Raw genomic sequence first — 144,179 nt, forward strand, 5'->3', positions numbered from 1 at the left:
TTGAAACCACTCATCGAAGAATTCTCTCTCTCTCTCTCTATATATATATATATATATATATATATATATATATATATATATATATATATATATATATATATATATATATATATGGACACTCTTTAATCACTTTGTCCTGCTCAGTATAGGGTTTCAGTTGTGTTCTGCTGACAGGTCAGTACTTTCATGCTTCCATACCCATCAGGGATCGTCATTAGTGTGAATTATGAGTGTGATTAATTGACAGGCCATAACAGGCACCAGTAATGAATTTTTCCCTGCAATATAATATAGTGTAAGAAAGAAACGATTACACAATAATTACACAGGATATGAATATTATACTGGAAAATATTATCAGTAGTGGAAAGAGTACTGAAAATATATACTCAAGTAAAAGTACCATTACCTTCCAAAAAATGTAGTTTGAGTAGAGTAAAAGTACTTGTCCAAAAAACTACTTGAGTAAGAGTAAAAGAGTAGCCTATTTAAAAGTACTCCTGAGTATTGAGTAGTGAGTACTGAGCTGTGGATTCTACCCCCTCATAATAACTGCTCTACACTGCAATTTATACATGTGTGACCCTGGAGCACAAAACCAGTCTTAAGTCGCTGAGGTATATTTGTAGCAATAGCCAAAAATACATTGTATGGGTCAAAATTTTTGATTCTTCTTTTATGCCAAAAATCATTAAGTAAAGATCATGTTCCATGAAGATATTTTGTAAATTTCCTACTGTAAATATATCAAAACTTAATTTTTGATTAGTGATATGCATTGCTAAGAACTTCATTTGGACAACTTTAAAGGAGATTTTCTCAATATTTAGATTTTTTTGCTCCCTCAGATTCCAGATTTTCAAATAGTTGTATCTCAGCCAAATATTGTCCTGTCCTAACAAACCATACATCAATGGAAAGATTATTTATTCAGCTTTGTATAGATGATGTATAGATCTCAGTTTTGAAAAATTGACACTTATGGTTTTGTGGTCCAGGGTCACCTTTAAAAAACGTTGTACATTCTAGAATTCACATTATCTTGTTTGTCATAAAGAATGAAGAATATCTATAATCCAGCAGTTTTGATTGATTTTGACTGCCAACTCTTTAAAACACATCAAAACAGCACGGAAACAGTATTCAGTTGAAGAAAAGATGAAAGTTATTCTCAGTACAATTATCCCCATTTAAATCATAAAGTTTGAAAAATAGATTTAAAATCACGTGTAAAGCCACTGAGACAGCATGCTGTTGTTGCACATAAAATATTAATATTTAGAATAGTGCAAATACAAACACCATTAGAAACTCATATCACACACCATGATATGGGTTAAAATGAGAGCCCATTTCTCTCCAAAACGGTGCCAGTTTTAGCGTTTTGCAATAAAGAAACAAGAAAAAGTAAACTTGATAATTTGTTACAATTATAACAAATGCACATTGTTCTAGAAGGATGGCATCATGTACATTACATGTACATATACATTACTCGAATTGTTATGTCGATAAAACAATTTAAGGAAAAATACATTAATAACAAAGTATTTCTGGGGAAACTTTTTCAAAAGAAAACACAAACGCACGTCTCTTGCTGAGCCGCGGCGGTCTCGGTGAATCAGCAGCATCCACAACTGAATGCAACAAAAAGTGTTGAACTTGAAATTTGTTTATGCGCGAGTGTACATGAAGGCGGATTGAATAAAATGGATAAAAAAAAGAAATTAAAAAAGTTTATTAATGAGCTGCAGTTTTATTACATCACGCGCTGACACAGATGCAGTATTAACGCCACAGGTCATCAATAAGGTGCAGATTGGTCCTCAATTTGAGTACAATGTTGCAAATCGTTTTACAGTGTTTCCAACACACTTTTTCACAGCGCGCATCACACGCTCAAACTCAAAAGACAACAAGTTCAACAAGCAAAAACTTATCCAAGTGACTGCAGCTGAACGCGCGTGAGAGAGACGAAGCAGCGCAAATCGCGCGGCTCTTAAGTGAGTGGGAATTTACTGAACATGGCACTTGCGGGAGTTAACACTGTACGCAATACCCGCAACCTCACACCAAATTTCAGGTCGTGTAGATAGGCAAGCATATATACAAATCATTTAGTAAGCAGAAATCCAAAATGTACCTTAACATTTCAGAGGAAGATGTGACTGCATTGATGTTTGAGGAATGCACTTCCAGCAGCCATGATAGACAGCAGTTGGTGGTTAAAGTTTTCTATGCACAATTTGATTTGACGAAAGTCACGACACACTATCTCCCTATCCAATCATATTAATGGATAAAAATAAAATTAAAATAAGCATGTAATGACCACAAACGGATGAAAATAGCGGAGTAAAAGTACCGATACATCACTTAAAATGTACTCAAGTAAAAGTAAAAGTCCACAATTTTTAAACTACTCAAAAAAGTACAATTACTGATAAAAACTACTTAATTACTGTAACGTGAGTATTTGTAATTCGTTACTTCACACCACTGAATATTATTATTGCTTTTTTCTTGTTTTTAGCTTCTTTTTATATATATTTTATGCTACTATCTACCCAAACAAAAAGTCAGTGTCTAAGCCTTCTGCATTACATAACAGTACTTACAATCCCATGCTGTATCTAACTATACTCACACTCGCTTCACTGATTTAACAGATACAGATATAATCTATGTGACGTCATAATGTGTGTAATCAAGTGTCTTGCTAACTCTGCACTCCAAGGAATCCAACTCTATTCTAACAAATAGGACAAATAGCCAGTGTTTTAAAATAACAGACTTTTTAGTATTAAATAATTTTAAGATTATTAAAGAATTTTAACATTACTTGCACTTGATAAACATGATTTTGTACATGCTGTAAAAATTCCACTGAACATATGGTTTGTTATATTTGCACCATCCCCCCCTTTGAGAAACAGATGTTGCTTGATTGACATTTCTCTAATTCCTTGTAGTTAGCACATGATTAGAAGTGTCTGCATGGTCCATATGCATCCTGGTAATCATGCAAAATACAATTGTTATCTGTAGCTCATTAAACTGTGGCTGTGTCGGGTGTTAGAAAAGCCATGGTGTCCAGGGGAAGATTTACATGAATAGAGAATAAAGGGATTAGCATCCACTGGGAGGCAGCTGAATTAAACATGTAATTTAATGCAGCTCTCTGGGCATTGCATCATTAATTTGCCCTCATTTTGGTGCAGCATCTCCACTGCTAGAACAACTTCACGGTTTCAGCAAGCATCACCAATATGAGTCAGTGCCTTGCCTGGACATATGTTTTTCAGGAATTTTGTGATCATCGTAAACCTCAATGGAGCTCGGGCAGCGGAATGAAGCGTAAAGACTTTCTCAACTGGAAGGAAATGTTCTGTGTGCCGTTAGGCCCCAGAATACACACAGGGAAGCACAAAATCACAAAACTTCTCAAGAAAGTGAAAATATCAGTTGTGAAAGTGAACATTTTGGAATTTTCTCCCAGTTTTAACATCAGTTTATTGCAGTAGATTTAATAAGGTCACATTTCAAAGCTTTGAAGCTTGTAACGTGTAGTTCAGTGTGCTTACCTTTCTACCCACATTCCTCTTGACCAAACAAATGTAAGATTAACAGCTTTTGGTATGAACTTGTCACAATTTACCAGCAAAAGAAGGTATTAATGCTTTAAGATTGAGTCAGAACGCAGCTGTCTTCAACCCTGATTACTAAGGCTTTGTTAACGTCTAAATGTGCCACAGCAGAGTGCATTTCTATAATCATCTGCTCAGAGCTATTACTGCAGTCATGGTTAAAGTCCCTTTCCGATGGATCCACTAGACAGATTGGAACTTTTCAATGCTGGTGTGACCCATTTAGTAAGTGCTGTGCAGCCCATTGGCTGGAAATAACTAAACCATTAGCTCTGAGAAGATACTTAATTTAGCATTCAGGCAAAGTGTTTAATATGATGTGGTCTGCCTTGGTCATGACAAAGATTGTGTATTTCACATGAGCAAAGCTCATATGTTGTGTGGATACAGGAGGAAGATGTGAGACATGCAGGTGTACAGAAATGGTGTCCTACAGGAAATGGTGTCCACAATGGGAAGTCGTGGCCTAATGGTTAGAGAGTTGGACTCGTGATCCAAAGGTTGCGGGTTCGAGTCTCGGGCCGGCAGGGATTGTAGGTGGGGGGAGTGAATGTCCAGCGCTCTCTCCACCCTCAATACCACGACTGAGGTGCCCTTGAGCAAGGCACCGAACCCCCAACTGCTCCCCGGGCGCTGCAGCATAAAATGGCTGCCCACTGCTCCGGGTGTATGTTCACGGTGTGTGTGTGTGTGTTCACTGCTGTGTGTGTGCACGTTGGATGGGTTAAATGCAGAGCACGAATTCCGAGTATGGGTCACCATACTTGGCTGAATGTCACTTCACTTCACTTCACAATTGTGCAAAAGTATGAAGCCGTCTAGCTGAGGCATGGAGCAAAAGTGACTTATAGTACAAAATAAGCATCTTGCTCAAAAGTACAAGAGTTCATGAATCGCAACTTACAGGTTTGAGCTTCCAGTAGTTTAAGGTAATTAAAGTAACCCAGCCACTCCATTAAAACATTTTTTTTTTATGATATAATTTCACAAACCTATTTTGATTTGGTCCTACGTCATTTTTTTTTTTTTTGTCATAGATACTCCGCATAGATAATGAGAAGTCATTTGAGAATTTTTCAAGCAATGGCAGTCCCTTGAGACTAAACTGCCCACCAAAGTGTCTGTGGCTTCCAAATAAGGGCCTTTAATATACAGTGTGCCAGGTCGAGATTTATAATGACTCACCACACACCTGTAATTGAGCAATTCTTCTTTTTCCCAGCCAATCCAGTGCAATAATCTTTCCATATAGAACTGATTCAGTAAATGCCACGCGTCTGTTTGGTTGCCGAATAAATGCATTTGCATTATAATGTGATGAGCACCTACAGAGCGGGTGCTGCAATATGCCACACTGCTCGTCGAGTAGCAAAGTGAGCCTGTTCGTTGTGAATATATCTTTATCCAAGGATTTGCTTCATGTTTTCTAAGACAAACTAATCAAGTGGAGCATAGAGACGTTTAAGCCTTATAGTATTGATTAAGCAAACTCTTTTATGCATGAAACGGACGGTTTCAGTGAAGGAAAGGCTAAAGGCAAAGCTGGCAATCTACTCTATGAATGTAGCATGCCATCAGAATTGAAGTCATTGCTGGTTACATTCTAGGCACACAAAGCATAAAAATTTCCTCCAGTCTCAGGTTTAGATTACTGGTTTTCTATTTCTAACAGCTGACCTATAACTGCTCAGAATTAAGTTGTCAGGATAAGCTGAGTTAAAGTTGTCATGCTTGTCTAAGAAAATGTGCTTCTTTAACATGCAACCAGTGTAGCACATCCTGACAGGCAGAAAATACCAGAGCCACAATATACTATGTAATAAATGGGATAAGCAAACGTGTATTTTCATTCAACTGAGCCACGATTGAGCTCTAACTCTAACAGTTCTTTACATGACAGAAGTGTTCATTCAAGGAGGGCAGGGGAAATTATCTGAGGGCTAAACATGGTGGCCTTTGTAATTGACAGTGTACACATTAGCCTATTATCAGTGCTCTTCCCATCCATTTGCCCTTCACCCACCCACACAGTGCCTGCCTGCTCAGTCTTCAGCTGCAATCAATCACTGGGCTGATCTACCACTAATAAAATTATGTGTTTAAAACCTATAACTATAAATGTATACAAACAGTTCCCTCCAAAAGTATTGGAACAGTAAAGACAAAATTGCTCTGTTGGCTGTGGAGTCAAGACATTTACAAATATAATAAAAAGATGAATATGAGACAAAACTACAGAATGTCACACTTTATTATTGGGTGATTCAATACATAGATGTTTTACCAGCTAGAAAGATTACCACTTTTGTTGTTTCATCCCCCTATCTGATGTGAGCATAAGTATTGGAACAGTTGCCTCACAGGTCTTTATAAGTGATCAGCTGTGTCCTGTTGCATTAATTCTTCTGATATTAAAAGCAGGGAATGTGTCGTATCAGTTATATCCATTACTTCTGCATTCTGAATCCTGCAATCGATGATGACACACAAACCAGGATGAATATGAGGGAGCTGACTTTGAGAGAAAAGCAAGTGATTTGGATGCTAAAAGAAAAGAGGAAGTCAATTAGAGCTATAGCAAAAACAAAGGGCATGGAGAAATCAAGAGTTATGAAACCACCAGCGACACCAACAACCAACAACGACCTGATCAGCTGAGAAAACAACAGTAGTTGATGACAGACAAATCATAAATGCTGTGAAAATGAACCCTAAAAGGTGTGTCTGTAAAATCATCAACAGCTTCCAGAAAGCTGGGGTGATGCTCTGACAATCCACTGTCCTCAGGAGACTTTGACACAGAATTACAGATGCTAAACAGCAAGATTCAAACCTCTGACCAGCAACAAAAATAGAAAGGCAAGATTGGAGTTTGCAAAAAAGCACAAAGGTGAGCCAGAAGAGTTTTGGAACTGTGTTTATGGACCGATGAGACAAAGATTAACCTTTATCTAAGTGACGGGAAAGCAAAAATGTGGAGAAAAAAAGGGAACTGCAAATGATCCCAAGCATACAGCCTCATCTGTAAAGCATGGAGGAGGTGGTGTCATGGCGTGGGCATGCATGGCTGCCTCTGGAACAGGCCCTCTTAACTTTTCTGATGACTTTTATTTATTTATTTAGTCATTTAGCAGACGCTTTTATCCAAAGCGACTTACAAATGAGGACATAAGAAGCAATCAAAACCAACAAAAGAGCAACAACGTGCAAGTGCTATTACAAGTCTTGGTTAGCCTAACGCAGTACAGATAATTATTATTATTATTGTTATTTTTTAATAAAAGGACATAGATAAAATACAATTAGAATAGATAGTGCTAGAGTTAGAGGGTCAAGTAAAGATGGAACAGATGAGTTTTTAGCCGTTTCTTGAAGATGGGTAAGGATTCGGCTGATCGGATCGAGTTGGGCAGGTCATTCCACCAGATGGGAACAGTTAATGAAAAAGTCCTTGAAAGTGTTTTTCTGTGTTTTTGGGATGGTACAATAATTTGTTGTTCACTTGAAGAACGCAAGCTTCTAGAGGGCACATAAGTCTGAAGTAAAGAATTTAGGTAAAGGGGAGCAGAGCCAGTGGTGGTTCTGTAGGCAAACATTAATGCCTTGAATTTAATGCGAGCAGCTATTGGTAGCCAGTGCAAATTGATGAACAGAGGCGTGACGTGCGTTCTTTTCGGCTCATTAAAGATTAATCTTGCAGCGGCATTTTGGATTAATTGTTGAGGTTTAATAGAATTGGCTGGAAGACCTGCCAAGAGAGCATTGCAATAATCAAGTCTGGACAGAACAAGAGCCTGAACAAGGAGTTGTGTTGCATGTTCCGAGAGAAAGGGCCTGATCTTCTTAATATTATATAATGCAAATCTGCAGGACTGGGCAGTTTTAATAATGTGGTCTGAGAAATTCAGCTTATCATCAATCACAACTCCAAGGTTTCTGGCTGTTTTTGAAGGAGTTATGGTAGATGAGCCTAACTGGAAGCTGAGATTGTGATGAAGCGATGGGTTAGCTGAAATTACAAGCAGTTCTGTCTTAGCTAGGTTAAGTTGAAGGTGATGGTCCATCATCCAGCAAGAAATGTCTGTTAGACATGCAGAGATGCGAGTAGCTATCGTCGGATCATCAGGATGGAATGAGAGGTAGAGTTGATTGTCATCTGCATAGCAGTGATATGAAAAGCCATGTTTCTGAATGACAGAACCTAGTGATGCCATGTAGACAGAAAAGAGAAGTGGTCCAAGAACTGAGCCCTGAGGCACCCCAGTAGCTAGATGTTGCGACTTGGATACCTCACCTCTCCAAGATACTTTGAAGGACCTATCAGAGAGGTAAGACTCAAACCACTGGAGTGCGGTTCCTGAGAAGCCCTTTCTCAATAGGGTTGACAAGAGGATCTGATGGTTGACTGTATCAAAAGCAGCAGACAAATCTAGCAAGATGAGTAATGAAGATTTGTCAGCCGCTCTTGCAAGTCTTAGGGCTTCAACAACAGAAAGCAAGGCAGTTTCGGTCGAATTTCCACTTGTGAAGCCAGATTGGTTACTGTCCAGGAGGTTGTTCTGTGTGAGAAAGACAGAGACTTGGTTGAACACAACTCGTTCAAGTGTTTTTGCAATGAAAGGAAGAAGGGAAACCGGTCTATAGTTCCCAAAAAGAGTTGGGTTAAGAGTGGGTTTTTTAAGAAGTGGAGTTATACGAGCCTGTTTAAATGCTGAGGGAAAAATTCCAGTGTGAAGGGATGTGTTAACGATGTGAGTGAGTGCAGGTACAACTGCAGGAGAAATGGCTTGAAGGAGATGAGATGGAATAGGATCAAGCGGACAGGTAGTAGGATGACTGGAAAGGATGAGTTTAGAGACTTCTGCCTCAGAGAGTGGAGAGAAGGATGTGAACAAGTGTATGTTTGCTGGTAAGATATGCTTGATAGATTGTGGTGTGGAAAATTGTGCAGTGAGGTTTGATGACTTAATGTATGACAGTAGCAGAATTGATTTGGAAAGGTACAAAACCATCTTGCCTACCAATATTCAAGAAAATGCCAGCAGATTCATTGGGACGTGCTTCATATTGCATCAGGACAATGACCCAAAACACCCTGCCAGTTCAGTAAAGGAATTTATAAGGGCAAATAAATGGAAAGTCTTAGATTGCCCAAGTCAATCTCCAGATTTAAATCTGATTGAAAATGAATTTCACCAGCTGAAGAGGAGAGTAAAGGCAGAAACTCCCAAACCAGAAAGTCTGGTGATGTCTATGGGTCACAGACTCACTGCTGTGATTGTGTGCAAGGAATCTGCAACTAAATAATAGCATTTAATATTTTATATCTGCCTTATGTTCAACTGTTCCAATACTTACGCTCACATCAATGAGTGGGATGAACTCTAAAAGTGCTGTTCTTTTTATTTGGTAAAACAAGTATGTGTTGAAATGGCTAATAATAAAATGTGACATTCTGTACTTTTGTCTCATATTCGTCTTTTAATCATATTTGTAAATGTCTTGACTCCACAGCCAACAGAAGTTTGTCTTTACTTTTCCAATACTTATGGAGGGCACTGTATATACACAAACATATATATATATATATATATTATATACATTCTTTGATGTTCATTTCTCTTCATCGGAACAGATCACTTGCTCACCAATGGATCACACACATATATATATATATATATATGTGTGTGTGTGTGTGTGTGTGTGTGTGTGTGATCCACTGGTGAGCAAGTGATCTGTTCCGATGAAGAGAAATGAGCATCAAAGAATGTAAACACTTTATTATAAATATTTTCCAATGAGTTGGTAGATAAGTTATTTATAGTGAATCAAGAGACATGACTACATGCAAGACTGGACATAATTACTTAGCCCTAGTCTTTGTTGTCTGCAAGCACATAAAAGTAACTTTTAAAGAAGAGGATGAATGAAAAGTAAAAAAGCAGACCCAAGCTCCCTAATACCACACTTTGGCAGCAGAGAGCGTTTGAGCTTATCGCTCGATTCCAGAGCAATGGCAAAAAAAGCTGGGAACAGGGTCAACGTGGCACAATAAATAGGAGTGGGCGCACACATGCACACACACGCTGCACAGATGCACCCGGTCTCAGCTGTGCCATAGACTCTGCCTACGGCAGCCCATGCCAGACACTGTCACTCACTGTAACACAACAATGATTTCATGGGAAAATCAAAAACAGGCACTAGCTCACTGCGTTAGGCCTATATACCTAAATACAACATAGAGCCCCTCTGCCAGATTGGACCGGGCACGTTTCGGCACCAAGGGAATCAGCATGTATTCTAGCATGTGCCATCATGTATGACTCACGAGTTACATTGTGCTTTGTTTCGTCATTGCTTACTGATACAGTTAGACTGCAATGAGTGTTTTGTTACCCACAAAGATTAAATATAACTCCATGTCATGATATACTGAATATCAGCCATAATCAAACATGAAATGGGTTATTATTTATGAAACACAGATTATTACTCCATTTCTTGTTATTTATTTAATTTTGAATATATATATATATATATATATATATATATATATATATATATATATATATATATATCCCGCATATATAATAATCCCATATCATAGTATTAATCACGTGAGCAGGCAGCTCTCATAGTGAAAGAGCTCGCACGAGTAAGGGGAAATATTCTAATTCAGTTCTCTGTAATTGTAAGTAAGCGTTGCACATGCATGTGTACAGTGAGAGTGGAGAAGCGCACTGTCAGTCAAGCGCGCTGTGTGGGGCGGTCTCTGCACAGAGATGTCTGAATATGTCAAGAATTACTTCAGCTGTCGCACGCTTTCAAACAGCACTCCATCTCGTCCAGTGCCCCTGCGAGGGAAGAGTTTCATATTTGCCGTTTAGCTTCAAAAGATTATGAGGAATTCCTTTGCGACAGCCGTGCGTAACGAGCCTACAGTGCACAGGGGTGAAGGAAGAACAGCTGGAGCGCTGTCCAGGGTTCTGAAGTCAAAAAGCCAGAGGCGCTGAAGAGAGCACAGGCATTCACAGAGGACTGTATGTCTATGCCAATCAAGTCTTGAGATGACTCGGAAAAGGCTGTGTTCTGTGGCTGTCTGGGGATTCATTGCGTGGCAAATAGGAATTATGTTGAGGTAAGAGCAAATTTGTTCCCTGGCGGAGGAAAGAGTAATGAAAGGAGAGGTTTTTTTTTTAATACAGTTTTGTGTCGGGATTTTTTAGCTGATCGTCACGAGCCGTGGAGGTTGAAAGTATTAAAAGCCAGTGCCACACAGAGTCATTTGAGAGTCAGATTATATTATTTTGCTTTATGTGAATCTTTTACTTCATGTTAATTTATCACTACAGAAGGCTATGCTGTAATGAATAGTTCTCGTGTCACCACTGTTTATTATGGCTATTGATGGCAGGTGTTTTTAAGTTTTTAAGCAGCTTTTTCTCAGTGTAACAGGTAATATCTTGCCATTTTCATTTAAAGCATAGGAATAGTTATGAAAAGTATTGCTTTCTGAAATAAAATAAACTTTTCATCATTTCTGCGATTCTGAATTATGCTGTTTTAGATAAATATAGATGATGCTTTTGTGCCCAAATGTCAGAAATGTGAAAATACTAATGGAAATGGAAATGGAAAAAAAAAATGCTGCCAAGTTAAGAAAAGGTAACAGGTACTTGATCAATAATTCTCTCCTCCTTCATATAGAAATAAATGGTTTTCAAGGGGTAAATGGATCTTTCAGTACGATTTAACAAGAAGTATATTATTTATTTTTGGACACCTGATAGTACATCCCAGTGAAACTTTACCTACATATAAATCCTGAATGATATTCATTCAAGCACAGACACAATTCTCTTAATTTGGGTGATTATTTTGATTCTGTCATACTCTTTTTTTTTTCCACCACTCTTCAGCCCAGACTTACAAGTCGCTCTGAAATATAAAATTGGTGCAGGCGAGAGTTCTGGGTCCCTTTGAACTGTACTGAATCCTCACAATTCTTTTAGCTGATGATGTTATGAATTTTAATGTTTCATTTGTCAAAGATCCTTGGGCCCATGCAAGCATAACGCCTGCATTATTGATCACTATGTCGCCTTTGTATTGGTTGCAATTCAGTGCTCCTTGAGGGAGAGTTTTTACCTTATGCCATTACTTAGGACAGTTTAAAAGAAAAGCAGGATATGTGTCATTCCACAATTCAGAATTAATTACAGTGTACAGGAAACTTTTTACAAGAGCTTCTCACCGATAAGATTGATTGATTGATCTTCAGAGATGGCAAAAACTTTATGGACAATGAATAGCATAGCAGAGAAGGTGAAAAAGGAGCATCTCTGTTTGACATTATGCAACAATGGCTCAGCTTCACTTCACAACAGGTGCAGTGTCAGCAAACAAGGTGTTGAGTGGTAGTCGTCTGAGTTTCCTCTCGATGCGCTTATATCTTGGTGCAAAGATTTTATCTGCAGGCTCTGTAGACTGTGGAAAGTGTCTCCTCGACTCTCTCTGATTTTTACAGCTGAAAGAATCTTGTTTAGTTTCATTAATGAAAAAGCACATTTGTCATTTTCTTTGATGATTTACATCCTTTGAGCAGCTTGAATTGAATTGCTTGAATAAAAATACCCACCATTATATACAATGTATTTTATACAGATTTTGGTGCACCATAAATCCCCTTAGCACATAACAAGTAATTAAGATACTCTTCAAAATGCCAGTAATTTAATTGGGGATGTTTTGGTTCTTTATCAGTCGACAGCAGCTGTAGAACTTCAATAGATTAAAAAGCTTGTTTCCTATGAAACAATACAGTTGAAAAGTATTAAAATTAGCTTGATTAAGTAAACTATGGGCCATAATTAATATTATGGCCCATACAAATTCCTTGTATGTGTAAACATACCTGGCCAATAAAGATCGTTCTAATTCTAATTTTAATTCTAATTCTAATTCTAATTCTAATTCTAATTCTAATTCTAATTATTCTTTACATTGCTCTACTACATTTACATAATATTATTTTCTGTGTCCTGAATTTTAATCGGACCATTTTAATTTTAAAACTAATGCATAGTACAATTAAAACTATATTCTACTTGTTCCTTTAAATATTTATTCATGCCCAAAAATATGTGAGGCTAATCTAAGACTACAAGTTTACACATGGAGTACATCATTTTACATATTGAGAATTTTCATGGCCACTTCCCACAAAAAAAAGAAAGAAAAGAAAAGATGACACATTCATATTTATACTCCCAAAGCCACATAACGTACACTCAACCACATCAAAATATGAAGTCCTCACCATATCGCTACAGATGACAACACAAATACATCATCAACCACAATCAAAAAAACGGTCACAGCACTCATGCGTTTAGGCATTCAGACTCTGAGAATGAGTACAGACAGATATTTCAGATGTCAGTTTATTCTCAGAGAGGATAATGGAATACGGAACTGTAAGGAGTTGTGTTCATACCCTACACCACTCAGCACAGGTTTACATGCATCTGCTCCATACTAGCTAGTCATTATGTGCCTCTGGGCTGACATGGATTTGAATGTGTTGTTTTCTTCAAGAACATAAAGGATCAAAATGGCCTGTTTAGTGCCCCAGAGTCTTTCTGTCGTACCCTATTTTGTCGGACGTTAAATATTGTCACAGTTTCTAACTTGTTGGTGGCTTCACGGATGGCTAATCTGATTCCTCAATAGCTTTAGGAACCCAAATAAGGGCAATGGGGGGTTAGCTGTCATGTGGGGAAGTTGTCACAAGATTATTATTATTATATTTCAGTAACTATAAGGTTATGAGTAAAAGTCCAATTATTCAAATGCTTTTTATGGAAATGTTGGTTTCAAACATGTCTATTTATTTTCAAATAATAATCTAAAAAATATCATTGCTATGGTTGTTGGGTAAACAAGTGAACACAATAAAACCACACTGGAATACATTTAGGCAAGGGTCAACTGTATAATGAAAGTACATTACATTAAGTTATTTACTGTATATAATGTCAGATTGGGCTAAAAACAGAATTTTAATTGGGGCATGTTGTCACATGTTAATTTAAATAAATTCAAGTTCAAGTTCAAATTCAAGTTTATTTGTATAGCGTTTTTTTATGATACAAATCGTTGCAAAGCAGCTCTACAGGAAATTAAGTTTCCACAATATATTTATATATTGCAGAACCTTAATATATTTAACTTATGGCAAAATTAGGTAGTTCTGTATGAGTGTTGGCATCCTCTGAGGGGTTGGCATTATCTTTTCTCAGGTGTTCGGTCATCTCAGATCATTTAAGGGTTGGATCCAGACTGAAGCTTCTGTAATTCCTAGTTACCACGGGATGTTAATCAGAAACAGAAAACAAATAGAGACATAATTAGCGTAGCTGCTGTTCCATCTAAGCATAAATGATTTGTTCAACCCAAGCTAAAGAATAATACTAAATGTACATTTGATCAGATATAACTGCAGTACAAGATTATAAGATGCATTATGTGAATGCTTGGCTAAAGAGATGTGTCTTTAATCTAGATTTAAACAGATAGAGTGTGTCTGAACCCTGAACGTTATCAGGAAGGCTATTGCAGAGTTTGGGAGCCAAATGTGAAAAAGCTCTACCTCCTTTAGTGGACTTTGCTATCCTAGCTACTACCAAAAGTCCAGAGTTTTGCGACCTTAGGGAGCGGGTTGGATTGTAGCGTGGTAGAAGACGAGTTGGGTATGCAGGAGTTAAACCATTTAGGGCCTTAAAGGCAAGTAATAATATTTTGTAAATGATACAGAACTTAATAGGTAGCCAGTGCAGAGACTGTAAAATTGGAGTAATATGATCATATTTTCTTGACCTGGTAAGAACTCTAGCCGCTGCATTTTGGACTATCTGTAGCAGGACAACCAGCTAGCAGTGCATTACAATAGTCCAGTCTAGAGGTCATGAATGCATGAACTAGCTTTTCTGCATCAGAAACAGGTAGCATGTTTCGAAGCTTGGCAATGTTTCTAAGATGGAAGAATGCTGTTTTTGTAACATGGGAAATATGATTTTACCAAAAATGTGATACAAAAAATGATGAGCAGTTTCTGTTCTTTACACCATGACAATAACCATTCGTTTAAAGCAAACAGTCTACTGAACCTTTCGTTTCCTTGTCAATACGTGGGAAGTGGTCCTGACACTATGATCGTCGTCGCGGGCGATGTGCTGCGTACCGTCTCGATCAGGCTCCTGAAAAGTCCCTCTTCAGTGTCTCCATCTTGGTGTCGTTAATCCCTGCGTGCAGCACGACAGCACCAATGCTCTCATCGCCCTTCAGGATCGCGAAAACCAAAATCGCGGGTATCTGCGCAGAAACATCGAGAACACGAGCACCGGGGAAACAGTGAGTGTGCACTTTACCTTCAGCTAACGTAGCACGGACGTGCTGGATGATGGAGTCTCCGACGATCACAACGTTGCGTTCTGTCTTGCGGAGGGGAGCGAAGCGGTTCCGGGTGGAGATCTTGAAGACCGGAGGCAGCGGAGGGGGAGAGGTCGTCGCCCGGGGCCTGGCTCGCGTCTTCCGCTGCTGGTGCACCCAGGGTCCGTGGCGTCCTGGCGCCGGAGTGAAGGACAAATGGAAAGATTGGGTCCTGGGTGCACAGGGTCTGTGCAGAGAAACACACGGAGTAGAGGTGGTGGGAGTGTTAGCAGCGTGCTGTATACTTACCCTGGACTTGTGAGCATCAGCCTGGGATGTTTCCAGCGTGGCTCTCCGCTCTCTCAGCTGGGCCTCCTTCTCCACCAGGTCACGGATTTGCTTCTCCACTGCCTCCAGCTCCAGCTGCACCGAATGCAGCTCGAATGTGTCATCACCTGCACTCAAAGGTAGACACAAATCCGCCATTTAAGCAAGTAACAGTGAAACAATGGTAATGTGTGTGAATAGAGTATTAGCAATCTAAGCGAGATTAGCGGCAGCCACGCTGCCGATGCTAACGGACTATAAGCTAATAGCAGACTCGAGAAATCAAAATAAAACTAGTGATAACAAGGCGCTTTGATTGGTTTTGTTTTAGAATGCTATAGGGGATATATTCACACGTTATAGAAACGAAAATGATAGTGTATAAAATTGTTTTTAAGATAGAAAATAGACGATAAAGAATCAACTTGATGGAGCTCAACTCAAAACACGCAGTCACAAATCAGCGCATGCGTTTTCATTGTGAGATCTTACCCCATATAGTGTGACAACTGCCATGGGGTCACAAAACGTAACATTGTTGAGTAACATTGGTGAAAATGTTCAATTCCTTTTTTTTTTTTTTTTTTGCGCAGACAGGTATGAATTTTAACAGTAACTGACTTTCAAACATAGAGAAAGTCAATATTCACTAGAATGAAAAATGTGACAACTAGCCCCAATCTCCCGCATTTGATTGCAAATATTAACTTTGCATTTGGATTAGTAAAGAGCACCTAATCAATCATAAACACCTAATCAATCATAACTTGATATAGAGACTCAGGGCAGAAGTAATTAGCATCTGGACTGGGATTTTGCAGTAATGTGCACTGACAGTTCACAAAGACTGACTGCTGGTAGGATTGAAGTATATTATTATTAAAACTGACATTTCCATTACAGGTTCATGGTTTGACGACAGTGGATTCAATTATGTACAGCTATGAATAAGAAAAAAAAATACTGCTGTGGTATGTCTTTGCTTTTATGATCAATATTCATAATTACTATTCAGAATGGGGAAATACTGCATACGTAATACATTTTGAAAGACAGAGATCCTCTTTGTCAACTGTTTTTATTAGGCACATTTTGTGGCAGCAGTTCTGCCAACTCAAATAATTTGACTAGACAAGGACAGACTAATATCAGCACTGGAACAAAGACAGTGTAGGTCACTGTGCATCACTCTGTCATCTGCTCCAAGAGAAAGACATGCTGTTGCTTAGTCTCACACTTCACCCACTAAAAATATCCAGATGTATATCATAATTTTAAAGCGTGACAAATCTAAATACGTATTTGAAATACCTATAATGTTCTGTTACTAAAAATGAATGGAAATCAGTACGTTTTGTTGCAACCCAGGTTGAGGAAAAGTACATGGATGTGGCGACGTTTTTGCAAAAATTGCATGTTGCATGTTTCAAAATGAAATGTCCAGTGAGTGGCACTGAAAAGCTTTTTTCTTTGGAAAAATATTGATCAAGGCATGATTTTACAATGAGCCTGAATTGCTTTATTGGCTCTAATGACAATGAATAGGTTATTTTCATTGCCATTAAAGTGAAACAACTGAACATAAACATGGGAGCCTGAGAAAATGCTAATTTCGCAAGAAAATTTCAGATGCACTTAGAGGTTTTTGCATCTGAACTTTTATATATATAAATAAATAAAACAACCAATATCAGAAATTGTTATTGTGTGTGCATATATAAATACACACACACACACACACACACAATAAAGATTTCTGATATAAGACATGTTAACAGGAGCATCTCTTGATAATTGAAGATAATACAAAATGCACACACACATACATAATGTAAAGCCAGATGTTTGTTCACATTTGCGCTCCTCTCGCTTTCATTTTCATCTGCATTGGAGCGGAATGAAAAGCGGCTCACCCCCGAGCGGGAAGAGCACCTCATAATTTCTGTTTCCTGCCAATGTACCTTTCACCGTGTGCATTAGGACCAACTGGCCAGGCTTACCCTCTGGCTCTCGTTCCTTAACAAACCACTTGGCTTCCAAAAGCACTAATGCTCTCTTTTTCTCTGCCTTCAAGGGGTATTTTAGTCTTTTTCTTTGAGCCTGTTTCACTCCTCTGCCTCTCGTGCCAGTTTGCGTATTGTAAAAGGCAGATTAGGTAGCTCCTGTTGCATTATTGATAAGATTTTGTCAGAAAGCATTGATTGCGCTTTGAGTTATTCTGCCTGCCCCGTTTCTCTTGAATACTTTCGTCAGAGTTTTTGAAGTCCAGAGAAAGACACAGAACAGAGGGAGGCCTCTTTAAGCAGCTTAAAAATGTTCAAGTTTTCATAAAGATTTTCTGTATGAGGAAAATGTCACGGAGTAAGATCTAAGTAAATGCTAGGTTGAAACAAAAAGAGCAAATGTCCATAAAATAATTAAAAACTTATATTGAATGCTTAAATAAAACATAAAACATCTCTGAAAGATAAAAGGAAACAATATTAAGACAGAGTATTCAACAAATAGTTAAGGTATCAGCAATGCTTTCATTATATAAGAAATTTAAATTTGCATTATATTTCATCATAGTCTGATGCTCTGAGAATTTGTTTTTTATAGTATAATTTTTATAGCCTATTAAAGTGAACTATTGTTCAAAAGTTTTAATGTTTTGAAAAGTGTCTTACTATCTCACCAAGGCTGTCTTTATTTGATCAAAAAAATAAACAAAAAAGTGAGATTGTGAAATATTATTGGAACATAACTGTTATCTATTTTAACATACTTAAAAATATAATTTATTCTTGTGATGCACAGCTGAAATCACCCTAACATGCTAATTTCTTTTATCAATGTTTTTTTTTTTTTTTTTTGAATTATTTGATGTATAGAAAGTTAAAGAGAACAACATTTATTTGAACTTTTGATTCATTTAATGCATCATTGCTGTATAAATGTATTAATTTCTATAAAAAGATCGGTAACACTTTAGAATAAGGTTCCATTTATTAACATTAGTTAACAACATTAGTAAACATGAACTAAGAATGAACAACACTTCTACAGCATTTATTAATCTTAGTTAATGTTCATTTCAGCATTTACTGATGCATTATTAAATTCACAAGTTGTGTTTGTTAACATTTGTTAATGTAGTGTGAACTAACATGAGTAAACAATGGACAACTGTATTTTCATTAACTAACATTAATAAAGTTTAATACATAGTGTAATAAATGCATTGTTCCTTGTTTGTTCATGTTAGTTAATACATTAACTAATGTTAATAAATTGAACCTTATTCTAAAGTGTTGCCAAAAGAGCTTACTTACTACAAACATTTGAGTGGTAGTGTAAATCTTTGGTACAAAAAGATATATAAAATTCTTAAAATCTCCATATAATTCCTTATAAAGCCACATGAAATACCATTAATATTATCAGCAGTTATGTCAGTAATGAAGCAGCGGTGTGGTAGTGAGGGCCGTGCAGGTAGCAGGGCCGTGCAGAGACCTTTGGAGGGGCAGGTGCTCAAAGTATAAAAGGGGCACATGGAACACGGCTTTTAATAGGGCTGTGCTCCTTGCTGATATGTGTATCGAAATGGATGCTTCTGTATTGATACAGCAGCAAATGCCATGACGCAGGTTTGAAAAAGAAACAGAACAGAAAAGACCATTTTAAGTTTAAATGTTAAAGACATTTTTTTGCACCTCTTAATTACTCTGGAATGATATTATTATTCTTGTTGTTGTTATTGAGTTCACATGGTTTTGCTGTTGTAAACACTACTGTTGTTGCTGTAGAAAAAAAGTCATGTCTTATTTAAAATAGAATTCTATTCTAATCCTGTTCTGAATTTATTCATTTTTTGAATGATAATGATTATAAAAACAGGATTGATAAGTATAATTCGGAGGATGAGAAAATCAGTATAAGCCTGTTTTACCAATGTTGTGATAATTCTTTTTAAGGCACTCTACGTTTTTTAAATAAATACTGTAATAATAATAGTTCAAAGTATGAATAGTTTTTAGTCAGATAACATAAAAAAAGACAAGACACCTCAACGCGCTTTAAACTTTTCCAAATTAAACAGCAAGAACGAAAGAGAACAAGCACATTTGTTTTTATTGCTGTGTGTAGAACTATGTTAGCTGCATTTTTAATATTTAATATTCATTTAAAAAAAATAAAAAATTTGTCCCTCACGCTTTATTCAAGCTCAAGCAGGTGTTTTCACATAGAGGTTTCTAGATTTAAATCTAGATTTAAATTAAAAGGGACATGACCTGACGTTTTATTCGTATCCAAAATGAGGAGATATGAATATCAGGAGAGCTGAACACTCTCGTGTAGTGCATGTTTCATTCATACTCGAAGTCAGAGGGCGCTCTCGCCAGAAACTTTTGACGTGCAGAAAATCCCTAATATGGACAAACTCACACGGCTATCCTGTAGCTGAGCTGAATAAAAAGCAGAAGTGTTTTTACTGATGAGACGTGAAGAAAATAAACACGATTGCGAAAATATATGCTTTATGTGTGTTTTTCAAGTTATCTTCAGGTAATAAATAAATAAACTATATGAAAAATGCAGTACTGATTCACATATCATTTAATACAGAAACTATAAAATATATTTCCTGAATTATTCTGTGCGTAATAAAAATGGGAAAAGGGTGTTCATAGTAGCCTTTATAAACCAACCATAAAATTGTCATTAGGAAAACATTGAACAAAAATATTGTAGCCCCTTGCTGCAGCTAACAGTGCTTCCACATGCTACACACAGCAATATAAACAACAGCTGTGCATGATCTCTTCACGCCGTTCTCGTGAAATTATACGGTAATAATTTAGTAATATAAGTTTAAAAGCACACCACTCCGCTGCGAACCACTTACTGGCAGCCGCGGACGTTATTGAAGGCATCCTAAAGGTATCTGGGATCGTCCTGGATTAGATCGTCAGGTGAAAGGTCATCATGTGGATAATTGAATTTACGGCTAAACTATTATTAATTAATTTTACTAATAGTTAGATTGTGCATGCCTTCACAAAAGGGCGTTTAATTCCAAAAAAATACAAATAAAATTGCCTTGACAAAAGGGCACTTTGGGCATCAAGGGGAAAAGGGGCAGGTGCTCAAGCACCCACCGCACCCCCCTGGGCACGTGCCTGTGGTGAAATACAGTAAAAACAGCTTCCAGGATGGGATATATTACCTGAGTTACGTGTTCTGGTCACGGTTTGCATATAGTGTCGGAAATAAGCTATAACTGTGACATTTAAGCTGCCTGTGTGACAGTTGATGCATGAAGCACAAACCTCTGTCAGACATCAGTGTCATTGCTGTCACATACTGTGGAGTGTGAGTTCCTTCCTGTTTTTCTCAGCTCATGCTTAGTAAAGCTGCATCTACTCCAACAATAAAAATACCTCTGGGCTTGCAGGAGAGCTCTTTCCTGTCCACTTAACTTGTTTCCTGTTTCCACTTGGCTTGACAGTACACAGACTAACCTGGGTGAAGTGTATCTTGTAAGAACGTTTGAAAAACTAAAAGTACAGAGTGTGTTAATTTTATAAAATCTATTCTTGGTTTGGGAATAAGCTGTAGGTTTGAAGACCACTTTGAAATTTCAGGGACAAATTTTGAAATCTTGCGCTGCAGTGATGCAATGCTATGAGCAGCTGAAGCCAAATCCACATACAGTGAATGGTGAATTGTGCATGTATCTACACCAGCCGGAGCAGATTAGAGCTTGAGCCACTGTGGCTGTCCTGATATACAGTCAAACCCAACATATTTGTTTGCTGCTATGGTTATGTTTAAATAGCAATTTGACATCAGAGCTCATTTTTATTACAATTTGTTAATACAGGCCCATGAGGCCCTTTATTAGAAAGACCCGACCAACACAAATCATTATAACTATGTCATTTCAAGTTGTTTCAGCTGGTAAGAGGAACAAATCAACTTTTATAAACAAACAGCAGGTAACTAGAACCACATTTCAGTATATTAGATATAGTTCTGTCAGGACCACTATCGTCAAAGATGATTGACAATTAGCATGTAGTTTGGATTGGTGGTATGGTTCTGTTCTGGGCAAGAACTCTCTGTGCATCCATGCAGCCTAGCATGGATGAGAGCAGGGAGAGCAGAGATAACCCCCCCCAGGGTAAATAGAACAGAACCAACAAACGTATTGCCGATTTGTTAAAGTTCAGTAATTTTATGTACACATTTTTAGAATTTGTCTGATTCAAAATAGAATCCGAATGCTGGATCCTGACTGACAGAAGAGGGGTTGGGGATAGAGGAGGGTAATTTGCTATTGAGCAATGCGAACTAATGCTACGCTCGATTTATACATTGGTCCCTGATCCAATTTTTTATTATATTATTATCAAGTAGCTAAAGGGGATGGATTTTGCAAACCATTCTTAACAATGAATTCTTCTTAAAGGAATAGTTCACCCAAAAATGAAAATTTGCTCAAAATGTAGATGAATTAGTTTCTTTTTGGCAACAGATTTGGAGAAATTTAGCATTATATGCTCACCAATGGATCCTCTGCAGTGAATGGGTTTTTATTGTGATGTTTTTATCAGCTGTTTGGACTCTCATTTTGACAGCTCCCATGGATGACCTGAGGATGAGTAAATCTGATAATAAAACTATTCCTTTAACTACGATTTTCTTCAGGTTTTGTAAATTAAAATATAAAAATCCCAATAATCATTCTACCATTACACATTAGATGCATTTTTTTTTATTAAATTAAATTAAATGCATTTTGTCCAAGTGCACTTCTTTTTCCCCTAGTAAATATAGACTGGATTTAGCAGCCTGAAACTTAGGGGGATATGTTTTGCTGAAATTATATCTGTCCATTATGTGTGTGCGTGTGTGCACACACATAAGGATATTACATTACCACACATATGAAGAGGAGATGAAAGGAGCAGATCTTAGCAGAGCCCTACGTCTTTGGTTGCATTGATCCGAGTATTGATGCAATGTATCCTCTGTCCATCTTTTGTGCAACAGATAATCAGTCCACTGTTAGTGGCAACAGAATATTAAGAATGTGTGTGTTCAATATAATGTAAATTTGTGTTGGCTATGAGACCATGGAGACCATGGTTCCAGAACTGAGTAAGATTCCTCCTTCACTGGAGGGGAACTGTGCTGCAAAGCACAAATGAGCACAATATATGGTAAAGTTCAGTAAAATAGTTTTCAATCATTATTTTGGTAACACTTTATTTTAGGATCTCTTAACTAGTTGCTAATTAGCATGCATATTAATAGAATATTAGCCATTTATTAGTACTAATTAAGCACATATTAATGCCTTATTCTACATGACCTTATTCTACATCCCTAATCCTACCAATACCTAAACTTAACAACTAGCTATTAAAAACAACCTGGTCTCATAAAAACGCGTACCTCTGTGCGACACCGTTTTACGTACCTTACTGCACGTTTCGCCGCAGTTTCAAAGAGAAATGTCCACTGAGTGGCGCTAAAACACAGGTTAAATACGTGAACCCTGGCATGTTTTTATTATGTTGATATAGGTACGTATTGCTGTGTTTTTTATTATGTTGCTACAGGTAGGTACTGCGGCGGCTCAGAATTCAAATATCCGGGGTCTGTCCCTAAAAATTAATTGGAAATATGCCCTACACCAAACCCAACCCTAAACCTACCCGATAGTATTAACAAATGCAAAACTGGTATGAAAACGTATTTGTCAATGCAACCGTGCCACTTCAACTTCCTTTTATGCAGATTTGAGCTGTTTTGTCGAAGTGTAGTTACACAGGATTCGAACCAGAGCTCCTCACCTTCTAAGTACGGTTCCGTACTCCGTGAGCTACCGAACAAACTTACTGTCTATGAAAACCCATAGATACGAGGCTGGATATGTGCGACGCTAACATTCACAAGCATCAGTTTTCAAATCTCCCAGCATATTAATATTGTTTTGAAGTCGTAACATGATATTCTTCAAGTAATTGTGCGAAAAATTAGCTTTATTAATCAAAACTCTGTAAATTTGTGTGAAAAGGAGTAAAAGGTGTCTGCATTTTACTGCCTCTAGTGCTTGTTTCTTTAGGAAACTGAAACTGCAGTAATTTTTATTGGTACGTATTTCGTGTCTCGCTAAAAAGTGCACCCAGGTACGTAAATGCCATGAGACTAGGTTGATTAATAAGCAGCAAATTAGGAGTTTATTGAGAGAAAAGTCGTAGTTAATAGTTAATAAGTGTTCTCTATTCTAAAGTGTTACCATTATTTTTAGTATTGATCTAGTTATATTTAAAATTCAAATTCTCAGTAAATAACACATGCAATACTGTCTGAATTTGACCAAAAAAGGTATCTTAGGAGGCAGCATTCGAATACTTGCCTATCTTTTGTAAATTTTTCATAGATGCCTTCATGTCAGGAGCATGCTCTCAAGATTTTGATAGAAGAGCTCTATATTTATTCAGTAGGTATACCTGAACTCATCTTTCTCTTTGTTCTCAATGTATCTCATAAATCTCATCAGCAGTCTTTTCAGATCTCCAATCCGTGGCCAGCATTCTGTGATACTAGTGGAACGCTTTTGGAAGTGCAGCTAAGGGCAAAGATCTGGAGGTTGGGTCACAGAGAAACAGAAATCACATAGACCTTGTCAATATAGTGACTGTTGGAGACAATATTTATCAGCCATACCTCAAACATCTGGGAAAGGAAAATTTAGTGTTCTGGAAAGCACGTGATTTATGCAGTCAGTTTATTAGGTATCTGACTGAAAAGGAAAAATGACCTAGCTACATGAAATATGGAGAATGAGATAGATGATACCAGGAGACTCTGGTCATTTCAGTTAATGGTGTAAAAATAAAGTACATCGTGAAGAGTGTATGCAATTATCCAGAAAGAGTGTTTAAATTTTAAGAACAGCTGTGTATGAACTTATCTTTACTAAACAACAAAATCAAAGTTCTATCAACATTAAAAAAAGACATAAGGGCTCAAGATTGAAAGCATGTCGAGAATCACCTTATGTATTAGTACGTGTCCCATAATGATAAGCTAGACAACTGGTTTGGACCGAGAAAGTCATCTGGAAGAAAAACACAGATGCACACAGAAGCACAGAAAACCTTCGCTGTCAACTTAAACTCTTCTCATTGGCACAGCTTAAGTGTTGCATCTTACAATTGCCATGTCTGTGCTAGGTAAAAAGGAGAAAGAGCATTTCTGTCACGTAATCAGATATGTAACATTTGGATTCTGACTAGCATCCAGTAGATCTCTCCTGCTGAGGAGCTCCCACAGGACAAATGCAGAAGGGAGCTTTCACACCTGTTTAGCACTAAAAGCAGGATTTTTCGTATTTCAATAAACCCAGACTCCACAGGGTGGCTCTGGGAAAAATAGGACAGTCTTCTAAATTTGGCAGCTGCTTTGAAACTGTAGCGTGCCAAGCTACAAGCTTCTCATCACAATTTAAAGCAGCTAGCTAAATTCAAGTTATTTAAAGAGACAGTTTTCTTTAATGTGTATAACCATATGCAACTAATTTAAAATTTAATTACAGACTCATTTTTGACAAAATGATGTTTTTTGAATGAGCAAACAATAGTAATGAGGTTAACAGACAGATTAGGTAGACAGACACACTGACAGACAGACAGACAAACACTGATAGTCACTAGCTAACTGTCCACTCGCCCAATTGCTAGGTCTAGATACCATGTTCTGCCTGACTGGAATTTTATTAAATTGATAATCTCTTCTCTGCCCTCGCATGCCTCTCTGCGCTGGCTCCAGGGGAGTGTCTTAGAAGCACCTTCATGTTACATTCATTATAGTTAGCGAGCAAAAGTGGGGGCGGGTGAAATAATACTTTGTGTGTGTTACTAGAAGAAAGGCCCAATTTTGACAGATACCTATAAAGACTGTGAATAAAAGGAATGCAGTATCAGAATGAGCTTTGCACAACACACAATGAATTTGTTGCAGTTTCCAAGAGTCTATGTTCATATACATAGACAGATATGGACTACCATTCAAATGTTCGGAGTCAGTAAGATTTATTTGTTTATTTATTTGTTTAAAAGCAATTAATACTTTAGCGACAAGGACACATTAAATTGATCAAATGTATAATGTTTCAAATGTATGTGTGTGTGTATATATATATATACACTCCCATCCTCATGAAGTGCTTTGAACGGCTAGTCTTGCACCACATCAAGTCTGTCCTCCCCCCCCCCTGGACCCCTTCCAGTTTGCATATAGGTCCAACCGCTCGACCGATGATGCCATCACCACTGCCCTCCACCCAGCCCTCACACATCTGGAGAAAAAAGACTCATATGTCAGGATGCTGTTCATAGACTTCAGTTCAGCATTCAACACAATCATCCCTCAACAGCTCACTCACAAACTGGCCCAGCTGGGGCTCAATACCTCTCTGTGCAACTGGCTGTTGGACTTCCTGACCGGGAGACCTCAAGCAGTACGGGTCGGCAGTAACACATCCAGCACCATCACACTGAACACTGGGGCCCCCCAAGGATGTGTGCTGAGCCCCCTCCTCTTCACTCTGCTGACCCACGACTGCACACCGTCACACAACTCCAACATTTTCATTAAGTTTGCGGATGACACGACTGTGGTGGGTCTCATCAGCAACAGAGATGAGACAAACTACAGGAGCGAGGTGAGCCGCCTGGCCGGGTGGTGCAGTGACAACAATCTCTCTCTGAATGTGAAGAAGACGAAGGAGATTGTTGTTGACTTCAGGAAAGTACACACTCAGCATGCCCCTCTGACCATCAACGGTGCGACTGTGGAGAGAGTGAGCAGCACCAAGTTCCTGGGTGTGCACATCACTGAGGACCTCTCCTGGACTAACAACACTGTAGCACTGGCCAAGAAAGCACAGCAGCGTCTCTACTTCCTCCGCAAACTCAGAAGAGCCAGAGCCCCGGCCCCCATCATGTGCACCTTCTACAGAGGCACCATCGAGAGCATCCTAACTAGCTGCATCACTGTGTGGTATGGCGCTTGCAACGCATCCTGCCGCAAGTCACTTCAACGCATAGTGAGAGCAGCTGAGAAGATTGTTGGTGTCTCTCTCCCCTCCCTCCAGGACATTTACAACACCCGTCTCACCCGCAGAGCCCTCCGCATTGCAGGTGATCCCACCCACCCGACACACAGCTTCTTCAGTCTGCTGCCATCAGGGAGGAGACTGCGGAGTCTCCAGGCGAGGACCAGCAGACTTAAGGACAGCTTCATACATCAGGCTGTCAGGAAGCTGAACTCCCTCCCGTCCTTGCCCCCCCTCCCCTCTTTCACCCCCATTTAACACAGCAACACACTAGGAACTCTGACTCTGTGACACCCCCCCCCCCCCACCGACCAACAAACTGTGACCGGCACCTGTCACTTGTGCAGCATTGGCTGATCACTACCCATCCAACATTGACTGCAAATTACCTCTTCGGATAGTCTGACAAAAATCTATCTGAACAGTCACTTCGACTTGTCACTTTAACAGACTGATAAGCTCTTCTTGCACTACACTCATAACAAAACAAAACAAAACAAAACAAATCTGCACAGTTTTGTTTATGTACAGTCAACTGGTTTGCACTCCATCTATTCTGCCATGTGCCTTATGCACTTTATCTATCTCTTGTTTTTTATTTTCTACAATGTCCTCCTCAGACTGATAAGCTCTTTTGCACTACAAATATATCTACACAGTGTTGTTTTTATTTAACTGGTTTTGCACTCTATCTGCCAGGCGCCTTATGCTACTTTATCGATCTAATTCTTATTTTTTTCTACAATATCCTCATTTGTATATTTGTATAGTTGTATGTACATATGTTTAAACTGTATTTATCTGTATCTGAACGTGTTTAATGTTAACTGTATGCACCAAGGGTCTGAGAGTAATGCAATTTCAATTCTCTGTATGTATGTGCTGTACATGTGGAAGAATTGACAATAAAGCTGACTTGACTTGACTTGATATATAGGTCCTTATCAAAAAATTAGCATATTGTGATAAAGTTCATTATTTTCTGTAATGTACTGATAAACATTAGACTTTCATATATTTTAGATTCATTACAACACAACTGAAGTAGTTCAAGCCTTTTATTGTTTTAATATTGATGATTTTGGCATACAGCTCATGAAAACCCAAAATTCCTATCTCAAAAAATTAGCATATTTCATCCGACCAATAAAAAAAGTGTTTTTAATACAAAAAAAAGTCCACCTTCAAATAATTATGTTCAGTTATGCACTCAATACTTGGTCGGGAATCCTTTTGCAGAAATGACTGCTTCAATGCGGCGTGGCATGGAGGCAATCAGCCTGTGGCACTGCTGAGGTGTTATGGAGGCCCAGGATGCTTCGATAGCGGCCTTAAGCTCATCCAGAGTGTTGGGTCTTGCATCTCTCAACTTTCTCTTCACAATATCCCACAGATTCACTATGGGGTTCAGGTCAGGAGAGTTGGCAGGCCAATTGAGCACAGTAATACCATGGTCAGTAAACCATTTACCAGTGGTTTTGGCACTGTGAGCAGGTGCCAGGTCGTGCTGAAAAATGAAATCTTCATCTCCATAAAGCTTTTCAGCAGATGGAAGCATGAAGTGCTCCAAAATCTCCTGATAGCTAGCTGCATTGACCCTGCCCTTGATAAAACACAGTGGACCAACACCAGCAGCTGACATGGCACCCCAGACCATCACTGACTGTGGGTACTTGACACTGGACTTCAGGCATTTTGGCATTTCCCTCTCCCCAGTCTTCCTCCAGACTCTGGCACCTTGATTTCCGAATGACATGCAAAATTTGCTTTCATCCGAAAAAAGTACTTTGGACCACTGAGCAACAGTCCAGTGCTGCTTCTCTGTAGCCCAGGTCAGGCGCTTCTGCCGCTGTTTCTGGTTCAAAAGTGGCTTGACCTGGGGAATGCGGCACCTGTAGCCCATTTCCTGCACACGCCTGTACACGGTGGCTCTGGATGTTTCTACTCCAGACTCAGTCCACTGCTTCCGCAGGTCCCCCAAGGTCTGGAATCGGTTCTTCTCCACAATCTTCCTCAGGGTCCGGTCACCTCTTCTCGTTGTGCTGCATTTTCTGCCACACTTTTTCCTTCCCACAGACTTCCCACTGAGGTGCCTTGATACAGCACTCTGGGAACAGCCTATTCGTTCAGAAATTTCTTTCTGTGTCTTACCCTCTTGCTTGAGGGTGTCAATGATGGCCTTCTGGACAGCAGTCAGGTCGGCAGTCTTACCCATGATTGCGGTTTTGAGTAATGAACCAGGCTGGGAGTTTTTAAAAGCCTCAGGAATCTTTTGCAGGTGTTTAGAGTTAATTAGTTGATTCAGATGATTAGGTTAATAGCTCGTTTAGAGAACCTTTTCATGATATGCTAATTTTTTGAGATAGGAATTTTGGGTTTTCATGAGCTGTATGCCAAAATCATCAATATTAAAACAATAAAAGGCTTGAACTACTTCAGTTGTGTGTAATGAATCTAAAATATATGAAAGTCTAATGTTTATCAGTACATTACAGAAAATAATGAACTTTATCACAATACGCAATTTTTTTGAGAAGGACCTGTATATATATATATATATATGTATAAATAAATATATATATATATATATATATATATATATATATATATATATATATATATATATATATATATATATATATATAAATAACAGAACAAAAAGAAAACTAAAAAGAAAATCAGAAATATCAAGCAGCACAACTGTTTACAGCACTGACAGGAATAAATTACATATTAAAATAAATTAAAATAGAGAAAATAATTAAATTGAAGTACTATTTCATAATATTACTGTATTTTTGATCAAATAAATATTCCTGGTGAGCATAGGAGACTTCTTTCAAAGCCATTCAAAAATCTTGCCAACCCCAAGCTTTTAAACAGTAGTGTATAACGCAAGGCAACAGAAATAGACTTGGGTCTGAATTGAGTACAGAAATTAGAACAATGTTAGCTGAACGAACCAGAAGTGTTTTAAAATTTAGAAATAGAGGCTTTGGATTCATTTGAACTTCCATCTGCTCCAGTTACTGTTGGAAACCCTCAGGCAATCATGTCTTTAGATCATTGTCTGAATCCATGTGCTCTGAATTTCTGCTTCATTTTTATTTACCCATGAATTTATTCTGTTTATTTTGTAGTAAACTTTAGAACCATTGTTCTAATTTTAGCTTTTAGGGAATCACTCTTAAGATTCGATATTTATATGATTAATTGAGATTAATCAGAATGTCCAACTTATACCTTGTTAACGATACCTTATTAACGACTTGTCCAGCAAGCATTAAAATCAGCCCGCTATTTCTTAACAATTTTGTTTATCTTATTCGCGGCCAACGATAAAACAAACCAAATAGTTAGTTATCAAATTCATGAGCGTAGGTAAATGCGATCTTTGGCAAGAAATTAAGATTTGCAAATCACATAGCAACAGACAAGAGGTTTCTTAATAGAATCAAAGTTTATTTCACTACTCTAACACAATACTAAGCTAAATGACACAAACAGAAGACATAACAACACACACACATTCGTTGCAATGAATTGTTTTGAGCTGAAGAGAGTTTTAGGTTCTAATGCTCGTTTTCAACCTGAGGGAAATCACACACACATGGAACTCTTCTGTCTTTACTCTTAAAAGATAAATACAACCAGTTCCAACAGATTTAGGAGATATTGTCTTACTTTCCTGGCTTTCAGCTGAGTTCAATTCTTTCCCGGTCCAGGAAAGAATGTGCGCGGATTGGTGGCTTGGTAGGTCGTTGTCACGAGAATACTCTTCAGTGGTTGGTTGGCTTTATTCTGACTTGATGACGCTCCCAGGAAGTTGGTTTCAGTTTCTGAGGCTTCAGATGTTAAAGTTCTTTGGAAGTTTGAGTCTTGATCTCAGTTCACTGCTCAATCATGATGTTAAATGACTGAGAGTGCCGCGCGAGCTGAGCTTAAGCTTGAGCTTAAACTTTTCTTTTCAACAACCAACTCTGAGACACAGTTGGGCATCTGTTTTTAACGGGCCGATTTGGGATGCACCTACGGGCGACTGACGCAATCGGATTCTTCCTGCCGTGCACAGCTTCTTTCCGTGCATACATTATCTGCTGCCTTATTTCATAAAATAACACACATATCCTAGCAGATTCCTATAAGTGTCCTAATTTGTACATTATGATGGGAAAAGACCATTTTCATCCATACTAGATTATTGCTGATGAAATCAGCTTTCATCTGAAATCAAACGCCACGTAATTTTGCATAACCAAAGTACATATATCAATTGTATCCATTACGCGGTTAAGCCCTAGATGAAACAATCCTTACTTCTAAATAATCACATTGAGCATGTGAACTGAACACTAGTGATCAGATAAAGTTATACATCCAAAGATTACAACAATACCATGAATTCCAATAGCACAGCAAGCTTATACGTCATGAAACCTTAATATATGTTTACAATATATTGTATATATTGTTTTCGAGTATATTGCTTCAATAGCAGAAACTAGTATAATTTGTCCCTTTTAAAATACTTGAGCAAATCATTGCGTCTATTTTTCTGTCAGAAAGCAAAAAGGCGCATTCCTCTTTTGGAGAGAAACGCGAGGTCACGATTGTCACTTTCGTGGAGATCTGGGAATTGTCTTAGTTCGGACATCGGCTGTAAAACCGTCTTCACCTGCAGATAACATCACTGAATTACTGCGTTAATGGAAAGAAAAATCAGGGAGAGTTTGTTTCAAGAGTTTTCCCAAATGACAAGGTCTTTGCCCTGTTCGACTTTATTTATGATAAATCCGGTCGAGCACTGAAGGTTCTCTTCTTTAAAGACATCCAGATGTTCTTCTCAAATATATTCTGGGTTTTAGAGGTCTCCTGAGACCAGAAGATTTAGGACAGGAGATCAGCAGGAGGGAAGCTTTGATTTTGTTTTGAATGTTTTGTCCGATATTATGTGTGTGTGTGTGTTCTGGTTTCGACCAGGCCCTACAATTTGTATCTTGAAGACATTTTGGAATGCTTTTAGCAAGGCTGCATGTCTGTTTCAAGTTCATCAGTTAGATAAATGCAATTTATGGTAGGAAGAAAACACATTTCTCACTTTATGTGCAGAAACAGCCATTGTAAAATAATCTGGTTTCCCTTTCGAGGGAACTTCGAACTCGTCCTCTAGGGGTCGCTATGGGGAACGCCGTCAGCGTGACCCGTGTCTGAAGCATACATACAAAAACACCACCTGTTGGCCGGCGACAGCCTATGACGTCACAACCGGTGCGACCACAGTATAAAGGGGCGCCGGGAAAATACGTCATTCTCTTCTTCGTCTTCAGTGACTGTTTTGTTTGAAGCGTGCATTCTACTGGTAAGAATGAGTTTTTACTCTTACCATGGCGAGCACTAGCAAGGCGTTTCAGAGATGTGTGCATCCATGTCCTCGTTATTTGACACTTGATGACACACACAATCTTTGCTTTTTTTGTTTGGGCGAGGAACACGCACGCGATGTCCTCGAAGGGGCAATCTGAGTGCACAGTGAGCTTTTTTCTATGAAAAAGCTCCGCTTTCGTCTGTCTCTCTATTCGAGGAGGATTCAAGACCCACTGTTGCCGAGGCACGGAGGAGAATGAGCTCGTGGGGCTCGCAGGCGGATCTGCCAGATGAGTTAGAGAGGGGGCTTTCCTTCTCGCGCTCGTCGGCCGCGAACGAGAGTGAGTTGCTGGTTGATGATGATGCGATCTCTCTGACATCATCTGATCCAGCGACTAGTGCACTGCTGGGTTATGCCCAGGAAGATGCAGGAGATGTCTGAGGGCAAAGAAGTTGAGACTGGGCCCTCTCAATCCTCCTGCCCTGCGTATGACGAACTGTTGGAAGTTATGGAACGCGCCACGGCGAGGCTTGACTTGCCGTGGAAGCGGGCCAAGATGGTGGCGCCGCGGGGTCGTCTCGATGAGCGTTATCTTTCTGGCCATAACCCCCCAGCTCGAGTGAGCCTCCCATTTCTTCCTGATCTCCATGCGGAGGTTGAGAGGGAATGGAAAAAGACATTTTTCTCTCGCATTCATAGGTTCCAGCATACTAGTTATGCTAACATTGAGGGGATGCGTGAACACGGCTATGAGGGGATGCCCCCTGTGGAAGAGATGCTAGCCAGCTATCTCTCTGTGGGCGAGACATCCTCTCTCAAGGTTCCCTCCTTGCCATCTAAGCCCCTTCAGGAAATATCTCGCTTAAATGGCAGGGCATACGCAGTAGCAGGTCAGGCTGGCGCTTCGTTGCACACGATGGCAGTGCTTCAGGCATACCAGGCTGATCTGCTGAAAGACCTGGATAAGGGTCATGGCTTGTCACCTGATGAAGTAGCTGAGCTGCGCCGCACCACGGATTTAGCTCTCCGTGCCACTAAAGAGGCCGCCACTGCTATGGGCAGGTCTATGGCAGCCATGGTGGTAACGGAGAGACATCTGTGGGGGAATCTAGCAGACATTGTGAAGAAAGAGAAGGGCCTTCTTCTCGATGCTCCAGTCTCGGCTTCCGAGCTTTTCGGTACCTCCATCGAGACGGTGGTCAAGAAGTTTAGGGAGGCGAAGGCGCACTCAGCGGCCTTCAAAACCTTCATTCCAAGAAGGTCCAGGTCTTAGCCCGATCAACACAGGGGTCCTGGCCCATCTCCGTCTGGGGATCAGAGATGGGCACAGAAGGCTAGTGTCACGACTCGTGCCCCTCCCCCGCCTGCGGGTAGGGCTAGAGGGAGGCGCCGGTCAAAGAGAGGTAGAAAAGACCTGAGGGAGGTGATCCAGACGAGGCATTCTCAACGCTCTCGTCCGGACAAGAGTAAGACTTGAACATCTACTCCCTTCCCTCGGAGACTGATCTCATGTGCAGGAACCATGGATGGGTGAGTACGATCCAGTTATACGGTTCACTGGTATTGTGTAGCCATTCTTTGCAGTATTCTGGGACCTGTCTTTTTGTGTTTTCACCTCTTGCCTTCGACTCAGTGCAGTGATGACCTCACTCATCGATACTAGAGCCAGGCTAGGATGAGAGCCCTGTTCCCGGCCTCATACCCCTGGATCGTGTGGCCCAGTCGTAGGTTTCTGTGGGAGCCTCCTTGGTCATCAGGTCTCCAGCACTGCAATTCTAGGACCTGCGGGTCTTTTTACTATCCGTTTCTTGGCAGGGGACGCCTGCCACTGGTGTTAGGAAAGGTGCATGGCTATCTGAGGATATCTAAGTGCTAGCTCAGGGACTGCTCCCCTTCCTGGGGTTTTTAAGTAGCGATCTCCCTGAGCCCTTGCCTAAAGTGTGCTTCCCCCCTGCTAGGGTGTAAGTATAGCCCACCCTTGTGGCATTCTCTTTGGAGGGCTTACCGGGGTTTTTCAGGCTAGCTAGTGTGCTATCACCTGCTGATAGAGGATGTAAGCAGAAGGAACCTGCCCCTGGGCCAATACCATTCTCTTTACTGTTTGAGTTCCATGACAGCATCATTAGACAGCCGTCTGCTTGCTGTCTCTCTGATGTGTCATCTGAGTGGGCTGAGCCTGGCAGTACCCTCCTCACCCTTTGGGATGGCTTGAGCATTACCTTCGCCAGGCGCCAGAGCATCTGAGTTCCCTCTCATTCTGAGAGTTGAGTTCTCCGCTCCCCAGAGCCCTGTCATTCAGCAGCCTCAGCTTGCATTCCCCTCAGCATGGTGGTGTGGGTACTCCGTTTCCCATAGCGACCCCTAGAGAGCGCAGTTCAAAGTTACCTTGAAAGGGAACATCTCAGGTTACGTATGTAACCATGGTTCAGACGAAGCAGTGAATGACGTATCTTCCCGGTGCCCCTTTATAATGTGGTCGCACCGGTAGTGACGTCATAGGCTGTCGCCGGCCAACAGGTGGTGTTTTTGTATGTATGCTTCAGACACGAGTCACGCTAATGGCATTCCCCATAGCGACCCCTAGAGGACGCAGTGTCTCGTTCCCTACTCAGGGAACCATGGTTACATACGTAACCTGAGACGTTCTTATGAATATGGCTGAGAAAGACCATTGTGACTGTTCTCAACATGACTGATACAATTGACAGCTATGCTGACCTCAAGCATAGTGGTTACTAGCAGGTTTCTTGTTTGCGTTTGCTAGAATTTTAATTTTGTTAAGCTATAATGACAAAAACTATTGTTGAGATGTACATTGCCTCAAAGCAAGGGAAGCAATTTCACCCAAATAGCAGTATCTTTGTGTACTGAGTACTTAACTAGGTAATTACTCTCTATTATGGACACTTTAAAATAAAGTGTAACCAAAATGATTCATTGAATTTACAAATTTTTTTTTAAGGTAAATGGTTGCAATCAATTTATTTTAGCTACATTTAAATAATCAAATTTAGTTGACTAACTTTCAAAAAAAAAAAAAAAAGGTTTATTTAAATGTAGCTAAAAATACATTGATTGCAACCACTTACTTTAAAAAAATGTAGTATATATATTTTTTTTCAGTGTAGGTAATGGTTAAGGTAATGGAAGTTAATGGGTACTTGGGAAATATTCCACCATCAACACCATCGGTGACACTGACAGTGAGTATCCTGGTTTGAGAAAGTACTTTTTAGGCCACGAAATGGAATGTAATGACATGTATTTAAAGCAGTAGCATAGATTGCAAACAGAATTGAAAAGCCTTTTTGTTTTGTATTCTGTTCATTTACATGCATCTGGCTGCATACTCTCTTGCTTGTAGCAACCAAAATAAAAGCTTTTTTGTGATCAGCAAAGGACAAAAAGAAAGGAAAACCTGTTAATAAATAACAAAAACTATTTAAATTATAAAAAATTTAACAGATCAATAAAGGAATATATTCATAATTGTTCTAAGCAATATAAAATGAGTATATTACTAATACAAAAATAATTTACAGAACAGCAGTACAATTACACTACAAATATGTATGGCTGTTTGAATTTCTTTGCCCAGAACATTTATTTTGGAGGAAAACCAGAGGAGACCTTAAAGCTTCTCTTTTGTTGACAACAGCTATATAAACCATTCTTATTACAAATTTGGGAACATGGTTGTGTTGCCATTTAGCATTTTCAATTATCAGTGACATATTTCTCAGGCTGGAAAATGCTGAAATCAGTTTAAAACAGAAAAATCACATCCCTGTCAGTTCAGTATTTATTTATAAATATTGTTATTATTCATTTGATTAGTTTTGACTCTATGGTTTGGAATTAGTCAGTGGTATCACCCTCTGAGTGAGGTATTATTGCAGCTGGCTGATGCCACTGTATTTTTATATAGATGAATAGCAGCTGTCACAGTAATACTTATCGATTAATGCTAAATGACAAACCAAAGCTTACCGTTACAGCGTGAAATGGTGTGGGACAGGGTCGCAGCACATTCCTGTACACATAAACTCCATTGCTTATTGACATTAAAAACTTACTAGCACCTAATAAGGAAAGACACAATAACAAGTCCAGCACACCTCAGGCTGAAACATGCCCATGAGCTAAACAACACGAGTTCTATCAGCATCTCACACAGTATGTAACACTAAAATGACAGTGGGCAACATTCAGAGAAGGTGAACCACTAGAAAACAAAGGAGCCAAATTGTGTCCAGCCTCCTCGCATTAGCAAAGCAAGACAACACAGCAAACACCATGCTGACAGGACAGGTCACACCGATCCAGCACTTTTGCTGTGGATTCACGTTAAGGGAAGCAGACAAGGGGTGGGGGAGTGGGTTATTTGTCCCACAGCAATGACAACCCAATGAGACTAAAGCCTACAGGGGGTGACAACAAAACTGCAGCTATACTCAGACTTGCTAGGCATAATGAGATGGAAGATATGTTGCAAATAGTTGTATGTTATTGTGATGCATGGTGCTCTAAAGCTAAAATCAGCTGGTGGAAATGAAAATCAGCAAATGTGTAAAGCAATCGTGCAAAAAAAAAAAAAAAAACACTATTCATTTCATACATTTATGATAAAAAGAAATGTGTTTTGAGCAACAAATTAGCATGTTAGAATTACGTTAATATAGGTGTATATTGCTGTGTTTTTATTACGTTACATTTTGTTAAGCTATAATGACAAAAACTATTGTTGAGATGTACATTGCCTCAAAGCAAGGGAAGCAATTTCAAATTTTAAAGCAATCGTGCAAAAAAAAAAAAAAAAAAAATATTCATTTCATACATTTATGATAAAAAGAAATGTGTTTTGAGCAACAAATTAGCATGTTAGAATTACGTTGATATAGGTGTGTATTGCTGTGTTTTTATTACGTTACATGTTGGAAATATGTCCTAGACTAAACCCAACCCTAAACCTACCCGATAGTGTTGACAAATGCAAAACTGATATAAAAACACATTTGTTGATGCAACCGTGCTATTTGGACTTCCATATATTGAACTGTTTTGTCGAACCGTAGTAACACGGGATTCAAACCGGAGCTTCTCACCTCTCAAAGCACGTCTCCGTACTCCGTGATGCTAACGTTCAAACGCATCAGTTTTCAAATTTCCCAGCATGTTAATATTGTTTTGAAGTCATAACATGATATTCTTCAAGTAATTGTGCGAAAATTACACTTTATTAATCGAAACTCTGTAAATTTGTGTGAAAAGGAATAAAATGTGTCTTTCTTTTGGAAACTGCAGTGATATGTACTTATTGGTACGTATTTCGCATCTTGCTAAAAAGTGCACGCAGGTATGTTTATGCCATGAGACCAGTTTTTTGATCAAATAAACACAATAATAAAAAAAAAACTTGTACATATGTACATATAAATAATTAAATACATATACTATATAAATGTGTTTGTCTATAATTAATATTCAAGTATAGATGCTGATGCATGTGTGTTGTGTCAGTGAATAAGCAGTGCAAACGATGATAAATGTGTGTGGCAAATGAAAGCAATTTCATCATTCTGCAGTAATTTGTGTAATTGAACAATATTAAAGTATTAACGAGATTATCAATAAGCAACAGACATATTTCAGATACAGTCTATGTGGATAAATGTTGCGTGTGAATTTGAGCATAGGGTGTCTGCTGGCGTTTATTCTTGACTGGCACTGAATGTGAAGTGAACCATGTGTGAATTGTAAGTGCTTTTGATTAAGTCAGAGCTGTCACACTGTAAAGGTGAAGCTATAACTCTTCTTTTATAATGACTGAACTGTGGGCTGATGATTTCAGTTAGTTGTCTTAGCCATCCTGTTTCTATCTATCGTTGATTCGCTCCTTTAATCTGGCTCTTTCATTCTTTTCCTTTCTTCAAATATCCAGTCCTTCCCCTTCCTCTCACAATCCGTCTGAAGTACTGCCCTGTCCTTCTATCAACTTATCTGTCATTCTGAACTTTCTTTGATCCTTTTTGTCTTTTTTTAACCATTATTTCAAAAGTCTGTCATTCTGATGCTATGATACTAGCCATCAGGCTCATCCTTAGTGAAAGTTTGAAAGCAAAGATCATCAATGAATACAATATCCTCACACATAGAATATTTGTATAGTGTAAATTTGACTATTAAATTTACGAAAATCTGGGGCCGCCAGCAGTCTTTGAAGGTTAAGAGGTAGACTGGTATATCAACATTATATAATGTAATTAAATACATGGTAAGTTATAAAATATACAGGCACAAATATGCCAAGCAATAATGCAAGAATTATTGTCACTATTTTGTTCTGGTGAAGTTTTCACAATTGCAGCTATTGTGTTTTTTTTTTTTTTTTTTTTTTTTTGTAAATGTAAAAGTGCCAGTCACCTTTATTCTTAAAATGTACTGATAAACATTGTAATAATGCAAGTGGTACAGTAGAAAATCACATAATTGAGAGCCTTTTCCAGAGGTGTGATATTCTAGTGATAACAGAACTTTCTATTTCACTGTTTGAAATTTTAAGTATATACAACAGAAGACACCACAGAGGCAGGTTATGTGTGTGTGTATGTGAGAGAGAGAGAGAGACGCCTGTGTGTGAACTCTTAGTTAACTTTAACCATATGCTATTTCTGTCACTGATTTGTCAGTGTACTGAGGTAGAATGCAATCTGCGGATGCCAGTATTCTAGATTCTGCCTCCACACATGTACATTCACCCCATCCCCTCAATCCCCTTCGATCGGCTCCAACATGAGCATCCTCTGTGACTGCCTCGCTCTGTTGACCACCATTGATGCGTCATTGGCCTGTGGTTTCCATGGTAACTGTCTCAAGGCCTCTGTTGGTATTGGTGGGAGGGAATGTGAAGTGTCAAGGACAATATATCTAGGACTGCTGGAAACCAGTTAGACACTTGGACCCAGAGGTGACTCCTTCCCGGGGTTGCAAGAGCAAATCCATGGCTGATGGCTTTCTCTGGTAGGGATGTTTCTGCCTAGACCAGGGTTTCAGGCTGAGAGAGTGAGGGAGAGAGAGAGAGAGACAGAGAGAGAGACAGAGAGAGAGCTGTTGCTGGAAGCTTGCTTCTTTCTGCTGAGAAGGAGCTTGGTAATTGGAGGTTTGCAGTTTACCTACTGCTCCTGTGAGCAAAGGTGGGATGTGCACTCTTGACTTCACAGTTCTGCATAGTCAGGAAGACCCACCGCCAGGATACAGTGCTCATAGCCAGAGGCTTTTACACAGATGCAGAGTTTGCTGACAGTTTCAGAAGCAACATCATTGTTGGTTAAGGCCATTCCAGACCAAGCTGACATAAAAGAACTAGTGGTGACGAAAGCCGACTGTGTTGTTGCCTGTGTCTGGGCCAAAAAGTTTGCACTTGAACACACCACAACCACATAGCCAGCGGCTAACTAGCATGGAGTTTCTGCAGCTGCATGAGAGGAAATAATATCCATACCAGCAGGTGGCAGAAATCTGTATTTGTCATTCAAAAAGGGAAAACCAGACTGCAGATATACAAACCACACAAAGTGGGGCTTGCTTACAATTCTGAATATGAATCATGTTGGCCAGTTAGTCTTCAATTTCTTGCTTATTGAAATTCCCAGATACATTTAAAAGATCATTATGAATGTGCCCTCTTTGACTTTGTCATTTGCTCACTTTAGTTTTTCTTTTCATGCACTGGTTTGCCAAGCTAAAAAGCCAAAATGATCTCTCTCAGTGATCGTTCCAATCTCAGTTGAACATGGTCAGTTAGCCGAAAATCTGTCTTTTTTATTTTTTAGAGGATTTAAATAATTCCAGATTTGAAAGGGATAGTTCACCCAAAATTCTGTCATTAATTACTCATGTCGTTCTAAACCCATAAAACCTTTGTTCATCTTCAGAACAGAAATTAAGATATTTTTTATAAAATCTGAGAATTTTCTGACCCTGCAAAAACAAAAAAGCAAAAAATTTAAATAGTCCATGTGACATCAGACTGACACAGAAGAGAAATTGTTGAATAAAGTTCAACAATGTTGTTTTTTTTTGTTGTTTTTTTTTGCAGACAAGAAGCATTCTCATAGCTTCATACAATTATGTTTCAACCAGTGATGTCACATGACCTATTTTAATTGTGTCAATTGCATTGCTGTCTATGCAGGGTCAGAAAGTTTTCGGATTCCATCAAAAATATCTTAATTTGTGTTCTGAAGATGATTGAAGGTCTTATGGGTTATATATAAGATATTATATAAAAATATCTGTTGGGGGGTCTTATCTTTGGCCAGATTATGGGGGTGCTTGTCCCATTGTGTGTTATGGCCTTTAGTTTCAAATATAATCCACAACCTTGTTGAAATGTATCACAGGCTTTCTACTCATTCCTTTTGTTATAATTGACTTCTCTAGTGAGGATTAAACAAGTAAACAAAGTACATTATTAAGGTTTCAGATGGAGTGAAAAAAAATATTTTTTTTATGGAGTGCAAATAGAAAATTGTTTAACAAAATCCAGGTGATTGACCCCAGATGTGGAAAGATGTCAAGGGTGGTCTTCCTTGTTGACTGCAGACTATGATTATTCTCTGCAGTTGGCTTTGAAATAAAGATAGTGAGCAAACCATCTTCATCCTCTATGCTGCTCCAGCCAAATAAACACTAGAGCCCCCTAAAGTTTGATTCACTTCTTCTTTGTTCTAAACTGGTCTAGTTTTACTTAAGTCTCAAAGCTTTGAAACAACAGAACTCAAAGCCATAGAAAAATGAGAAAGAGGAAACCAGTGGAGAATAATTTGCAACAAAGTGCTCAGAGGAATGTCAGTGTCAACAGCGTTGAGAAAAGCTGATCTGTGCTGAGCACAGCAGCCTCTGAGTTGTGAATGTGTGTGGATGGATATGTGTGTGTTTGTGTGCTCATCTCACAAGATGATTTTATGGGATAGAGCACAGAGTGTTAGTAATTTTGCATCACATTCTTTTAATCCTAATCTTACGGCCTGACCTCTGACCCATGCTCATCAGAAACTTAATGAGTGCTTCAGTAGCCAGAAACAAGCATTTCTGTAGATGCAATCTTGTCACATTACTTGATACGAAATGTCACAGATTACACTATATGAAGCCAGATCATGGTTCACTCTCAGTTCAGCACATTGACATTACGTTAACACCCACACACTGAACAGAAGTACACTAGATGAATAAATTCATGTCTGTGTGTTCTATTCATTTTTAAAAGTACATTTAAAATATTTATTTATACATTTTTATTATTAATAATAGTATTTTACTTTTTTTTTAATAATTTTTTTTAAAAAATCAGATTTATTTTACCACATTTACCACATTTAATTTTATGATTAATATCCCCACTAGAAACGGGGTAGGCATACACTGGGCAGGAAAGAGAGTAGAAAGAAATATGGCTCAATGTTTCGCAAAACAACCAAGAAACATGATACATTTACCATTTAGGTAAATTTTAAACAATAGATTCTTGTCATTGTAATGTTCTTTCAGCACTGTGCATAAATTCTATATGGCTAAGTTAATGATTAAAAGGGGCATATTCTTTGCTTACCTTGCAACTTTAGATGTATTGTGTCTACTACAGTGGGCAGACGTGCACTTTAACTCAAAATGTATAAAAATATGAAAACAAAACATTGCAAGTATTTATTTGTGATTGTATGCATTATCCTTATGCAACAATCTATGATCAAAAACAAGGAGGTTTTAATGTTTAAAATCGTACTCGGTTACTATCGTAACCTCGGTTCCCTGAGATACGGAACGAGTACTGCGTCTTGCTAAAGACGCTATGGGAAAAAGCCTTTTTTCTCCTTTACTGAAGCCTTATTCAATCACGCAGTGAAACTGCACGATCATTGGTTCGTGCAGTGTGTTAAAAACGAACCAATGTGTCGGCAGCGGAGCTGCATGAGCCTATGGCGACGGAGCCCGCCAGATCCCGCCAGAATGGGCGGGGTTATCTGGCTATATAATCGGCCGTCTGGCCATAGGATCCTCAGGTTTACTTCGACTGAAGCGACGACTGAGTCGTGCAGCTACCTGGCACGGCAAAGTACGCAGTACTCGTTCCGTATCTCAGGGAACCGAGGTTACGATAGTAACCGAGTACGTTCCCTATCGATACTCCACTCGTACTGCGTCTTGCTAAAGACGCTATGGGAACACAATTCAATCACGCCGTGCTATGGTAGAGGAACGACTGTGTAAAATACCTCCATAAGCATTCCATGCTCAGAGGGAAGTATAATAGTATACTCGGGCTAAAGCGAGCTGAGCTCGTAGGGGTCACGCTCGGCCCGGGTCATTCCATGCATTCCTCGCATACTCAGCACTTTCAGGGCTGAGATATGCAAGGAACCCATCAGAGAGCTTGAGTGCCCGTGCAGTCAAGAGTTCTCCGTTAGGGTTATTCCCACAACGTAAGTCATACTCATCTAAGCAGATAGGACCCTGGCCTGCAAGGCCGGTACGTCCAGCTTATAAAACCTTGCAAATGTGGACGGCGAGGCCCAGCCGGCCGCCACACAAATGTCTGTAATAGACACACTGCTAGACCAGGCCCGTGACGAGGCAATGCCTCTAGTCAAATGGGCTCGTACTCCAATGGGGCATTGAAGGCCCAAGGAAGAGTAAGCCAGCGTAACGGCATCCACTATCCACTTAGAGAGTCTCTGCTTCGTGACCGGAAGCCCTTTGGCGCGGTTACCGAAGCTAACAAAGAGCTGTTCCGTGCGCCTGAAGGAGGTGGAACGCTCAAAGTAGATCCGTAGGGCTCTAACATGGCATCACAAAATTAACTCCCGGTCCTCCTCGGAGGGAGGAAGCGCGGAGAGTTTGATGACCTGAGCTCTGAACGGAGTGGAAAGTACCTTAGGTACGTATCCATGCCTTGGTTTTAGGACGACCTTGGAGTCGTTTGGCCCAAATTCCAGGCAGGCGGGGCTCACAGAGAGCGCCTGCAGGTCTCCTACTCGCTTGACTGACGCTAGTGCTAGTAGCAGAGCAGTCTTCAGCGACAGTGACCAAAGGTTCGTGGACTGGAGCGGCTCAAAAAGGAGGGCCCCTCAGGGCCCTCAGCACAGTGGGTAAGTCCCATGTAGGGACAGTAAGGGGCCGAGGCGGATTCAGCCTCTTGGCACCCCTTAGAAAACGGACGATAGCATTGTCCCTGCCCACTGATTGGCCCGCAATAGGGGCGTGGAAGGCCACTATTGCCGATACGAACACCCCGAGTGTGGAGGGAGAGCGTCCTTTATCCGGCAGTTCCTGCAGGAAGGACAGAATCACCGCCAACTCAGATGTAGGGGGGTCCTCACCGCGGTTTAGACACCATTTGGAGAAAACCGCCCATTTAAGGGCATAGAGGCGTCTCGTAGACGGGGCTCTAGCCTCAGAAATGGTATTTAGCACTCGCTCTGGGAGGCTGGTAGGCTCCCGTTGAGCGGCCAGAGGTGAAGCGCCCACAGTTTGGGAAGAGGGTGCCACAAACCATTCACCTGAGAGAGGAGATCTCGTCTCAGGGGCACGGACCAGGGGGCTGCGGTTAGCAGCTGGGTCAGCTCTGACATCCAAGGCTGGTTCTCCCACAGGGGGGCCACCAACAAGACCTTGTGTCGTTGTTCCCTGATTCGCCTGATGACCTGAGGAATCAGAGCGATCGGAGGGTATGCATAAAGGAGGAGGTTGGGCCAGTCGTGGGCCAACGCGTCCTTGGCCTTCGAATAATAGGCTGGGCAGTGAGAGTTGTCTTTGGAGGCGAAAAGGTCTACTTCGGCCTTGCCAAAGATTCTCCAGATCATTCGAACCGTCTGCGGATGGAGCATCCACTCTTCTGAGGGGACGTTGCTCCGTGATAGCATATCCGCTCCTCGGTTCAATCTGCCCGGCAAATTTGCTGCTCTCAGCGAGCGCAAGTTGAGCTGAGCCCACTCCAGAAGTCGCTCTACCATAAGGAAGAGGCGCTTCGAGGAGAGACCTCCCTGGTGATTTACATAGGACACCACTGACATGTTGTCTGAGCGGATCAGCAAATGTCGTCCCTTTAGCTCTGGCAGGAAAAACTGGCAGGCTCGACACACTGCTAGCATTTCTAAGCAGTTGATGTGGAGGTTCTGCTCCGCCTTCGACCAAAGGTCGGTTTGCCTTCGCACAGCGCCCCCAACCCATGTTGGAGGCGTCTGTTGTGACAACTTTCCTGCTTCAGACCATCCCTATGGTCACACCCTTTCTGAACCATCGTGGGTTCTTCCAGGGGACCAGGGCTGTTACACAGGCCTGGCTCACCCTGATATGTAGGCGATCATGTCGCCATGCGTGGGGTGGAACCCGTGGTTTCAACCAGCGCTGAAGGGGCCGCATGCGAAGCAGGCCCAACTGTAGCACCGGCGATGCTGTGGCCATGAGGCCCAGCATCCTCTGAAACGCTTTGACGGGGCGAGCGGTGCCGCTCTGGAAGGAGGCTGCGAGCTTTTAAATGGCCAGAGCGCGTTCCAGCGCTAGCACAGCTCTCATCTGAGCTGAGTCCAAAACTGTTCCCAGAAACGACATCCGTCGGCTGGGAAACAGCGCGCTCTTGGCAAAATTGACCCTGAGCCCCAGGCATTCTAGGTGGCTGAGGAGGAGGGCTCTGTGTGAGAGTAGTTGTACCTCTGACTGGGCCAGAATGAGCCAGTCGTCGAGGTAATTGAGAATGCGGATTCCCATCTGCCTGAGAGGGGAAAGAGCCGCGCCCATGCACTTCGTAAAAGTGCGTGGGGCCAGGGACAGTCCAAAGGAAAGGACCGTGTACTGATAAGCCACTCCCTCAAAGGCGAATCTCAAGAATCGTCTGTGATGGGGGGGCTATCTGGACGTGAAAGTATGCGTCTTTCAGGTCCAGGGAACAGAACCAGTCCTCTGAGCGAATTTGCGAGAGGATCTGCTTCAGTGTGATCATCCTGAACGACCTCCTCACGAGGGCGCGATTCAGGCGTCTGAGATCGAGGATGGGCCGGAGGCCGCCATCCTTCTTGGGAACGAGGAAGTAATGGCTGTAAAGCCTGATTCGCTCTGAGCTGGAGGAACCATTTCTATGGCTCCTTTTTTCAACAGCATCATCATTTCTGAACGTAGAACGTGAGCGTTCTAGCCGTCTACAGAAGAGGAGACCACGCCGCTGAAGCGCGGGGGTCTGCGAGCGAATTGGAGTGAGTAACCTCGTTCTATTATCCGTATAACCCATTCTGACACTCCGGGGATGGCCCTCCAGGCCTTGGCCCGCGTGGCAAGGGGCAGGATAAACTCGAGTGGCAGGCCGCCAAGCGGGGACCTGAAGCTCGTGATAAGAGGGAGAGGAATGTACTCCCTTTTGAAAATGTTTGTGTTTTATTTCCTTGCTATAACAGCGATCAGTTGTGTGGGCGCTTTTTGAAAGGGCCCAGTGTTCACAACAGTATTTACCACAAACTCATTGCCATCGGCACCCGGAGCTAAACGGGGTGTTTGGAGGCATGACAGAGGCCATTTGGGCCGTGGGCACAGCCCAGAAGCGTCAGGAGTCTGAAGCTGTCAGTTATAATCATAGTGACAACTTGCTTTCGATCTGCCTAAAAGGATCAACCACTCTTAGAAGAGGGGTATTAATTACCATTGTGTAAACACACCAGCAGATCAAAAGTGCCGCGCGCATCCTCTCAGATCCGCTCGTAGCGGACGAGGGGAGGGGCCATCTTCACTGAAGCAGGCGAGCCAAGATCAAAGAGTGAAACGCGGGGCTGCCCTGGCGTAAATTCACTCAAGCTTGATCGCGCGAACCCTGGAGCTTGCAGTTTCTTCCCCGAGATAACTGGGAGAGTAGAAACACTAGAGCAGGGGAGGCGTGGCCACCTTCATTGAAGAAAGGGACCGTGAGCGCGGCAGGGACAGACTGAAGCTTTCATAATGAAAGTAGCGCTGGCAGATCAAAGAGCTGCAAGAGGCGCTAATACTTAGTGTAAACACACTGGCAGATCAAAGACTGTATGCAGAGTGAAAAACGCGGGGCTATGCCGGCGCGAAAAATCACTCAAGCCTTTTTTTTTTTTTTTTTTTTTTATCCGTCTCCTTCTCCGAGCTGACTGGGAGAAGAGAAACGCGAGAGTCGGGGCCGCCCAGTGCAGCATGTTACAATGTGCACAGAAGGATTGAGCCACTCAATGTAATGAGGCGCGCTAATCCACACGCGCTGGCAGATCAAAGCGCTGTATGCAGAGTGAAACACACGGGGCTATGCCGGCGCGAAAAATCACTCAAGCCTGAACGCCCAGCCATGCGATTTTACCGTCTTTTTCTCCGAGGTGACTGGGAGAAAATAAACGTGAGTGGGTGGCCGCCCAGCGCAGCATTTTACAATGCGCGCAGAAGGATTGAGCCACTCAATGTAATGAGGCGCGCTAATCCACACGCGCTGGCAGATCAAAGCGCTGTATGCAGAGTGAAACACACGGGGCTAAGCCGGCGCGAAAAATCACTCAACCTGATTGCTCAGCCTCACTCGCTGTTCCTGTCTCCGAGTTGACTGGGAGAAGAGAAGGGGGGAGGCGGGGCCTGCTACATAGAGGACCGCGAGCAAATCAGAGTAAAGCCCGGCTTTCGGTGAAAGCAGGCTGCCTGTGTGAGCGCAGTCTCAGTGACGCACACACATAACTTTCCACTCCGGTCCGCCAAAGAGAATAGAGCCGCCCAATGAAGGAGGAGCTCTGATTCTCACGTGTGAACACCGGCGGATCCGAGCGCTGCAGGAAGCTCCGTGGCTCTGATGTTTCATTCTCCGAGCTTTGCTGAGAGAGAGGAAACGGGAGAGCGGAGCTGCCTCCACAGAGACGGACAGCGAGCGGGAAGAGCGAGACTCATACTCGAACGAGCTGTCTCAGTAAGCGCGCAGTCAGTGCGTGGGCGAGACCCAGACAGGCGGCACGCGCTCACTGCTCTTTGCATCGTGCCGGATCCCCTGCACGAGCCACACTCGCTGTTGCGGCATTTGCAACAACGCCGATAAATATGCATTTTTATAGCACTCACCGGATGGCGGCAGCGAACAGACCGGGGCTTCTGCGGGGCTGGAGCGCGGTGAAAGCGGCGTCTCAGCTGGCAGGAGGTCTCTGGCTCAGCTGCGAGGCGTGTCAACGGCGAGGCGGCTTCTTGGGATCAGCGAAGGCGAGATGTCGTCGCTGAAGGAGAAGAAATCTGAGGATCCTATGGCCAGACGGCCGATTATATAGCCAGATAACCCCGCCCATTCTGGCGGGATCTGGCGGGCTCCGTCGCCATAGGCTCATGCAGCTCCGCTGCCGACACATTGGTTCGTTTTTAACACACTGCACGAACCAATGATCGTGCAGTTTCACTGCGTGATTGAATAAGGCTTCAGTAAAGGAGAAAAAAGGCTTTTTCCCATAGCGTCTTTAGCAAGACGCAGTACGAGTGGAGTATCGATAGGGAACTTGGATGTTCCTCATGCATATTTGTCCACAGCTTTCTCCCCCTCCTATGTGAGTATCTCACACTTGATTAATTAAGGCAAAAAAAAAAAAAATCAATGAAATGTCATGTCCACAAATTCCTGAAAATATGCCTGTTTTCATTAAACCAAACAGATCAATGAAGTGTCCTTCCCACATCCTCCTTAAAATGAGATTCACTTGCAAACATTTGTATGTAGTTTCCTTAGACCTAACCATGCACTATCACAGCAAGCCTTATGTGAACTTCTCTCTGAGTAACACAGGGGTGCAACTGCAAAAATCCAACATATACACGTGATCGCCAAGCACAAAGAATAGCACCTCTCAACGCTGGGCTAATAATCAAGACATAAATTACCCCTTATCTGTTGCTACCAACAGAACTTCCTTTTTACTCCTTATCAAGAGAAATAATGCCTGACAAAATTGTTGTCTTTCAGTCATTACTAAAGGGAAATATGGCAGCACAGATTTCCTTTGTGTATCACAAAATTAATTTTTCTCTGGGGAGTTCAACAGCATTACTTGCACACCAAATGTTTATGTTGCATATTAGTCATGTATGACCATTAAATGCAGTAGGTCAGCACAGAGAAGTATATAACGTCCAACATTTCAAAATGAAATGATATTGTGATGAAATACTACTCTTATAATATCCATGTCTCTTCTCCTGAGTATTATACTGGTTGCATTAAGGCAATTCAGTAAATCTCATGCATGGGCATCTGTTTCAAATCTAAATGTACAGACCTAAATATATCTGTATTCTCTTCCTTAATATGTTGGAGTGAACAAAAGCTGCTTATTATACAGCCTTGTCTAATGCCCCAAATGGAAAACCTGAATATTTGATGTCAGATGGCATTAGTATTGGTGCTTACATTTGTAGCGTTGGTGACTGTCTTGGCTGATTTGCTAAAATCTGCCCCCATTTTTGTCTCTCTTTTTATTCCTCAGTTTGGTAGCATCAAAAAAAACAGAAAACTCTCAAGGAGAAAAAGCATCGTCACCCTCTGACTTCCTTGACAAGCTCATGGGAAGAACCTCAGGTTACGATGCCAGAATTAGGCCCAACTTTAAAGGTAGTACAAACAAGCCCTTTCTCCTTACCTTTTTCTCTGTTTCTCCTTGAAGGAATACATTGTGCTGTCTGTAATGGTTATTTACCACCACTTCTTGTTTTTGATTTGATGTCTTTAAAACCTTTAGTTACAGTGACCATTGGTGTCTACAAGATTCATATTTTATACGGTACAAAGCTAATGCAGATGTGACACTATATTCTGTTTCATCCTCTGAAATGATTATGTAATAATGCTGCACATCTCATGGTTCCAGCTGCCTCTAGATGTTTCTGCAATGACCCTGAAAACATTCATTCATTATGCTGTTACAGAATGGCCATGAACCCAAACCATCTCAAACTATAAATCAGCCTGAGCTTTCTTAAATTATTAAGCTGGCAAAGGACTTCCCCTCAGAAGCTCATATACAGAAGCCACTAATTCATAAATGTCAAGTAAAGGGAGTTCAAAAATCTCCAAAAAAAAAAAATATATATATATATATATATATATATGGAAAAGGGGTGTTACAAACCGATGTATAATAAAGCAATACATGTATGTACTAAGTTCATTGTACACATCAATATTGTAAGTAAAAAGAGAAAAAAAGAAGCAGAGTGAAGCAGATCAAATCACCCAATTTTCGTAACTTTTCCTCTTCCATTAATGAACCATTAGGAGGCCATGTATGGAAGCATATGTGTAGCAAAATTCAATTTCAAATGTAATATGCAAAATGGCAATGTATTTCTGTATTTAAATTGACATTATTTTGCACTAATTGTTGCACATATGTATGGGAAAATGTCAATTTAAATTCAGAAATACATTGCCATTTTGCATATTACATTTCAAATTGAATTTAGCTACACTATGTCTCATTTAGTCTTTAATTAATTTTGTTATAATCTCAACAAAACAAACATTTCATTGATATCTTAATTTTAAAAAAGTTAGGTTATTTTAAAGCAAACAAGTATTAATAGCTCATGTGTACTCACATAATGATAGTAGAAAGTATCTTTGTAGAGACTGTACTGTATTCTGACTGATTTCACTCTTCTCTCCACAGGTCCACCTGTGAATGTAACATGCAACATATTCATTAACAGTTTTGGCTCCATTGCAGAGACAACTATGGTATGTATTCTTAATCCAGCAATGATGCATGCGTTTTCGTGCACAAATGCCCCGTGGCAGTGTTTACCCAATGTAAATATTTGCTGTTATATTAGCACTGTGATGATGACCACAGGGTGTAATTAATGCACTATTAGTCTGTCATTAAAATGAACAGTTCAGACTTAATTACAACTCAAATTTGTGTGTTTTGTATGGAGGGAGCGTTTCTTCTTGCGTGCGTGTCATATTACATCTAAATCCAGATTGTGAGAAAGACTGTAGGACACTGTTAGGAAGTCCACCAGCTGAAGTCATAAGGGGTGCAAACTTGCTTCTGTCACCAGGCTTCTACAGTAGGAAGTCATCTTTTGAGACAAAGTTGGGAGGGCTTTAGACCCTTTGGACCCCTTTAATTTCAGCCTTAAAGTCTGCAATTAACTTGAGCTTTCAGTATCAGCAGTTGCAGTAAGCTATCTTAATTAATTTCACTCTGAATCTTCCTGTTACATCATTAAAAAATAAACAGTAGCATCCTTCTCTGAAGTCAGACCTAGATCCAGTTATACAGTTACGCTGTGGATTCTTTGCTAAACTAGTCACCATTAAAAGCAGATTTTGCAAACAGACCTTTACAGAAAGATATGGACCCAGCAAAAATGCAACAACATGTAAGGGTGTTAATTCTAAAGCCTAATCTGTGATCAGTGAATGTAAGGAGTCATGTACAGTCAGACATTTATTTATTGCCGTTTATGCATCAGTAAATTAAAAAAACGACTTACATTACATTCAAGTTACAGTTTTTACATTTTATCAGCTCTTGCTTTCTCTGGGAATCGAACCCATGACCTTGGCGTTGCTAGCACCATGCTCTACTATTTGAGCTACAGGAAAGACATTGCTGTGATTTGCTACAAAGCTGCAACCTTTTATGCAATGGCAGAAGATCTGAATATAACACTATGATCAACATCATCATCTTAAAGAACTCTTTTGAAAGAATTCCACATGTAATACGTATCTTATCTTAAAATGGACCAACCCATTTAAACAGTGTTCAAATCAGAGGGCTAAAGTCACAGTAGATTTTTATTTCTAAAGTTTCTGATATATATTTTATATATATATATATATAAACGCATGACATGAAAAATCACAGTAAGTGAATAAATAAATCCTTAAAAATGTTTGTTTAAAACCCACAAGCTAAATTTAATTACGTGAGTTTACACATTTTATTTGCAAAAAACATTTTCTAATATATTTTTCAAGGTAAATATCATTATTACAACAATTATGGCAATTTACAACCTGAACTAACCTGGCTTTTGGCAGACAAAGGTTTAAATATTATTAAGCAGTTTGTATATATAGCAGTTTTTATGATATATTAAATTTATATTTATTTATTAGATTTTTATTTTCAAGAATTTCAAGACAAATAGAAATCGAGACGAGCAAAAAAATCTAACAGTGTGGTTTAACAACAACCCTTGGGATGAATTACATCAGGAAAAGTAAAGGGAGAATGGTTCAGATAAGAGTTCATGAAGAAGAAAGAATCCCAGCCTCGGATATACTGGGGTCTGTGTTGCTTGTATTCAGGTAGCCATATCTTGAAACCTCCAGGCAATCAGCAAGTGAGAGGCAGAAAGCAGTTATTGTTCTTACTTGTGCAGTTCATCCCTACAGGGATCTTGTTTGTCCATTATATGCCACCACAGCTGAACTGAAACAGTCTCCAGGTGTGCTTAGCAATGGAACACTGTGCATGTTGTGTATTATTTATTTATTTATTTTTGATATTTGATCACATCTTACTCTGCAGACAGCCAAACAAACACACATTTGGGATTACACCACATTACAACCCAGACCTACACACAGGAAGTAGGAGATGTGCTCTAAGCTTATCTACACAAGTGTCCCAACATCGCTGTCTGTGAACGCAAATGCTCATCACACAGACACACACACGCACACACACACGCACACACACACACACACACACACACACACTGAGAGTGCCTTGTCGCCTTCATCCCTCAGCTTGCTCTGAATAAGTTATGCGCTGTGAGATGGCACACTCATTCTGAAGCAATTATGTCTGAAGAGACTGTATTTTTGCCAAAGATTTTTCCTCACTCTGAGTGGGCTTCTCTTCATAAACATTCCTTCCTTCAAGCAGTGTACAAGTCTCTTGTCATTTACTCAAATCAACAAATGTTCTTGGTGATCCAGGGTACGGCTGGGCTTTGTGAAATTATTTCTCCATGTAATAAGCCTCATTGGCGTGACACTATCTTTTTGGTTCTGGAATCATTGGGCTACTCAAATACATTTAAAAAGCAACTCTGACTTGAATGCACCTCTTTTGTGAATGATATGTTTCTGGGATGAAAACTTTTGTATGTCAGTGGAATGTTTTTTCACCAACATGCAGGAAGCCACTTTGTTGTCAAGTGACAAGAAAGCTATAAAACAAGGAGTGATGTGACAGAAATTACCCTGACTCTCATAACTGTGTATGACAAGGTCAGTAAGTAAAAATATCAGATGATTGTTTAATTAAGGTTTTCAAATTTAAAATGGAATAACAATATAGATTTTAAATATAGAAGTCACTGACTTTTGCCTGAATAAACTCCTAATTACTGCATATTAATAGTTAGCAAGGTATTGTTAAATTTAGGCACTGGGTAGGATTAAGGGATATAGAATTGCTAGTAATGTGCATGCTAATAAGCAACTATAGGGAGAACTGGTCCCTAAACTAAAGTGTTACCTAATTATTTGATAATAATAATAATAATAATAAAATACTTAGTCTATTACTTTAATATGAAAATAATAAGGACAATTATAAGGATCTCTACACTGTGTATGTATAAGAAAATATTTTATTTTTTAATTGATGGCTATACAAATTGATATTTGTCAATTTTTGTAAAGTGTATGAAACCAACATATGCAATAAAAAATTGCATGAAGATTTAAAATAGTTTTCTAAAGATTCTTCTTTTAATCTTACATTCAAAGTTACTGGTCAAATCAGTTAATGTTTCACATTAATCCCACTGGTGTTAACATCAGGTCATCTTAAAAACACATTGTTAAAGTCTATCAAGAAAGTATATTTTAAAGAATTTTATGAACATCTGGATATGTTTTCAACTTACTGGTAAACAGTACATATTTGAACACAAAACATCAAGGAGAGTTTCAATGTGCAGTAATATACAATATCCCTCAGATTTGTTGTCCAGGCTATAGGGTGAAGAAGAGGGTAAAATGTCATGTAAAGGAATTCTCTCTATGCTCACCCATGTCACATATGGATTATAGTAACCCTTCCTAGATTCTCTGCCCTTACCATCTGGCCCTTGGAGATCACCTTCCCTCAGCATTATAGGGTCATGGGATAATCCTAACATCCAGGAACAAAGGTCACTGCATTTAGAGAACATCATTCTGGACAATCCTCAGTTTCCAGACAGCTGACATTCTTATGCCACTTTCTGTAAACTGTTCTCTAAAAAGAAAGGAAATCAAAAGACAGGAACATCTAAACACCTGAGGAAAACGTGTGACTGAATTACCAAACATTTCAAACCTGGGATTGTTTGAAAAGGAGTAATTTTCTCATGTATTATCGTCATTCAGTCCACTATTCCTCTGTTGTCTGATTATAAGGTTGTGAAGGTCTAACCTCAAGTAGCTGCAGTTTCAAAACATCTTTTTAAGGCGTTGAAGGTTGTTGAACTACATACAGTATGATTATTCTTTGGTCTTTGAATCCTGACATCTGCCTGACCATGTGCTGGAAATCCTGACATATTAAGATCAGTTCCGTACACCAACTGATAAGAACAATAATCTCAAGATTGTCTGCGGCTTCATAAAGTGGATTTACAATGGTGTAATTTGCCATTTAATCAACACTCAACCAAAATAGGTTTTTAATTCCGTCTCCACATTGAAGAGTGGTTTTGCATGTCTGGACTATTGCGAAACTTGATTTTTACTTGTATGTGGCACAATTTTTTTCACGATTGCTCATTTTGGCATATGCTGACAACATGCAGGCTGAGTTGGCAACGGTTATGCTGACAACATGCAGGTTCAGTGTTTCAATAGTCACTACCAAAGATGTGAATGTATTGACAGGGCTATCTGACTGTTACAGAAGCCGTAGACATATGGAGATGTGATTAATCGCTGGCTTGTTGGCACAGGCACAGATTCCCCCTCAATGCCAGTGAGTCCCGCTTGAGTAGGCAATCACACAGCAGATGTGTGGAGATTGCCATGGAGCTACTGAAGGTCTGCAGTTGGTTGAGTAATCGCAGATGTGATGCACAGGTTCTGTCAAGCTTTCCTGCACTGACCGCGAAGAAATGTGCAGAGGACAGAATTAGCCGCTAAATTGATGACAAAGCAACCAAGAGATTGACAAAGAAGTGGTGTGACATCTATAATGAAAGTAAGCCATGCTTCATCAGCTGAGATGTAGGCCAATTCGGTGATCTGTAATCTGTGAGTGTCAGCTAAATTCTTGTCAACAAACCACCACAGTTAGATGTTTTAGGAAGTGGAGCAGAAAACTAATGCTTTGACGACTTTGTTGTTTCTGCTAAATACTACATCCTCAGCCTTGAGATGTTGTTTGGCTGTTGACAAATGGGGAACTGGCAGTTGAGGTTTGCCTAGTCACTAACCGTGTTACGCTAATTTCCTATGGGAAACTCCATATCACTATCCCACCACTCATGCACTCTGACACACAGACCTTCTAATGAAGTTCTTCGAGTGCTTTAGAAAGACACAGATAAGATATGAAAACCGCCCGGTTCTCCATCCGCCTTGCTGCCAAACAAATTATATCACCCACACGCTGTCACTTTCCATTCATTATTAGTGGCTGCTAAAATTCTGAACAAAATAACTATTGTTGTCAAAAAAGCAAAAGTTTCAATCTCTCCTCGGATGTATTTTTAACATTTATTTCAGCTTTTATTAGTTTCAGATTATCGTAAATCTGTCTCCAAGATTATTGTTGAGATTCACTGAGGTTCTGTCTTTATTACTCATGCAATTCTGCCAGGCCTCTAGGCAAATATCCCAAAAATTATGGTACATATAAAACTGTGTCACATTTTATTCACAGAACTTTAATTTAATATGGACTGTGAGCTGTAAATTTAAGAACCACATTTAAGAGGTTTGTTGTTTATGAATGTGTCTCAAGGCAAATGTAAGAGCATGTGTAAGAGCATGTCTGTAATGTCTCTATACAAGATTGACCTTCTCAGTCACACACATAAAATATATTCTAGCAAGGTTTTATATATTCAACATCGTTATTTTCGTTAACTAAAACTAACTAAAAAAACTGAAAAATTAAAATGTAAAAAATTACACTTATTATTTAGTCTAGTTACCAGGGCAGCATTTCTCACATTCGTTTAGCTTAAATTGAAGTAATAAAATAAAAAAATAAATAAATACAAATTACAAAAATGCACAACAAAATGACTAAAACTTTAAATTTAAAATATAAAAAATCTAATATTAACAAAACTATAATACTATATCAATGACACTAAAATAACACTGATATTCAACAAAGAACTTAAATATAATTTAAGTTCCTTAAATATAATATATATATATATATATATATATATGTGTGTGTGTGTGTGTGTGTGTGTGTGTGTGTGTGTGTGTGTGTGTGTGTGTGTGTGTGTATGTATGTGAGTGTGTGTGTGTGTGTGTGTGTGTGTGTTGGAGTGTACAGCAGCCAAGAACAGATCTCATTGATGATTGTGTCTCTACATGCCCAATGATTGGATTCCTTTTGGAGGCAAAAACTTTGCTTAACAAAAAGCATTTCAATTTGACCTTATATAACTGTTGTCAAGGTAACAGTTGGCTAAACTCCATGGCCCGTCACAACCTCACACTGATAATATTACACACCTTAATACAGTATAAGTCCAAAATCTCCATTCATTATTTATTTAAAGTAATGCTTCTCAAACTTGTCACCCACATTTAATGAAATCTGGGTCTAATGCAAGAGGGTATATCATGCAACCTGCCCATGTTACCATATGCCTAATTTGACCAGCTTTTATCAAGTGAATTTAATGTCAGCAAATAAATAAATAAATTGACAAAAAATAAATAAATAATAATACGGGAAACATTTTATCCTACCTTGTTAATAATCTATTTATTAGCATTTAGCAGTTTTTCTCTCTCGATTGCAACCCTATCAGAACAAACATTAAGTAGCAACACACTAGTTGATAACCACTGATTTAATGAATTTACAGCTGTGAAACACTACAAATGTAAACAGCAGTGCTTTAAATATGTGAAAATCTCAGACTGCATTTTACTCTACCATAAATTTAAGCAATGATGCTCACTTCTATTTCACTTGCAGCGGCTGTGCATGTGTGAACATGAAAATACCCATTATGTCTGATTTAAAACTGACAAAGAGGCCTGTTGTACATCTCCTGTGCTATTTGCTTTGACTGATGTTAAGCATTTATTCTTAGGATTACAGAGTGAACATATTTCTCCGGCAGAAGTGGAACGACCCTCGGTTAGCTTATAGCGAGTACCCAGATGACTCCCTGGACCTGGATCCCTCAATGTTAGACTCCATTTGGAAGCCTGATCTATTCTTCGCCAACGAGAAGGGAGCACACTTCCACGAGGTCACCACTGACAACAAGCTCTTGAGAATATTCAAGAATGGAAATGTCCTCTATTCAATCAGGTGAGAATTCAGCACCAGTCAAAATAGTTACAGTAAGCAGCAGCTGAGAGTTAACACTGACTGACATTTGAAACATACATTTGAGTAGGTATAGGGTTACGGCCAATGAAAAAAGCGCTTTACTAGCTCCTGAAAATGTCAATAACAATCCACCATCCTAGTAATAAATGCCTCAGCTGATGCAGACTTGAGTCATTAGATTCATACTTTCAAACTTTAAAATGTAACTAAAACCTAAACAAATGCCAGGATAAACACAGTGCCATTCAACATCAATCACTGCAGTGAAGCCATAGGAAGACAATATCACTGTGGCAGCATAGGGTAGAAGGGAAGTGCTGGAGTTAATAGTGTGGGGTAAATCATGTCATGCTTTTGAGGAGATATGACGGAAAGCTGTGCAGATGTGAGACGACAGAGGATTCACTCTAACTGAAATCCACGTGGTGCCCTGAGGGAGAAAGAGTGTAATTAAAACATGGCCAATCTGCGGCTGTCAGGCTTGTCTCTCTTATGCTGTAGCAGCCCCGTTCAGAAATCCTACCACTCAAGCAGCTTCAGATGCTCAAAGCCCTCCACTTTGATTCCCTTCTTTGTCTGAGTTGTGGATTTACACATTACTCATTCAGAGAATGTAGATGGAATTCCATTTACATTTTTTTTGCACATATACATTTCCTTACCATGTTTTACACTTGGAAAAGCACATATTAGAAACAAGAGGTGTTTGTGTAATTTTTAAAATCGATGCCTTTTTCCATTCAATTTTTAGACTGACTCTGACGCTCTCGTGTCCGATGGATCTGAAGAATTTCCCCATGGATGTGCAGACGTGCATAATGCAGCTGGAGAGTTGTGAGTAATCTCGTATGACCTCCTCTCATCAAGAGCTTGTTATGTAACTCCCCCACCCCTCAAATCAGATTTGTGGAAAGCAGACACCATTTCTCATTTTATAATGTAACTTCTGCCGGTAGCCAGGATGAGGTAAATAGTGGATTTGATGTAAACTGACATTCACCTGGCAGGGTCATACCAAATTATGTCATTATGGATGGGCAGGGCCCTAAAGACATCCTTAAAATCATCATGGAGAACGTATATACCATCCTAGACAATAACTTAAGGACACATAGGCACAAAGTTCTCTCTACAGACTAAGTGCCGAGTGCCTGGTTAAAGGTTAGTGAAGCTAGTGGTCAAAGTGTAGTAATAAGAGCTTTCTGTTGACTTGAAAACATGGCACAGCTCACTCAATCTCCCCCATGACTATTGCTTTAAGCTGGGGTTGAGGCTTTTAAAGAAAGGCCCCATGTCATGGGCAATCTGTCTTCGTAACTACATATTTTAGAGTGGCCTTGTTCATGTTGTTACTAGAGTTGCTCACTGAGAGGCTCTTGATGATAGACAACAATGTTAAATTTAGGAGATTGTCTTGGAAATAGCTAGCTCATTCAGTAGAACAGAGTAGACAGAATAGAATAGAATAGAATAGAATAGAATAGAATAGAATAGAATAGAATAGAATAATGAGCATACTCACCTTCCCTCTGGTAAATTGCTACCACCAAGAGAAGCAAGTGGCACCAGAGCTATATGAAGAAACATAAATAATTGTATCCGCCATTTCAACATCGCACCATACATGTTCCGGTGAACTGCTTAATGCTTTGTGATATGTTTTGTCTTCATGTTGAAGATGTGTGCCTTTTTATTATGTACTGCAGTTAACATGTTTTATGGTTGTATGGTCACAGTTTACTTTATATTTGTAAGTCAACAATGGAGGGGGTAAAAAACAATAAGCTCGTTTCTTTTTACATATATGTATATTTAAAAAAAAAAATCAACATCCGTGCTTTAGAATCTAACTTCCAATCTGAAGCTGAATTCATGGTAACGCTTTAGAGTACAGCCTGCAATGTACCGTGTAATTAAACAGAATTTACAGGGTACCTATTTGTAACTATAGAGTACCTCCACAGTACCTACTCATAGGTATAAGGGAACAATATGCAACGTTTGGGGAATAAGGGGGTAATAACCTGCGGAATTATAAAGCATTTATACTGTAAGTATTTTATAACTAAAGGGTACTTATTCTGAAATTACTTGTATGTAGAGACCGCGATTTTCCATATCAGCATAACTTAAAGCTGAACATACATGTAGGTAAACAGAAACAATTGGAGAATAAGGGGGTATTGACTTTGAAAATTAAAAGTATTTACACTGTTAGTATTTCATAAGGTGTTACTATTCTAGGATTACGTGGTATTTATATCCTACTGTGTTAGGCAACAATATTAGGATTTAGAACAATTTGCCTTATTGTAATAACACAAAATATATGATGCAACATATTTTTACACTACGTACTGGTAGCCTACTTATTGTATTATTACCAGTGTTGTGCAAGTTACTTCCAAACTGTAATACATCATATATTACTTGTTACTGTTATTTAAAAGTAATTCCTTACCTTACAATATTATTGTCTCAGAATTGTAATGCGTTACATGACTCCTGTATTACTTTTGAGTTACTTTCACCAAAATATCTACAGAAGTAGAACTTAACATTCTAAAATGACTAAATGTACTAGAGCCCTGCCCTAATGGCAAAGTGTTTATATTTCGTTCTGGCTTTTTATTAAGTTCATTTAGAAAAAACGTTTTGGAACTTTTTGTTCATTAAGTTTTTTCTTTCTTAAAGTAATGACCAAGCGGCCAGCGGTAGGCTGATCATAGCTTATTAGCCTTCTCAAATCATCACGACTTCTATAGATATCTATAGATATACTAAAACAGTTCAAGCATATAACAATGTTTAAACGTTAAACCTAGATAAATGTGCGCGTCATCAGTTGTTTGTGCGGAGAGTGGAAGCTAAAGCGCAGGACATGGAGGCACAGGCGCAATCAATTACAATTTTTGTTTTCAATGGAAACAACTTACGTCGTGCTTTTATCTTGAACAGGAGAGCTTCACAAAAATTAACCTAAAGTTAGCGAATACATGCCTCACAGACACGATAAATATATCTATAGAAAGCTTTAAATTACTACTTAATAAAAACGAAAACAAAACTATTTAATACAATCGTTTTCCGTAAAGATGCACTTCCCTCTAAAGGCGTGTCTAACGAGGAGATGGCGAATCCTTACTATTTCCCCCGGACACATTGATGGTAATTACTTTTGCTTTATTGCGTGTTTTTGAAGCAGAACTCTTCAGCTGTACTGATGGCTGGTTGCTGCTGCGGGACACTAAACACCATTGAGCCGCTCTTGACAGATGCGGCAGCACGGACTTATGTTGTTTCCACCAGCGAGGCAATTTTTTTTCATCAATAATTGATGGATGTCTAAAACATAAAGATAAGGAGAAGCCTAAAACAGGCTCGAGGACCGGCCCGCGTCTGAACTATGGCCCGAAGCCTGGCCCTAGGGACATAAAAAAGTTCGAGCCCGACTTTAAAAAAAAAAAAAAAAAAAAGCAAACAAAGGGAGCAAAAAGTGTGTTGTAACATGTACCAAGTAAAATATTACTGAAAATTGATTAGTAATGCCTTACACTACTGAATTACATCAAAAAGTAATATGTTACTGTAATGCATTACTTTTGTAAAGCGTTACTCCCAACAATGATTATTACAACATATATATCTTACATGACATTAATACAAATAGTAAACTGTAGTATACTATAGTATAATTTAGTAATTATAGTGGAATTAAAACCCACCATAGTCTTTATAAATTTTACCACAGTTTACTATAGAATATAAGCTATATTATTTACTAGTGTTATTTATGTGGGGTCATGGAGATTACTGAACAACTCAGCTGAAAGTATGGGGTGATTATGTGGTGGGCTTCTGCTATGATTTGGTTTAGAAATTCCCATGAAAATTTACCTATGAAAGAGTATTGCTTATGGTCATCTCAGCAGCGAGTCAGGTCACCAGCATTGAACTGTCGAGGTGCAATACAGTGGAAAAGTAGATTACCAGTTTCCAGCTCCTCCCAGGATAAATAACAGCATAATACACAACACGTATAATTGATGTTTTTTGATAGCTGTAGTGCTGTTGGTGCACTTTGGGCTTCCATATGTGGGTGGAGGCAAGTAGAATAAAATGTACTACAACCTTTTTCTTAACTACTGTGCAAACATACACCCTTGTTACGTGTAGTTACTGTGTAAGTGTAACATCCGCGGGTTGTAATCTAAAGTGAAGCCTTGTTACCCTCTTGTTACGTGTAGTTACTGTGTAAGTGTAACATCCGCAGGCTGTAATTTAAAATGATGCCTTGTTACTCTCTTTTTACGTGTAGTTACTGTGTAAGTGTAACATCCGCGGGCTGTAATCTAAAGTGATGCCTTGTTACCCTCTTGTTACGTGTAGTTACTGTGTAAGTGTAACATCCGCAGGCTGTAATTTAAAATGATGCCTTGTTACTCTCTTTTTACGTGTAGTTACTGTGTAAGTATAACCTCTGCGGGCTGTAACAAATGTTTTTATTATTTAACAATTTTAACACATCTTTTCCAAGAACAGAATGCAGAAAAAAACTCATTTGCAACCACTTATACAAAATACAAGGAACTGTAAAACACACACACACACACACACACACAATCATGTTCTACATTTATTTTTAATAGGCATATTGGCAACTTTTCCTTTTGGCTGTGGGCAGGAGTCGACACATTTCTGGAGATCTTTTGCATATGCTTGCAAAGTTGTCCCTGCAGTATATGAAGGAGCAGAAAAGTCCTCCCCCTCTGATGCAGTTTTCACCTGTGATCACAATTAGAAAAAAATACATTGCAAAAAAAATTTATAAATAAAAAATAAATTAATTAATACATGTCAAGTTTGCATAATGTAAAGAAGTGTTGCACAAAGTTTATATTTAACCAAATATATAAAATAAGGACTTCTGTGAGGACTCTGTGTCACAGCAATGAAACTCTGTAAGAGTTGCCAACATTGTGGACTACAAAAGTACACAGGTAACTGGAAAATAAAAACAAGAACTTAATAGTATAACAAAATAGAGAATATGCAATAATAAGTAGGTGACACTCCACTCTGATGGGCTCCAATTCACCTTAAAGGAGTAGTTCACTTCTGGAACAAAAATTCACAGATAATGTATTCACCCCCTTGTCATCCAAGATATTCATGTCTTTCTTTCTTCAGTCGTGAAGAAATTATGTTTTTTGAGGAAAACATTTCAGAATTTCTCTCCATAAAATGGACTTCTATGGTGCCCCCGAGCTTGAACTTCGAAAATGCAGTTTAAATTCAGCTTCAAAGACTCTAAATAATCCCAGCTGAGGAAGAAGGGTCTTATCTAGCGAAAAGATTGATTAAGCGCTCCTCTTGTCTAGCTCTGCGTGAACTGTGTTTGTTTCCGGTTCATGACAGTTAGGATTTGTTGAAAAACTCCCATCTCATTTTCTCCTCCAACTTCTAAATCGTCCTACATCGCTGCACAAGTACTGACCCAGTGTTTACAAAGTGAATATACAAAGAAAGTCAAATGCCCTGCATAAAAACGGTGCGATGTAGGACGATTTAGAAGTTGGAGGAGAAAATGAGATGGGAGTTTTTCGACATATCCTAACTGTCATGAACCGGGAAAAAACAGAGTTAACTGAGAGCTAGACAAGAGGAGCCTTTGAGATTAAAAAGCATATTGCAACTTTTTTAAAGAAAATAACCGATCGTTTCACTAGATAAGACCCTTCTTCCTCAGCTGGGATCGTGTAGAGCCCTTTGAAGCTTCATTGAAACTGAGTTTTTAATCTTCAATCCACTGGGCTGGCCACCATAAAAGTTCACTGTATGAAAAATAATCCTGGAATGTTTTCCTCAAAAATAAATCTTTGAGACTTAAGAAAGAAAGACATGAACATCTTGGGTAACATACGGGTGAGTAAGGAATTTTTTTTAATTTGTGCTTGTCATAAAATTATGAACAAATACATTAAAACAACACCATGGTTTAAAATTTTGAGGGTTTTCAGTCCCTCTTTATATTGAGTGGCCTTAACATTTAAATGAATCATTTGGTACTATGCACATATTGTGTACATTAGTTTTTCTTACATTGTACTTATATTTTAAAAAATACCTGCATATAATTACATCTGTAATTAATTTCTGTAATTGCATTTATAATTACACTGTTGAACCATCCCTTACTCCTTAACCCACCCTTAATCCTACCCACACCACCAAACCTGTCCCTAACCTTACCCGTATCCCACCTCAATACCTGAAAAAGTGATTTGCAATACAATATAAACGTAATAAGTATATTGTACTTATTTTTTGATGCAAGTATATCGTAGTTAAAGCCAGTTAATATAAAGTGGGACCGGGTTTTCTGTACATAGAGACTATTTTTTTATAAATGTTCTCTAATGTTTGTGGGTAGGGAACTTTTTTTTTTATTCAAAAATGATAAAATATGCAACAGGGCTAAAGAGGTTTTAACCACAGGTTTTGTAGCACAATCATGGTTTTGTGGTACCCATGGTTTAACTATAGTAACAATATTTATTTTTTAACTATGGTATAAACATAGTTTAAAAAAAAAAATCAGAAGGTACAGGGATACCCAGGGGTTAAGGTGAGTTGTAGCCCATCAGAGTGGAGTGTCACCTACTGACTATCGCACATTCTCTTTTGTAGTCCTTTGTTATTTTATTATTTATTGCTTTACCGTATCACAGTGTTGGCAACTCTTACAGATTTTCCTTGAAACATTGCTGTGACACAGAGTCCTCACAGAAGTCCTTATTTTATATATTTGGTTAAATATAAGCTTTGTGCAACACTTCTTAACATTATACAAACTTGACATGTATTAACAGTTATTTTTTATTTTTTGCAATGTATTTTGTAATCACAGGTGAAAACTGCAGGGGGAGGACTTTTCTGCTTCCTCATATACTGCAAGGACAACTTTGCAAGCATATGCAAAAGATCTCCAGAAATTTGTCGACTCCTGCCCACAGCTGAAAGGAAAAATTGATAATATGCCTATTGAAAATAAATGTAGAACAAGATTTTAGTAATCTCGACTATGGTGGTTTTTAACTTTGCTATAATTACTAAATTCTACTATAGTATAGGCCTACTATTTGTATCAATGTCATGTAAGATATATGTTGTAATAATACAATAAGTACTCAGTATGTAGTGTAAATATACTGCATCATATATTTTATGGTAGTACAATAAGGCAACTTGTTCTAAATCATAATAGTGTTGCCAAACACAGTACGTCATGCATACCACATAATCTTAGAATAGTTTACGCATTACTTATGAAAGATTAATTACATTACTTATGAGTCATTACCCCCTTATTCCCCAATTGTTTCTGTTTACCTACATGTACATTCAGCTTTAAGTTATGCTGATGTGGAAAATCGCGGTCTCTACATACAAGTAATTTCAGAATAGTTTCCATTTAGTTATAAAATAATTACAGTATAAATGCTTTATAATTCCGCAGGAAAAAAACAAAATGGCGCCGCTGATGGCAGCTATTGTGCGTTGCTCCTCGGTGTTTGTATTGTTTTTGTTTGTTTTTCCTGTTTTTTGTTTTTCAAATAAGATCAGCTTTACCAGGGATGATCTACTGAACATTCGGCAGAACACACCACAAAATCTTCTACCGGTTTTTGATTTTTCGGACGTTTTGCTGGACATTGTAGTTGGCGGAGCTGTAGCTCTGGTCAAACGCTTCAGGAGGCGCAGACGGGGAAAGAGAGCCGGCGCGCTCGTGAAACTTCGTCAGCGCGGATTTAGAACGGCGTTGCCTAGCATCCATCTGGCGAATCTCCGCTCTCTACCCAACAAAACGGACGAACTCCTTCTGCTCTCCCGGACAAACAAGGACTTTTCTAACTCTGCTGCTCTATGTTTCACGGAAACCTGGTTGAATGGCGACATACCGGACAGCGCGATCCATCTGCCTAATTACCAGCTGATAAGAGCAGATCGGGACACAGAATCAACGGGGAAATCGCGCGGCGGCGGGACATGCTTTTACATCAATGAGAGGTGGTGTACAGATGTAACTGTTTTAAAGAAGATGTGCTGCTCAGATCTAGAAACGCTCTTCATTAACTGCAAGCCGTTCTATTCGCCGCGGGAGTTCTGCTCGTTCATTCTCGTGAGTGTCTACATTCCACCGCAAGCGCACGTGAGCACAGCTCTACAGAAACTCGCTGATCTGATCACAGAGAGTGAACAACAACACCCGGACTCTGTTTTAATCATTCTCGGGGACTTTAATAAAGCAAATCTCTCCCGTGAACTGCCAAAATACAGACAGCATGTTACATGCCCCACCAGAGACAGTAATATATTGGATCACTGTTACACAACAATAAAGGACGCATATCACTCGGTTCCACGAGCAGCTTTAGGACTCTCTGATCACTGTTTGGTTCATCTTATTCCATCCTACAGGCAGAAACTTAAGTCTGCGAAGCCTGTATTAAGATCTGTTAAAAGATGGACTAACGAAACAGAGCGGGATTTACAAGCCTGTTTCGACCTGACTGATTGGTCTGTTTTTGAAGCTGCAGCAAATGACCTGGACGAGCTCACAGAGACTGTAACATCATATATCAGTTTCTGTGAGGACATGTGCATTCCTACCAGGACTCATCTATTCTACAACAATGACAAACCATGGTTCACTGCCAAACTCAGACAGCTCCGTCAGGCCAAAGAAGATGCTCACAGAAAGGGGGATAAAGTATTGTACAAACAGGCCAAATACACACTGGAAAAGGAGATCAGAGTGGCAAAGAGGAATTATTCTGACAAGCTCAGGAACAAATTCTCTTCCAGCGATCCGGCTTCAGTGTGGCTTGGATTAAAGGACATCACCAGCTACAAAACACCACCCCCCAGCACTCTGGAGAATCAACACCTGGCAGACGACTTAAACGAGTTCTTTTGTCGTTTTGAACGATCACCCCACACCCGCCCAGAACACCCCTCCACACAACCATTCACACCTCCAGCAACCCCTCTCTCCCCCACACCTACAATTCAAATCAGCGAAGACGATGTGTGCCAGGTCTTCAGGAAAAACAAAAGAAGGAAAGCACCTGGTCCAGATGGTGTGTCACCAGCCTGCCTAAAAATCTGTGCTGAGCAGCTGGCCCCCATCTTCACACAGATCTTCAATAGATCACTGGAGCTGTGTGAAGTCCCCTCATGCTTCAAACGCTCCACCATCATCCCCGTCCCAAAGAAACACAAAATTACTGGACTAAATGACTACAGACCTGTGGCACTAACGTCTGTAGCCATGAAATCATTCGAAAGACTGGTTCTGGCTCATCTGAAGGACATCACTGGACCCTTACTGGACCCCCTGCAGTTTGCCTACAGAGCAAACAGGTCTGTGGATGATGCAGTCAACATGGGACTGCACTTCATCCTGCAGCATCTGGACAGACCAGGGACTTATGTGAGGATCCTGTTTGTGGACTTCAGCTCTGCTTTTAACACCATTATCCCGGAAACCCTTCAAAATAAACTAACTCAGCTCTCCGTCCCCACCTCCGTCTGCCAGTGGATCAACAGCTTCCTGACAGACAGACAGCAGTTAGTAAAGCTTGGCAAATTCTCATCCAGCACTCGAACCATCAGCACTGGAGCTCCTCAGGGCTGCGTACTCTCCCCACTGCTCTTCTCCCTCTACACCAACGACTGCACATCTAAAGACCCCTCTGTCAAGCTCCTGAAGTTTGCAGACGACACCACACTGATCGGCCTCATCCAGGACGGTGACGAGTCTGCTTACAGACAGGAGGTTAAGGAGCTGGCTGTCTGGTGCAGTCTCAACAACCTGGAGCTTAACACGCTCAAAACTGTGGAGATGATCGTGGACTTCAGGAGAAACCCCCCTGCTCTCCCCCCACTTACCATCATGAACAGCACCGTGACTGCAGTGGAGTCATTCAGATTCTTGGGCACCACCATCTCTCAGGACCTAAAGTGGGATATTCACATCGACTCCATTGTCAGGAAGGCCCAGCAGAGGCTGTACTTTCTTCGCCAGCTGAGGAAGTTCAACCTGCCACAGGACTTACTGAAACAGTTCTACTCTGCCATCATTGAATCCATCCTCTGCACCTCAATAACTGTCTGGTTCAGCTCAGCTACCAAATCTGACCTCAGAAGACTACGGAGGGTAGTCCGGACTGCTGAGCGAATCATTGGTACAACCCTCCCCACTCTCCAAGAACTGTACTTATCCAGAGTGAGCAAAAGGGCTGGTAAAATCACTCTGGACCCCTCACATCCAGCACACAACCTCTTTGAACTGTTACCATCTGGTCGACGCTACAGAGCTCTGAGCACCAGAACGACCAGACACAGGAACAGTTTCTTCCCTCAGTCAATACATCTCATGAACACTCAATAAATAAACGTAGAACACACAACTAATACATTATCCATTCACCACACTCACTTATTTTATTTTCTCATTTCTAATTTGCACATACTTCACCTGTACATACATAGTCGCTATATTATATATTATATATTGTGTATTTTTTATTTTTTTTGCTGCTTTGTACATTGGTTATTGGCTATTTCCTGTTATTTTGTTTCATTACCTGTGTCCTGTCCTGTTACTGTCTTTCTGTTGCACTGTGGAGCTTCTGTCACTACAACAAATTCCTTGTATGTGTAAACATACTTGGCCAATAAAGCTCATTCTGATTCTGATTCTGATTCTGATTCTTATTACCCCCTTATTCCCCAAACATTGCATATTATTCCCTTATACCTATGAGTAGGTACTGTGGAGGTACTCTATAGTTACAAATAAGTACGCTGTAAATTCTGTTTAATTATGCGGTACATTGCAGGCTGTAATCTAAAACGTTACCTTCTAGCCTTCTGGAACAGCCCTCTCATTTGGCCTTAAATGCCATCATTCTATTGAAATCTACATTTATATCTTAAAATAGGCTTTAGATCAGTGTTCCTCAAATCTTTCCCTGGAGGTCCAATCTGCTGCAGAGTTTAGCTCCAACCCTGATCAAACTCACCTACCTGTGATTTTCTAATGATCTTGAAGACTCTGCTCAGGTGTGTTTGATTAGGGTTAGAGCTAAACTCTGCAGGAATGGTCCAGATTTCAGGATCCCTGCTTTAGATCTTAAATTAGCCTATCAGAATAGTTTAGCTAAATGAATATTTACTTACTTAATCCTCCTCGTTCCTTGTGAGACATAAGGCCGCTAAAGGCCTTTGGGTTCACGCAAAAATTCAAAATTATTCATACCCATGTTGTTTACAGAACACAAAATGAATATTTACAAAGATTCAGTGCATGCAAGTTTGGAATGATGTTGAATGCAAGTAATTAATGACAGAATATGTATGTGAAAGATTCCTTTAGTTGTAAAGTGTTGTAAAATTTTCAGAATATGAAAAGGGCTAATTTTACAACATTAACCTCCCCATTATGAAATAGTAGCCTGATACTGAAAACAGCATGTAAAATCTAACAAAAAGATATCTTCGTCTTTCTCCTAGTTGGCTACACAATGAATGATCTGATTTTTGAGTGGCAAGAGAAGGGACCTGTACAGGTGGCCGAAGGTTTGACGCTCCCACAGTTCATCCTCAAGGATGAGTCTGATTTAAGAGACTGCACCAAGCACTACAACACAGGTAATTTTCAAAACATGCTATATAATGAAGTTTTAATAGCCTGATAGAAACTCCAAATGCTCAGCAACATGAATCATTTACATGATCCAGACTGGACAAGAAAATTTACTTTTACTACACTATAATCCAGTGGTTCTCAACGTCGGTCCTGGGTGCTCCCCACATTTTGTCTCTCTCTTTTATCTGACACACTTAGTTCAGCTCTCTCCTATTGAGCTGATAATCCAAATCAGGTGCATTAAATAAAGAAGACATACAAAATGTGCAGAGAAGTGGATCTCCAGTAGAGCCCTGCACGGGCCTCAAATTTAGGCCCTAGCCCGGCCCTGGCCCGAGACGCTCAAGCCCTAGCCCGGCCCACGTCCGACAGCTTATCAGAATTACCGGCCCGAGTCCGACCCGAGCCCGTCTTTTTTTCCCCCCTTCTCCTAAAACAGTTTATACAAAACTGAACTATTTTAATAGCCGAAACAGTAGTGTGTAATGGCAAAATTATTATATTTCGTTTTGTTTTTTTATTAAGTTAATTTAGAAAAACGTTTGGAGCATTTTTGTTCGTTAAATAGCCTATAAGTTTTTGTTTTTTAAAGTAACGACCAAGCGGCCAGCGGCATGAGCTGATCATAGCCTATGCTTGATCAATTTAGCCTTCTCATATCATCACGACTTGCCTAAAATAAAATCTATAGATATACTAAAACAGTTCAAGTATATAACAATGTTTAAACGTTAAACCTGCCCTATAATAATAATGTGCTCTAGCCTATATCTAAGTTTGTGCGGAGAGTGGAAGCTAAAGCGCGCTCTGCAGGACATGGAGGCACCAGCGCAAACACTTGGATTTTTTTCAGTGGAAACAAATTAAAATAGCCTACACCGTCATTTATTTATTTATTTATTTTTTGATAAAGATAAGAGTAATACATCATTCGGACCTGTAAAGGGTCTACTTGTATTTGTGTGCACTCACAATACCAACGATAAATATATCTATAGAAAGCTTTAAATTATTACTTAACGAAATAAAAAATCGAAAGCAAAAACTCTTTTATTATAATCATAATCAATAAAGATGCATTTCTCTCTAAAGGCACGTCTAATGAGGAGACGGCGAGTCAGGATCAGCAACTTCATCCTTGCGACACAGACTCAGAAAAAATTGGTTTATTTGTAAATAATTCAAATATCTCCTTACTATTTCCCACAGACACATTCATGGTTATGTTTGCTGGGGTTTTGCAGCAAGCTTTAGCCTATTGCATGCATTTGAACGCAGAACTCTTTAGCCGCGCTGAAGTCACTTGCGCACCTGCTGCTGCTGCGGGACACTAAACACCATCGAGCTGCTCTCAGTCGCGGCAAGGTCTCGTGTTGTTTCCACCGGCGCTGCGATTTTTTTTCATCACTAATCGATGGATGTCTACAATATAAAAATAAGGAGAAACCCAAAACAGGCCCGAGGCCCGGCCCACATCTGGTCTATGATGTGGAAATTGGCCCGAAGCCCGGCCCTAGAGGCGTAAAAAGGTCGGGGCCCATTGGGCCCGGGCCGAAATGCAGGGCTCTAGTCTCCAGGACCGGAGCTTAGAATCACTGGTCTGCTCTACATGTAAGCTGAATTTTGATTGTTTCATGCTTTCAGAAGCCATTAATTAACTGCACAAAACACATCGTATAGTCTCGTTCATGGTTTTCAAGGATGAGGGGATGTCACGCAACCTGTCCATGTTGCCATCTGGCTAATTTGGCTAGCTTCAACCATGTGACAGATAAATTTGAAATACCGTAGAGTTCAACTGGATGTATAGTCTTTGACAAATTATATGAATAGTGTTTTCTCCTCTTATTGTGCTGTACTAAGCAAGCATGATTATACAGCATAATGACATTTCATTATTTGCATTTATCATTGCTCTTCTCTTCTGCCCTCAACACTATCAGTCCAGACATGTGACCCATATTTATGGCCACCAGTTGAGAATCACTAATTTAGAGGAACAGTAGACCACTGTGAGGGAGGAGAAGAGATAAAAAGAAATCCAGGAGAATGTTCTAGCAGTCTTGCTTTAATTAGATGCAAAGTAACAGCTTTTAACAAATGATAATTGAAAAAGCTTGTTATCGCATCTCTTGGTGTCTCAATTATGCATCCACTGTGCACACCTGGCCTTATCATGGTTGAAACGTAAACATCGAGGGTGTGATAGAGGAAAATACTGTCAGTCAGTGTTCAATATCTGAGACGTACAGTAAAAAATTTAATTATACAATGCCCAGAACTTTATGTGACACATTCGGCTTAGTAGCCTTGAAGTACACACACAAATAAAAATTTAGAAAAAGTCATCTTCAAAACATGCATGATATCGGAAACACTAGTCAAAACACTGTAATAAGACTTCTGAGAATTACTGAGGAAAGATTTTGAAAAACAAACTAACTCAGGATGGGCTTTCTAAATGCCTGTAGTCAAGAACCGTGTCAGTGCATTGCAGAATTGTACATATCCACTGTGCACTTTATCATAGCAAATGAGTCCTTAAGAGACCAAGTTCTCATTAGCCTTGTCAGATATAATTGAATTAATTGGTCAGTACAGCTCTGCCTTTCCTTTTTTTTTATTCTTCTTGCATTTGAAACCTGATATTATCAGTCATATCAGTAGTGCACATAACAGAAGTCATAGGCCACACAATCCCTGGTGAAGAGGTGTGTGCTTTTGTCTCCCTGTGTGTTTTGCCTCAGGGGGACATTCTGAGCTGATGAATGACAGATGCTGGTGAGTCAAGCTCAGGTTGCCTCAAACGATTGTCCACAGTGTATAAGGACAAAATGAGAGAGACCACCCGTAAAAGACTTGAGAGTCAGGAGAAATGGAAAACCGCAGGGGAAAAAGAATGAAAGAAATAGAGAGTGGAATGGGTGAAAATACTTAAGATTCAAAGGTCTCTTTTTTGACAGGAAATCTCTTGGCAGTTGTGTTCAGGGTACTGTATGCTTCTATAGGGAGCTACATGTCAGTCACATTATTCCCCGGACTCCCTTCAAATTTCTAATTTAGTAATAGAATCAATATAGGTGCACAAAGGCATATTGATATTGATTGAGCTGAGAGACGAGCATCCAAATAAAAGGTAAGACAACTGCAAAGCTCCCAGCTAGTAATTGTAGCTTTAAAGGAATTCAAATTCATGTAGTTTATGCATAACATACTTCCTGTATTCAACAGGGAGCAATAATATATTTTATATGCATTCATATAGATTAAATAAGCCTCTTCTTTTAAGAGGAAAAAAGAGAAAACATTTGCCTCATATAGGAGGTGTTGTTACAGCCACCTATATGTTACAGCCACCTCCACCTTCCCCTCGTCCATCCGGATGCCACTGCTATCGATGTTGTATCCTAAAAACTGCAACTACACGACTCTGCCTTGAAGAACAAGTGGAAGTTTCTCAGGCGTGTCAGGACCTCCACAACGTGGCGACGATGTTCGGCCATGCTCTAGGAGCAGATGAGAATATCATCAATGTAGACCAGCAAAAACTTGTGGAGAAACTCCCGGAGCACCTCATGCATAAAGTCTTGGAATATGGAGGGGGCATTGACAAGACCATAGGGCATGACTAAGTACTCATAGTGGCCAGTAGGGGTCACGAAAGCCGTTTTCCACTCATCCCCCTCACGTATTCTCATGAGGTTGTAGGCGCTGCGGAGGTCCAGCTTGGAGAATACGGTGGCTCCACGAAGATGTTCAAGCGCTGCTGGGACGAGAGGAAGGGGATTACGGAATTTAAGCGTTATGTTGTTCAGGGCTCGGTAATCTATGCAAGGTCGTAATCCACCATCCTTCTTGGCCACGAAGAAAAAGCTCGAATCAGCAGGGGATGTGGAGGGGCGAATGTAACCTTGCTTGAGTGCCTCCTCAATGTAGTCCATGGCCTTCTGCTCGGGGATTGAGAGTGGGTAAATTTCCCCACGGGGCACTGGCTCACCTGGTATGAGGTCTATTGCACAGTCCCATGGCCGATGTGGAGGTAACTGGGAGGCCTTCTGGGGTCAGAAGACGTCGCTGAAGTGGGAGTAACAGGCTGGGATATCTATGGAGCGTTTCTCAAGGGGACTTTCTATGGAGGTGGCGTTTCTTCTTGACAGGAACAGGGAGGTGCCAGTTACCGACTGTATTTGACAGCTGGTTTTGGAGATTGCGGTTGGGAGGTTGAGCCGATGGCTGAGATCTCCTGAGATAAAGTTCCCGGCTGACCCGAGGTCAAGGAGGGCATAGGCTGGAAGAGAGAAGTTGGAGGCAGTAAGCAAAACTTCTATGGCCAACGGTTTTAAATTCTGTATCACCGGCTGGATGGCACTCACCAAAAGTCGAGGGGGTCCTCTTTCACCGCAGTATATGCATAATCCGAGTGAGATCCGTCTTTGACGTTCCTGGATGGGCAAACGAGCATGATCGATCTGCATGGGTTCGCTGGCTGGTTCTGGAGGGTATTGGCTGAGTGGGTGGCGGAGGAGTGAATTGCAACTGGGGGTTAAAGCTTGTTCCTCAAGACAAGATTTCATACGTGATGCGCATCGGATGGAAAGCTGTATCAGGCTCTCGAGTCCACAAATGTCATCATAGGCGGCCAGTTGCAACCAAAGTTTGGGTTCCAAACCCTGACGATAGGCCGTCAATAGAGATCGCTTATTCCATCCACTGGCTGCTGCTTGGGTGCGAAACTGGAGAGCATAATCATTAATAGACAGAGAGCCTTAACGTAAATGATACAGCTTCTCGCTTACGGAGGTGTCATAGGCGGGCTGCATCTCGATGGCTAGGGGACATTGTAATAAGAATCCGTTGCACTCCTCCGCCACGCCAGATAAGGGCACTGGTTTGGCCATGGGACTGGAGATCACGGAGAGCATCTACGAGCTCTTGGAATGGATCCGGTGTGCTCATAGTCTGTCTGTTCGGTGTGGGTCCGGTCTTCTGTTACAGAAGTAGGACACAGACTGAGTGACGTAATGTGAACAGGTTTTATTGACAGACTAGAGGTGGTGGAATGAATCAGGTAAGTGATGATACAAGGATTCTTCGGCGTTCAGGAGGGATGGTAACTTGAATATATTTTCCCAAAAAGGAGACACGGAACAGGAGTAACTGCACACCTCACCAACACAGTGGATCAGGACGAGACTCGGGATCGGGATCGACTTGGGATTGCTGGAAGACACAATTGGGATAGAAAACAGCAGGTAAGTAAACAAGACAGTAAGTATCAAGCATAGAGATATGTTAGCTATAGTAGTCCTCTTTGTAGGAACGAGACCGGACACTGGAGTGTTGTGAGGTGTGAGTATTTGAGGAGTGCGGGATGATTGCCATTGATGACGTGCAGGTGCAGGTGATTAGAATTCAGGTGAGGGAGTGTGATATGATTGACTGGTGATTGAGCCTGGCCGATCTGTGACAGGTGTGAGAGTCACTCAGCAGACAAAATTATTATTATTATTTTTTTAAAAAGGATTCAACCATGTGACCGATGTACTGTGGTAATATGTGCCTTATGTGCTATCAAATTAGAGCCATGAACTCAAATGAAAATCATTGTTATTATAAATGTCATTCATGTTGTTTTATTTTACTTACAGTACATCATGATATTCCAAAGCAATTAACGAAATCTAATTGCTTGAACCCATTTTCTTTTGTTACATTTCATTCTCTCTCTTATTCATCTCTCCCTCAGTTACTGTACAATGCTTTATTGATCTTTCTTAATACACATGCAATAAAGGCCACAGGTCCAAGGCTGCAAACAAACACTGTAACACAGCAATTTATGCACTAAAAGGCTAGTTCACTACAGTATGCAAATAATTCAGTGTAGTACGTTTGCATTTTGTGGTATTACAACTGTAATAGGATGTTTAGCTAGTATGGTCAAACTGAATAGATCAATTTGACAGTTTGAATGCATTTTAGAGATGTTTATTCACACTGACCAGTATGCAATATGTTGATCGCTTAGCATATTGGCCACAGGCATCTCAGCTTGATTGAAAACCACCATACCTCTTACATTTATATAGTAAGGAATCAATAATTCAATATGCAACATACAGACCACAGATTTGTCAGTCTCTCACATTATTATAATATACTACACTTTTTTATATGCTGGTGTTACACATTGTCACAATAAGTCTGGGATCTGTCAGATAAACAAGTAGAATAATGATCAAACTCTCTTTTATGCAATAATAATAATAAATTATAATATTTTTTACTGCAAGCATGCTTTCCCTATGGAGTTATTGTATAAATTAAATTTACCTATAGGCCTAATCTTATTACTCCTACAACCAGCCTCGGGGTTTTCATACCAAAGGGTACAGAAGCACAATAGAAGCTAAAAATCACATTATCCTTTAAACACCACAATGACATTTTACTTTCACCATCGGTTCATTAACAATTCTTTAAATGTGATCTCCCCTCTCTAGTGTGACAGGATGGACACAGGGCCTTCTGCATGATTGCTCACACATTTCCTCCTCTGCCACACAAAACTTCCTGCTCTGTCATGTAGTTCTGCACACTCATACATTTGCTCAGAGCTCCCACATCTTCCATCAGTTGAGTCATGAGGGATATGAAATAACCACATGGCACAGCTTTAGTGATGTCACAGTGCGTTTTCATCCCTGAGTTACTGCAGAACAAGCCCATCAGTGAAAGGATAGAGGATCCTTTGGGTTTCCTAAGTATGTAATTTAAGCAGTGAACTAAAAATGTATCTTTACCAAGCTCCAAAATTTTAATTTTTTAATTTTTTGCAGATACAAGTTTCCAAAAAAACAAAAACATTAAGCAGCACATTGATAATACAAGAAATGTCCCTTGTGCAAAAAAATCTGCATATTAGAATGATTTCTGATGGATCATGTGAAATCTATTGTGAAACATATTGTGAAATATATTTTGAGTTATATATGTTTTCCTGTATTTTTGATCCAATAAATAAAATAAATAAATAAATACCGGTCTATGATTTTATAAATATTAAAAACAAAAATAACTATTTGCTGAAAATGTATTTGCTCAAACATTCAAGTACAAAGCTAACAATGTCAAGAGTGTGGGTTTGATTCCCAGAGAATCAACTAATGAATGCATTGAATGTCACGCAAGTCACTTTTGATAAAAAGAACCTGGTAAATGTAAATGTAGCTGAAAATATGAAACTCACTGACAGCTATAATGTGGGTTCTTTCACATACGTTTGAAGGAAAATTGATATATATATATATATATATATATATATATATATATATATATATATATATATGCTGCTTGAAGTTTGTGAACCCTTTAGAATTTTCTATATTTCTGCATAAATATGACCCAAAACATAATCAGATTTTCGCACAAGTCCTGACTCTGATCATGTTTGTGGAAGTGAATCATGTCACAAACAAAGGAGATCATTGAGTACATTGGAAAAAGAGTTGATGTTGCTCATTAGGCTAGAAAAGGTTACAAAACCATCTCTAAAGAGTTTGGACTCCACAAATCCACAGTCAGACAGATTGTGTACAAATGGAGGAAATTCAAGACCACTGTTACCTTCCCGAAAAGTGGTCGACCAACAAAGATCACTCCAAAGCAGAACGCTGGCATGCAGCAAAACAACAACCCCAAGCACACAAGTCATTCTACCAAAGAATGGGTTTTGGAATGGCTGAGTCAAAATCCAGACCTTAATCCAATAAAATTGTTGTGGAAGGACCCAAGCAAGCAGTTCATAGGAGAAAACCCACCAACATCACAGTTTAAGTGGTTCTGCACTAAGGAATGGGCTAAAACTCCTATATGTTATTGTGCAGGACTGATCAGCATTTACAAGAAACTTTACCTTCAGTTACTGTAGCAGAAGGGGGTCACACCAGACACTGAGAGCAAAGATTCACATACTATTGCAACGTACAGATATGTAACACTGGATCACTTTTCTCTCACTTGTTTGATTCGGTTTTCTTTGTCTACTTTCAGGACTTGAAAATCTGACGATGTTTTGGATCATATTTATGTAGAAATATAGAAAATTCTAAAGGGTTCACAAACTTTCAAGCAGCACTGTATGTATGTATATATATATATATATATACACACACACACACACACACACACACACACGCACAGGTGCATCTAAAAAAAATAGAATAGCATGAAAAAGTAAATTTTTTTATTGCAACATTTCAAAAGGTGAAACTTTTCATATATTCTAGATTAATTTCATGTAAAGTAAAACATTTCAAAAGTTTTTTTTTGTTTGTTTTAATTTTGATGATTAGAGTTTACAGTGCATGAAAGTAAAAAATCCAGTATCTCAGAATATTAGGATATTTCCTAAGATCTATCAAAAAAAGGATTTGCCAAACAGAAAAGTTCAAGTTCTTTAAAGTATGTTCATTTATGCACTCAATACTGGTTGGGGCTCCTTTAGCACAAACTCCAGCATCAGTGAGGAATGGCATGGATGCGATCAGCCTGTGGCACTGCTGAGGCACTATTGAGCCTTTAGCTCGTCTGGATTGTTGGATCGACAGTTTCTCATCTTTCTCTTGAAAATATCCCATAGATTCCATATGGGGTTCAGGTCAGGCATGTTGGCTGGCCAATCAAGTATAGTAATATCATGGTCAGCAAAGCACTTGGAAGTGATTTTGGCACTGTGGGCAGGTGCTAAAGTCCTGCTGGAAAAGGAAATCAGCATCTCCATAAAGCTTGTCAGCATAAAGTGCTCCAAAATCTCCTTTTAGACGGCTGCATTGACTTTGGACTTGATAAAACACAATGGACCAACACCAGCAGATGTCACGGCACCCCAAATCATCACTGACTTCAGAAACTTCACACTGGACTTCAAGCAGCTTGGATTCTGTGCCTCTCTAGTCTCCAGACTCCACACTTTGATTTCCAAATGAAATGCAAATTTTATTTTGATCGGAAAAGAGGACTTTGGACTGAGCAACAGTCCAGTTCTTTTTCTCTGTAGCCCAGGTAAGATGCTTCAGATGTTGTTTCTGTTTCAAAAGTGGCTTGGTAGTTCTTTTCCTGAAGACGTCTGAGCGTGGTGACTCTTGATGCACTGACTCCAGCTTCCATCCACTCCTTGTGAAGCTCTCTCAAGTGTTTGAATTGGCTTTGCTTGACAATATTCTCAAGCTTGCGGTCATCCCTGTTGCTTGTGCACCTTTTCCTACCCAATTTCTTAATTCCGGTCAATTTAGCATTTAATATGCTTTGATACAGCACTCTGTGAACAGCCATCCCTTTCAGTAATGACCTTCTGTCACTTACCCTTTGTGGAGGGTGTCAAAGACTGTCTTGTGGACCATTGCCAAGTCAGCAATCTTCCCCATCATTGTGGTTTCAAAGAACAAGAGATACCCTGAATTTATAGGGATGGTCATTCAATGATGCTCAAATGTAAATATTCTAATATTTTGAGATACTGGATTGACTTTCATGAGCTGTAAGCTCTAATCGTCAAAATTAAAACAAAAAACTTTTGAAAATTTTTACTTTACATGTATTGAATCTAGAATAATGGTCTTGTAGCCCATTCCAGCCTTGTGTAGCTCTACAATCTTGTCCCGGACATCCTTGGAAAGCTCTTTGGTCTTGGTCATGGTGGAGAGTTTGGAATCTGATCGATTGCTTCTGTGGACAAGTGTCTTTTATACAGGTAACAAACTGAGATTAGGAGCACTCCCTTTTAGAGAGTGCTCCTGATCTTAGCTCCTTACCTGTATAAAATAAACCTGGGAGCCAGAAGTCTTGCTGATTGATAGGGGATCAAATATTTATTTCACTTATTAAAATGCAAATCAATTTGTAACTTTTTTGAAATGCTTTTTTCTGTATTTTTTATTTTTTTTGTTATTCTGTCTCTCACTGTTAAAACAAACCTACCATTAAAATAATAGACTGATCATTTCTTTGTCAGTGGGCAAACGTACAAAATCAGCAGGGGATCAAATATTTTTTCCCTCACTGTATGCCGTCAAAATGTTTTTGCCTCCTTCCTGTTTCTTTTTTTTCACATATTTGTCACACTTAAAAGATTCAGATCATCAAACAAAAAATTATATTACACAAAGATATCCTGAGTAAATACAAAATGCAGTTTTGAAACCATGATTTCATTTATTAATGGAAAAAAAGCTGTCCAAACCTGCTTGGCCCTATTTGAAAAAGTAATTGCCCCCTAAATCTAATAACTGGTTGTGCCACCCTTGGCAGCAACAACTGCAATCAAGTGTTTGCAATAACTGGCAATGAGTCTTTCACATCGCTGTGGGTTAATTATGGCATTGGAGGGTTTTTGAGTATAAATGGACTGTTTAAGGTCATGCCACAGCATCTCAACTGGATTTAAGTCCGGACAATGACTTGGCCACTCCAAAACCTTAATTTTGTTTTTCTTGAGCCATTCAGAGGTGGAGTTGTTGGTGTATTTGGGATCATTGTCCAGCTGCATAATTCAAGTGCGCTTGAGCTTGAGGTAAAAAACTGATGGCCGGGCATCCTCCTTCAGGATTTTCTGATAGAGTGCAGAATTCATGGTTTCATCAATTATGGCAAGTCGTTGCAAAGCAGCCCCAGACCATCACACTACCACCACCATGTTTGACTGTTGGTATGATGCTCTTTTTATGAAATCCTGTGTTTTATGCCAGATATAACAGGACACACACCTTCCCAAAGTTCAACTTTTGTCTCATCAGTCCACAGAATATTTGCCCAAAAGTCTTGGAGATAATCAAGATATGTTTTGGCAAATGTGAGACGAGCCTTCGTGTTTTTTTGGTCAGCAGTGGCTTTTGCCTTGGAACTCTCCCATGGATGCCGTTTTTGCCCAGTCTCTTTCTTATTGTCGAATCATGAGCACTGACCTTAATTTAAGCAAGTGAGGCCTACAGTTATTTAGATTAGTTCTTTGTGCTGGGTTCTTTTATGACCTCCTGGATGAGTCGTCATTGCGCTATTGGAGTAATTTTGGTTGGCCGACCACTCCTGGGAAGGTTCATCTCTGTTCTAAGTTTTCTCCATTTGTGGATAATGGCTCTGACCGCGGTTCGCTGAAGTGCCAAAGCCTTAGAAATGGCTTTATAACCCTTTCCAGACCAATACATGTCAACTATTTTGTTTCTCATCTGTTCTTGAATTTCTTTAGATAGCGCCATGATGTGTTGCTCTTTAAGCATGCTTCACTTTGTCAAACAGGTTCTATTTAAGTGATTTCTTGATTCAACAGGTCTGGCAGTAATCAGGCCTGGGTTTGGCAAGTGAAATTTAACTCGGCTTTCTAAAATAATGTGGTTAATCACAGTTCTTTCATGATTTAACAGGAGGGGGCAATTAATTTTTCACGTAGGGCCAGGTAGGTTTGGACCGCTTTTTTCCCTTAATAAATGAAATCATCATTTAAAAACTGCATTTTGTATTTACTTCCATTATTTTTGTGTAATATTAAAATTTGTTTGATGATCTGAATCTTTTACGTGTGACAAATATGCAAAAAATAAAAATAAATACAGGAAGTGAGCAAAACCCTTTTCACGGCACTGCATGTGCTGTCAAAATTTGCACGTTAACGCAAATGATTAATTTTCCCAGTTTATTGGCGTTAAAGATATTTAATGCAATTAATGCATGGGTGGAGCTAGGGTTGGCCACCCCACTCCCAACTGCTGCTTCTGTCTCTTTTCTTGGCAAAAAATTGCATTAATTTGATGCAGATGCAGAACATCTTTATGACCACTTCAAATGGGAGACTTTTCAGACGCTCACTCCAACTTCATCTCAGCAACAGGCGCTAATGAAACGAGTGTGGTAACGGTACAGTTGACGGTGTGGTAACGGTACAGTAGAACAACAGTGAACTGTAGTCAGATGAGATATGTCTCATAGGCCATATGTCAGTCAAAACTAATGTTTCTACCCTGTCAGCCTTTATACTGTGGTCGTAGCGAATGCTCTTCAATTGCACGCACAAATACAGCAGCACGCGCTGTAGCCCGTATCATTTCATATTAAAGCACAAATTAAAATACGAGCATGCATGTCATGCAAATCCACATCACATTCAGCAGCGGTATAAGTAATAGCAGCCAAATAACCTAATAACCCAGCTGCTGTGATGTCTCTTCATCAAAGAACAAAAGAAAAAAGATGAAATCATTAACTTTTGTAGCTTTAAGGATTCATCTATGTTTAATTTAGAATTTAGTGTTTGATAGCTTTATTAAATTTCTGTATATTTCTTCCTTGCTAAAGGGCATAGGTAAATATGACATTTATTATAATGGGTTTATATAAAAATTGTTTTAAGTAATTGTTTTAGCTTAAATTACAAGTTATTTTTTTAAGTCTAATAAATGTTAAAACTGATAGCTCTCAATTATATGTAATATGTAATGTTAGTATATTCAATCACAAATAAATTCAGAAAATAATGTGTGATTAATTAATTGTTTTAAGCGATTGACAGCACTAATATATACATATATTATATATACATACATATATATATATATATATATATATATGAAGTGAAGTGAGTGAATTTTTGTGAATATACACATATATGGTGGCCTAATGGTTAGAGAGTCGGACTCGTAATTCAAAGGTTGTGGGTTCGAGTCTCGGGCCGGCAGGGATTGTAGGCGGGGGGAGTGAATGTCCAGCGCTCAATACCACGACTGAGGTTCCCTTGAGCAAGGCACCGAACCCCCCAACTGCTCCCCGGGCGCCACAGCATAAATGGCTGCCTACTGCTCCGGGTGTGTGTTCACGGTGTGTGTGTGTTCACTGCTGTGTGTGTGCACGTTGGATGGGTTAAATGCAGAGCACGAATTCCGAGTATGGGTCACCATACTTGGCAGTATGTCACGTCACGTATATATACACATATAGTGCCCTCCAAAAGTATTGGAACAGTAAAGACAAAATTGCTCTTTTGGCTGTGGAGTCAAGACATTTACAAATATGATCAGAAGATGAATATAAGACAAAACTACAGAATGTCACATTTTATTATTGGGTGATTCAACACATAGATGTTTTACCAGCAAAGAAGTTGTGCACTTTTGTAGTTTCATCCCCCTATCTGATGTGAGCATAAGTATTGGAACAGTTTCCTCACAGGTCTTTCTAAGTGATCAGCAGTGTCCTGTTACATTAATTCTACATTAATTCATATTAAAAAGGTATTAAAAAAGGTATTAAAATGTGTCGTATCAGTTATATCCATTACTTCTGTCAGGACCACTATCGTCAAAATGATAGATACTCAGCATAAAGTTTGGTTTGGCGGTATGGTTCTGTTCTGGGCAAACTCCCTGTCCATCCATGCAGCCTGTCATGAATGAGCACGGAGAGCAGCAATAATAATAATAATAATAACCCCCCCCCCCCCCCCCCCCCCCCAAGGGTTAACAGAACAGAACAAAGCAGATATCATTGATGTACTCAATGATATTTAGTGTAACATTATTCAAGAAGTCTGATTCAGCAAGTAAAATCAGAAAGCAAAGTCCTGACTGTGCGAAAGGAGGAGTTGGGGATGGAGGAGGGTGATTTGCTCCTGAGGAAGCGGGAAAAGCTGCCGATTCAAACTGAATAGAGCTTATATAGGAATGCCGCAATAGGTGTCGTATTCCTATAGGTAGATGTGATCGGCTGAGAATCAGCTGATGCAAGCTTGACTCATGTGACCTGCCAGAATTAACGCTAACGCTCGATTTCTGTCAGGACCACTATCGTCAAAATGATAGATACTCAGCATAAAGTTTGGTTTGGCGGTATGGTTCTGTTCTGGGCAAAACTCCCTGTCCATCCATGCAGCCTGTCATAAATGAGCAGGGAGAGCAGCAATAATAATAATAACCCCCCCCAACACAAACGAAAGGCCAGAACCCCCCAACACACGATAGGCCAGAACCGCACAAACCACAACTGATGGCATTCTGAAAGAAGCATAGCCTTCTTAAAATAGCAGAGACTGGGGCAGCAGCCCCTTAAAGGAGAAGGCAGTGAAGGGGTGCTCTTCTTTATGAGCAGTTAAGAAGAGCAGCAGCCCCTTACCGGAGGAGAGTAGCAAAGGGGTGCTCTTCTTTATAAGCAGCTAAGAAGAGCAGCAAGCCCCTTTAATGCAATACCTGAAAAAGATGCAGAAAACGCACTAAAATTGGCAGCCTAATCTGCAGCAAACACAGCGCACTGCAGCCATATGAGCAAACATGAATGGTTCAAGAGATCGCCGGTTCTACCTGGCCTAAAAGATTCAGCATCCATTTAAAAACTCTATAAAACAGCATATAACAACTCAAATCAACTCATCAGTTTACAAGTGTGTCGTCTCCCACTGACATTGTGCTCGTTGTGTTACGTGTCCTAAATTGACAACCCACATGAGCGAAGACAAAAAACCTTACCAATACACTCGATAGCTTGCAGCAAGCATGTTGCTTGCTTAAATCACAGCATATTGCAGTAGTCAAGAACTTAAGGAAATAGCAGTCCCAATATTAGATGAGCCATAAGCAACAAGCATATTTCGAGAACAATCAGATGGTCTAAACAACAGCAAAACATTAGCTTCTTGCTGTTGCAAATTTAACGAAGTACCAGCACTTGCAGTAACACCAAGGTTTAAAGCAGCAAGCAGGTCTAGCAACAAACATGATACTGAGCACTAGATAAGCCCTAAAAAGCAAGCGAAATCCCTATACCCTAACAGCTTTAAAAGCAAATACCTTCTGAAATAGCATAGACTGGGGCAGCAAGCCCTTTAAGAAGAAGAGAAGCAGCGAAGGGGTGCTCTTAATAAGCAGCTGAGAAGAGCAGCATGCCCCTTTATTGCAGTACAGCATATGGTCAATAGCCGAAGTTTAGGCAACACCATGTAGCCCTTATCCAGATAACCGTTAGCATTAATAACCTTTGGTAGCAAAATCTACATACTGCCCATTAGTATCAAGCATGTTACAGGTACACTAATTAAAGCAACAGCATATCACTAACTTAAAATACAGCGTTTTTAAAATAATGGTAGGATAAGTTTAATGAAACACAATTCCCAATACTAGATGAGCCTTAAGCAGCAAGCCTGTTTCATATCAGATAGCCTTAAACAGATTAAAAATAAGCCTGGCTGTGGTAAGTTTAACTGGGTAATGTTACCAGTGTGTCAAGATACACCAATGAGCCTAAAGCAACAGCATACCTAGCAAACAAACATGTTACTGAACAACTGCCTTAAACAACGAGCAATATTTGATAGCATAATTGCCAACATAGCATAAGGCGATGAGAATGAAAAAGAACTTCGCTTAGCTTCGTGAAGACATTCAGAGTGAGATGAATAAAGGGTTAAATGTTCAGTTGTTACGTATGCTTTAACCCTCCGTGATATCTTTGCTTCTTCCAGCAGGGAAAGCAGATCTCTTGTAAAAGTGTTGTTGATGCAGTCACATTAGCACAACTTCAGCGAATTGCGGGCATTGCAGGCAAGAGTCTATATCAATGATATATCGTTGTGAGAAGCAGTGCTTGCTCAGGTCACTTCCGAGTCTATCAGCTTATATCAATCACGGCGAATTCGCGTTCAAGTTCACAAACTTGAATCTGGTGAGAACTCTGTGAGAAACGAACCCATGAAAATTCCTGATTGAAGCTTTCCCATAGAGATGGAATTTGCGGTCTAATTTGCTCCTGAGCAAGCGGGAAAAGCTGCCTATTCAAACTGAATAGAGCTTATATAGGAATGCCGCAATAGGTGTCGTATTCCTATAGGTAGATGTGATCGGCTGAGAATCAGCTGATGCAAGCTTGACTCACGTGACCTGCCAGAATTAACGCTAACGCTCGATTTTTGTATTCTGAATCTTGTATTCGATGATGACACACACAAACCAGGTGAAGATGAGGGAGCTGACTTTAAGAGAAAAGCAAGCAATTTGGATGCTAAAAGAAAAGGAAGAAGTCAGTTAGAGCTCTAGCAAAAACAAAGGGCATGGAGAAATCAAGAATTTGGAAACCACCAGCGACACCAACAACCAACAATGACCTGATCAGCTGAGAAAACAACAGTAGTTGATGACAGACAAATCATAAAAGCTGTGAAAATGAACCCTAAAAGACGTGTGTGTAAAATCACCAACAACTTCCAGAAAGCTGGGGTGATGCTCTGACAATCTACTGTCCTCAGGAGACTTTGACACAGAATTACAGATGCTAAACGGCAAGATTTAAACCTCTGACCAGCACCAAAAATAGAAAGGCAAGATTGGAGTTTGCAAAAAAGCACAAAGGTGAGCCAGAAGAGTTTTGGAACTGTGTTTATGGACCAATGAGACAAAGATGAACCTTTATCTAAGTGATGGGAAAGCAAAAATGTGTAGAAAAAAGGGAACTGCAATGATCCCAAGCATATAGCCTCATCTGTAAAGCATGGAGGAGGTGTTGTCATGGCATGGGCATGCATGGCTGCCTCTGGCAGAGGCCCTCTCAACTTTAATGATGACTTAATGTATGATGACAGAAGCAGAATTAATTTGGAAGGGTACAAAACCATCTTGCCTACCAATATTCAAGAAAATGCCACCAGATAAATTGGGAAGTGCTTCATATTGCATCAGAACAATGACCCAAAACACCCTGCCAGTTCAGTCAAGGAATTTAGAAGGACAAAGAAATGGAAAGTCTTAGAATGCCCAAGTCAATCTCCAGATTTAAATCTGATTGAACATGAATTTCACCAGCTGAAGAGGAGAGTAAAGAAACTCAGAAACTCCCCAAAACAAGCAACAATTGGAATTGGCTGCATTAAAGGCTGGGAAAAGTATTTCAAAGGATGAGACCAAGAGTCTGGTGATGTCTATGGGTCACAGACTCACTGCTGTGATTGTGCGCAAGGGATCTGCAACTATATAATAGCTTTTAATCTTTTATATCTGCCTTATGTTCAACTGTCCCAATACTTATGCTCACATAAATGAGTGGGATGAACTCTAAAAGTGCTGTTCTTTTTATTTGATAAAACATGTATGTGTTGAAATGGCTAATAATAAAATTTGACATTCTGTAGTTTTGTCTCATATTCATCTTTTAATCATATTTGCAAATGTCTTGACTCCACAGCCAACAGAGCAATTTTGTCTGTTCCAATACTTTTGGAGGGCACTATATATATGGTAACACTTTATAATAACGTCCAGTTATAAGTCATTTATAAGTGATTAGTTAATGATTAACTAATCATTTACAAAACATTCATAAGCGATTAATAAGTGATATGCTAACAATTTGTGTATGTTTTGTTAATTCATTTAAAAGTCATTTACAAGTAATTAGCTAATGATGAACTAATCATTTACAAAACATAACTATACATTCACAAATGATTAAGTAATATGCTAACGATTTATAAATCTGTCATAAGTTATCTTTATAAATAGCATCATGAAATAATTAAACACATCCTTAATGGTTAATAGTTACTAGTTAATATATTATTAATCACTTATAAATCATTGAAATGTCAACATTGTACTATTATCTCAATAAACATTATAAATCATTTACAAAGCTTTCTGCATCCCCTAATCTAAAGTGTAAACTACTCATCAGTTGTAAATGTTTTACAAACCTTCCAGGTTACAGGTTGTTTGTGAATATATATATATATATATATATATACGCACACACGACTGGAAACCATAAAGTTTGTAAAACATTTACAACTGATGAGTAGTTTACACTTTAGATTAGGGGATGCAGAAAGCTTTGTAAATGATTTATAATGTTTATTGAGATAATAGTACAATGTTGACATTTCAATGATTTATAAGTGATTAATAATATATTAACTAGTAACTATTAACCATTAAGGATCTGTTTGATTATTTCATGATGCTATTTTTAAAGATAATTTATGACAGATTTATAAATTGTTAGCATATACTTAATCATTTGTGAATGTATAGTTATGTTTTGTAAATGATTAGTTCATCATCATCTAATCACTTGTAAATGATTCAAAACTTATTCTACAAAACATAGATAAAAATATTAACATATCAATTATTAATCATCTATGAATGCATAGTCATGTTTTGTAAATGATTAGTTCATCATTAGCTAATTACTTGTAAATGACTTTTAAATGAATTAACAAAACATACACAAATTGTTAGCATATCACTTATTAATTGCTTATGAATATTTTGTAAACGATTAGTTAATCATTAACTAATCACTTATAAATTACTTATAACTGGACGTTATTATAAAGTGTTACCATATATATATATATATATATATATATATATATATATATATATATATATATATATATATAAAAATCAGCCCAGAAACTGAAGTAAATTAAATCCATTACTTTACATCGGCCTACAATCCACTGTAATATCCCAGGGTGGTTTATTCTGCTGTGTTGTTTCCTGGGCCTTCAGCACATCCCACTTCTGTCCTGTGAATGCTAGGTGCTGTCAGGCTCCATAACACAGACTGTCTCCTGGTTTTTGTTCTTTTCCCTTTCCTCTTCCTCCTGTTGTTGTTTCTCTCACCTCTCTCATTTAGTCTCTCAAGGGTTTTATTCTCAGGTCACCTCAACTACAGTGTTGACAGCTCCAACCATCCAAACTCCCGAGGAGACTAGAAGTGCGTGTTTGCATTAGTTTGTGTGTTTGAGAGTGAGAAGGTTACATTCCAGAGGGAATTTTTTTGTGTCAAACAGACTCTTACACAACTCCTTAACAACTACTTGTTTATTAAATATTGTGTGTATATGTAGTTTTAAGAAAACATTATGTGGCTCTAAATAAACTAACATTCATAGGCTGACAGATGTTTCATTCAATTATTTTGTTTAAGTGTATGTTTCCCCAAGTGTATTCCAGCTAGAGAGCAGGGCAGTGTAGAATATTACCAAGCAAAAATCTCTCAGGGACTTTGGAACAAAAGAGACAGAAATAGTGAAAGCTGTCTCCTTGCTTTTCAGGAAAGACAAGCCTTGCAGAAATTTGTTTTGAGAGAGGAAAAGGCTCAGTAGCAGAGAACAAAAAAGACAGACTGCAGCTGAAAGCTCTCAGACATACCTTGTGCTCTCTACCTTCCTTGTGGATTTTGTATTTAAACGTAACCGTCTGTAATGCCTCTTCACCAGCCACACATGAAATCAATATCTACTTTTAAATGAGCACACTTGCAGTTTGAGACATTATGGTTTTGCAATGTCTGACAAATTCCATCCTTATTTACACATTATTTTCAGACTAAAACAAGAGCTGATAAAATGTAAAAACTGTAACTTGAATGCAATGTAAGTCGCTTTGGATAAAAGCGTCTGCTAAATGCATAAATGTAAATGTAAATGTAAGGAGTGGGGGGAAACACTTCCCTTAAGGACTGTGTAATTTTTTCTGTGAAACAAAAGCTAAATGTGTTCAGAAAAGTTATCATAGTTTTAGTGACATTAACATAAATTATAAACAAAGTATGAAAAATGTCCAGAGTTTTCATGTTATTAGATTTTTTACAAAAATTTAATTTGTACCAAGGGGGCGTTTTACCCCGCCTATGGGGCAAAACACCCCATGGGTGGGGTAAAATGCCCCCTAGTCTGACAAAGCAATTTGCTTTAAACATTCACAACAAAGTCAGAGTACAGGCAGTTTTAGCTTAAAATTAAACAGAATATAATCAATAATTATGAATTACAAAATTATTTAGCCTATTTGAAATATTTTGTTGGCTGATGCTAACTGGCTAGCTAACTAGCTACCTGATGTTAACTTGAGGTAATTTTTAAATATAAAATCCAAATATTTTTATTCAACCTACTAGTTAGAATACATTTGGTGGAAAAACAAAGGATTTGATGTTTAGAACAGAGTAACTACAGTAATTGCTCATTGCCCACTGGGGGCGTTTTACCCCACATGGCTGGAGGGTGTTTTACCCCACTGACTATGTTTGAGAAAGAAATTATGTCATTCTGAAAATATAATAATATATATATATATTTTAAATAGCACGTACTCCCTATCTACAAGCCCTACTGTTCTCATATCTTATATATATAACTGTGATATATAACAACAAGCTTTAAAACACTTTTTTCTTACTGCTGAAAATGAGATCATTTACTGTGGAATCTGTTTTCTCTCCGGAACATCACCAGTGTAAGCTTCATGGTGAAAACTTCTACATCACTCTTTTCAATGTAGTCCATAGTTATAATAAAAATGTATCCTGATTTTATCTTGTGGTTATTTTGGGAAAAACAGTAGGGGAGCATTTTACCCCATGGGGGCGTTTTCCCCCACTCTACCCAATTTGTAATATTTCACCTACATTTGAGTAACGTTACAAAAAGGAAATTAATTGGTTTTATTCATGTCTAAAATATTAACATCACTGAATCAGCCTGAATACTTATGCCAACAAAACTAACTTTTATGGATTATATCAGGTAGAAAAAGCTTTTAAGGTAACCGTTGCAGGATACCAATTTTTACAGTGTTAATTTCTCCAAGAAACCTTTATATTGAATAGACTAAAATCTGAAAATGTTTAAAATTTTATCATTCGAGATATATACTTATATTAAAGATTTTTAAAAAGAAATTAATACTTTTTTTTAAACAAGGATGCCAGTAAAGACATATGTTACAAAATACTTCAAATAAAAATTGAAATTAATTGGTTTTATTCATGTCTAAAATATTAACATCACTGAATAAGCCTAAATACTTATACCAACAAAACTTTTGTAGGTTAAATCAAGAAGAAAAAGCTTTTACAGGTGACCTATGCCACTTTTTACAGGATGTAAAATAAGTCTCTGATGTCCCCAGATTGTGTATGTGAAGTTTTAGCTCAAAAAACCCAACAGAACTTTTTAGAGCTTGTAAAAATGGCCACTTTTAGGGTATGAGCCAAAACATGTCATTTTTGTGTTTGTCTCTTTAAATGCAAATGAGCTGATGCTTCCGGCCCCCTTTTCAGAAAAGGGCAGAGCTTCAAGAGCTCATGCTCTGGCCAGTGTTGCCAATTTAGCAATTTTGTATTGCTAGATTTAGCGACTTCCCCTTTTGAGACTTTTTTCAAAAGTTTAGGGACAAATATAGCAACTTCTTGGACAAACCTTATCCAAGTTCTCATCTTGCCCACTGATCTATTCATCTTTATATAGATCAATGAATTTGACATTATGATGTAATCTAGTGACATTTAGCTACCAGTTTTAGCTACTTTCAATTGAAAGAAGTTGGCAACACTGGCTCTGGCAGTCGGTGCTGGCCTTTGCACATGCACATTCCACTATTAGTACAAGCCTGTTATCTTTACAGAAAATGTACTCGGTTTAAAAGTCAGTCGTCTGATTGTACTGTGCATAATAATATTGCATTTATGAATTACACAGACGGAGAGAACAGCACGATAAAAAATAATGATATAGCTGGTCTCATGCTGCCATCGCTATTACAAGTCCCACTTGTGATTATGAGCTTGGCAAATTCAAGCGTCGACTTCACATTGCTTTCATATGCAACATTTAACTACCACATTCCTATCCATGATAATTCTGGTGAAGGCAGCATAATTGAAAACAAGCAGAGACAATGGTAGCTTTAGAAATTAGCCTTACAGAGTGCCAAGAAGCTCTATCAGAAAGGCAATTTGGAAAACAAACGTGTGATACATACTTTTTCTGGATCTGACTTTCACGCACAAAGCATTGGTATTGATCCCTAAACATATAGGGGACTTTAACAAATTTTTTTTCTGGGACATTTACTTTGAAAATGAAATCTAACCTCGATGTCCACAGCGGCTCAGATGGAGGGAGTCTCTGGAGACTCCTATGTTCATTGGTGCATCCCAACACACAACACTTGTAATGCGCTGACATATAGTATCTCCAGCAGTTACAGCAAGAAAACAGTAATGGTGGACTGCTTCTTCTCACTCAGGGCTGTGTCTATGCTAATAGGGCAGAGAGCATCACAAATGGGCAGGGCTTTTTCCCTAAGATGATGTGTACATAGGGAGAAATCTGGAATCGATTGTTCTGAGACTATGTATGATTAAGTGGGATTATAAAAAAAAATTAGTGGGTGGATTTTTACCATTACAGGCTGGTTGTTTTCACACACTGAGGCCACACAACTGTGTTCAAACATCTTATAAACGTGATTTTTGCATAATAGGTCCCCTTTAAGGTAACAGTTGTAGGATACCACTTTTTACGGTGTTAATAAAAAAAAAAAGCTGTTCTCTTTAACTTTCTATCATAAAATAGTCCTGAAAAAATGAATTAGCCTTGGTGAGCATAGACTCATTATGAAAACACACAAAAACAATCTTACTGAACTTTTGAACAGTGTGTACATTATTATAATTTTAACATACAGCAAAGCATTAAAGCAAACAAAATAAAATAAAACTTTTTCTGTTTTTCAAAATGTATTAGTGATCCAAATAAAACCACAAAATAATCAAACCTACCAGATCTTAGAAGCATATATCCTTAGTTTCATATGCCCTCTGTCCACTTTTCCTTCTGCTAGGCAAGTTCACATGCATCGAGGTACGTTTTCACCTGGAACGACAGATGGGCTACTACCTGATCCAGATGTACATTCCCAGCCTGCTCATCGTCATCCTGTCCTGGGTCTCCTTCTGGATCAACATGGATGCCGCTCCTGCCCGTGTTGCCCTGGGAATCACCACAGTGCTCACGATGACAACTCAGAGCTCTGGATCCAGAACATCCTTACCTAAGGTAAGAGTGCATACATACAGTATTAAAGAAAGACCCTTATTCACATTTGTAACAAAGACGCTGCATCACTGGTCAGTAGAAGGGTGTAAGTTCTATTAGCACCTCTACACATCTCTTTGTCTGCCATTCATTCTCAGTTATCATTTATTAATGCAGCTCAGAGGGGAATGTGCAAAGTGCATCCATGTGTGAAAGCAGGCATGCAGTGTGTATTGCATATTAAAAACTCATAAATGCTACATTGAGTTAACACAATTTCCAGAAAAAAAGTATTTTTCACCTGGCAGAGAATTATCTCTGATTCATATCTGCGATAAGGACAATAGACTGACGGATCCCTATGCTGTTCAATAATAAAACGACTGGGTTGTTGTTATGCAGGCTGGAATGAAAAGGCAAAGGCTAACTAAGGTATATGAGAACATATGTGTTTGTGTCTTTCTGCCATGCAGGTGTCTTACGTGAAGGCAATTGATATCTGGATGGCTGTGTGCTTGTTATTTGTCTTTTCTGCCCTGTTGGAGTATGCTGCAGTCAACTTTGTTTCGCGGCAACACAAAGAACTCTTACGATTCCGACGGAAAAGGAAGAAGTCTGGCAAGGTATGGACTGAACCCACATTTATAAAAAGATAAATTGCATCCATGTTTTATCACACACAAGTGTTGAGTGTCATGATCAAATGTTAAAGATTTTGCCCATTATCCATCAAAATCATGAAAGGTCAAGTAAGTTTTGAGGCAAGTGTTTATATGAGTGCTGACCCATGCCGAGTGATGCAAGTAAGTGCTTTGGGAAAACAACATGACTGCAAGCGTGACTGCTTGTAGGTCTATCCACCTTATTTTCAACGTGGAAGTAAGCCGTTTTCTGACAATGTGTGAGACTTCCGGTTCATTAGCTGCTGTAGGGGGGAAAAAAATTAGAAGAATAACAAACTGCAGTAAACAGTAAAACGGTTTGCACTACAAACCAGTGTTTTCATAATTAGGATAATACATTAAAATAATATGGTAAGACAGACCAGTTTGAAATATCAAGTCACAAAAGAGGTGTTTTGTACAGCTAAAAATAGCTGGAAGGTTGTGACACCGGAGGCCAGACACATTAAATTCACAAATGACCATGTCCGCTCTTTTGGGAAGAAATTACATTTTAGACACAATGTTGTCATTTACTTTCTTTGTTCTCGCTCTGCAAAAGAAAATAATTCCACTTAACACCACAGTAGGACCGTTGCAACACCAAGTAAAACACAGTTTTGAACTAATCGATTCAATGAATGATTCAATGACTCACTCAATCGCTTGTTTCGTTCCTGAATAAATCACGTTTTTGAATGAACCGATTTAATGAGTTTTTCAATGATTCACTTATAAATACAGCCACTTGTCGCCTCCTACTAGAGCAACAATGCGAACTACTAGAGTCAACAAATGCATATAGACCGATAGATTGTCTGGGACACCCCAACTGTCAGGGGTCAGGCTCTGTGTTTCTCCCTCTCACCACCACAGGTCGCCATCGCCCATCCTCCTGGACTCATTTACCTTAACTCCACACATCTGTGCACCTACTCACACACACACACACACACACAGCTGCTGTCCATTCTGATGGCTATTTATATACTCCTTCCCCATGCCTCTCGGGGCTGATTATTAGTTGTTTATATGTGGCCTGATGCAAGCACTAGGTTGCCGTAATTGTGTCATATCCCTGTTTTTGTTTCAGTTGTTTTTCAGATCCTGTCTGATCTGTTTCTCTTTCTGTTTTTGGACTGTGTCTGCCTTTTGTTAATAAAGACCTGCTTTTGGACCCAAACCCCTGTTTACACGGTGTGTTCCCATAGTGTTCCGTGACATCAACAAAGACTTGTTTTGAATCGCATGTATTTAGAGTTTAAAGATTCAAATTTCTTTAAAATATCAGATTATTTTGAATAGTGAATATGTTAATAAATAAAATAAAATACAATAAATTAACAATTAAAATAAAATATTAACAAATAAATATGTTAATATGACATTATACAATCCAAACAGGACCACAGCAATAGTCTACATATCTTCTCAAAACATTGCGATAAGGTAAAAATAAAATATAATGGCCTGGTTTCACAGACAGGGTTTAGAGTAAGCCAGGATTCGGACATAGTTCAATTAGGACATTTAAGTCATTTTAATAAACGTGCTTAGGAAAAAACATTACTGGTGTGCATCTTGAGACAAAACAAAGGCACTGATATATTTTAAGATCAGTCTGCAAGTGTCTTTCAGTTGAAAGCGCTCAGGGCCCGTATACTTAAAGATTCTAAAGAATCCTTTTAGAGAGCTCCTAATTTAGCTTAAAAATTTCTAACTAGGAGTCTTAGTTTAAAAGTGATTCAAGACCAATCTGAGAGCAACTCTGAGCGAGGAAAAGACAAAAACTTTTATCTTAGTGAGGAGGCGGGGCTGACCCCGTTGCTAGCTATGACACAGTCTTTTGAAGATTGTGATTGGTTTGTTGTCCAAGAAAGAAATAAAAGAGCGCTTTTAAGAGTAGGGTTTATTACAAGCCTTCACTTGTAATTTTTCCTGTTTTACCGTACTCTCGCTATCTCTCTCTCTCACACACACACTCACGCACACACACACACACACACACACACACACACACACACACACACACACACAAACACACACACTGTATATATATATATATTCTTTATTTTTTATTTACCATGCTGTCATACTTACTGTATTTTATAGGAAATGAACAGAGACAGCCTAATACTAAGTGCTGTAAAAGACCCAAATCATCGCTGCTGCATAGTTGCATTTTTCCAGTTGCCAAATGTTATTGTAGTGATTACATCCATTTCTGGCACTATCGCATTTCTGTGTGGTGTCGGAGTTGTTAGCATGTCTCTAATTAGATCAGTCACAAACATGATCCCTGCACGATCAAATGTGTAGCGTCTTATTAACTCACTGTCATGATTGTGTGCAATGCATTTCTTCTCCCTCTTCATGTTTCATCCATTTTCTCCACTACTAAAGAAACTCTTAAGCCCCTTAAAAGTCCTCGTTCGTACTCCTAACAATTTTAGACCGTAAGACCTCTTTTAAGGGTTAAGATGCTTTCTGATTTACTTTTTTCTTTACTAGGATCTTGTCTTTAATTTTAAAGACCCACATTTCTAAGATTTTTCTTAGAATTTTGTTACTAGGAGCAACTCTTAGCACTAAGATTTTTCATGAATATGGGCCCAGATTTACATTTTAGTCTAGGACTAGGCTTAAGCCTTGTCTGTGAAACCAGGGGTATTTTATATAAATAATATAAAATGACAAAGAATAAAAATAAAGCAAATTAAATATTCTAGCACTTTTAAAAGAGAAAACAGTCACACAAATTGAATTGGTCAGTAGGCCTATCACTTCTGAAAAGAGAACCCAATAGCATTCACAGCACTAAAACAAAAAGTGAATTTGAAAATCCTAAGGGAAGACGTTTACCCCATATGAGGGGAAACGGTCACTGCAATTGGACTTGACAGTAAGTGAAGCAGATGATTGGGAGACTGACAGAGTTTCTGCACCTTTTTGACTCTGCTTAGATAAATTCTAAAAACACAGCCAAACACAGTTTAACTGATTGAATGTGCAGGTTTTGGCAGGCATGTTGAGTTGATGTGATGCTAGGAGCACTGATGTTAAGTTTGAAAAACATGTAAGGTTGGAAATTAACACCTGTTTATCAGTTGATTATGTTGTTATATGGTTATTAATATGTTATTGATTATATAACACAGTAAAATGTAGTCATTTGCATCTATCAGTTGAAATAATCAACTAGAGTCGCATTTATTTTCACTGGAATCACACAAACCACTACACTATTAGTCCTACACATATACCACACTGCCTCCTAGAGGACAGAAGTATTCAGTGCATCCTTATGGCATACCTAGCAAGTAAACAAACATATTTCAAACATTATATCAAATCAGAAAACAGTAAAAAGGCTATACTGAGATTTAGGTCTGTTTATATACTTAATATTGCATGTGGCCAGGGATGTTATTTCCCCTGGCACTGTGGAGCTGGAATATTATTGACTTCATGATATGAAGCTTAGCCAATGGAATGCCGACAGTTTTCAGAGAGAAAAAAGGTGCATTAAGTTCAAAGGACATTGTAAAATGCATGGGCAAGCAGTTCAGGCACAACCACAATATTGGTTGCTGCATTCTGAGGCGAAAACACTTGATTTCAGAATAATACACATTTGTTTTTATGCATTTTCATGTCTTTTACATGCCTGTACTATTATTTTTGAATGCCACTCATTGGTTGATATTTATTTATTTATTTGTATTGCATGATATCCTGCATGTGGAGAGCCATTATATTTTATTAGTGTGCATGCTTTGTGTTTCCTTCTCTCTTCGATCCCACTGCTGTGCTGAAAGCCATTCGATCAAACATTTGATGAGGAGCTTACCGAGTCATTGCATCATATCGATGGCTTATGCAGTGCCGAGCCAGTTTACGGATCAATGGGCCAACTCGACGAATCCAATGACAGGGTAAAGAGAGAGCACAGTACTTCATCTCTGTCCATGCATTTGACCGATGAGTTCATTATACAGTTATTCAACTTCCCTATCATGTGTCCATGTTCATTCAGGTCCAGCCCTCATGAAACATTATGAATGTCACATTATTTTACCATTTAGATAAGTAGTGATCATAATGTCAAGATTAAAACACCCATTTGAGTATTTTTATGAATCATATGATTATGGATTCATATGATACAAGTGTTATATGATTGTTTGCCTTTTTAGAACCTTACTTTACAGTTTAAGCTTCCATTTTTAGCATTAATTATAGTGAAATAACATTTATGGGAGTTAATGTCTACATACCATCTGCTAATAAATTTTGGTGTTTAAATTTAACATATACATTCGGGGGGTGTTAAGATGGTAACACTTCAGTTTGCCTATAGGGACCAATTCTCACTATTAACAAGTTTCTTATTCGCATTATTATTAATATATTGGCTGTTTATTAGATTAGATTAGATTAGATTAGATTAGATTAGATTAGATTAGATTAGATTAGATTAGATTAGATTCAACTTTATTGTCATTGCACATGTAAGGTACAGGGCAACGAAATGCAGTTAGCATCTAACCAGAAGTGCAATAAGCAGAGGTACAGGATATACAGTGTCTACAATATGTTACATATGTACAGAAATATACAGATAAGGCAGTATTATGGACATAATTTACAAATTTTAAATACTATCAGTATGATATACAGATGGGTGATATGAACATATTATACAGATGGATTATGCAGTAAATGTATGTACACTATGAACAAAAACTATAAGCTATACATTAAGATATATAAACACTAGTGCAATGAACATTGAAAGTGCATAGAAAATAAAAATTTCCAGTACATAGTACTCAGTGTGTAGATGTTTTTTTTTTCTTTTTTTTAAACCGATTTAGTGATGGAGAGGGGTGGAGAGTTTGTAGTAGTGTGTGAGGGGGTATCATCGGGCAGAGTTCAGTAGGGAGACAGCTGTAGGGAAAAAGCTGTTCCTGAGTCTGCTGGTCTTTGTTCGGAGGTTCCTGAAGCGCCTCCCAGAGGGCAGAAAGTTAAACAGTCTATGGTCAGGGTGAGAGGAGTCCTTAAGAATGCCGCGAGCTTGACGTAAAAAGTGTTTTCTCTGGACGTCCTCAATGGCAGGAAGTGGTGTCCCTGTGATGCGTTGGGCGGTTTTCACCACCCTCTGCAGTGCCTTGCGGTCAGCAACTGAGCAGTTCCCATACCAGACTGTGATACAGTTGGTCAGGATGCTTTCAATCACACACCGGTAGAAGTTCACCAGGATGGCTGGAGACAAGTGGTTCTTCTTCAGTGTCCTAAGGAAGAAGAGGCGTTGGTGAGCCTTCTTGACTAGGCTGGATGTGTTGGTGGTCCAGGTCAGGTCCTCCGAGATGTGGGTTCCCAGGAACTTGAAGCTGGAGACACGTTCAACAACCATCCCGTTAATGTGGATGGGGTCATGCGCGCCACTTTTCTTCTTCCTGAAGTCCACAATAAGCTCCTTTGTCTTGCTGGTGTTGAGGAGCAGGCTATTGTCAGTGCACCATGCAGCCAGGTGCTGTACCTCCTCCCTGTAGGCAGTCTCATCGTTGTCTCTGATGAGGCCAATCACTGTGGTGTCATCAGCAAACTTGATGATGGAGTTGGATCCATGCACAGGTGTACAGTCATGGGTGTAGAGGGAGTAGAGAAATGGGCTCAGTACACAGCCCTGTGGTACGCCGGTGTTGAGTGTGATGGTGGTGGAGCAGGTGTGGCCTGACCTAACATGCTGAGGTCTGTTGGTCAGAAAGTCCATAATCCAGCTGCAGAGGTAGGTGTTAACACCCAAGTCTCCAAGTTTAGTGGTCATCTTGGAGGGAATGATGGTGTTGAATGCTGAGCTGAAATCAACAAACAACATCCGTACATATGTGTTGTTGTTATCCAGGTGTGTGAATACCGAGTGCAGTACTGTGCATACTGCATCCTCAGTGCTCCTATTGCTACGGTAGGCAAATTGGTGTGGGTCCAGTGTGGGTGGGAGGCAGTTCTTGAGGTGTGCCAGGACCAGTCACTCAAAGCACTTCATAACAATGGGTGTGAGTGCTACGGGGCGGTAGTCATTCAGGTACGTTGGGGAGGAGTGTTTCGGCACTGGCACAATGGATGTGGACTTAAAGCATGTTGGCACAGTTGCTTGGGTGAGGGACAGGTTGAAAATGTCTGTGAAGACCCCTGCGAGCTGCTCTGCACATATCCTGAGCACACGTCCAGGAATGCCGTCGGGGCCAGCAGGCTTGCATGCATTGATCCGGCTCAATGCTGTGTAGACATCTGTGGAGGTGAGTTTGAGGGTCCGATGGTCTCCTGAGAGTGTGATATTGGTGGCTGTCTCCTTGTTGTTATTGTCAAAGTGAGCATAAAAGTCATTTAGCTCATTAAGGAAGGAGACGTCTGTGACCGTCGGAGTGGAGTTGCATGGCTTGTAGTCACTGATGACCTGGATGCCCTGCCACATGCGCCAGGGGTCAGAGTTGGAAAAATGTTCCTCTAATTTTAGCTTGTAGCAGTGCTTGGCCTTCTTAATGCCCCTCTTCAGGTTAGCCCTGGATATGCTGTAAGCCTGAGCGTCATCAGATCTGAAAGCAGTGTTGCGGGCTTTCAGCAGGAGCCGCACCTCCTTGTTCATCCGTGGCTTCTGATTAGGGTACGTTGTGATCTGTTTCTCTGTTGTAACACTGTCAATGGAGGTATTGATGTAATCCAGTACAGAGGTGGTATATATATATATCAATGTCCGTGTGAGAGCCACTGGCAGCCTGAGAAGCAAACATACTCCAGTCCGTGTGTTGAAACTTGTCCTGAAGTACAGACTCTGCTCCCATTGGCCACACTTTGATGGTCTTCACTGATGGCTTCACACGGTTAATGAGGGGTTAATACTTAGGGGTGAGAAACAAAGAAAGGTGATCAGACTGTCCCAGGTGGGGGAGGGGAGTTGCGATGTAAGCTCCAGCGATGTTTGTGTAAACATGATCCAAAGTTTTGTCTCCTCTAGTGTGGCAGGAGACATGCTGATGGAATTTGGGGAGCACTGTCTTTAAGTTGGGGTGATTAAAATCACCTACAACAATAAATGCAGCCTCCGGGTGTACAGTCTGTTGTTTACTAATGGCCGCATGCAGTTCGTTCATAGCAAGCTTGGCATTAGCATCCGGGGGAATATAGTCTGCAGTTATAATGGTGAAGTGAACTCCCGCGGCAGATAGAAAGGTCTACACTTAACCATGAGAAACTCTAGGTTAGGTGAGCAGTGTCTTCCAACAATGTCAGAGTTCGTACACCAAGCTTTGTTTACATAAATGCACAATCCTCCGCCTCTGGTCTTGCCGGAGTCATCTGCCGTTCTATCTGCTCGGAGCATGTAGCGTCCGGTTAGATCAATAGCATTATTGGGTATGTCGATGTAGCCATGTTTCAGTGAAAACCATGACATTGCAGTCCAAAAGTTTCTTACTATGGGTGATGCGAAGTCGTATCTCATCCATTTTGTTCACCAATGACCGCACATTAGTGAGGAAAATGCTGGGTAAAGAGAGCCGGTGCGGTGTTAGCTTTAGCTTAGCTCTTAGTCCTCCGCGCTTCCCCCGCCTTTGTTTACGATCTCGGCGCCGCCTGTGAGTATTTATAAAGCACTATTAGTATTTATAAAGCACATATTCTGCATGACCATAACCTGCATCCCTAATCCAATACCTAAATTTAACAACTATTAATAAGCAGCAAATTAGGAGTTTATTGGGGCAAAAGATGTAGTTAATGGTTTGTTAATAACAAGAATTGGACCTTAAAATAAAGTGTGACCAGAAAGATTTCTAAAAGATCATATAACACTGAAGAGTGGAATAATGGCTGCAAAAAAATTCAGCTTTGCTAACACAGGAATAAATTACATTTTACGATATATTCAAATAGGAAAAAGTTATTTAAAATTTTTATATTTAATTTTACACATTACTATTTTTTACTGTTTTTGATCAAATAAATTCAGCCTTGATGAGCATAAGAAACTTCTTTCAGAAATCATAAAAAAAGCCTTACCAAACCCAAACTTTTAAATGATAATGTATATTTTATCAGTTTATTGGACAATTGGGGCTGAATATTAGTACCAGAGAATGCACATAGCATAAAATCAATACACAAATTAATTTAAATGTCCAGTATCTTTGACGGGTGATATTTCTACTAAAGATGCTTTAAATGTCTTGATGATGATGCATATAATCTTGTTACATTCAATTAATCTCAGTTGCATGCTTACTCTATTTTTCTGTTCCAGTGACTTGTTCTGTTCCTCTTTATGTTTAATTAGTGTGGGGGGCGGGGCTATTAAGCTTGTGTTCAAGTTCTACCAAAATAATTTTCCTTTTTCCACAAAAGTATTCTATATTTGTCTGAAATAATTGTTGACAAGAGAATGCAAAGCAAAAATTTTTTTTTTTTTTACATTTTTCTCACCTCTTTGACTGTTTAACATTTGTAGGCTAGCAAGGCAGTAGTTTGGCAGAAGCTCCCCATAAGTCATTTAAAAATGATAGAGACATCATAAAAACTAAGTGCTAATACTGTAATTTGTTGTTCACATTATTATCTTATATCACAGAATTTCCTAAAAGGGAAGCAACAGGTTCTATGAATGTAGGAGTGCTAGAGTCTTGATTGCTTCTCTTTCTGTATCCTTTCCTTTTTCTAAGGAGGCGGATGTGCGGGAGAGCCGGTTGAGCTTCACGCCCAACGCAGGGAAAGATGGAGCCGTGCCCAAAGCTGCTAATAATGCGGCCACAACACCCTCTGACCCAGCCCTTACTGCTGGCAAGAGTCATGAGGAGATGAGAAAACTCTTCATCGACCGAGCCAAGAAGATCGACACTGTGTCCCGTGCTGGATTCCCACTGGCCTTCCTATTTTTCAATATTTTCTATTGGGTTCTTTACAAAATCCTACGTCACGAGGATGTGCACAAGCCATAGATGGAACATGGCGTGTTGCACCTTGTGAGGTACGGTAGTAACACAGCAAAGCTGCATCAATGAACTCTGATGTTTCCTGCTAAGATCTATGCTAAAATGACTATGAAAAACTGTGATGTCAAGGACCGGCGGTTAATTTCAATAGTTTGTTTGTGTTGTACACCCATACGAAGACACTGCACTCACTATGCAATGCATAGGCATCTGTAGGGCCTCTGACATACCTGTCCCGCAACAAAAGTGGTCAGCACTTCTACACACCTGTTTAACACAGAAGCATAGTCCGATACCGACTACAGCCCCTCGTAGTGACAGATGTGTGTGTCTTGCACTGGTTTTGTCAGCTCTGTTGTCTTACAGCTTTACTGCCAATGTTCTGTGTTGTATTTTTGATATACAGCTATTGAAAAACGGCAAGAGTGCAAGAGCAGAAATGTATATTATACAAATATCCAAACACAAACTACTAATGTTGATTATTTTATAAGAAAGAGTTGACTACTGGTCAGTGCAATGTATCCTCAATCATTTTGTCCCAACCTGATTGTTGACCAGCTCTAGAAACCAGCATCCAGGCCAAAAACATTCTGAGCTAAATCTCAAGAATGACCCTGAACCAGCAAATAAGACTATTGTGTTTACAGCTAGCCTATATGAACACTTTAACATTAACTACTTCAAGGAAACACATTTTGAAAACTTTAATTGGTGGCATACTGTCAGTAACCATAAAAAAATTGAAACCATCCTTCAAGTTTTTCTCAAACAAAAGCATTATTGTTCGAAAACCATTGCCAGTCACTTCAAACTAATAATGTCACCGCAAAATAATGTGGCTGGGAGTGAATACTGTCACACATGTGTTGCAAATTCATGAATGGAGAAATGAATTCAAGGAGGGCTTGTTGGGACAATGTTGCAGTCAACGTGTTTTCTGAGACAAGTCCAAAGACAAAAAATAGTAACGCAAAAAAATATATAAATGAGATTCATAATTAAGAACATAATTTGAGTGGTTTTAGACTAATCTAACTGCATGTATGGTGTTTGTATAACAATAAATTCTGAATAGACGTTATTAAATTATACTAAAAGAGAACGATATTTAATTCTGCCTCTGAAGATATCCCTAAGGTATTGCGAATAAAAACATGTCATGGGGAAAATGTGTACTTGGAATCGATATGTATGTTAAAAATATTTATTTTGTTGAAAGTCAGAATTATCTGTTCACTTATAAATACTGTTAAAAACAGTCCAAATACTGGGACGAGACTTTCTTAGACCTTTTTTTTTTTTTTTGTTCTTTTGGTTTGTCCCTTGTCTGGGTGAAATGTCTTTTCTTTTCAAAATGATCTGCTGAAAAACTGTGCCATACAAATGATCAAAGCATATCTAGTTTCATACATTCCTGAGAGTAAATAGAGCAGTGCTGCTGTGTTTTGAACACTATCTGACACATTAGATAGTGTCACTATCACATTATTCATCACGGAAAGGACACAAGAAGTTCATGGACATTTACAGTATAATGCGAGACCACTTGTAATTTATTTTGTACAAACATTATTAAATGTTATGCATGAACTCAAGTCTGTTATACTTCATTTTCAGTGTGAACTGGACCAGCAGTCAATGTTCTCGCTGCTATTATAAGAGGCGAGGCGCATATGTTCTGTGTACATCTGTAAATACTACTGGCCACACTTTACGGCGTCCGTGTTACATAAGTATATATAGCTAAGGGAACAGTTATAATACTAACGAAATGTATTAACATTTTGCAACACAAAATACTTTGTTTATTTTAAATTGGTCAGTAATTAGGCTGCGTTAACATAAACGCTGTAATGTAAAGTGTGAAGTTCTTTTCATATGTTTACCGAAGAGCCCTCTGACTGAAAAACTGAAAAAAATAAAGATGTTTATAAAAGCATCCGCGGTCTCGTTCATTTAGGTGCGTTCATTTACTCACTCCACGTGTATGTACTTGTACACTGTTCGACTGCCGCCGAGGGCATTAAAGAACGAACGCGCGGAGCGCTCACAAAATTGTTAGTAATCATCTCTTTGGTGTAAATGACAGTTTGTAAAACGACACTTGGCCGTCTGTGTTTACTGTAGTAATACTTATCTACACGCCCCCTTCTGACTATACGCCTACATAAAGCAGTGCGCGGTGCGCTCGGTGGTGAGCAGCATGAGTCTCCACGGGAAAGTGGCTCTGGTCACCGGCGGCGCGCAAGGCATCGGAAGAGCCGTGGTGGAACATCTCCTGGAGAACGGGGCGAAGGTCTCGCTTTGTCAAATTTCTTTTTAAAATGGACGTCGCGGATTAATCCAATTAACTGTTGGGAAAACGTCTTTATAACTAGTTCAGTTGCCTGTTTGGGGCGATTATTTTTATTTCATCATGCATCGTTGCATCTTCATTTATTTATTTGTTTTAGCATTACGTTATTAATTGACTTTTTTAAAAATTCAGGTTGCACTGGTAGACCTGAACCAATCTGTGGGAGAGGAAAGCAAACGTGATCTAGATGGCCAGTTTGGAGAGGATAACTGTATTTTTATCCAGTGTGACGTGACTGATGCGGGGAAACTTAGAGGTAAACCCTTTTTTCTTTTTTTTACTTATCCTTTTAGTTAGGACATTTATAATATCTTCTTTAGTCTGGCGCAGTTTGAAATAGATTTCTTTGAACGAAACAATTATCCACTTTATATTGCGCACCTGTACGTGCAGCGCATGTTATTCCTGAACAATGTCTCATTGTGTGGGAAGTGAATTAGGTCATACTAGACATTCATAGGCCCTCAGGTCATCACTGAGGAATGATACTGGGTTTTTGAAGTTAACACTATTAAATGTGTACCCTTTTGTTAGGTTGCGTTTTTTTCTCCAAGACAAGAGTTTATGGGTCGGTGGTGAAGGGATTGTTCATTCCTGTTAAACTTGTTTCTAAAGACACACTTACCTAAGAGTTTAATTAAATGTTTCTTTGTGGAATGCTGCAGCTGCAAGTCAGGTGAGGGCACATGCAGACTGACGCTGTGGGTGTTTCAAAACCTAGTGAACTGACTGGACTGCTCATTTGGTTTGAATACACAGCCACTTTGTACTGCTGTCAAAAGTGGCACTATTGCAACATTATTATTAATTATTACAAATGAAAACCCTGCTGTGTTTTCTTTCATTTAGATGCCTTTCAAAGCACAGTAGAGAAGTTTGGTCGGTTGGATATTGTCATCAATAATGCTGGAATCAACAATGAGAAGAACTGGGAAAAGACCATTGAAGTAAATTTGGTGAGTTAAAAATCATTATGCTTGAACTCCAACCTGTAAGAGAGAGAGAGAGAGAAATGGATAGGTCATGCCAAACTCTTGCATTTCAACTTAACTTCATATCATTGGACACATCTCATGATTTACACAGCTAAGAGTGCATCACGTTTGGTGCTTTAGGGCACAACATGCAACCACACTTCAGGATAGTAGATACATATTCACAAAAAAAAAAACTCCACCCCCTGCCTCCAGTCCAAAAGATTTCACAATATTAGTAGAAGGAACACCATTATTTGGCACTTGTAGGCCTACATATGCACTGTATGAAATAATCTACAGATCTTTTAAATCAATCATGCTCTGCTGAGCGATTTCCTAATGGACGAGATGCAGTATAATAATGTGTTTGCTCATAATATCCGGTCAATCTCAACATAATCTCACTCTCACAGAAAACATCTGTTTACTATGTGCTAGCAGTTTTACACAACTGTTGTCTTCCTCAGACATCTGTCATACAGGGGACATATTTAGCACTAGAACACATGAGTAAAGAGTACGGAAAAGAAGGAGGGGTTATCATCAACGTTTCATCTATGGCAGGTAAGATAGTGATAACTTTATCATGTGTCTTACATACAGTATGTGCATGTTTTGAAAAATTTAGCCTAAATGTTTTGTAGCCTGTAGAGAGTGTTGTTCTTAAGAAGGTTACATAACAGTACTTTTTGGTTATTAGCAAACTATAGAGTGAGTCAAATATTTGCTCACACTAAAGCAAACATATCTGGCCCGGTTAAAGGAGTTGCTGTTGTCTCTGTTGCCAAAGATCTACCTACTGTTTAAAAAAATGACACGTGCACAATTATTATGCCAAAATGTAAAAAAAAAAAAAAGCATAATAAACACTGTGCATTTACTTGATGATTGACTTTCTTTATGATTAAGATGCAAAAGAATTAGAACGTTTTGCAAAACAGGTCATTTGGACACACCTTTCTTGTAAGAATGTAGGTTTAAATGAACTCACAAGACCATAATGGAAATAATAATAGCAGTCTCACAACAGCTTGCACAATCTATACAATTTAACCTACAAAAGTGTCTGCTTTTAAAAATGCAGTTTTTGTTGTGCACAATATATGAGAAGATATGAGAAGATAAAGCAGCTTTATTCTACATGAAGTGGGTTGCCCCTTCATGGGTGCCACCATGGTGACTGCACAATGAGCACAATGTTTTAGTGTGATGCAGTAGCATTTGATAAACAAACTTAATGCAGCCACACCAGCAGGTGTCAGTGTTAAGTCCAAGACCACTACATCAAAGAAAAGCCAGCGTAAAGTAAACAAAATCTTAAGGAAACATTTAAACAGCTGTTGGGATATAAAGTAAATGTGTCTCACATGAATTATTTACATTACATTACTTGGACACTACTTAGTTAGGGTGACCATGTGTCCTCTTTTTCCTAGACATGTCCTGGCTTGGATTTCTAAATTGCCTATGGTTTTGGCCTTTGTGTTCCTATCGACATGCTCTTTACAGTCATACATTATATGCAATTGCATTGCTTTGACCATTCTCTGTTGGTCCTACCTTCTTGCTTGCCATGATTGGTCAAGTGCATATAATACCTTGAAAAATTATGAAGACAATAGGAAAGCAAAGGCAAAACCCAGACATTTTTGGCAATTTAGAAAGCCAGGACAAGTCTGGGAGAAAGATGAGTTTTGTTCACCCCACACCGTACTTTCATATTTTAAAACCCTATCTTTCTCTGCCTCTGTGACTATTCAAACAATAGCGCAGCTAAGACAAGTTCCCACTGAAAAATATCACCAGCTTTATACTTAAGCACCTCAAAAAAAAAAAAAAACCCTAGAATCATAAATCAGCAGCAAAACTATTATCAGCTTATCCATCTGTCATCAAATACCTGTGTTTTGGAGCCACTGAGCAGTTGAGATATACTGCCCTCCAAAAGTTTGGAAACGCCCCTGGCAAAGTGTGGTTTTGGACGATAACAGCATAAATCCTTATCATTTTTTGGTGCAAATACATTAAAGTAACTTGTCATTATCATTGAAGACCAGCAATAAAACATAATAATGGCAATATATACATGTCAAAGTCAGACATGCCTCTTTGCCAGCTGTGATGCCTGGTTACTGGTTTAAACTTGGCTCAGGTTTTTAAAAGATTTTTGGGTCAGCACACCTTAATACTGTAGCTTCAACAATTGATTGCCAATTCAAAGTCAATGTTTGAATAAACTGACAGCTCGGATGCCCAGATTATGCAGAGCTGTAATAGCTGCTAATGGTGGATATTTTGATTAATCGAAAATTTAAGTTTTTTTCTGTGTATAAACTGTTTATGTAATAAAATATGTTTTCGTAGTTTGTGTTGTCCCTTATCAGTGCAAAATTATCACAAATTAAAAAGGATTCATGCCAATATTGTCCAAAACCCCACTTTTCTAGGGCGTTTCCAAACTTTTGGAGGGCAGTGTAGATAAACTGATTCTGGGCACTGTTTTGAAGATATGAATATTATTTTGTATATGTATATACATGTGTGTGTGTGTGTGTGTACAGCCTGGATGATGAATTGTGCCTGGCTGACAGTGAACTTGTTATAACCCCCAACACGCTCCAGACAGGTTTTTAGACTTGGATTTGAAAAGTCCTTTTCATTCCCTACTAAGAGATGGGATAAAGGATTTCCCTCACTGCCTCTCAGGTTTCTTTAACTAATGTAACATAGGTGATTACCCCTCTTTGCGATTGGAACAGCTCTCACTTTGTGACTACATTAATGTAGTTTAGTTTCTGGTATCTGGAGATTGATTTGCTTGGAATTTTGTTGAGGAAACAGTGTTTTTCTCGCATTGCCCTCTCCTCTAAAGCTGGAAGCTTTACATTGTGTTTGTTTAACCACACAGTACATTGCATTAATTATTACCAGAAACAAACATTAGAGTAATGGTTCACCTGAAATGAAAATTTACTGAAATTTACTCACCCTCAGGCCATTCAATATGTAAATGAGTTTGTTTCTTCATCAGAACGGTTTTGGAGAATTTAGCAATACAGCACTTGCTCACCAGTAGATCCTCTGCAGTGAATAGGTGATGTCAGAATGGAGAGTTCAAACATTTTATAAAAATAATAAGTAATAATCCACAAGTAATCCACACCACTCCAGTCTATCAGTTAATGTTTTGTGAGGCAAAAAGTTGTTTATAATAAACAAATCCATCAAAACATTTTTAACTTCGAACCATTGCTTTGACTAAAATACAAGTCCTCTATCCATAATATGGCTTTCTCCAATAACAACATTGTCTTATCTAAATCAGGAGAGAAATATGCACAGATCAAGTGAAACAAAGTCCACAACAATTCTAGACAAATATGTCAGTGCATGGATTTTGATGTGAGAGGATAACAAAGGATGGAAGGGTTATTATGGATTATGGACTGATATTTTGGTCAGAAGCAATGGTTTAAAGTAAAATGTCTCAATGATTGTTTTTTGTTTTTGTTTGTTTGTTTTTTGAAAACAAGTTTTGCTTTTCACTTCACAAGATGTTACTTGATGGACAGGAGTCATATACATTACTGTATGATTATTATAATGTTTTTATCAGCTGTTTGGTGTCTCATTCTGACGGCACCCATTCACTGCAGCAGAGGATTCATTAGTGAGCAAGTGATGTAATGCTGAATTACTCTAAAATCTGTTCTGATGAGCAAGCTCATCTACATCTTGGATGACCTGAAGGTGAGTAAATTTTAAATTTTGAGTGAACTGTTCCTTTAAGACTAAGTTAAAATATGGGCCTGATTCAGTCCCCTTTACCTCCGACGCCATTGAATCGGTATTAATGATATTAGTGCTGTCAAATGATTAATGGCAGCCAAAATAAACGTTTTTGTTTACATAATATATGTATGTGTGCTGTGTATATTTATTATGTATATATAAATACACACACATACATGTATATATTTCAGAAAAATAGGTTGTTTATATATTAAATATATTTATTTATAATATAAATTATATGAATATAAATATAGACATGTAAATACATGTAAATATTTTCACTGTGTGTGTATTTATATATACACATAATAAATATACACAGAACACACACATATATTATGCAAACATATTTATTTTGTATGCAATTAATTGTGATTAATAGTTTGTCGGCACTAATAAATATATACAAATACTTGCCAGAAACTTTTAAAATAATTGATAAAATAATGTCTTAATGAAAATAGCTATTTATTGTACCTGTACTTGTTTTCACTATTGCTGCGAGCAACTCTCACAAACTGTGGAAGAATAAACTAGGCTTCCCTGAGACAGGTGCTATAAATTAAACGGACCTCATGTACAGTGGAAAAAAATATTGGATCTCCTGCTGATTTTGTACGTTTGCCTACTTACAAAGAATTGATCAGTGTATAATTGTAATTGTAGGTTTATTTTAACCGTGAGAGACAGAATAAGAAAAAAAATCCAGAAAAAACGCATTTCAAACAAGTTAAAAATTGATTTGCATTTTAATGAGTCATAAGTATTTGATCCCCTATCAATCAGCAAGATTTCTGGCTCCCAGGTGTCTTTTATACAGGTAAGGAGCTGAGATTAGGAGCACTCTCTTAAAGGGAGTGCTCATAATCTCAGTTTGTTGCCTGTATAAAAGACACCTGTCCACAGAAACAAGCAATCAATCAGATTCCAAACTCTCCACCATGGCTAAGACCAAAGAGCTGTCCAAGGATGTCCGGGACAAGATTGTATACCTACACAAGGCTGGAATGGACTACAAAACCATCGCCAAGCAGGTGAGAAGGTGACAACTGGTGTGATTATTCACAAATGGAAGAAACCCAAAATAACTGTCAATCTCCCTCGGCCTGGGGCTCCATGCAAGATCTCACCTCGTGGAGTTTCAATGATCATGAGAACGATGAGGAATCAGCCCAGAACTACACGGGAGGATCTTGTCAATGATCTCCAGGCAGCTGGGACCATAGTCACCAAGAAAACAATTGGTAACACACTATGCCTTGAAGGACTGAAATCCAGCAGCGCCAGCAAGGTCCCCCTGCTCAAGAAAGCACATGTACAGGCCCGTCTGCCAATGATTCAGAGGAGAACTGGATGAAAGTATTGTGGTCAGATGAGACCAAAATCGAGCTCTTTGGCATCTACTCAACTCACCGTGTTTGGAGGAGGAGGAATGCTGCCTATGACCCAAAGAACAACATCCCCACTGTCAAACATGGAGGTGGAAACATTATATTTTGGGGGTGTTTTTCTGTTAAGGGGACAGGACAGCTGCACCGCATCAAAGGGACGATGGACCGGGCCATGTACCATTAGGGCCAGGGCATTGAAAATGGGTCGTGGATGGGTATTCCAGCATGACAATGACCCAAAACACATGGCCAGGGAAACAAAGGAGTGGCTCAAGAAGAAGCACATTAAGGTCCTGGAGTGGCCTAGCCAGTCTCCAGACCTTAATCCCATAGAAAATCTGTGGAGGAAGCTGAAGACAACAAGGGTTTTGCCACAAAGTACGAAGTCATGTTTTGCGAAGGGGTCAAATACTTATTTGACTCATTAAAATGCAAATCAAACTTTTTTTCCTGGATATTTGTTGTTGTTGTTGTTATGCTGTCTCTCACTGTTCAAATAAACCTACCATTAAAATTATAGACTGATCATTTCTTTGTCAGTGGGCAAATGCACAAAATCAGCAGGGGATCAAATAATTTTTCCTTCACTGTCGCTAAAAATAGAATCTAAATTTTATAATCATAATTTGTCCTCAAACTATTCAATGGAACAGATGCATAAAGCATTCTACAAAAGTAATCGTATGTCTAGGAAATAGGTTTTGAGCATAGGGAGAAAAGTGGTGGATTTATGCAGAAATACCTAACCATGCTGAATGGAAACATATCTGTTTAGGATGACCTCAATGTTTGGTTTAGTTTTTATGATGATCTTACCCCTTAATTAAAATGTTTACAGACAAGAAAGCTTGATGACTCCCTTCAAGATGTTAATACAGCTAGAATGGGAAGCAGAGCCTTCTTTTATGCAAAAGTGGGTTATTCAATGCATGTGCATTAATGTTGTGCTTAGTTCTTGTGTGTTCTGGATGAACAAATCTGTTTAATTGTAAATATTGCCTCAGCTATTTGCCCCTAGCGTCCTTGGCTGCCTAGGTTTGATGAGGCTTGTAAATGTTGTTTATTATAACAGAGCCTGAAAGCTAAAGGAAACGTTCCATTTGACCTTTCCAATAACCTTCCACATCAGATAAAGTATAATCAACACTGTATACACACACACACAGATATATATATATATATACACACACACACACACACACACACACACACACACACACACCCATATATTATATATAAATATATTAACAAGACAAAAGGGGAAAATGTAGATGACTTTTCCACAGTTTTATATTTATACAGGTCCATAAAGCACCAAACTGCCCTATAAAGTTGAAAGCATTAGTTTAGGAAATTGTTCTCAGCTCTTTATATTTCCAAAGAGCTGTTTCACTTTAAACAGACTCAAGAGCCATTAGGATTTTTATGCGTGAATTAAAAATAAATCCTCAGACTTGGAAGATCCAGAGTTGTTCCATGACGAAGGCTTTCACAGGCTTTGTTTTTCTACAGTCTCAATAAGATGAAAACCTTGCTCTTTCAAATAACAGACTCTAGTATCGCAGCCCTGGTTACAAAACCCTTCATTCAGTCAACTGGAATAATAATGTAATGAACTAATATTGTTCCAAAATGTTCCAAATATTTATCTGTTTTTCATCTGTGGAACAAAGAATTGGATATTCTGCAGAATCTTCACGCAGCTCTTTTCCATTCAATGCCGTAGAGATCGCATCCATTTCAAAAATGGCTCATACAAGGAACACATTGAGATTTTAGTCGTTATTGCCTAATAATCTTCAGTGAGCTGTAACTTGAGAACTGTTGAGTCAAGGAGGAGAACAGATTTGTGGACTGAAAAAAAAAACACAATCCAAAGAAATAATTCATTCAATGATCTGCTTCTTGAGTTCAATTCACTGACTCAATGATCTGGTTGCAGCTTATACAGTTCACTGGAGCGGAAGATTTCTTCTGAAATCTCTATTTCTGAAATTTGGCCTGCTTCTCACACAAATCTACTGCATTGTTTCAGAATACTACTTTTATGGTGCATTTTTGGAGCTTAAAAGACATGGTCATACTCTAAAGTTCCTTTAAAAAAATAGCATTTTACATTCTAGTGGAAAAATCTGGTTTACATATTTTACATATGACATATTGTTCTTTTTGGTATTAGTATTTGTTTTGTTTCCTCCTAGCGTTTCTCCATTCTCCTCACCAGCCAGTATATACAGCGACAAAGCATGGGGTGATTGGATTTTCAAGAGCCATTGCAGTGAGTACATCAATCCTGTCTCACCAGTTTACCATAAGCAAAGTTTACTGGAACCATATGAAAATCTGTTCCCTGGAATATGGTACATTCCAGCACAGCCCAGCTTTTTCCCTCCGAGAGAGTAGTTGTTTGCCCACAGATAGGATCGTTAACCCCTGTGTGTTGACACATTCTTTGCGCTGTGTGTGTAATTTAGGCTGACCGTGTTTGGACACGTTTTGTTGTCGGCAGGACGCATCTGAACAGGGCGATTATGGAGTGAGGATCAACACACTGTGCCCAGCCTTCGTGGACACCCAACTCCTTCACACAGTGGAGCATGAGGAAACAATGGGCAAGTTTGTCAAGTACAAAGATGAATTCAAGCAACGGATGGACAAGTATGGTGTTCTCAAGTAAGTAGAGTTCCACTGAACTAGCTGTTTCTTCTGTATTAGTTTGTCTTAGTAGTTTAGCTTTGTTCGTTATATTCAGTCCATTGAATAAACAGTTTGCTTGGGCAGAGACCAACAGCGTTTTCTAAATAATGGCAAAAATCTGTTTCCAGTCCAGACCTTTACCTCTGCAAGTAAATAATCAGAGGATGAACTGCTTGTAAACCTTTAAACTTGCCTTTACTGGAAGATCTAGACATTCATTTTGCACCACCCATTGATTAAAGGTGGATTAAACAGTATATTTTGCTTGCAAGATTTTTGACATGCACTTAAAATTGAATCAAATCAACCTCCTCCACCCCAACAAATCACCTACAGTATTACTGGCACTTTTTTTTCACGCCTTGCACTATTCTTTTGGTGTTGGTGGAGTATCTGAAATTGTTCTATTTTATTTTTTCCAATAAAACATTTGTCATGCCTTCCTCAAACACTCTGTGTAGACACATGAGGGATGAGTTATTTGAAGTTAAAGAATGTCAACAAGAACAGAAAAGATAAGTTTGAGGCAAAGATGACTGATTTTAAAATGCAAAAATGAATTGGCTTGTTTGCTTTTTAAAAACCCACATTCTTTACTGAAAAGTGCTGATTTAACATGCAGCAGTGACAAAAAATGTGAAATATAATTTTGTTGTGTCTGTGTTTATATCTACAGACCATCTCTGATTGCAGAAGGAATGCTGCGAATGATAACAGATGAAAGTCTGAACGGAGCTGTGATGAAGATCACCTGTTCCAAAGGCATTCACTTCCACACCTATGAACCTCTTTCAGCTTGAGAACATTATAAATACATCTGATGCCTTCATCAAACAAGTTTCTCTTTTCTCTCTCCTCTCCATTCTTCTTCAGAACATTTATTTTATTGAAGTCCAGTGCAGACACCTTAAACAGCTAGCTGTTTGGCGCATTTAAGAAATAAAAAGGGCTAGATTTTTCTGTCTATCATTTGAGATTTGAAAACCAAAAAGGACTGCATACTAGTATTCAGGCCTTTTTCTAAGCCGGTTTCATTTTCTTGTAATGTCCTTGAACATTAATTTGTATGCAACTGCTTTACTGTGAGTAATTGGTTTTGAGAAAAGAAAATCATATTTATTAATAATTCACTTATTGTTTTCGTCTCAATCATACCTCAATATCGCAAACCAATGATTCTTACAATTTTTGTATATTTTTTTGTATATTTTAGATATATGGATATCTTTGTGGCAAAGAGAGTATCTTTTATTACGTATACCTTATGTATAAATCAAACAATAAACTTCTGAAAATACAAAGAAAATGTTTTCTATATTTGTGTAGCTTATTGGTTTATTCTACTTTTAGTTTCCTGCTTTCTTTGTTGTGGCTAAATGTGCATAGCATAGGCTCTGTTTTACCCAAAACTAATCCAAACTCTGTAGGCTTGCAGATTTTGAGATCAGGTGCTATATACAATGTTCCTGTCTGCATCATAAGACGCACTGTTCTGGAATGCAAATCCAGAAACAAGTATCACCTGGCAGCTGTGTTTACATCAATGCAGTTGTAATGTCCAGGAATTGCCTACACTTACCGCATTACCAGAAATGTATAACTCCTGTACTTTCACATTTTAGTTAAGTCTTTCTATTTCCAGCAGTGCGGTTTCAATCTAACAAGTTATTTTGCTAAATACAAACTAAGAATAAATGTTTTTATGAACTGATGTAAATGCAGCGAAGTAAAAAATAAAGACTGCAAATGGTTCAGTAATAGTACATAATGTGATATGGCACACATCTTGGTCAATCGATGATAAGCATCATGGCTTATCAGTTTTAAAAAATGTTCATCAGTACAATCACAAAGTCTACACTAAAGTCTTGTTCTATAAATAAACTATACAAGTGCCCAAATTGAGTCATAGGCTCATCAATTTGATAATAACATTTCTCAGAGTATCCAGAATTTCTTCTTATACTGTGACTTTACAAAATTCCTTTGATGAAACGCCATAGGGATGTGACTCTGCTTTGATATGACAGCAGATAAAGATATGAAAGTCTATGAGGACTGGGAGGGAGTCATCTGAATGATGACTGTTTGATAGTCAGAGCTTTCTATCTACATAGACTATCTACATCTACATAGCGATATCGTCGACCTGATTGCAAAGACACTATTTAAACTGAACTGAGCTGGATGATGACATCACTGAATTCAATAATGAAATGCCTTTAACTGAAAATCTTTTTTTTAATCTTTTCATTTTACATTATTGACACTATTTTCCTTTTTTGATATTGTGCAGTTGCTTTGACACAATTTACATTGTTAAAAGCGCTATATAAATAAAGGTGACTTGACATCTGAAGAATTCTTGAAGGAAGTGTATGCTTTTATATTATACAAACAGTTCGTCATTCAGTTCTTGCAAAAGCGACAACTGAACCACAAATGTGTTATAATCCCTTTTTTAAAAACATTGTCAGTATGCAGTAGTTCTGGTAATGCAACACACACACAGCACAACTAACAAGTGATATATGTTCATTAATGATACGTATATAGTAATTAATGTTAACATACAGCAACGTCTCTGTAAACGTATTGTATACATACGCTGCTGGTCCTCTCCTTTAGGTCTTTTTAACAAGGGAAATGGGCAGAGAAAACACACGGACACGCTTTTATCAGTAACTGAAGTGAGAGGAGACTAGATGAGCCAGGGCATTAAGGTCACACAGAAGGCCCTGAGGAAGCTTGGGTGGGGTTTGAGTACAGGTTAAACAGATGAGAAAGCTTTGTTAATCACTAGTAGTACCTCAGCTGAAAGATATGCAGCTTACTGAGCACATTGTAAGCAGAAAGTTGTGACATGAAATAAAGAGTGTGTTGACTGACATGCCTCGCTGTTTGTCAAAACAAAACAAATATTTCATGACGAGGAATGTATGCTCATTTTCAGAGGCTGTTTTTGCATTTATAAGCTATTTGAATATGTAGTTCAACTTAATCAATTAACTGAAATAATTCCTGGTCAGTTACAGCTGTTAAAAAATAAATAAACAAATAAAACGAATTGCGATTTTCTATTTTACTCATGTTTTTTTTTTAAACCATTAAAGAACATTTTATATTAGCATGCACTGCCACTGCTGAGACAGTGAATACAGATATACAGTATAGACAGTTCACTACGGTGCCTGCAGAGCTTCCACTGGTATTTCTGGTATCACTGGCCCAAAGCCTTGGTCATTTCCTGACCCTGGTGCATATAACTCATGTTCACTTTGGCAGTCAATGTGCATGAAAACAGATTTGCTAGAAAGAAGCAGAAATGTTCTACTTTCACTGAAGTGTTTTGGAACTCCTCCATGAGTAATAGTTTGGAGAAAGCAGAGGTTGAGTGTTTCCTTGTGTCTCTGGCATTTTGTGTGTGATCTCTGCAAATGTTCCAGCAGATTTAACACATGTATTCGATCTAATGGAAGGGAGGAATAAAGTTTTCATGCTCAAATTTGCTGAACTAACCATTTTTAGTGGCTTGGCCATTTAGATCATATTGTTAATTGATTTTACACATTATAATTATAAGCCTACTATAAATAAATACATTAATTATTATTTTATCATTCTAATTAAACAGTGATTAAGAGCGTGGATTTTGTGGCTCATTCAGTTATTTTGGTTGACAAGTGTAATCACTGACACAACCCAGTAATCCGGGAATAATTATGCTGGTCATTTTTCACAAATAAAGTCTCTGTCTTTGACAGCGTGTTTGATAGTTTATTGGCGCCCCCCTCAGGACAAATTAGATGGCTGTTAGGTCAAAAACCATACAACGTAATTCAGTAGCTTGTATCTTCTCATACTTTCATATCATACATAATCATGTCATACATATCATATCATACATAATTCAAATATATATAAAGAGACAAACAGATACAATTTTTAGTGTGTGTTTAAGCTTACATTTCTTCTCAACAGAATCTGCTCTTGAAAACACTTCACTGTATACAGATGCCTCACAGTGACTAATGGACGAAGAACCATAAGACAGTCACTGTAATTATTTTCTGAAACATTCTGTAAGCTCCCAGCATGCTTCCATTTCTTCCTCAGAAAGAACTTTTGCTGAAAAAATCATGTCAGAAAAGCAATAGAAACTGCTGTTTAAGTCCAAAGGAAATGTTCTATTATGTTTCTTTTATATAATATAATGATAATTGATTTCTGCTTTTCAAACATGTCTTCTGTTTGTAACATTAAAGACAGTTCCCAAAGCTAAAACTGAAAATTGTACTGCAGACAGCAGTTTTTTCGCATCTCTTTGAGAGTTTCATACTGTGCAAATGTCTAGACCCACTACTTCACTGTTTATTTGCCTAGATGCATTGAGTGTAATTCATCAGCAGTTCTGGGGGGGGGGGGTTTAATTGTTTTTAAACATTGTTTAGAACTACAAACAACTGTCACACAGGAGATATTACCTTGAGGTCTCTGGCCTGACACCCAGAAATAAAAATTTCATATAGACAGATGAACAGCACTTAAATGTGTACTAACAGCCCATACAGAAATACATACAGTAGATATATATCAGTAGACAGACAGACAGACAAACTGATAGATAGATATGCAACATTATTTCCTATCATTTGAACCAAATCTTGAAATTGAAACGACGGATTAAAATGATTTAATCACTATTAGCCACTGTTTTTATTTTTTATTTTTTTCAAGAATCCCCGTTTTTGGGCCAGGTTGATCCTGGTCTGAACGAAATATCTGAAAGGCCTTTTTAGTTTCCGAATCCAAATCTGACCTTGACAAAATATATTAAAATTGAGATAAAACAAAAATAGACTTGAGTATTTGCAACAAAGAAAGGCTAAAAACAGTGATAAGAGACATCCCTTCCCCTAAGATTAAATGGCACACAAGATGTCAGGCCGGCCTGCACATTCTCTGGGATGTCTCATTCCCTTGTACGTCATCCGTTCAGTTAATAGCGGTTTCTAGTTCAGTTCTCACTGAGAGCACATTTTGACACAGTATGAAGCAATCTGTAGGACAGGAAAGGATCAGAAAAGGAATAGTGTAGCCAGGCAACTGTCGGTTTTGACTCATTCAAGACTTAATGGTGCTACTAAGCAAAAAACTGAAATCTTCAATTGCAGTCCTTAGAGAAAGCATCGCAACTTCCTGGGAAAAGGTTTGGTCTCACAAATTTGATACAGTAGGTTTTGCTCAATTAAGTAGTGCATTTTAATTTCAAGAATGAAATACTATTTAGCAAACAAATAAAATAAATAAATAAACAAACTAAAAAAAGCAAACAAATGTTGAACTTGTTTCCAGAAACGTTATACATTTAGATTATATTATATATATTTTTTTTCTAATCTACATTTATGCATTTACCAGATGCTTTGTTTTATCCATAGCGGCTTATACAAAGTGATTCACCATAAAGCCAACAATCGTTGTAGTACTCATTGTATTATTATTATCTTAAAATATATGCTATTCGTTTTTTCCAGATTAGTATTTCAGATTATTTCATATTTAATTTTTTACTTTCTTCAGAGTAACTTACTTTTTTTTATAGAAAAACTTACTTTTTATAGAAATACTGAATTTTTATTATTCTGTATTTGGATCACTTTCCAGTCATTTCAATAAATTAATGCTGACTATTAATACTAAAAATTAGGCAACAGTTCAGGAACCAATTCTTTCTATTAACTTGTTGCTTATTAGCATGCCTCTTATTAACACATTGGCCATTTAATAGTATTTATAAGCACATGTTCTGCACGACCAGAATCTACACCCCTAATCCTAATAGCTACTACCTTACTATTTATTAATAAGCAGTAAATTAGTAGTTTATTGATGCAAATGTCGTAGTCAATGGTTTGATAATAGTGGGAATTTAACCTTAAAATAAAGTGTGACCGAAATTTATTGGTAATAGTAATTTAAAATCTCAAAAGCAAGTAAATATGCCATCTGTCGCTTGAAATTAAACAGTTATAGGCCATGAATCCTATTTCCCCTACTATTTAGTAAATAGAAAACAAAGGCTGAAAAAAGAGAAAATCAAAATCAGTTTAAGAGGTTTTATGTGAAAAGTCACAAAGTAGCTGAACAAACATAAAAATTATTTCTAAGAAGCAAAAATCTAGATGACCCAAAAGTGTCCTCCCTTGTCAAAGGGAAGAGGAAATGTGCAAACATGCCATTATTGTTGGCAGAAAGGCAGACAAATCTAAGATAAGCAAGAGGTGTTTAGTTCATATATTCTTTACGGACTATGGTGGGAAACTCTAACACAATATTCTATTTTCTGCCAGTTCCAGTAGTGCATACAGGAGATATCTTCAATGTAAACACAACAGGGACGGTCTCTTGGGATTGTGTCTGTAGGCATTGTAAACTCTGCTGCTTTTGCACACATTGCCAAATACTGCAGGAGCAGCCTGACATCTGAACAGCGCATTTTGAGTTGATCTCAGATCTTAAAACTGAAGACAAAAACTTGACACCTGAAAGACGATTTGCACAGAATGAGATGTATATAGAGAGCGACTTGTGGAAAGTATCACTGTGTACATTCCCACTGGTGTTGCTAAGGGCTTGAGACTCAATCAGCTCGCAGGTTTACCAAGAACCCCTATGTTTATTTTACATCAGGGGAGCCAAGTGGCCCAAATACTTGCCTATGTGCTCGTTTCTAATGATAAGATGTTATTGTAGGGCTTCCCATGAGCATGTGAAAACTGTTTTGACTGGCAGGCAATGAGGTCTTGGCGGCTGGCCAAGGATAATAACTCGCCTCCTATTGGCAAAGAAAATAAGCATTGAGAGTGGTGTAAATTTGTAATCAAGGGACTCGGAGGAAATTCTTTTCGGAACAAAACTATGAAATACAATGAACGCCAATTTAAGGGGTTAGCAAAAGAGCCTCCCAGAGAACAAATATTTAGCCCATAAGGCAACATAAACATGTAATGCAATTAGCTTGATATATTAATATTGTAAATGTTCTTGCAAATATTCTGCATTAAAACTGAAAATGTTTCACAATAAATACATGTTTCTAAGAATGTTCTAATGTTGATTGTCTCATGAACGATGCTTTTCTTGATTATGCGAATGTTATATTAAACGTTAAGGGAACTTTCCATTTTATCATTTTGCATATAATATGGGAACATTATTTTTGAATGTTCTCTATTAAAAATGTTAGACGAATGTCCACCTAAAACATTTCAGAAAATAACTTTCATGTATGATGTATTTTGCGCTAACTTTTAGAACGCTATCAAAGATGAGAGAACTTTGAACAAATTGATACTACTGAAGAACTTTTTTTTTTTTTTATCTCTTTCTCATTTCACTCTCTTCATCTCATTTGCTTATGCCCTCCAACCTTTAAAAATACTCTCATTAACTTGAGTGATTAGCTCAATTAGCCTTGCGGTGCTCAAGAGGTGCAGATGCCTGCATGGCCGCGACATACTAATCAGGAGGGTAAAGGGTTCATAGACATGCATGAGGTCTTGCTAATTAGGAGTGAAAATGAACCTAATGTGGAGGGATCTGGAATGGCCAGGCTGCTGGAATGGAATGAGGGGAGCTTGCATAAACATACACGCTTTAAGAAAGAGGAGGAATGCAAAAAGTGTTCCCTCTCACCCACTTCACCAAGTCATTTCTCTCATCTCCCCCACCCCTCTTTCAGGAGAATGATTAATGAGAGCAGGGGATTACAGCAGCAATGGAGAGCAACAGAGCCGTGCATTCAATGGCCAACCAACAAAACCTAACGACATTCATTATGAATGGATCCCTGTTCTCATCTTTCATTCACTCTCTCCTTTTTTTTAAAAATAAAGACCTGTGTATTATTGCAATTTAGGAACCATCATTGCAACACATTACATCATGGTCCAGCTCCAAACTATCCAGTTACAATAAAAAAGTAAAGCAAGCTTCCCAGTTTAAAAGACTAATTGTCTTGAATGTTGGAACACTTTATTTTCTCTCAATTCAGACTTCATGTCAAAGTGGCTGAGCAGATTTCAAATTAGGTGCGCTGCCTGTACCTATGCTCTAAAGTTTAGACCAAACAAACTGACTGCAGAAGTTGATGGTATGGAATGGAGATTTGATGAGGCTAATAACATAAAATGATGAGATCATTTGCTCAGTCTCACAAAAGTTTGGGTTTTTAATGCTTTTGAAAGAAGCCTTTTATGAAAGAAGCGTTTTATGATCACTAAGGCCGTAAAAATATATTTTTAAATATTATTACAATTAAATTAACTTTTCTATTTGAATATTTTAAAATGACTCCAGTCTTCAGTACATGATCCTACAGAAATCATTCTAATATGCTGATTTGCTGCTCAAGAAATATTCTTCTTATTATAATCTTGAAAACAGTTGTGCTACTTAATATTTTTGTGGAAGCTGTGATGTTTCTTCAGGATTCTTAGAAAAATAGAAAGTTCAAAATAATTTATCTATATAGCTTTCCTAACATTATAAATGTATTAATTGTCACTTTTGAGCAATTTGATGTGTCTTTGCTGAATAATAATTTCTTAAAAATAAAAAACAATTCCCTAAACTTCTGAACAGTAGGTGAAGTCCACATTTGAAATGTACAGAAAACAAAGAAAAAAACTCTAAATGTATTTCTAATTTCTAGTATAATTAACTTGCCACTACGTGGCTCTTTCAATCTGACAAATCCAGATTGATTTAATTATCAAAGCATTCACTGTATAAACTCATTAAAAACTGTTGTTTCAAGTTGGACTGATTTAATTATTATTATTATTAATAATAATAATAATAGTGCATACATACACAAATAAAACAAACAACTGTAACGTCTACTCCCGCAAGATGCAACTACTGAGAAAACCTGCATGCAGTCTCAAGGAGAGCAAAGCAAAGTTTTCCATTCACATCTGGCCCCTGACAGAGGCCTGTTGATTCCACAGGGGGTTTCTGGGGCCCAAGTTCTGATGTTATGCAGCAAGGTCAGGATATGAGTCAATGATATATATTAACACGAACAAAACTTTTAAACATCTAGTTGTCTGCCAAGTTCTTGGAAATGTTTGGACTTAAAAGTTTTCAGATATTAAAAAGTAAAGTATATATATATATATTAGAAAATACTATTACTAAACTTATCAGGATGATATATGTAATATATAATACATATAAGTTACATATAAGTTTTATATATATCTTATCAAGATTAATTTTAGCTCAGAAATTTTACATTTAGAAATTAAGTGAATATTTTAGTGACATTTAAAACAAAACATTGTAATATATATTTTTCAATAATAATACTAAAAAGACATCAGTGACCCATATGCAGACATCAGCAAAACCCTGTGTCTAGTGGAGACAATGTGCAGCCCATTCAGTTTAGTGAGCTCAAGCTGTTCAGACAGACGCACATGAGTTCCCAAACAATCTGTCTCAGCATCTTTCCCAACTCTGACTGCTATTCAATAAACGCGCACACACACACACGCACACACCAAACATACATACAAGACAGTCACAGGCATGCTCTGTTGACCAACCACACAAACACATGCACACACTCTCCTTCAACATAATTACAGAGGTCACCTGACCTTTTCATGAATGCTTTGTATCCAATTGATGTCAGAGTGATTCTCATAGTGTCTGCAGTACATAGGGCACTGAAGGGAAAGTCTGGAAGAACGAACAGAGGTCAGTGACCCACTCTGTGTTGTCAACTGTAGAGAGAAATCCACTGATGAAAAACAGTCTTACATCATTGCCTTGTACAGAAAAATAAATATGAGAAGAGTAAAGCTGTCCTGTGAGACCAACAAGTTGGACCTCTGATGTCTTGTTTTGAGACATTGCTAGGTCAAAGCCAGATCTTTCAATTTTCTTTTTTACGCAAACTGAAATCTGATACATGTGATATCTTGTACAATGACGCCAAACACCAAGAGACCATCCAAAGGTCACCCGACCTCAGAAATGTGCTCAGATTACTACCAAATTTTAATAATATGGTCTGGCAGCTGTTCCTGAAAAATACACTGCAAGTTTGTCCTATAACAGGAGTCGAGGATTCTTGAATTCTGCTAACAGTGACCCATAAGTTGGAAATTCACTGCAGTTCCCTTTCTGATCCTTTGCTGTGATCATTGTTGCCTAAAGTACAACATTTAACTCCAGGTAAAAGGAAAAGATGTCACAAACATATTGAAGATCACAAACACTCCCCCGAACACAACCAAAACTCAAGCCATTAGTTAAGCCTATGCCATAAACTATTCAGGATTCTCAAACAAACAAAACACTGTTTCAATAGCGCCACAGAGCCACAATGTTTATATACATTGTGAAAAAATGACATACATCTGACTAAACCCAGCATGGCACATAAATGGTGGCTATGTAGTGGGGAAAAAACATTTGGGAATTTTGGAATGATTGTAGTATCTCAATTACTTACATAAGCGTGTCATAACTTAACTGGACAGGAGGGAATTCTAAATAAACTTTAGATTTATTTTTCTATTTTGGAGCATGTGCTAAAGAAAAAATAGTTCAATAACAAATAAATGGCATTATTAATGCACAAAGACATCATCCAGTCCAATTTTACTTTATCTAATGTTCAAGTGAATGCACAACTGTTGTGTGGCAATGGACTGATTCAGCATTCAGGACAGGGTGCAATACAGAAAACTGACTTCAGAGGGCGCCATAAAGTAATTTACCATTAGGTTTTACATGGGTAGCAGTGACATCTAGAGGACAAAACACTTATTATGCTAATACAACTGCAGAATCAGTAGGAGGGCATATTAAAACACATATTTTTATATATGTGGCATATTTTTTTGTTCAACCAAAAAAATAAAAAATAAACATTTACACACCCACAAGGTTTTCGTTGTTTTTTTCCCCACTGGAACCTTTCGCACAGCTCTTTCCAAAATGTACACATTTATTATTATTATTATTATTATTATTATAATAAACACCTTTTTGTGTGGAACAGACTGAAATGTTGGAGTTTCACCTCAGTCTGCCACTTCTGAAAACTCACAATCAAATATGGTCCCACATGTGGTACTAATAATTTTTGTTAAGAGATGCACAAGAACCAGTGAAGACTAATAAAAAGTATCTATTCGATTCATTCGAAATACAGTTGCCACCATATGGTATTGAGCAATCATTTTAATGAATTACAATGTTGGTCTGTTTATCAGAAAATCTTTGTTACACTAATTTTGGAACAATATGAGGATGAGTAACAATGACAAATTTTATTCCTTTAAAATTTTGTTTCTCTGGACTAAGATTCAATTCAGATTGTGGGTTCTATGTTTTGCAGAATGTTAGATGTATCCTTCATCCTGAAATGGGACAGAAAAAAAAAATTATTGACGTTCAATCCTTTGTCTAAGTGACAATTTTTCTTTACCACACGCAAAACACAACCCTTCAAGAGAAATGCTAAACTATTCATATAAATAGTGTAAAATGTAAAATAACACTTACATGTGAACTATTCTGTCCAGCCTCTCTTTAAAATTCTAAGACACAGGAAGAAAAAAATAATAATAATGAATAAATATATATATATATATATATATATATATATATATATATATATATATATATATATATATATATATATGTATGTATATATAGCCATTATTAAACAAACTTATCTTGAAAATGGATGGATGGATGGATGGATGGATGGATGGATAGTCACCTGGGGAGCTGTCGGAGGAGTACTGGCTGGAGTGTGTCCATTATCACTGATGTCAGATGGTGGATGAATCACAGTAGAAACGCCACTCGCAGATACTTCAACACAAATACAAATGGGGAAAAATCTAACAATTTTACATTTAAGGAATGTATAGTTTCTTTAAATTATTACAGTTTTAAAGCTAAAATGTTGCCACATACCTGTTTCCTCTTTGGACCCACAATTGTCTGTGCTGAGGACACCATGTCCTGAAGTTAGACCCTATAGAAGTAGAGAAAACTTTTTGTAAGAGCCATAAAACACATAGCTTCATCCATATATTCATTACCTCTGCAATGTCAACTTGCCATTAAAACAAATCCTAAAATAACACGTTCATGAACCGAAAGGATTCATTTGACCTATAAAGTGGTCTGCAGTATTCCTAAAATACTGTACTTTCCAAATGAATTTCCCATTTCTGAAACTAACACATGTGATTGCTTTGCTAGTGCATGTGTATCTGCGCTGGAGAATGTCACTGCTTTTCATCACGGAACGCAAGCTTGATCATCAAAGTGAGTTTTGGGAGAAAGCAGCATTATGCCACAATTGCAACAGAAATAAAAATGTACAGTTCCAAACCTCCAAACAGATGTTAAACCCCTGTACCTGTGCTGAGGTCAATGTCTGCCTGGTCTCCAGCAGCAGCACACGACTCTCCAAGTTCTCCCACTGGTTGCTCTCAATGATAATCTTGCCAGCCAAGCTTTTCTCCAGAGCATGTATCCTGTGTTCCATAAGGGCCAATCGTTGCTCCAGTCTGCCAACACTCTCCAGAATACTTGCTTCTACGCCCCTCAGCCGGCTCTCTAAAACACACTCCTAACAAGAGAGCATGTGCATTAGATTGGATTGAACAAGTTCAGCACTTTCAAGAAGATTCTTTGCATTTTGAGTAATTGTGTAGTTGAGTTCTAACACAAAATGATACCCCCCAAAGCAAAAAATATTTTTAAAATAATGCTTGACTAGTTGATTGTCATGCACCTAACTCTGTGTAAAGGTGTTGCAGGATGCGCATTCTCACAATTGAATCTGCAGTTTGAGATGAGTCCTCAAAACGCTTTTCTGTTTCCTCATCCTGCTGTGGCTGCTCTTCTGAGGAGCATCTGATGAGCTTCTGAGGAGCTGGTGCTAAGCTGCTGCCAAGATGCCTTTCTACCAGTGGCTGCTTCTGAGATACCCAAGAGGGACAGAAGCAGCTATAATAATAATAATTATTATTATTATTATAATTATTATCAAATCACTTACTGTCAGGGTTGTTAACTCCAGTGAGTTACTCTCAGCAGAAGAGATCTCATTTTTAGTGCCGCTCTTAAACTGAGGCCTTCTTTTTGGCTTACGAACATGCTGTAGAATAAACAGAATAAACAATGTGTCTACACTAATACAATATAATATAATTTACAATATTATATCGAAATAGATTGAAAATAAAACACTGAAAATTAAAATAAACCATATCAAACAAACAAATAAATAAATATAGGCCAGAAACTGAAATGGTACCATATCTCTATATAAGAAAAACTGTATGTGGGTAAATCTTTGAGATACCTTGCTTTCTTTAGTGAGTTCTTTGTGTTTGTTGAGAACAAGGCCAATGATATCGCAGAGAATGATGACTTTCCTCTCAGCAAAGCCAAACTGAAGAAACTGCTGTTTGGTTAACAGTGGCTTATAGCTGAAAACATCCCGCAAGACCTATATTTTAAGAGATTTTCCCATGAAAATGTAGATACAACAAAAAACAGCGATAAACCCCAAGGGGTATAATGTATTAAAAGAACTGGAAGACAATTAACCCCTAAGTGGATTAAAATCATGAACAAATATTTGATTTGTAGAATTTCTGGTTCAGGAGGTACTCCAGAGGAACCACCAAGACTAATCACAGGGATAAGCTAGATGTAAACAGTGAAAATGACGAGTGGAAAAATATGACAAAACTGCTAAACACCGCTTTCCAGTTAAATGCCACCAAGGTCCTCAAGGTAATACCACTAATTCTCCCCAGAATATTTCATGTGAGCTGCACATTATCGTGGGGACGAAGGCCAGATCTCTTTTAGAACTGCATGAAAGGTCAATGAACAGGAGGAAGCGCCGAAAGACAGAGCAGCGCTTCAGTCCCACGGCTAAATGTACAGAATCGGCTTTGAGTTAATCTGAGATCAGACGACTTGGACCAACATGAAGGCCAGCCTCCTTTTTTTCTTCTCTCACTGCAGGACAGACACGTGAGCAGAGAATTGTAATTACTCAAGACTTGGTGGAGAAGAGCTGCCAGTCAAACATCTGAATGCTTTGCTGGAGAATAGAGCTACAGATGCTCTGAACCACAGAGCTCTGGAGAAACCTGCATTTCTGATGTGGGGTCAAACCCTCCCAGATCAGGGACAGTGCCAATAAACAAGGCTATTAGGGCAGGCAACACAAAGCCTGGCTTTGCAAATTTCATTACATGTGAAATTGCTTTTTCAAAAAGAAATCCACCTCATTAAAGGCGAAGTGAAAAACATTATTAATGACTCGTTCATAGTTCTAAACTATATAGTTTGACCTCAGAAAATGAACATTCTGTCCTCATGAATGAGACAAAGCAACTGCAACCACTTTGATCCATTTAAAACTGCCAATTCCTTAAAACCACTAGCTCTTGAAAGAAACTGCAAACAGTTTATAAAAGTCCAATTAAAGGGGGGAGCAAAATTAAAATTCATGCTAATAAAGATCTATTGTTGATTTCAAATAAAAAATTATCCAATAACCCTGACTCTAAACCATGTATGGGATGAATATATTTTAAAGGGATAGTTCACAAATGAAAATTCTGTCAACATTAAGTCTTCATTTATTTTTCTGTGGAATATAAAAGAAGATATTTTGAAACAATGTGTTTCTTTTGGTCAATGGACACCAAAACTGTTTGGTTACCAACATTCTTTAAAATATGTTCTTTTGCGTTCTGCAGGAAAAAATGAAATGCATGAACAAATAAATTAATTTTCATTTTTGGCTGAAATTTGTGTTCAAATATTTAAGTCAAAGTTCAGTTAAAAGGATGTAGGCTACGTATAATACATAATACGGTACATAATAAACAAAATTATAATAATATGCATTATAGTATGCTACTTAAGAACATGGTTAATGCAATTCACCTTGTAAACATTCTCAATAAATCGTAAATCATTCAATCCGGTTAGTTCCACGCCATAATCAGCCAGGTGCTCTGTGAGTGAGGGGGAAAAGGACGTGAAGGCAAAGCTCACAATAGGAAGATAAGCTGATGGATCTCCCACAGCCAATCTGGAAGCATAAAACACAACATCAAAATATAGCTGCAAGCTGCAATGACGGGGCCAAGCACATCAGCAGCAAAATTAGGAGCTAAGCATAGCATGGATCATCACACTAACTGCAGAAATGAGTAATAAAAGCCATTTTAGGATTATTTTAGTCAAAATAGCTGAAAAATCATAAATAAACCTCTAGAAATATGATTTATTGGCTTATCACGTTTGACCAACGGGTGGCACCATTATAAAATTGATGTGGTGTGTTCTGTGTGAGTTGACAATGGCACACACAAAGTTTTGTGTCAATATGCCAAAGCATTGCAGAGATACAGCCTCAAGTGTCATTTTGGCATCATGCCTCAAATTCGTTGTTGTGGTATGTGAAAACTGTTTTGTCTATCAACATAAAATCCATAACATTTTGTCAGCATGGTCTGAAGATGATATGATTCGATTTTGGTGAAAATCGGACCAACAGTCTAGGAGGAGTTCGAAAAAGTAGGTTTTCAACATAAATCAAAATGGCGGACAGGAAGTTTGGCTTACTATGGCATAATTGGTATGTGTGTTGTCAGCATAACCCAAGGAATAATTTGAGACCAGTATCATTACAATAGGCTAATGCAATCAAAAGTTATTTGTATTTTTGTAAATTTCATTATTAATAATTAATTAATGGTTTATTACTCTTGACCAATAGGTGGCGCTGTTACCAAACTGACGTGGCGTGGTCAGTGTGAGGTGACAATGTCAAAGTTTGGCTGAGATACAGCCTTAGATGCAGTTTGGCATCTGTCCAGCAAATTCGTTGACGCGCTAAACGAAAACCGTTTCGTATATCGACACAAAATCCATAACTTTTTGTCAGCATGGTCTGAAGATGATCCGAGTCAAATTTGGTGAAAATCGGAGCAATGGTCTAGGAGGAGTTCGAAAAAGTAGGTTTTCAACATGAATCAAAATGGCGGACAGGAAGTTCATCCAATTATGGCAAAACTGGTATCGATGTTCTCGGCATGGACCAAGGAATCTATCAAGATGAGTTTCATTACAATAGGCTAATGTAAGCAAAAGTTATTAGCATTTTTAGAAATTTAATTATAACTTTTGACCACAAGGCGGCGTTGTCCCCAAACTTTTTGAGTACCATCAGGGTATGGTGCCGAAGAAGCATACCGAGTTTTGTAACGATATGTCAATGCGTTCGTAAAATATAGCATTTTACGGCAAAACAAAAAAGCATTTTACGGCAAAACAGTATCATCTATCAGTGTGCCAAATTTTACAACTTTCCCGCAATCGGTTCTATGGGCTGCCATTCATTTTCCGGCGGAAGAAGAATAATAATAAGAACGCTAACGGATATAATAGGTGCCTACGCACCTTTGGTGCTTGGCCCCTAATTATGAAGCACTGCTACTGACAAACCACTCATTAAAAAGCATCACAAAATTAGTGCCACATAGACGTTTTAAATCAAATATAAAAATTATTTATTTATAACATGGCAGCAGCACAAAACAACAGTCTTAAATTGTCTGCAAGCTATTTTGAGTGTCGTGCTGGAGACAAATTAAGTCATCTTTCTGGATCATCTCCAGCACACACAAGCCAAATGGATCTGTCTTTTTGAGAAGCACGTTGTGTTTGATGCATCTCACATCAAAACCTCTTCACTGAGCATCTGATGTGCAGCTTTGCTGATAAAATGAGGCTGGTTTTTGTAAAGCCTGTTTACAAAATATCTCAGCACTGGAGAGGCTCCCGACAAGTCTTCAACTTTCCAAACTTCAAAACAAAATGTGGACATGAAACACTGGCAGAGCCCCATTTTGGATGTTTATACGAGTCAAGATGTTTAAAGCCTAGGCCAAAAAAAGTGGGGTTGGAACTGGGCACGTCAATGTCTAATGAATTAAATCCCGCATATATCATCGCCGCTGACTGCATATGAAAAAGTCATTCAGAAGAGCTATGGATTCATAAAGGATTCGTCCCTTTATTCATTTAAGAAATGAGGTTCAAGCAAAACATATAAAGGCTAAAAACTGCGTTAAAAAGCAAAAAGGTACAAGGTTAACAAACATTTTGAATTTCATTTACTATATTATGCATCTTCATGTTAACTATGTCTGCAAGTACACAGCAGAATTATATTTTCGGAACACTGTCAAAGATCCTGTGCAGCGACCCAGACCCTAATCAGTGGTTCTTTCTGCTAAACTGATGTTGTGTGACTCCTTACATGACATTGGTATAAGAAGAACACCATATCACACTTTTTGTTCCCCCATTTCTGCAATGAAGACCTCAGACTGTCTCTTTGACAACTGATCAACCACTTGAACCTTACCCAGCCAATATTTCTTTCCACCCTCTAGGTCACTCAAACATAAAAGGGCTGTCATAGGACTCATTAACATTATCATATTTTGGGCAAACTTTTAGAGTCCTAACATAAACTTGCACAATAATTAATATTTATAAAATGCTCACTCTGCACATTTTTCATTACCAGTCATTTTTATACAGGTATGATCTGCACGTAAATAATTAGGAAAATGTTATACGCAGAATGATCACCTGAACTTCCCTGAGCAGAATAGCAATTTTTTTTTATTGCCGTTTAATCCAGTCATAGATGAATTTCTACTTTCTTTTTTTTTTAAAGTCAAGCATATGAACATGTTTTCCTGATTTCTCCCCAAAAAATAAATAAATATGTTTTCCTGATTTCTCCCCAAAAATAAAAAATAAATAAAATAAAAATAAATAAATAAATACGAAAAGAATCCGATAGACTGTAGAATTTATAGACCCCCTCTGAGGTATTTTTTTTCTGTGATGAAAATATAACTAAGTTCAAAGTTTAAAGTTCATGTGTGTATGTGTCACGGTTCATGGGATCACGGTCTCATCCGGGCTTTGTACGGTTGTGTGCGTGTGTGTGTATGAGCGTACCTGATTACCGTAACGAGCTAATCATCCAGGTGTGGCTCGTTTGCGGCTCTATATCAGCTGTGCTAACCTCGCCTTGTGTTGTCAGATCCTTGGTGTTTGTCCTCACGTTCCTGTGTGCTCCGCTGGCTCCGATTTCGGGATTCTTCGCTGACTTCTGGATTTTCCTGCGTTCCACTCCTTAGTGCCGTCCGCTGCAGCCCTGCGCTACGGAGATCTGCCGTCTGGGAGTTTCGCTGCCGTGGACTCCTTTCTGTGTGTGACTCATCTAAATAAACTGTTTGTTTAGCATCCGCAACTGAATCCGTCTCTTTGTTCCCGTGACAGAAGGATCTGACCCTACCTTCATGGATTCAGCAGATGCCTCAACCCTGCAGGGGTTCCTCGACTCCAGCAACGCTCGGATGAACCGACAGGACGAACAGATGCTGGCAACCGGACGTGCCGTGCAAGCTCTCGTAGCGCAGGTGTCCGAGCTCACCTCCCAAGTACAACATCTAAGAGCACCCGCTGCGCCACCCCCACCGATCGTTCCCCTGATTCCAACAGGCAACGCGTATCAGCACGAGCCCAGACTGCCCACACCAGAGATGTACGGAGGAGAACCAGGTCTCTGCAGAGCCTTTTTGACCAAATGCTCTATGTTTTTTTCCCTCCAGCCTTTGAGATTTGCCACTGAGGAGGCCAGGGTGGCTCTGGTGTTAACGTTGCTGACTGGTAAAGCAGCGTTGTGGGGAACGGCGGTGTGGGAAAATCAACATCTCTGCTGCTCTTCCTTCAACGACCTCAAGGAGGAGATGAGACGGGTCTTCGATCGCGCCGCGACAGGCCGTGAGGCAGCTAGGAAATTAGCTGACCTCCAGCAAGGAGAGGGGACCGTCTCCTGCTATTCCATCGAGTTTCGGACTCTAGCAGCAGAGAGCAGATGGAACGAGAGAGCGCAGTGGGACATGTTTCTGCATGGGTTGGCTGATCGCATCCAAAGAGAAATATTCATGTTAGATTTACCTCCGGATTTGGACGGACTCATAGACCTGGCACTGCGTGTAGACTCACGCCTCCAGCAGAGGGGTCAGCGAAGTCGTCATTCTCGGGATTTCACATCTTCTGAGTATTCTCTTACCCACACCGATGATGCGATCAGTCATTCGTCAGGAGACGAACCCATGCAGGTGGGGAGAGCTCGGCTTTCCCGGGAGGAGAGAGAGCGTCGGAGAAGGCGGGGTCTATGTTTATATTGCGGAACTGCTGGACACTTCCTAGCCGAGTGTCCCGTAAAAGGGCAAGCCCGACCGCAGATCTGAGGTTGCTGTCGGGTGGTATCTCTCTGAACAAGACCTCGGCTAATACTCTCCTCCCGGTTAGATTGCAGTGGGCGGCCAGTAGTCAGGAGTGCACGGCTTTATTGGACTCTGGTGCTGAAGGTAATTTTTTGGATTTTTCTTTTGCCAAACAGCTGCACATTCCCATCGTCACTCTCGACCACAGGATTTTTGTTAGGGCACTCAACGGACAATCACTGCCTCCTGTTACTCACTCCACTAATCTCATTACTCTCATCACCTCTGGCAACCATACCGAAAGGATTATATTTTTTCTCACTGACTCTCCTTTAGCACCCGTCGTGTTGGGCCATCCTTGGCTCGCTAAACACAACCCCCGGATCGATTGGGGCCAGAATTCTGTGTCTGCTTGGAGCGAGTCATGTTATGCGTCTTGTCTAGTGTCTGCCTGTTCCTCTGTGTCTTGTTCTCTGTTGCAGGATGAGGCGGTGAACCTGTCAAACGTGCCCGCAGAGTACCACGCCCTGAAGGAGGTGTTCAGTAAGTCCAGGGCTGCTTCTCTTCCTCCTCACCGTCCCTATGACTGTGCGATAGACCTAGTTCCAGGTACGTCTCCGCCTAAGGGCAGATTATACTCACTTTCGGTTCCTGAAAGGGGGGCCATGGAGAAATACATTTCTGATTCTCTGGCAGCCAAGTTCATTCGTCCTTCTTCTTCTCCAGCTGGGGCAGGATTTTTTTTCGTCGCGAAGAAGGATGGCTCCTTGCGACCGTGCATTGACTACCGAGGCTTGAACAACATCACGGTAAAGAATACCTATCCTTTGCCGTTGATGTCTTCAGCTTTCGAGCGGTTGCAGGGAGCCTCCTACTTTACCAAATTGGATCTGCGTAATGCTTATCATTTGGTCCGTATAAGAGAAGGAGATGAATGGAAGACCGCTTTTAATACCCCCAGGGGGCATTTTGAATATCTGGTTATGCCTTTTGGGCTATCCAACTCCCCCGCGGTCTTCCAGGCACTCGTCAATGACGTGCTGAGAGACATGGTCGATCAGTTCATATATGTCTACCTGGATGACATATTGATTTTTTCTTCTTCTCTCCAGGAACATGTTCAGCACGTCAGGCGGGTGCTCCAAAGGCTGCTCGAGAATGGGCTTTTTGTCAAGGCGGAGAAGTGCGCGTTTCATGCACAGTCAGTTCCGTTTTTGGGTTACATCATCTCGTCCGAGGGGATGCGCATGGATCCCGATAAGGTTAAGGCTGTGGTGGATTGGCCAACCCCTGATTCCCGTAAGGCCCTGCAGAGGTTTCTGGGGTTCGCCAATTTCTACCGGCGTTTTATTCGCAATTTCAGCCAACTAGCCGCTCCTCTGACTGCCTTGACCTCCACCAGGTTGACGTTCAGGTGGTCGAGTGCGGCGGAGGCCGCATTCTCCAACCTCAAGAGCCGCTTCGTTTCGGCTCCCATCCTCGTTGCCCCTGATCCCGCACGTCAATTCGTGGTGGAGGTCGACGCGTCGGAGGTGGGGGTAGGTGCGGTGTTATCTCAGCGTGCTGCCTCGGATGACAAGGTTCATCCCTGCGCGTTTTTCTCTCATCGATTATCCTCCGCCGAATGTAATTACGACATTGGTAACAGAGAGTTGCTGGCGGTTAAGCTGGCGTTGGAGGAGTGGCGTCACTGGTTAGAAGGGTCGGGGGTCCCTTTTATCGTCTGGACCGATCATAAGAACCTTGAGTATATCAGAACCGCCAAACGCCTCAACTCCAGGCAGGCTCGTTGGGCATTATTTTTCGGTCGTTTCGAGTTCAACCTTTCGTATCGACCGGGGTCTAAGAACACCAAACCCGACGCGCTGTCACGCATTTTTGATCATTCGGAACGCCCGTCCTCTCCCGAGTGTGTTATACCTGAGAGACTTATTATCTCCACACTCACTTGGGAGATCGAGTCGAAGGTTCGGAAAGCCTTAGAAGGGGTAACGCCTCCTCCCGGTTGCCCAACGAGCCGGTTGTTTGTGCCGGAGAGAGTTCGGTCCGACGTTATCAGGTGGGGTCATTGCTCTAATGTGGCTTGCCATCCAGGAATTGGTCGCACCAATTTTCTTGTTAGGCAGCGGTTCTGGTGGCCTGCCATGGCCCGCGACATCCGAGATTTTGTTTTGGCCTGCTCGGTCTGTGCTCGGGGTAAGACTTCCAATCGCCCACCAGAGGGGCTACTCCAACCGCTGTTCGTCCCTTCGAGACCCTGGTCACACATCGCACTCGATTTCGTTACTGCCCTCCCGCCCTCCCAGGGCAATACGGTTGTTTTGACCGTAGTTGACCGGTTCTCGAAGGCGGCTCATTTCATCCCCTTGCCCAAATTACCCTCTGCCAAGGAGACAGCGGTGACCGTCATAGATCACGTCTTTCGTGTTCATGGCCTCCCGGTAGACGTGGTCTCTGACAGAGGGCCCCAGTTTGTATCCAAATTTTGGAGAGAGTTTTGTCGTCTGCTGGGGGCGAGTGTTAGTCTGTCTTCGTGTTTTCACCCTCAGACCAACGGTCAGACGGAGCGGGCTAACCAGGATCTCGAGAGAGTATTGCGGTGTTTAGTCACACAGAATCCCACTTCCTGGAGCCAGCAACTCTCGTGGGTTGAGTACGCTCATAACTCGTTACCAGTGTCGTCTACGGGCCTTTCACCGTTCGAGTGTAGCTTAGGTTACCAGCCACCTATTTTTCCCAGTCTGGAATCTGAAGTCGCTGTCCCTTCGGCTCACGCCTTCGTCCAGAGGTGTCATCGCACCTGGAAAAGAGCCCGTGAGGCTCTTCTCCGGGTGGGAGCTCGCACCAAGGCCTAGGCCGATCGCCACCGGTCGAGGCCTCCCGTCTACGTCGTTGGTCAAAAAGTGTGGCTTTCTACTAAGAACATTCCTCTCCGCCCCGTGTGTAATAAACTTGCTCCCAAATTTATTGGCCCTTTTGCTGTCACTAAGATCCTTAACCCAGTGGCAGTCCGCCTTAAACTTCCTCCGGCGTACCGGAGAATTCATCCCGTGTTCCATGTTTCCAAAATCAAACCGGTGTTTCATTCACTACTTAATCCGCCCACCCCGGTTCCCCCACCGCCGCGTCTCGTAGATGGGGAACCCACCTATTCGGTTAATCGTATTCTGGACTCGAGACGAAGGGGACGCGGATTCCAGTACTTGGTGGACTGGGAAGGTTACGGTCCGGAGGAGAGAAGTTGGGTTCCTGCCAGGGACATATTGGATCACTCACTGATTGATGATTACAATCAACAGGTAAGATCGGCAGAGAACGCCAGGAGGCGCTCTTAGGAGGAGGGGTACTGTCACGGTTCATGGGATCACGGTCTCATCCGGGCTTTGTACGGTTGTGTGCGTGTGTGTGTATGAGCGTACCTGATTACCGTAACGAGCTAATCATCCAGGTGTGGCTCGTTTGCGGCTCTATATCAGCTGTGCTAACCTCGCCTTGTGTTGTCAGATCCTTGGTGTTTGTCCTCACGTTCCTGTGTGCTCCGCTGGCTCCGGTTTCGGGATTCTTCGCTGACTTCTGGATTTTCCTGCGTTCCACTCCTTAGTGCCGTCCGCTGCAGCCCTGCGCTACGGAGATCTGCCGTCTGGGAGTTTCGCTGCCGTGGACTCCTTTCTGTGTGTGACTCATCTAAATAAACTGTTTGTTTAGCATCCGCAACTGAATCCGTCTCTTTGTTCCCGTGACAGTATGTTTATGTGCAATAACTATCTTACAAACTACCTTATGTATATTGTGCGTGCTTACACACACATATATGGGCCATTCTACAGAATTGGTGCAAACTGCTGTCCCTCATCCAAAAAACACATTTGAAAAGCATTTAATTATTAAAATCTTAGATGTTTACTAAGATCCTTCAATTATCTATTGAAACCCACAATAATATTTAAGATATCAGCAAGCTTTATATATATAAAATCATCATTTATGGGCTACTTTCAATTAGGAGGTGGCTGTCCCAAACCCTAACCCCTAAATTTCAACTTGTGAAAATGATATTGAAAAGTTTTTTGCAAATTATTCCATTCTTGTTTTAAAAAAAATATTTTTGTTTTGTTTTTTAAAATGAAGTTAAAAAAAATATTTATTTTATATTTTATTTTTAAATCATGAAACTTTATCTAAAAAAACGTGTCCTGCATTTTCATGTCACTACCAAAACAGTGAATGTTGTAGTCCATTGGCTGAGACTGATTTTAACCACACCCCTACATTTTTGATCAGGAAATATTCCTGTGTCCTTCTCTCTAATGTGCTATATGGTGAGTAGATTGGATCCCATCATTTTGAGGTAAATGTGTTCTAAAGTCTAAAAATCTGTGTGTAACTTTAAGGAATGTCACTACCAAACTCATTTTTTCTACTATTGAGAAAACGTTTTTGGATGTTATTCCATAAAATTTAGTTGTTATATGTGTTCAACTGTTCTGACCAGTGATTGCTAACCATGTGCTGATTAGCATCTTCGAGCTAGGCTCAAAAGTATCTAAAATTGTCACTACCAAAACAGTCACAACCGAAACATGTCTTGAAGTTTCGGTTGTGACATTATTGTTTTGGTAGTGACAAAAGGGAACACATAATCCTTTATTTGGAGGAATAAACTACATTTTAGTACAGTTATGCAAATAATTACTACTGTAGTATGTTTTAGTAGTGTTTTTGTATGCGAGATTCTGTTAAAATTCTGTAATGTGATGAGGTTACAATTACTTAAGGTTGCAGTCCATGATACTAGCTTAGGTGTAAGGTTGTTGTCAGTAATGTTAATTTCTATGATTAACTTGACAGGGAGAATGACATAAAACACCAACATGCCTAAAAAAAAATAGAAAAACTACAGCAGAGAGACAGAGAGAATACAAACAAAGGTAGGGAAGACCCAGTGAAGTACGAGGAATACTTAAGGAAAGAAAGAGAAAGAAATGAGAAACGAAGGGAAGAAGGAAAGTTGAAGAGTATCAGTGAATTATCTGACAGGGAGCAAAGACATGTCAGAAAAGCATGGAGGAAAAGACAGAAAAGACACAGGATGATGGTGAAAATTCAAAAAGAGGTGGAGACATTTTGCAGGGCTTCCACACCACCTAGCACTTCCAGTGAGGGTGATCAGACACCAGTGCACATACACACTGGGGGAAAAGGGAGAAAACGAGCAAAAATCAGTACCTATAGAAAATGTCAGAAGTTAGAACAGAAGATCAAAGAAATCCAGAGGAGAGAATACAAATATAGAAAGCAATATCAAAGGTTGAGGCAGAAGTTGACACGAGACCAATGTTCTCCAAGGTCGAAGACTCAGAAGGATGTAAAGAAGCACAGACTTCCCAAACAAGTCAGAAAGACTCTTCTTTTTCACAACACACTTACACTCACCTAAAGGATTATTAGGAACACCATACTAATACTGTGTTTGAGCCCCTTTCGCCTTCAGAACTGCCTTAATTCTACGTGACATTGATTCAACAAGGTGCTGAAAGCATTCTTTAGAAATGTTGGCCCATATTGATAGGATAGCATCTTGCAGTTGATGGAGATTTGTGGGATGCACATCCAGGGCACGAAGCTCCCGTTCCACCACATCCCAAAGATGCTCTATTGGGTTGAGATCTGGTGACTGTGGGGGCCATTTTAGTACAGTGAACTCATTGTCATGTTCAAGAAACCAATTTGAAATGATTCGAGCTTTGTAACATGGTGCATTATCCTGCTGGAAGTAGCCATCAGAGGATGGGTACATGGTGGTCATAAAGGGATGGACATGGTCAGAAACAATGCTCAGGTAGGCCGTGGCATTTAAACGATGCCCAATTGGCACTAAGGGGCCTAAAGTGTGCCAAGAAAACATCCCCCACACCATTACACCACCACCACCAGCCTGCACAGTGGTAACAAGGCATGATGGATCCATGTTGTCATTCTGACTCTACCATCTGAATGTCTCAACAGAAATCGAGACTCATCAGACCAGGCAACATTTTTCCAGTCTTCAACCGTCCAATTTTGGTGAGCTCGTGCAAATTGTAGCCTCTTTTTCCTATTTGTAGTGGAGATGAGTGGTACCCGGTGGGGTCTTCTGCTGTTGTAGCCCATCCGCCTCAAGGTTGTGCATGTTGTGGCTTCACAAATGCTTTGCTGCATACCTCGGTTGTAACGAGTGGTTATTTCAGTCAAAGTTGCTCTTCTATCAGCTTGAATCAGTCGGCCCATTCTCCTCTGACCTGTAGCATCAACAAGGCATTTTCGCCCACAGGACTGCCGCATACTGGATGTTTTTCCCTTTTCACACCATTCTTTGTAAACCCTAGAAATGGTTGTGCGTGAAAATCCCAGTAACTGAGCAGATTGTGAAATACTCAGACCGGCCCGTCTGGCACCAACAACCATGCCACGCTCAAAATGGCTTAAATCCCCTTTCTTTCCCATTCTGACATTCAGTTTGGAGTTCAGGAGATTGTCTTGACCAGGACCACACCCCTAAATGCATTGAAGCAACTGCCATGTGATTGGTTGATTAGATAATTGCATTAATGAGAAATTGAACCAGTGTTCCTAATAATCCTTTAGGTGAGTGTATACACCAAATACAGGATAAACACAAGTCTGCAAGTTATAAAGAGAAACATTCACTCAGAAGAGCTTTCACAAACGGGCTTCTTAGAAAATACAAACTTGTCTCTATGATAAGAAAATGTGTTTGTATCTCCCACAAAGTGTTCAACAAGTCTGAAAACCACCAATGTCTTGGGTTCACCTATCAGAGCAAATCGCAAACAAAATAACATGAACATAGTCAAACATTTTCTAAGCCGAGATGACAATAATCGAGTATCAGCAGGGAAGAAGGAAACCATCACAAGATTTAAAACAAAGAAACAAAAGAGGTTTCTCTCTGACACAATGATGAATTTGTATCAGAAACTGATGCTGGAGATGCCCGACCTGAAGCTATCCTGTTCATTTTTCTGTAGAATAAAGCCGTTTTGGATTGTTGCTCCAAATATCAATAATAGGGAGACATGTATCTGCAAAGTGCATGATGTTATATTAACATAAAATGTGGACAGTCTGATTCAGCCATGGCAAACTAAGTATTGTGGTCACTACCAAAACATTACTGTCACTACCAAAAATGTGCAGTCACTACCGTAACATGGGATGTTTTGTCGAAAATAAAGTATATTGAATTATCAACCAAGATGTTATGATAGTGTTTGGTTCAATGCATATTCAAACTAATGAATCCTTAACTTTGAAATCAGTACGATAAACTTTATGCCTTCTACAAAGAAAGATTGGGTTCAAAATACATTAAATCTCATAAATTACAATTAAAATATTATTAAAATTATAATCTTTATTGATTTAACCTGTAAAAATATTTTTTAAAAATAGAAAAAATATATATTTATAAGGTAGATGTAAACAAAATCTTAATAGGTCATTATAAGCCTTCTTATTAAATTATTTAATATTGTGTTTCGGTAGTGACAAATTTGGGGAGAAGGAAAATATTCCAGCATTTTCTGAAAATACAATACGAGAATTAACTGCACAATTACTAGAAAAGCGTACCTTGGATATTATACAATTTGCATACATGCAAAATTTGTGGGAAAAAACAAAAAAATGTCAAGATGTTTCCAACTCTGACTTTGCACCAATTCTGTAGAATGGCCCATATATATATATATATATATATATATATATATGCACACAGATAAGATATAGCAAGACTATATCTATAAGACAGTTAGTAAAACAGTTATAACTATAACTATAGTTATTGTAGATTCCAGCAACATAAAGTTATGTAAATAATGAGATAATTGTTATTTTCAACTATTCAACTATATTCAACTATTGCTTTAACATTCATCATATTTCATACCTTTGATAGTCCACTTCTCTGGGATACTTCAGAGACCGGAGAGACGCTTCCAGCTTTCTCAGACATCCTTTCAGATCACCAGTGGTCATCTCTGTCATTTTCAGGAGGGATTTCAACAAGAATTACATTTTTATTACTATTTTTAAATAAATACTGCTGTCAATTTACCACTGATTGACTATACAATGTAAAAAGATCTTGGATTGTTGTTTTAACAAGTTCACCTCTTGTTTTTCTGATTTGCGTTTGTAATACAATAATAACTTTGTGTCTTACCGATGGCTGAATTTATAGTAACCCAGAGTTATTGCTAATTCCTCTCTTTTGTTTTTGCCGCTGAAATATTCGTGTTTGTTGTGATTGGTTTCTATGCACCGGAGACGACGGCTCAATCCACTGTTTCACTTCTACACATTCATGTCTTCGATTACTTCTTTTCAATATTTTTCATTGTGTTAAACGTAAAACACATGTTTACAAATTTCATGAAATGATTTATTTACTAATCTATTTATTTCACTACTTTAGGTATTTTATACATTGCGATTTATGTATTTATTTGATCGATTTAATCATTACTTCGTTCATTCAGTGTCTTTATTTTATATTTTATTTGAATTATTGTAGCATTTTATTTTATTTTACTTTTATTTTCAATAAGCATACGAATTTGACAAACATTGTTGAAAAAAACAACAACTTTTTAATCGAAAGTGCAAGTGAGTGTACCTGTGGTTAATTTACTCGGAGAGATTTGCGTCACTTCCACCAATAACAAGAAACGTCAGTCTGGCCAGAGTGGCGTGGGAGGCGGAGAGACAGGCTGATGAATGATAGATAGTGTCACAGGACTGTCTCATCTCGATCAGCGGCGTTGGAGCTGTCAAGATGGCTGTCCTGGGCTCCTGTTAAAGGACTGCGATAATTTCATCCGTGAGACAGTGGCAGATGAGCAAGTCATCTCGTCGCGGCGGCGGTAGAAGTATTTCACATACACAGAGGTGGGTGGTGCTGCTTTGAGCGATTGACGCTGCGAAAATAAAAATAGAAGACTTGCATGCGCCACTTTGCGCAACGTCCAATCAGAGTTCGGGTTTATGTGTCAAATTGGAATTTCAACCAATCGTTTTAGAGAGAGGCGGGACTTTGTGCTTCAGCCAAACATGATGGAAGACCTATTGCTAAAAGCTGTAGAAAACCTCAATTTGTGTGTCAGTCATTACACTCACAAGTTTATTAGAGTGAAACTCTAAATAAGAGATGTTTATTAAATATATAACGTCTTATATTTAAGTAATGTGTCAGATGAGTTCTCCTTTGTTAGGACTGAAATCTGAAAGGCTACTGATATGCAAATAAAGCTAGAAATTTAGGTCAAGGCTTAGACTACGTTTTCAGTACTCTTTGCGTAATCAACTGACTTAAAATGTATTTTTCAGATACTGTAAATAGGATTTTGTGCTATAGCTTGTTCTTTTACAGCTTGTCAATGCACTTTCTCAGTTTACAGTAAACAGTTTGTTGTCAAGAGTAACACAATTAGAACATGCATGGGGTTGCCAGACCTGTTTACTTTCACTTTAAATAGAAACACAACAAGAGTTAGATGAGCTTAACCATGTCTAAAAAAAAAAAAATAACTTTAATAAGCATAATATATAAATAAAACGATTTAAGAGCTGTTCCTGCCCTTAGGAAAAGCAGAGGGAAATTGCTTGTAAGAGTTCATTGACCTTGTTCAGATTTCCGGTCCATGTTTTAAGCAGGTCTAAGAATTCCCAAGCTCCTCCTACAGAATGCCAAGGAGCAGGTGCAGTAGCATTACGTCAGTCCCGAGCAAGTATATGTCAAGTTCATATAAGAAAGCCTGTCATGCTAGAGACTCGGCGACAAGGAGAGCAACCAGAGTGCTTTCAAGAGGTCATTAGAGACGAGAATAGCAAGGCTTCTCATAGAAAGAGACATGTTTTAGAGAGGAAGGCCCTTGGAGGGAGTCAGACAGGGCCACATAAAAAGGCTTAATGCATATCTCCAAGAGAGGATTAGTGCTACTGCAATGGAGATAAAGCTGCCATCAGGGCTTTTATTTCCCAGCTGACTACTGCACACTAGCACTAAAAACAGTTTCCTAGAGGCAGTTTTGCTCTGATGAGGTAAGGATTCGGGGACCCAACTGAAATGATCTAAATCAAGAATAAAGTGCTGAGAGCTTGAGGCCTCTGGATTACTCTGGTTTAGTTTTACAGAAGGCAGAGAGATAAAAGGCTGTAGACTCAAAGCCTTCCTTTAATAATAAATAAATAAATACAAAAAGAGAATATATTATATACAAATGCTTTCAGCAAAACAAGAAATAAAAGCAGGCTGGCCTGTCCATATCAAATGTCTCAGATGGCTGAGATTACATCAGCTTCTTCTGCTTAATGTATATGAAATCAAAAACAGAAACTGATCTCCTATAAGACCAGAACTCTCAGTAATAACAAAAAAGTATGTTCCACATGCAACAGATCAGCAATAATGCTGGAACTCAATTTACTCCATTTCAAATTGAAATTTACATTTGAAAAACATTGTATATAGACTACTGGTCAAAAGTTTGGAATGCTTTTGGAAGGTTTGGAATATTTTATTTTATAATGGATTCTTGTGATGGTTTATCATTAGTCCGGTCTTTAATGTCACATGATCCTTTAGCTGTTGTGCTGCTCAAGAAACATTTCTTTGTATTATTAATGTTGAAAATGTTTTTCAATATTGTAATGTTTTTGCTGCTTAATATATTTTTGTTTCCACAGTTTGGGGTATGTAAGATTGGGTTAAGAAAATAAATAATAATTAAGGACCAATTAAATAGTTTAAAAGTGACAGTACAGACATTTAGATTACAGCATTTAAAGCAATCTACATTGATAATAATAAAAACTATTAATAATTGAGCACCAATAACTGATAATGGTCGAACACCAAATCAGCATATTAGAATGATTTCTGAAGGCAAAATTAATTCAGCATTTCCATCACAGAAAATTTAAAATTTGTTCAAATAGAAAAACAGTTATTTTCAATTGTAATAATATTTAGCTGTTTTACTGCATTTTTGATCAAATAAATGCAGCCTTGGTGAGCAAAAGAGACTTTTTTCCAAAACAGTAACAAAATCTCACACTTTCCAAGCTTTTGACCAGTAAGTGTACTGTAAATGCTTCTTTAAATACATGCTACATTTTTTCTCAAGCTATACACAAACTAGTATTATAGTATACTATTTTAATGCATTGAGGCCTGAAGACAGATATGTATGTGTTGAATTTCTCTCAAATGCAAAATTTTTCAGATCTGCAGATGGGTCAGGGTCTGTGGAGGGTGGCGAGGAACCAGCAGCTGCAGCAGCAGTACAGTGAACAGTGCTTCCTCCAGCGGGACAGAGAGCAGGGCCGGAGGGTGGGGCCCCCACTGGATGAAACGCTGCTGCAGCGCCGCACACCGCACTGCCAGGTGCCCGGCACCGACATCAGCCACCTGCTGCGCGTCCGCAAGGGCAAAGAGGAGCAGGGCTTCATCGATCTTGAGATGCTGCCGCCCGAACTCAGCATCACCATCCTCTCCTACCTGAATGCTACCGACCTGTGCCTGGCCTCCTGCGTGTGGCAGGACTTGGGAAATGATGAGTACCTGTGGCAGGGGTTAGTGATGTTTTTAGCTTCCATATAAAATCTTGAGGGAAAACTACATAAGGGAGACAAAACTTAATAAACTACCTGTCAAAAGTGTGGAATAATTAAGATTTGTTTAAATGTTTTTGCTAGAAGTATTTTAGGCTCACCAAGGCTGCATTTAAGGATTTAAATAATATCCACTGTTTCATAAAAATACAGTAAAACAGCAATGATGTGAAATATTATTGCAAATTAAATGTTTTCTATTTTAATATTTGTTAATATTTTATTTGTATTTTTATTTTATTTTCAGTGTTACATGATCCTTCAGAAATCCTTCTAATGCTGCTTAATTAGTTAATTATTTATCAGTTATTATTGGTACTCAATAGTTTTTTTTTATTAATTATATTATATAGTAATATAAAAACTAAAAACTATAACAGTTTTTGCTGCTTCATATTTTTGTGGAAATAATGATAATTTTTTTATCTTAGAAAATTCAAAAGAGCATCATTTATTTAAAACAGGAATATTTTATAACATTATAAATGTCTATATTTTCACTTATAAATAAAAGTATTAATTTCTTTCTTTTTTCTTACTCATTGTACTTTTGTACAATAAGTATTGTACAAACTTTTGAATAGTAATGTATCACAGTTTCCACAAAAAAAAATATTTTTTGATTAAATAAATGCACCCTTGGTGAGAAAAAAAAAATTCTAAACTTTGGATGGTAGTGTAATGTTTCAATGGATATTATGCTAACTAAATGATATTATTTCTGCTTTTAGATTTTCAGCTATTCAATCAATAAATAAATAAATGATATTTAAAAAAATGTATGACCTCTTTTTCAAATATTCACTACTAAAGAAATGATATTAGCATTTCTCCAATTCAATTTCTTGTTTTTCTTTGTCTGCCCTCTAGCCTGTGCAGGTCCACTTGGGGTCACTGTTCCATATACAACCGAAGGCTTCCGTCTGGATTTTCATACAGAAAACTCTACATGGAATTAGATGAAGGAAGTCTAACCTTCAACGCCAACCCACAAGAGGTACAAAAAATACAAGCTTTTGTTCTCTCACCACAATAACGTCTCTTTAATTAGAGGGCAAACCGTTTAATGTTTAAATGGGCAAGAAACAGAGAAATGATCATAGCCACAATGTGCTTTGGAAATACAATTCTGACTAGCTAGCTATGATTAATATGACGGTTTCCTCCTCCACCCTGTAAATTCCCACATAACCCAGAAATGCTCATACTGCAGACTAAATATATTATTTTTACAAGC

At 39.0% G+C, this 144,179-nt stretch overlaps 4 protein-coding genes across 5 annotated transcripts in view; 3 read left to right on the forward strand and 1 right to left on the reverse strand.

Moving 5' to 3' along the window:
• Nucleotides 1–10,438: 10,438 nt before the first annotated feature.
• LOC306873166 (glycine receptor subunit alpha-3-like) lies at nucleotides 10,439–102,594 on the forward strand (the record flags this gene model as incomplete). Of its 2 annotated transcripts, XM_079422254.1 has the most annotated exons (10): nucleotides 10,445–10,788; nucleotides 48,391–48,515; nucleotides 49,573–49,640; nucleotides 56,192–56,415; nucleotides 57,188–57,270; nucleotides 68,017–68,154; nucleotides 90,817–91,031; nucleotides 91,484–91,633; nucleotides 95,491–95,607; nucleotides 100,390–100,665. In XM_079422254.1, the coding sequence occupies exons 1-10, from the start codon at nucleotides 10,718–10,720 to the stop codon at nucleotides 100,663–100,665; spliced, it is 1,467 nt and encodes a 488-aa protein (XP_079278380.1). In that variant the 5' UTR covers nucleotides 10,445–10,717. The 2 variants fall into 2 exon arrangements, with proteins under 2 accessions (XP_079278379.1, XP_079278380.1); XM_079422253.1 differs by lacking the exon at nucleotides 95,491–95,607 and having other exon boundaries at nucleotides 10,439–10,788; nucleotides 100,390–102,594.
• Nucleotides 102,595–102,833: 239 nt separating this feature from the next.
• Nucleotides 102,834–114,234, forward strand: LOC306872079 (15-hydroxyprostaglandin dehydrogenase [NAD(+)]-like). Its single transcript, XM_079420448.1, has 7 exons — nucleotides 102,834–102,958; nucleotides 103,151–103,274; nucleotides 103,868–103,974; nucleotides 104,463–104,559; nucleotides 111,383–111,459; nucleotides 111,691–111,854; nucleotides 112,555–114,234. Exons 1-7 carry the CDS (start codon nucleotides 102,866–102,868, stop codon nucleotides 112,676–112,678), a joined length of 786 nt encoding a protein of 261 aa, XP_079276574.1. The 5' UTR covers nucleotides 102,834–102,865; the 3' UTR covers nucleotides 112,679–114,234.
• Nucleotides 114,235–123,071: 8,837 nt separating this feature from the next.
• On the reverse strand, nucleotides 123,072–139,620 carry LOC306872408 (centrosomal protein of 44 kDa-like). The gene is made up of 11 exons (XM_079420940.1): nucleotides 139,494–139,620; nucleotides 139,218–139,308; nucleotides 126,894–127,041; nucleotides 125,287–125,433; nucleotides 124,981–125,079; nucleotides 124,754–124,900; nucleotides 124,336–124,548; nucleotides 123,885–123,945; nucleotides 123,685–123,779; nucleotides 123,465–123,499; nucleotides 123,072–123,319 (listed from the first exon to the last, which is right to left on the reverse strand). The coding sequence occupies exons 2-11, from the start codon at nucleotides 139,304–139,306 to the stop codon at nucleotides 123,271–123,273; spliced, it is 1,083 nt and encodes a 360-aa protein (XP_079277066.1). The 5' UTR covers nucleotides 139,307–139,308; nucleotides 139,494–139,620; the 3' UTR covers nucleotides 123,072–123,270.
• A 383-nt stretch (nucleotides 139,621–140,003) lies between these two features.
• LOC306873301 (F-box only protein 8-like) overlaps nucleotides 140,004–144,179 on the forward strand; it is an 8,061-nt gene continuing 3,885 nt past the window's right edge. Inside the window, exons 1-3 of the mRNA XM_079422494.1 lie at nucleotides 140,004–140,218; nucleotides 142,555–142,903; nucleotides 143,813–143,939. Of these exons, the coding sequence (XP_079278620.1) occupies nucleotides 142,563–142,903; nucleotides 143,813–143,939 (468 nt within the window). The 5' untranslated portion in view covers nucleotides 140,004–140,218; nucleotides 142,555–142,562. The remainder of the gene's footprint in view (nucleotides 140,219–142,554; nucleotides 142,904–143,812; nucleotides 143,940–144,179) is intronic.

Source organism: Barbus barbus, assembly GCF_936440315.1.
Source record: "Barbus barbus genome assembly, chromosome: 7".
In the NCBI taxonomy this organism is placed as follows: Eukaryota; Metazoa; Chordata; class Actinopteri; order Cypriniformes; family Cyprinidae; genus Barbus; species Barbus barbus.

Bases quoted from the DNA above. Each gene is read 5' to 3' on its own strand.
- LOC306872079 (XM_079420448.1), top strand. From the start codon at position 102,866: ATGAGTCTCCACGGGAAAGTGGCTCTGGTCACCGGCGGCGCGCAAGGC. The intron at 102,959-103,150 runs GTCTCGCTTTGT...TTAAAAATTCAG, and splicing joins TCCTGGAGAACGGGGCGAAG to GTTGCACTGGTAGACCTGAA. The intron at 103,275-103,867 runs GTAAACCCTTTT...TCTTTCATTTAG, and splicing joins TGATGCGGGGAAACTTAGAG to ATGCCTTTCAAAGCACAGTA.
- LOC306872408 (XM_079420940.1), bottom strand. From the start codon at position 139,306: ATGACCACTGGTGATCTGAAAGGATGTCTGAGAAAGCTGGAAGCGTCT. The intron at 124,901-124,980 runs GTAAGTGATTTG...TGGGTATCTCAG, and splicing joins TGGAGTTAACAACCCTGACA to AAGCAGCCACTGGTAGAAAG. The intron at 123,780-123,884 runs GTATGTGGCAAC...TTTGTGTTGAAG, and splicing joins TGGGTCCAAAGAGGAAACAG to TATCTGCGAGTGGCGTTTCT.